This window comes from Pleurodeles waltl, chromosome 1_2, assembly GCF_031143425.1.
Source record: "Pleurodeles waltl isolate 20211129_DDA chromosome 1_2, aPleWal1.hap1.20221129, whole genome shotgun sequence".
Lineage (NCBI taxonomy): Eukaryota > Metazoa > Chordata > Amphibia > Caudata > Salamandridae > Pleurodeles > Pleurodeles waltl.
Genome location: NC_090437.1, coordinates 581,165,719 through 581,309,897, shown reverse-complemented (window position 1 = coordinate 581,309,897; position 144,179 = coordinate 581,165,719).

The window sequence follows — 144,179 nt, the reverse complement described above, 5'->3', positions numbered from 1 at the left end:
AGAAATATGTAGTATTCCAGGATCCAGCATTGGTTTTACACCCATATCTGCCACTAACTGGAAGGAGGTTGAACGCACACACAATAGGAAAAATGGGCTATGTCCCAGTAAAATGTCAAAACTGTGTTGAAAATGTCGGTGTTCTGATTCAGGTCTGTCTGTTCCTGAAAGCTGGAAAGATGGTGATTTTAGCACTGCAAACCATTGGTTGATGCCATATACGGGGGAAAAACATGCTTTTCATCTGCAGCACCTTTTTCCCATTTCCCCTCCAAAATCCACAATGCAGCTGTATTTTAGGTAATTTCTCTATCCCCTCTAGGGGAATCCACAAACCCTGAGTAACTCTAGAATCCCCAGGATGTTGGAAAAAAGAATGCAAAGTTTGCTTGGATACCTTATGTGGACAAAAAATATGGGGGCCCAAGCATTTACTACCCCAAATAGCCAAAAAAAGGCTTATCACAGAGGGGTTAACAAACTTATGTACTTTCTGAAGACATCCTACATCAGACCCCCACATCAAAATGAAAAACCATGATTTATGAGTTGCTCCCTGCTATATTTCATTCATAATTCCCCATTCTTAGCAAACCTGATTAAAAGAGCCACCTTCATTCAAGTTTGCTACTCCATGAACAAAAATACATTAATTTCAAGAAAATCAAGCAGGATTTAATGTATGAAAAGCCATACAATCCCATTATTTCTCTCTGAAGAAACCTGAACAGTTCAGTCTATGGAATTAGAGTTGCCACATTTGTTCTCTTGGACCAATCTACAGCTTGCAGCAAAGCCCACCACCTCTCCTACTACCAAGACTAAATGGATATCTGTCTTTCTTCACTGAAAGAGTGCACGTGATTTACATTAAAACATTTAAATCGTTTCAGTACCTCCATGTACCCCAGAACTAATCTTAATTGCCTATATTAGCCCACTACTGGCTTTCATTATGTATTTTAACTTCATCTGCTGCAACTATACATGGGGTACTAAGGCCCGTATTTATACTTTTTTTGCGCCTCATTTGCGTCGTTTTTTGACGCAAAAACGGCGCAAACTTGAAAAATACCATTGTATTTTGTAGGTTTGCGCCGTTTTGCGTCAAAAAGCGGCACTAAAAAAAAGTATAAATACGGGCCTAAGTGCATCCTAAAGTTGAAAAACAGAAGGGACCTAAACACTTTGCAATTAGACCACTGCCTCTCAAATTTCTACAAAAGGGTGCTAACTAAGCACTTTAACTTGGATTTTTATTAAAACAGGGATCAAAGCTAATGTTTTGTGGAAGAATTAACAGGCCTCAAACATTTCACCATAGGAACCAGGTCCCCCACCAGAACCAAAAGTAAAAAAATATGGAGGTGTTCTCCGACTCCAGACTTTTCCTTTTCCCTAAGGGAACCAAGTCACAAAAACACTTTCTACACAATGCAAAGTCATTGGCACTTTATTAATTCTGTGGCTTTGCCTAAAAACCTACTTCCCACGTGGCCTTGTCCTCTTTCTGAACACTGTCCTTAGGCTGATCACCTGTTCCAGTTCCATTTTCTAATTATATGACCTTCCCCTTAAGTGTTGAGAGCCTCATACCCCCAACTCCAAGTGCTAAGCCATTGTTTTGACATTTTGGGCAGTTTGCTGTTAGAGCAAAACTTTTTTTCTTCAAAAGATATTCAGTTCCAATCTGATTTCCTTTACTTGATACTCTCTGCGGGGCCTGGAAATGTTAAAACAATATATGGGAAAAAGAAATTGCGAAAAAATGTGGCTTTTTGTAAACAAGACATCACCAGGGATTTGCTGTGCTAAGCCTACTAAGGGTCCACATTTCAGGCACTTGGAGAATAGAGAAGATTGTCTTTTCACTACAGTTTTTGCAAGAATCAATATTTCATTTTTAGCTGTTCAAATCCACTTGCAAATTGTGGTGATACTGAATATGCAACGCATGAGTGAACCCAGAAAGCTTTACATTTCCCAAAACTAGCCAAAATTATGAATTTAGCTAGAGGCCTTGCTCTCAAGTCTTGTCTTTGAAAATACTATACACTAACATCTATCAGTCACTTGCAATCATAGATGTAGAGAGTTTTTGTATGGTTGTCTGAAAGCCCATGAAACCGAGAGCTGCAAAAATGGCTGTCTTGCAATCATTTTTCATTGTATATTTTCAATGCATCACTCCATATGCAAACATTTAAGAAATGATCGGTATGAAGGAAATCTATGCCGTTTTGCAATGTACCTAACTATGTGAGTTTGGAGATCGGGTTTTTCCTAACTCCCCTAATTTTAGTTACACATTATTCAAGATTATCCTGAAGGTGGTTTTTCGAAGTGTGATCTTGTGCACGGACTCACAATTGAAAATGTACTATCATTATGCATTCCCACATTTATACCAGTAAAAATGCCCCTCTTGTGTTTGTTGGCATGTAGGCGGGGAAAGGAAATAAACCATAAGCACTTCTGTAATGTTGTTGCAATATGGGTAACTGTGGTATTTAGGCATACCATAGGGTAGCTCCCAGGAAACCTATTAACCATACACATTTCTGAAAATTAACCCTTATGGAGTTTAAGGGCACATGACTTGTGTGGATCCCAGCATAGTATTTTTCCTACTCAGGTGTACTCCAAATGTCAAACCTTGGTCCGGAATTATAAAATATACTCATGTTGCTATGACTAGAAGTTCTTAAATCCGAAGGAACAGCAAGGATCCTACCACCCAGCATTACATCACTTCTTTTGATAAAAATGACGTGGGTGGAACCATTACCCAGCAAGGAATGGCACAAAAATGCAAGACCTACCTCTCTGATTTCTTAAAGTCTCTAGTATTAAAAAATGACGAGAGTTGGTAGGGTTCTGCTGGTCCAAAGTCCGAATGCTGGACTCAATCCGTATACAAAAATGAGGTGAATTGTGCTTTTTTAGGTGTAGTTTTAATATTCACAACGATTTCTTTCCCTTAAAGGAAACCTGCTAGGATCTACTTAAGACACACCACACCCTAGGTTCCTCTGCACCTCTAAATTTCAGAACTCCCCAGGCATGGTAAGCTTCCCTGTGTGACAGCAATCAATGGGCCTCAATACTGTGGTTATCCCCATTAGAAATTAAGGGAAATTAGTGCCCAGATTTAAGGGGGCCTTACGCCATTCCAACGCCACATTAGCATAATTTGTTTAATGCTAATGTGGCGTTGGAAGGCCACAAACGCTGCACCATATATACAAAGTAGCGCAATGCTTGCATTGTGCCACTTTGTAATCCCTTGCGCCACTTTATGCCTGCGCCAGAGGTGGTGAGAAAATGGCTCAAATAAATTTGAGAGATTTCTATACATCATTTTAGATGGCATTTTTAATGTCTGCTAAGAACAGGCGTTAAAGAGAGGCTCCCATTCTTCAGTGGGCCTCTGGGTGCTTTTCTGGATTAGCATCAAACATTTTTACGCTAATCCAGAAAAGCACCGGAATAGCGTAAACAATGATGACACTAGTACCCCTGACTACTGCCATGGTGTGCCATATTTTAAATATGGTGCGCACATGGTGGTGTTAGGGGGGCGCTAAGGGGTGCATGAAAAATGGTGCAGCACTGGTTGCAGTCCCACTTGTAATAAATCTGCCCCTGGGTGTTTGTAGGCATAGAATTGAAGTTTTCGGAGGATTCTTAGAAGTAAATATGCTGCATTCCACACAAGCTGCACTGGCATGTTTTCTCATTTCCCCTAGGTAGTTAGTTTTCAGAAATGTCCAATGTTTGCAGTGTTCCTTTATCTTGCAGCCGAATCAAGACTCGTGTATTGACATTATTACTGGAATGTGAAAGGAGATTAGTTGTTTAAAGAAATCATTTTGAAGTTTTTAGAGAATTCTGAGGAAGAAAATGTTCAGGGAAACAGGTAAGTCATACTATAGTGGATCTTCCTGTCAGAAATGTCCAAGGTAGGCACGATTTCCAGGGTGCAGGTGGACCCCTATCTCATGTACTGTAGTTGTCTCCAATGGACAATGAAAGCAAATTGAGATTGTTTTGATCGTAGTTTTGCTGTGTGTTCTGGCAGAGAAACTGTAATCTTCCAAGTCTGCCTCTGCAGAGGGGCAGAATGACTAGTGGCTAGGGATGGAGTGACACAGTCCAATACCAGGAATGGGCTCGCCCACCACTGTAGTCCTTTTTCCATGTTTTCCCTGTTGTTCTAGTGAGCAGTCTGTACCTTTGGGAAGAGCACATTTGGGGTAAACGTAGCGATCTGCCAAACCAGAGGAATGGGAAAAGTGTCTAATGCCCAGAGCTGAGAGAGGGTATACTGCAATACAAGGATGAACCAGCCAACCACTCTATTCTTTTTGCCACTAATCCCTAGAGTCTAATGGGCTTCCAAGTGTGGACATTTTGTACGGGAAACACCAAGGGGAAAATGTATCAAAGGCTTGCTTAGACCTTGTGTCATACAGTGTGATGCAAAGGCAACACACACAGTAAGCCAAATTTATCAAGTGACACAGGAGCACAAGTATGTCATTTTCAGGCTATCGCATGGTGCAACTGCTGCACTGAAACTAGCTGTGTCACACAGGAGATAATTTGTGGATTGTAGGCTTTTATTTGTAAAGTTCATCACAAGTGTAACACAGAGCTATCTATCATCATATCTCTGTGTCACACATTGTGGTGCAGTCTAAGGCAACAGTAGAAAGACATTAGAATTCTGCGCATTTCCAGCACAGATGTAAGAAATGACTCAGTAACTATAGTATAAAAATATCACCATTACAGTACACTTTGGAAATCTCAACTACTTCATGGAGGTTGTCATATTGCAAATGGGAGTAAGTAGGAGACAACCACATAGGAAGCGAAGGAGTAAGGAATATGTCTCAAATCAGATTATATCCCTCGTTGACCTCAGGGAGGGCGAGGTCATCCAGGTAATTCAGTTATACAGACTGAAGAGGGAGAGTTTCATGCAGTTGTTGGAGAAGATATTGCCAAGTCTTCAGCCAGCAGCTGCAAATACCAATACCATCCCAGCACATCTGAAATTGATGTTTATTCTACACATGTTGGCCTATGGATCTTTTCAAACCACATCTTTAATACTGGCTGTCATTTCTCAAGAAGCATTGTAAGCATTTCTTTGGTCTATGTTGGATGCCATCATAACACCTACACCCCAGTATCTTCTCTCCCCAAAAAACAGCTAACAACAATTAACTAAAAGGATTCTACAATATTGCCGGACTTTCTCATGTGCTTGGTGCCATTGATTGTATACATGTACATTTTGTGCCCCCTGCAGCCACCTCACACCTTTTCAGAATCCACGAACATAGTTACTTGACCAATGTCCAGGCAATAGTAGATCATAATGGACTATTCATCAATGTCCTTGTCAGGTATCCCATATGTGCCCATGATGCCTACATATTTCTGCACAGTACTATCAATGAACAGTTTGAGAAGCCAGATATGGGACTGGTTTACTCATTGGCAAGGAAAGAAGAGTATTCAAGTAAATTGAAAAGTATCTCTATGTTTGTGTTTGGATCTTGGAGGCATGTGTACATAGTGGTAGTGTTTCACTCAAGCATATAGCTACAGCTGTACAATTGTGAGACTACTTCACTGATTACACAATATAAGTAGAAAAATGTCCACAGTGAGAAGTACTGTGTCATGTCTCACTGTGTGAGAGGACATAATCACAATAGCTGAAATGTCATAAACCTCAACTGCCAAATAATGTCAACAAATATTTATAATCTAAGAATAACAGATAAATCAAATGAATGTTGGAGACATGTGCAATGGTGGGGAAAGTCACAAATAGTTGAAATGTTAAAAAAAAAGCAATGTTGTTTATCAAACCTTATTATCCTGAGCATACTGTTGCATACTGCAGTATATGTAGGCTGATGAAAGTACTAGGAGAACAAAATGATAGTATGCCTCAGTCATGTGCTGAAAGTGTAGTATCAAATGGGGAAATAAATATGAACTGTAGGTACATATGTGATAGAACAAGAGAGAAGAACAGCAGACTTCCAGGTATTACAACATTCAAAGTCAAAATACACATGTAGATAATAATACACCATATTAACATTGTTCAGTAATGGGCTTGATAACTAAGATCTTTGCCCAAGCTGCTGTTTCTCAGTTTACTAAAGTCATAGTGACACAGTTAATATATTGGCTTACAAAGATGCAAGACATGGGGTAATAATCTAGGTAGATAATTGACCAAGGTAAGACATCACAGTGTATTTACAACTAAAATAAGAACCTTCTCATGCTAAAGAAATGGTGTAAGAAGCAAGGCATAAAAGTACATATTCTCAATCAAGGCAAATTCACATACACACATGTATATATACAAATTATTGTGAACATGTCTTTAGGTGAATGTTACGTATTTCAACATCATTCACCTCATACGAAAAAGGGCTACATTGCAGTACCTACATATCATTCCTAGTTAATCAAGCAAGATAGAGTACAAAAAGCTTTGGGTAATGTATTAAAAATCCCAAACAACCTTTCCAAGTACCGTTTTGAATAATGGCTAATTTTAATAAGCAACTATCCATACAGACTTTTATTAACTAATTTAAGGTCATACAAAAGATACGTACAGAAGCAAGTACATATTAGGTGGAAAAAGGCCAATTGGATGTGTGAGTCACAAAGTGGCAGTATATTTAATGCATAGCTGATACAAATATTCTAACTTACAATACTAATCTGCTGTAGAAACATCAGTATTAAAATAATGATGTGTTACAAGCCCTACACTCTGTACAATATCAGAAATGAACCATACATTTGGAACATTCATGAGTAAAGCATTTATCAGATTTAATTTAAAAATGTGGAGGAATTTGCAAGACTTTTTTCTCATTTCAGGTGTCGAAGGATATGGATTGCAGGCATGGATTAGGAGCCACTATCAAAATTTACAGACGGATGGACAGAAAAAATATAATTCTGCTCTGACCAAAGCAAGAAATGTTGTTGACCACATATTTGGTATTGTACAGTCCTGTTTCAGATATCTGGATACATCTAGTGGTACTACTATACTCAAAACCAATGGTGTGCAGATAATATTAGTCTGTGCAATAGTGCACAACATATGTCTGAAGACAAACATTTCATAGGAATATGACTGTGCAATCTCACCTGAATATGGGGAGGATGATGAATCAGAAGCAGAAATGTTGCATTCAATGGTAGATAGTGTAATACATGACTAAACTGGTGTACTTTTTTTAACTGAATAGTTGTTAGATCAATGTCACCTTTTTGGATTTGTGATCTGTAACATTAGATAAGCTTTCACACAACTAAGTATATTGAGGTTTGTACTATTTATGCTTTTGAAACACTGTGGACATAATCACTGTGAAGTTATCAAAAAGATTCAAAGATATATTACACAGAAAGGTGACATACCAATCTTTTGTGCAGACAAATATGTGAACTTTTGAATTAGGTATGTGTGACAGCGGATTCACTATCAACAAAATCTTTTGGTAATGGCAATATTTATGAGCCCACAAAAATACTTGTGCCTCAATGTTGATCACTGTAAAACTACTTTATGTACACAAACTATAATCCCATCACAGCACCACAACTAATAATCTGTCAAACCTTTATCATACAAGTAGCATTTCCATGATTTTTAGTAACACTCAAAAAATGACTTTGCAATGTCTAATACTTTGTCGAAGGGTGACATGTGTGATGTGTTGATATGAAGTCTGCAGGTTGGTGATTATCATAAAGATGCTAGATGAGAAGGCCAATCAACCAATTAGTAATGTATATGCAATTGGAGCCATCCATACATATACATGTTATGGAGTGGACAGTAATAAATGACGGCAAAATATTATGCAATGTTAAAACTATTAGTGAACACTCATCTCCTTTACAGACAAACAAAAATTGCTACTATAACTATAGCATTCACATAAAATACTAATCAGTGAAGTGTGCACTTTAGCCCAGTTATGTTTTATTCAGCTTTGTTAGAAATGGCGTCTCTAGTTGGCAGAGGTATATACCCTTGTCCAAGTAGGGACCACAATCCTAGTCAGAATAAGTCACACACAATCCAAATTATCATGTGTCCACCCTCTGGTACCTTTGCACTGTGCAGTCAGGCTTAACTTAGAAGGCAATGTGTAAAGTATTTGTGCAATAAATCATTTAATAACACCGTGAGAACAGCACAAAAAGATACCACACAGGTCTAGAAAAATATAGAAAAAATATATGTATCTGATTAAATTAAGGTCAAAACAATCAAGATCTGATAATCACAAGTTGATGTATCACTTTTGTAATGATAACAAGAGTCGTAGGGGCATTTTTATACTTTTTGGTGCAAACCTGCACTAACACAGTTTTTTTATCAAAATGTTTTGCACCGGCTTACACCATTCTTTAGTGCCAGCCAGGCACCATATTTATGGAGTGGTGCAAGCCGGCGCAAAGGGTAGGCCAGTGTCCCCTCGGCATGGCCATTGCACCCAGTGCCATGGAGCGAGGCCCATTTCAGCACCCCAAATGGCACTTTGAAAAGAAACACTTACCTGTACTTACCTATACTTACCTAGGATGGGGTCTCCCATCCTCTGATGTCCCTCTGGTGTAGGGGGGGTGTCCCTGGAGCCTGGGGAGGGTACCTGTGTGCTTATTCCATGGTGTTCCACCATGAAAATAGGCCCAGAGGTCCCCTAACGCCTGCCCTAACCCAGGCGTTAAAAAGGGTGCAAAGTAAGCTTTGCACCATTAGTTGGCCCCTCCTCCCACCATGCGTGATTTTAGCACAGGGGAATAAATATGGCGCTAAGGCCATAGAGTCATTTTTTGCACGGGAATGCCTACCTTGCATCTCATTGACACAAGGTAGGTTTTCACATCTAAATAATGACTTTAACTCCAGAACTTTGGCACTTGATGGGTCTTGAGCCAAAGTATACATTTGGAGTTCGTTTTGCACCGAATTTGCATCAAAAAAATTATGCAAATTTGGTGCAAAACAAGCAGAAATATGTCCCTTAAGTTCCTAAAAATAACAATTGTCACTTGCAGGCACAAAGTACCTAGTTTACGTCAAACTTACACGCACAAGGACCGCAGAAGAGGAGATGGGTAGAAAAAGGTAGGTGTGCGTCAGTATTCCGGGTGCACACAGACAATGTGTTGATTCTTTTCCAGCCGGCAAGGGCTTTGCTTCAATTTCTGTCAGGCAGGCTTGAATCCTTTTTGCGATGCTGGGTCTTTTGACGCCCAGGGACGATGCATGTGAGATCCTGGGCGTGTGGGATGTGGTCACAGCTGTTGCGTTGATCCAGTGGCTTATGCGGCAGAGTTTCACAACCACCCCAGCCCAGACGTGAATTGGAGACAGGCTGTAAGGCACAGTAGGATTTTAAGTGTAGACAAATGCTCACTTTCGAAAAGTGGCATTTCTAAAATAGTAATATTAAAACCAACCTCACCAGTCAGCAGGATTTTGTATTACCATGCTGGCCATACTAAATATGACCTGTTTACCCCATTCTAATCAGAATCTACCACTCAAACAGTTTATGAGGGTAGCCTATGAAAGGCACAGGCCTCACAGCAGTAGAAAACAAATTTAGGAGTTTTCCACTACCAGGGCACATAAAACACAAATATATATGTCCTGCCTTTTACCTACACAACACAGTGCCCTCTGTGTTCCTGAGGGCCTACCTTATGGGTGACTGAAGGTAGAAAAAAGGGAGTTTAAGACTTGACAAGTACTTTTAAATGCCAAGTCGAAGTGGCAGTGAAACTGCACACACAGGCCTTACAATGGCAGACCTGAGACATGGTTAAGGGGCTACTTATATGGGTGGCACAACCAGTGCTGCAGGACCACTAGTAGCATTCAATCTACAGGCCCTGGGCACATGTAGTGCACTTTACTAGGGACTTACAAGTGGATCAGCTATGCCAGTTGGGTATGAACCAAAGTTATCATGTTATAAGGAAGAGAGCTTATGGACTTTAGCACTGGTTAGCAGTGGTAAAGTGTGCAGAGTCCTAAAACCAGCAAAAACAGTGTCAAAAAGTGGAGTGAGGCAGGCAAAATTTAGGAGTGACCACCCTAAGACTGTCAGGACTACGAAGCTTAATTTTATTTTTCAAGCATAGGCCAGATTTGCAGTGCTGTTTTATTTTCTTTATCTAGCTGTTCTTTCGCCTAGGAAAACATTACGTTCTAGCAGGACATTCTTTTCACTTTGTGCTTTTCTCAGCCAGAAAAAGTTGTCAGCAAAGTGGTGCGCTGTGTCTTCAGCATTCACAGAAGCATACAAATCCTTTCATGCAAAGATTTTCCCATAGCATCAGCTGTTTTATTATAAAAACACGTCTCTGTCCTCATACACATTAGAGGGAGATAGCTTTACTGAAGAACAGGAAGTGGGCACTGACAGACAGCGTGACAGAGGTCACAATAGTTAGCTGAAATCTTCAAGAGCATCCAGAGGTGAAAGCAACTGATGACTTCTTACAAGTTGAGAATGCGGACATGCGCATCTCCACACCAACAGGGTCTATAAAGTAACTGTTAGAAATGGGGTCTTTGGTTGACAGTCAGGTTACCCACTGTTCAAGCAAGGTCCCTCACTCTAGTCAGGGTAAAAGAGAATCACCCTCAGCTAACCCCTGCTTACCCCCTTGGTAGCTTGGCAGAGCAGCAGGCTTAAATTCAGAGCGCTAGGTGGAAAGTATTTGTACCAGCACACAGAGTAACTCAATGAAAACACTACAAAATGACACAACACCAGTTTAGAAAAATAGGAAATATGTATCTAAACAAAACAAGACCAAAACGACAAAAATCCGACATACACAAGTCAAGTTATGAATTTTTAAAGATTAAACTCAAAAATAGTGTTTAGAAACAAAAATGCTTCGATGAGATGTTAACACGGCGTCATGATGGAGTCGTTCCCAACAAGCCGACACCAGCGGCGCCGGACGCGGAGTCGTGTAGACCTCCAAGTACAGTACCTTTGGTGAAGAGTGAAAACAAGCCGATGCGCGAAGTCGGGGATCACGGCGTCTGTGCGAAACGTTGAATCCGTGCACTTAGAGCGGCGTCGGTCACGATGTGGTGCGGCGACTTCCATGGAGTTGCGGACTTCAGTGGGGCTGCAGCGGCGTCGGGCCTGCGAAGTGCGGCGCGTTCCAGCGAGGGTCACGCGTCGGGTGCAGGCGGCGTTACCGGATTCGGCAGTGGCGTCGATCCGGAGTTGTCCGAAGTCGATTTCCTTGGATTTCCACCAGCTTTCTTTTCAAGGGCCCAGGGACTGGATAGGGCACCACTTGTCAGAGCAGGAGTCTCTCCAGAGACTCCAAGTGCTGGCAGAGAGAAGTCTTTGCTGTCCCTGATACTTCAAACAACAGGAGGCAAGTTCTACATCAAGCCCATGGAGATTTCTTCACAAGATGGAAGGCACACAAAGTCCAGTCTTTGCCCTCTTACTCTGGCAGAAGCAGCACTGCAGGAAAGCTCCACAAAGCACAGTCACAGGCAGGGCAGCACTTCTTCCTCAGCTATCAGCTCTTCTCCAGGCAGAGGTCCCTCTTGGTTCCAGAAGTGTTTCTAAAGTCTGTAGATGTGGGTGCCCTTCTTATACCCATTTTAGTCTTTGAAGTCACCTTTCTTCAAAGGGGACTCACACCTACTTGTGAAATCCTGCCTTGCCCAGGCAAGGCCTCAGACACACACCAGGGGGTTGGAGTCTGCATTGTCAGAGGCAGGCACAGTCCTTTCAGATGAGAGTGACCACTCCACCCCTCCCTCCTAGCAGAGATGGCTAATCAGGAAAGGCAGGTTACACCCCAGCTCTCTTTGTGTCACTGTCTAGTGTGAGGTGAAAACCAACCCAACTGTCAACTGACCCAGACAGGGAATCCACAAATACGGCAGAGTCACAGAATGGTTTAAGCAAGAAAATGCTCACTTTCTAAAAGTGGCATTTTCAAACGCACAATCTTAAAATAAACTTTACTATGAGATGTATTCTTAAATTGTGAGTTCAGGGACCCCAAACTCCACATGTCCATCCACTCTCTAGGGGAATCTACACTTTAATCACATTTAAAGGTAGCCCCCATGTTATCCTATGAGAGAGACAGACCTTGCAACAGTGAAAAACGAAGTTGGCAGTATTTCACTTTCAGGACAAATAAACCACATTACTATATGTCCTACCTTATCCATACACTGCACCCTGCCCTTGGGGCTACCTAGGGTCTACCTTAGGGGTGCCTTACATGTAAGTGAAGGGAAGGTTTAGGCCTGGCAAGTGGGTACACTTGCCAAGTCGAATTTACAGTATAAAAATACACACACAGACACTGCAGTGACAGGTCTGAGACATGATTACAGGGTTACTTGTGCGGGTGGCACTACCAGTGCTGCAGGCCCACTAGTAACATTTGATTTACAGGCCCTGGGCACCTCTAGTGCACTTTACTAGGGACTTAACAGTAAAACAAATATGCCAATCATGGAGAACCAATTACGTACACATTTTAAACAGAGAGCATATGCACTTTACACTGGTTAGCAGTGGTAAAGTGCTCAGAGTTCAAAAGCCAACAGCAACAGGTCAGAATAAATAGGAGGCAGGAGGAAAAAAGATTGAGGATGACCCTGCATAAGCAAAAAAGTCCAACAGTAACTATATAATTAGAAGGAGACATTGAGCGCAAAATAGATGCCATCTTTTGGGATCGCGTCATTACCATTAATGATAATTTTCTGCCAGAAAAGGATTTGCCACCAGAATTTGTATGTAATCTCACTCATGGGGGAAAGGTAATTGAAGCCTCTTCCTCGCCCCTTGCTCCCAGACAGCTCAGGGAGGCTTACGCTATTGATTAGGCTAAGGCGCAAGCACCTGTGTTATATCATGATCTTGTAGGGTAGGATAAAGATTCCCCCCTAACAAATAATACCAATTGGATCCTAACCCTAAACTCAACCTCAATACCCATTAAAGCATGAAGCTAAAGCACCTGTGAGGAAATTCCTCACACATCTAGAGTACCAGGGTGTATTCGAACCCTGTGTCTCACCAATGAACAATCCATCGTTCCCCGTACCTAAACCGGACCATTCATGTAGAATAGACTTAGACTACAGATATTTAAATACCCAGATGCACACATTTGCCATACAAAAAGCACACAGCGCAGCACTTATTGACAATATAATGCACAAAAAATACAAAAAAACTTGTTTTTTTCTTACTTTTTTTCTGCCAACATGTAGAGCCTGAAAGTAGAGACTTATGCACTATAGGCTCCAGGAAAAATTGTTGCCATCTCCCTCAAGGGTACAAGAACATTCTAGGGTTGTTTTCAGCTTCTGTTACTTCTATTTTACACAACATTTACCCTGAGGCGTTGTCCTGCGTAGATGACATCTACCTTACGGATGATGATCTTATACAACATATAAGAAGGGTTGCCCACATTGTTGTGGGATTTGCTGAATTAGACTATGAAAAAACCAGGATTCAAAGCAATTCTTAACAGCTAGAATATTAGGCATGGGTTATAACTGACTTAATTACATGGATGGAGTCCAGAGAGCACTTAATATTCTGCCCAGAAGGTCACTGGGGGGGCGTATGTCATATGAATGCCTGTTCAGAATACTAATATATGTTCCAGATCTTGATGGACCTGGCGCAGATGTGGAAGATACAGCTTTTGACATAAATGAACGTGTCACCGTCTTACAGGACTTACAACAGATCCGTGATGACAACACATCTGCTAGTTCTGCCTCCTTGGGAATAAGGGATGTACCAATAACACCTACTAGCTGGATTCCTAAAGTTGGGGATATAGTGCATGAAAAGATTGCTGTGAAAAAGGAGTTTGATCCTTCCTATCGTGCACTGGTTCCTGTTCTGGGAACACACGGCAACAGAACTCTCATTCGACCACTGCTGCCAAGTTCTAAAGAAAATCGTTTGGTCTTCATCGACAGTGTCAAGCTACACCATATGGCCGATCCTGCATAGCAGACCTAAAGGACTCCAGGGTAGTACCCGAATCCCTCTCACTACAGACCAGGATGTTCCTCTACAGGTTTTAAGCAGCAACACTGACACCTCTCCGAGCTTGGGAAGAGTGGTAAATGATTTTTCACTAGTACCAATAACTTCCTCTACGACAAGTAATGTCAATAGCCTTAAGCAATTCTACCTAAATTCAGCACAAAGGGATGGTATAGTCTACTTTGAACCAACAAGGGAGACTTCTGCAAGCTCTCCCTTTCCAAACGTGGCTCCAGTTTTTGCACAAACTGCTTCGATATTTTGCCGACATCAATTATAATCTCACTGACTCATTGGCCTCTTCTGCAACAGAACTGTCAGTAGCACGTAAGCTGATAATTTGGCTCAAAATTAACAGTTTTATTCTTCCATGGAACTATCTGTGGCTTCTGTTAACTGTACTTGCCTTCCTTCTTTTGATTGGGTTTCATTATCTCCTTTTTACTAGTACATGGTCATTACCTTCCTGAACGCTCCCATAAAGTTAACAGAGGCATGTCCCTAGTGAACATTTCACCTATACCAATTGTTTGGGATAAAGTATCATTTGATATATATATATGGGCCGACAGATGTCATCCAAATTCCTCATGTTTAAACTTTCCATGAACGATGTTATAACACCTGGAGTTGATTCTGATTATTGGGATGTAAAACAGTTGATTCTATAATGTCTGATTTACAATATTTCACTGTATTTAAAAGAGAGGATTTTTATCATTTAAGAGAAAATGATGGATATATTTTTGGTTATAATTATTATGGACATCATTTCATTCACAGTGCAAATACCCCAAAGATTATTTTTAATTATACACAATAGGAACACTGTCTGATTCTGGCAGTTGGGAGTTCCAAAACGAATTCTGAAAAGTTTGGATATTTTTCTGGGCACAATGTTAAAAATGCTGAGTCGTATTATTTTAAATTGCCAGTGATGGAGAGTCTACATATTTTATTAACTGATACAAAATTGATTTACTCTGATTCCTTTGTTTCCCAGTTGGCTATAGAAGGCTATGAATATTGGCTGAAGTTGATTGACTTAAAAAGTGTGTGGGGATCTAAGAATTGGCATATAAGGAGAAAGGAATTTGGCTGATACCTGCTCAAATGATATTTTTAAATGAAACTCTAAAACAGACAAGTTGTTTGGGCTTGGCAAAAATTAAGGATTTGAATGCGCCCAGTATCACTGCTCCAGATTTTTTTTACAAATGGCAAAAATACACTGATGCATCTAAGGATCAGCTCAATGACTGGGTCCAAAAAATGAACATTCAACACATCACTTTCACATCCTGATGGGTGGTTATTGTGGCCAGTAGACACCAACAGTTGTCATGCACATTTTGTAAACTTCACAGGAGGTTTCAGAATGAATAGGCTTCTCTATGTGTCATCAGAACATTTAGGTATAGTAACAACATACAGTGTAGGGGAGGACATGGCGGGCTACGTTACGGCCGTAGCTTGTTAGACGCGCCTTCTGCCGTTCCAGGTGGGTGTGGCACTTACACGTAGCGATCGGCTGTCGGCTGAATGTGTCAGCCGGACGCGCTAATTCTCGAGAACCGGCCGCGTTGGAATCCAGACGAGGCACACGGTGGGAGACTCCGGCACTGGGGACGTGCAGCGCTGGAGCTCCGCCGGGTGCGAAGAGCCTCTGCAAGGATTCCCCTTCGGGGGAACCCGGGCAGCGCCAGCACCAGCAAGGTTCCCGGGAAGGCGTCCCGGGAGCCTGGTAGCTCGGTTACGCGTGCTTTTTCAGAAAGTTTCAAAAAAGCAAGTAAGGCAGTAACTAGTGCTGGGGCCGCAACCAGGACTCAAGAGGAAGAAAAGAGCCCCTCCCCACCCCAGTCCTCCGTCAGCTTATGGCAGGTAGGGGGGCAGGGGTTGGGGGTAAAGGGGGATAAAAGGGATCGGGCGGTCAGCGATAATCAACTGAAGCTGAATGGAAAAACTTTGGACCAGGCAAATTACTCACAAAAGAAAAAAAAGAAAGAAAGAATTGAAGGGAGATCTAAAATAAAGCCTAGACTTGCACCTTCTTTAAGATCCTATTTCAGGGCTAGGCCAGAGGATATTGTGCTGGTGCCAGGGCAAGGAAAAATGGATACCCCTGTGGTCAAGAATATTGGAAACGGCATAGACTCTGGCAAGGGGGTTGAGGAGGGTTCCCCCTCCTTAGTCGATAATTTGACTTGTCGTGAGAGTATACAGGTTGGATCTGATGCCTCTATGGCGTGCCAAGGTGGCAATTTGTCCACCCCACGGCAGGAGGAAGAAGGGCTGGTAGAATTAGTCGCCAGTCCTCCCCTAGACCAATCTGTGGCCCCAGACTTGAGGTATACCCCCTCCATGGAGGAAGTGATCCTCTCCATCTCGGAGGATATAAAAAAGGGGTTTGCAAGTTCGGAGTGTAACCAAGGGGAAATCCGAGAAGCCTGTGAGGTACTGGAAAAAAAAATTGACAACTTGATGGAGAGGATTCAGACATTGGAGGAGACGGTAGGGGGAATGAAGGAGGAATTGAAACTCCATAAAGATTAAATCCGAGGCTTGAGTGAAAAAGAGCAAGGATTACAAGTTAGGATTGAACATCTGGAGAACTATTCACGTAGGAACAATATAAAGTTGTTAAAAGTCCCGGAAGGAGTAGAAGGCGCAAATCTTAAGTCATATGTCGTCTCCCTAATTAATTCCGTCTGTGAGCTGGAAGAGAGCAATGAAGAGATTGAAAGAGACATTCAGAGAGTTCATCGTGATCCCTTTATGAGGCGGCCGAACAGTACAAGAGCAAGAAGAATTTTGGTTAATTTCTTAACCTATCATCTAAAAGAATTTTTTTTGACTTACGCGCTAAAGCAGAAATCATTAAGGATGGAAAATGTTACTTTGGAGATTAGATCTGACCTATCTAAAATTACAATGAATAGACAATGGGAGCTGGGAAAAAGGCTGGATGAATTTAAAAAACTTGGAGTTACGGCACAGTTTAAATTTCCGGCATTCCTGCGTATAATGTACAATAATAAAATGTATAATACAAGGGAGATAGATAGGGCGGATTAATTGTTAGACGTTATAAGGGAAGAACAGGCCGATCATGTGTAATAATTGTTATAAGTTTTGGAATTTTGAGCCCCCCAGGTAGGCAGGGCACTCTAAAATTAGGCTCATGGCGGCTGACATAGTGGGGGGGTTCTCCATGGGAGGGGGTAGGGAGGGATGGGTACAAGGGGGCTGTTTTTTTGGGACATGCACGAAAATAGTTCCTCATGCACCTAGGTGGTGGGGTGGCGGGTTAGTTTTAAATGGCTAGAATTGGTAAGGGCCAGGGGGAGGGGAGGCTTACGACAAAACTCCTCTCCTGGAATATTAATGGTTTGAGGACTAAGTCAAGACGAAACAAAATTCTACAATATTTAAAGGATTCGCCGGCGCAAATTTTAATTTTGCAGGAGACTCATTTGGCGGCAGACGAGTGTAAAGAGCTATTTAGGACCCAAAAATGGGTGCAAATGTGTTTTTGCACCTCCCATAATTTTCATACTAGGGGAGTAGTTATCTTGGTTAAACAAGGGCTTCAAGCCAGACCAGAAATTTTCGAAATAAGGGCAGATCAAGCAGGCCGTTGGATTATAGTAAAATTACAGGTTAATGAAGTACCCTTGGTCTTGGTCGGTTTCTATGGCCCGAATTGCGATGATAGCGAGCCTCTGAAGAAGGCATTCTCTCAGCTAATTGAATTCTCAGATTCGGTTATTATGGCGGGAGACTTTAATGTGGTGTTGGATAATAGACTGGATCGAGCTGACTCTTGCAGATCATTAGGTACACCTAAATCGCAATATTTTTTAAAGAGAATGATGAAAGACCATGGCTTGTGTGATATTTGGTGAAGGAATGAAGGGGAGGCTAGAGTCTTCTCCTTTTTTAACAAGAAATATAGTCGAGCGTCACGTATCGATTATTTCTTAGTGGATGAAAGGTTGTTGGAAAGTGTTGATGGGGTTGAATACTTGCCTTCACATCCTTCAGATCATGCGGCGGTAGTATTGCACTTGATTTCCCCCCAGAGAAGGCTGTTTAAGAGGTGGACACTGGAGCGTGCATTATTATTAGATGAAGATGTCTTGTTGCAATTACGTAGGGAAACTGAGTCTTTTTTCAATATCAATATAGGATCGGCAACGCTATCAGTGGTTTGGGACTCTTTTAAGGCGGTAATACGTGGGGGTGCTTACACGTATTTCATGTTATAAACGCAAAGTGCTCAGAGACAAAATAAGAGCTCTAGAACTGGAAATGTTGAGGAAAACCGAAATGTTGGTTGGTAAAGGGGGTGGGTCTCAGGAGGAGGAGGCAGGAAGAGCAGAACTGGCAGAGCTAAGAACACAATTGGCTAATATTCTACAGGCACGCATTGCAAAAAGATGGGAGGTCAGCAAATTAAAACATTTTGAATATGGAGAAAGTTCAGGGAAATTGCTAGCCTGGAAAGCTAAATCAGATCAGGTCAGAAATCAGATTAAGGAAATAGTGATTGAGGATACAGGTGAAAAATTAATACGTAGTGAGGATATTGAACGTGGGTTTCAGGATTTTTATTCATCTTTGTATACGGAACAAGTGAACGGGCAAGAAAAGTGGGTGGAAGATTGGCTAGCTCAAGATATCTTACCAGACATTTCGCAACAAACTCAGGAATTGTTGAATGGTCCTATTACGACTGGGGAAGTATGGGCGGCCCTAGTGGGGGGCAAAGAAGGGAAGGCTCCCAGCCCCGATGGTATCCCGGTGGAGGTGTATAAAGTCTTAGGCAATTTAATAAGTCCGATTTTGCTTGAACTATTTGGTAAGGTTTTTTTTAATGAGATAGATATGCCTTCCTCATGGAATGAGGCAGTTATTACGTTGATCTTGAAACCTGGTCAAAACCCGACTAATCGTACATCCTATAGACCTATCTCACTGCTGAATAGTGACTACAAGCTGTTCTCCAAAATCGTCGCGGATAGATTAAATAGAGTCGTAAACAACTTAATACATCTGGATCAGAAGGGCTTTTCGAAGGGCAGATACCTCCACGAGCTGACGTATGAATTGATTGGGGCTATAGATATGGTGGTATCGTTTGACTCCTCTTTGGGGATTATTACAATTGATGCAGCTAAAGCTTTTGATCAAGTAAGCTGGGGGTATTTAAAGCTTTTGTTAAGGAAAGCTAATTTGGGAAGTAATTTGTGCGGGTAGTAAATCAAATTTATAGAGCCCCAACTGATAGAATACTTGTGAATGGGAATCTTACCGGTCCAATTGCTATTGCTAGGGGCACTAAACAGGGCTGTCAGTTATCTCCTGTATTATTCAATTTATATATGGAGCCCTTTGCAAGGAAGATTCAGCGGAATATGGTGATCTCCCCTTCTGTTGTCAGGATTGGGAGAAAAAATTAGCCTTGTATGCGGACGATCTTTTGCTTTTTACAGATAATTTATCAACTGCATTTCCTGAGACTCTTTGGCTAGCTGAAGAGTTCGGTAAGGTTTCTGGGTACCAAGTGAATGTGGAAAAAACTGAGATTATGGATTGGAATATGGATTATAAATCTGTTTATTGTAAGAAGGAAATTAGATATTTGGGAATTTTGATACCTCAAAGTATTAATCAATTAGCAGAGAGGAACCAGTTAAAATTGCTGCTGGAATGTAAGGGCCTATTAAAAGGCTGGATCCATCTCCCTTTATCAATTATTGACAGGGTTAATCTGGTAAAAATGTCTATCCTTCCAAAGTGGAATTTTCTGTTTTCTACCTCTCCACTCCCTATGCAGAAAAAATATATAGAAAAAATGCAGTGTTTGATAAACGACTTCATCTGGAATTCTAAGGGGGTTAGAATTTCCAGGAGAAAGTTGAGTCGGTGTAAGCAAAAGGGTGGTTTGGCATTACCTGAACTGCAATATTATGCTTGGGCTTTTCTTTTGAAAAACTTTAGAGCTTTTGTCACTTCGGATTCCACAACCACGGGTTTAATGTTTAAGATTATGGCTTCTAATATCAAGGATGCGTCAACTAATTTCATTTTTAAATTCGGGGACCCTAAATTCTTCAAAAAGATAAGGCTGAAAATTATGCGGGGTTTAGCAGAATGCTGGTATCAGATCAGACGATTGGCAAAACTTACCTATGATAATCTTAATGCACCTATTTGGGATTCCCCGGGTACTCCAGAATGTTTTCAAGACATTTTAGCGTTACCGATAAAACAGGCTGGAATAGAGCACTGGGGAGAGCTGTTTCCTGAAGGGGATCTTCTTTCCTGGGAAGAATTGGGGCTGAAAACGGGGGGTTCTCTGTCTAGGTGCAAAATAAGAGAATCGGCTAAGGGGATTAAGGAAGGTGTTGGGATGCATAACCCCTTGGATGAGATCATCCCGAGCCCATTAGTAGGTCCCCACAAAGTGTCAGCTTGGTATTGGGGGATCCTAGAAGGAGTAGACGGCGAGTTTGATCTTCCCATGAAGTTGTGGGGAGATTTCTTCCCGGAAGATTCGGTTAAGAAGTGGTGGAAGAAGTCGTTAGCATTGCTTTATGGTATTGTGAAACCTGCTGTGTTGAAGAAAAAACACTACTACACGATACATAGAGTTTATATCTCTCCTGAGAAGTTATCTAAAATGAAAAGTGGGCAGGAGGTGAAATGTCCAAAATGTGGTTTGGTTCAAGCAACAGATATTTATATGTTTTGGGAATGTTTGGACGTTCGACATTTTTGGGAAGGAGTATGTGGAACAATCTTGAGTATATTGAAGCAGGAAATCGAGCCCTCCTTACAGTTGATAATCTTCGGTCAATCCCAGGATCGGCAGGGGTGGCCTGGTCGGGATAAATCGATTGACAAGAAGTTAATATTTTATTCAATAGTGCTGGGGAGGCGAGAAATTTGTAGAAAATGTATGTCAAAGGACCCTCCAGACCATCCAGAATGGCTTAGGGATGTTCTCAGCACAACAGATTTGGATCAATCAATAAGGGGAAGGGATAGGGTGCAAGGGAATTTTTGGGTACCATTGTTGGATTTGAAATCTGATCATTGATGTATATAATTTTACTGCACTGATTGTTGGAATTGAAACTGTTTCATATTTTTGGTCCAATGATAATACACCCTGCTCTGAAATCCTTAGGGAATTGAGACAGTCTAAGGATTGTTCGAGAAGAGAGGGTAATCCCTGGCCGAGTAAATCTCCCATGTTTGGTTGATAAGCAAAGGAGGTTTCGTACATTGCCTAGGGTGAATGAGGACAAAAAAAACAACAACAAAAACAACATACAGTGTAGGGAAATTATGCCAGTAATGATTAAAATTCCTCACTAGATGCTTTTAAAGAACACCTCAGTCTCCTGTCCAATGACATAGATTTGCAGGATTCCCCATTAGGCCTCAGAAGACAACGTAGAAGATGCTTCTTATATGCAGTATATAATGACATTTCTAAACTTTCCCAACAAGAAGCTGCTGCCCAGTTAAGGCAAATAGATCAGGAAAACTTACAGAAAGCATTAGCCCTCTTAGATAATGGGATTAAGACCTTGTCCAACCTCATACACACTTTAAACAACATAGATTCTTCAGCAATATACATAGTGCAAAGCAACATGTCATCCTTGCAACATGGACAGAGCCAGTTAAGGTCCATTATGCAGTTAGGTTGGACACCACAAACATAGAAAGCAGGTCGCATTCCCTGGCTACACATGAGAGCAGGGATATATTTTCAACATTTAGATTAACGAGGCAACAACAAATAATGGCAAAGAAGGCAGCAACTAATGTCATGGTAAACAAAGAACAATTAAAAAGTTGCATTTTACTGTGGATGAAATTCCATCTGCTGAATGGTTAATACATGGGGTTATTAATCTGCCTATTTCAACACTTCAACACACATCCTGCGTGAGACATATTCCAGTAAGAAGATATGAAAGGCAGCACGATAGTTACATATACGAGGTGGGAGCTTCCCCTTTGGTACAAATATTTCAATGGCATGGCATTATCTAGTTGTGCTTTCACCCAGGAAAGCATTGCATTTCTAGCAGGGCATTCTTTTTACTTTGCACATTCCTCAAGACAGCAACCAGATGAAGTTGCCGGCAAACTGGTATGTTGTGTCTCCAACATTCAAAGAAACATACACATTCTTATGTGGGGACATTTCCTCAGAACATCAGCTGTTTTATTATAAAAACACTTCTCTGTCCCATAGACGTTAGAGGTATATTCCAGCCAGATGAACACTAATGCATGCTGATTGCTGATTGCATTCACTTATCATGCTGTGCTCTAAAATAGCTTAGGCAGGAACCATATATATTATGCATAGTGACAGCATGATGGGACCGTTTTGTGTTTCACTCTTCTTGTCACCATTTTGCTTCCAGCATGTTTTATCATCCCAGTTATTGCAATTCATGCCATTTTATCTAAGATGCAGTTAATTCTATAAACCTTATTGAACCATTCTCTGCCTCTTTTTGTCTTTGCATATGTGAGAATAATGTAACTGAGAGAAAAGGATGAGATCTGATCGACCACGATTTCCCTGAGGAGTCATTTCTATCATGCGCCCAGTTGCCACAGGCATCCCTGCTCTTGGGCAGAGATGAGGTGCTGCTAGTCAGCCCTAAAATCCAGATTTAGGCTGACAGTTGTCACATAGTGTGGGATTGGACTTAGTTCCCCACAGTCCAGGTGATTCTGCCACCCAAATCCAGTAGCCTCATTGGGATAATGAGAGCCTGCGCGACAGCATAATTTCATTTGGTCTGCCAACAAGTCAATTTTGAGGAACTTACATATACTACCATCTAGGTACATCATCACCAATATGACCTCAAATCAGGAAAAAAGATCCAGAACGATGTCCATGCAAAAAGGAGTTTGATTTTTAATGGATGAAGCTATCTAAGTCAATCATAACAATCCCCACATATTCATATCCAATGAAATGGCTCATAAATTCTCTATTGTCTCATGCCATAGGCCTGCGTTTAAAAATTCATTGAGACATGTCAATGTCACACATTTTTGTGTTTTAATTTATATGTAGTACTAGGACACTGCACAAAAGCCAAGGAACTAATCTATGAGTCCTCAACATAATAAGCCTGGTCTTTGTGAATGTTGTGATGTCCTCTTGTGCCACACAAGGTGATGGAAGCAGATGCCAACCTTACAGTGAGAATAAAGTATACACTAAAAAAAACAATGTGCGAGTGTGCAAGGGTAGTGAAAGAGTGAACATGCACATTTGTCAATACCTTTAGCACCTGTATTATAAAGCCCATGCAAAGTGTTAACAGTATAGCACATATCCACACGTTGTTAGAATGGCGTTTTTATCAAAAGCAGGTAATGTTCAGCTACATGCATACCTGTGAATGTTTGATACATGTGTGCCCAAAGTTTGGCAACACTTTGGGACATATTTATTACGTTTTGGGGTGACACTTGCTCCAGGCAAGGGGACACAAGGGCAATTCCAAAACTAAATGAGGCTTGTCAAGCCATGGAAAGCCACCTTCCGTACCCTGAGTGGCTTGATGAATCTTGTGTAGCCCAAGGCTGCACAAAACACTGGCTTGTGTTACTCTGTGGTAGAGAGGCATGTCATGGGTGGAGTGTGGCTATTTCCACATATCCACCCATGGATTCGGACCTATTAAGAGATCTACATATATTGATAGATCTTGGAATGTGTAATAGTTTTATGACTCCTCACCAGAGCTGCAAGGAGGCAAAATCGTGCATTGCCACCTCTTTGTTTCCTCTCTCAAAGTGTGCTGCATTTAGCAGCACTCTTTTAAATGGTAAAATGCCTCAGAAGATTATGTATATGCTGGAAGGTGCACCTTCCTGCACAACAACAAACCTACCTGCAAGAAAGGCACCATTGTAATATGATGGAAGGGTGCCTGTGTTGGTGCTAAGCAGCAACAGGTTTTCCAGTGCTAGGAAAGTACAGAAATTCTACATATAAGATCAATATGGAGCATTCAAGCCTTTTCCCTTTTCACACAGTGCAGGCCAGCAAGGTTGCTTGCTTTGTTGTATTGCATGATTTTATTTGCTCTTTGTGTGCATTACTGTAATGGGTCACATGTAGGTCTGCACTACGTATTGCTTCACATATATGTTGACATGAGTTACATTACTGCTGAGCTATATTATTGAAAGCCCCAATCATATTTTTTACTTATTCCTTGTGAAGGTTAATAGGCACCATTAACGTGTGAATTGAGTATCCCTTCGCATTGTCCTAGATGTGCCACTGCTCAGCAATTTGTTTAGGGCTATACAGTCCACTGTGTGGAAAACATGTGAGTTCCAAGGTCCTTTGTGGTGCTGTAGATTAACTACTGTGTGGCCCTTTGCATTACTCCATATGAGCCACGGCACTATATGTGTAGCGCTATAAAGGCCACTGACAAGGAATCAATCAATCAAAATTTGTAGCGTGCAGCACTGTCCGCCTGTGGGTATCTGGGCCCTGGGGTACAGTGTCTCCATCTAAAAGCCAGGTCTTGAATTTCTTTCGGAATTCCGCAAGGGAGGGTGCTATTTGGAATTGGAGGTCCTTCCAGGTCTTGGCGATGATGTAGCAGAAGGCGTATCCACTGCTGGGCTGCTATAATCTGGCCCTTGATTGTGTTGGTCTTGCAAGTGTGTGTGAGGATCTTGAGCTGACATCTCTTTTGGATAGTGAGCCAGTGGAGGTTTCTGATGTGAGGTGATGTGGGTCCATTTGGGGAGGTCCAAGATGGATCTGGCTGCAATATTCTGTATTGCCTGGAGTCTTTTGAGGAGTTTGGTGAAGAGGCTAGAGTAGAGTGCATTGTCATAGTCGAGGCGGGTGGAGACTAGGATCTGGGTGATGGTTTTCCCAGTGCTGACAGAGATCCATCTGAAAATTCTGCGGAGCATGCAGAGGGTGTGGAAGCAGGAGGAGGTGACTGTGTTGAGCTGTTGCTTCATGTCAGTTTACTATTGAGGTTGGTTGTATGGTCTGTCAGTGCGGGTGTGAGTCCAAGTTCTGCTGGCCACCAGCTGTAGTCCCAAATGGAAGTGTTTTTCCAGAACATCAGTACTTCTGTCTTGTCAGTGTTGGGTTTGAGGCAATTGACACTCATCCAGTTGGCTACATTGGTCATGGCATCGCTGAAGTTTGTTCTGATGAAGAAGGGGGATCTTCGGTGAGCAAGAAGACAAGTTATGTGTTGTCTCTGTGTAGGATGTGACAATGAGCCTGTGGGATCGGATTATGTCCGTGTAGGGGGTCCTGTAGGCATTGAACAGCACAAGACTGAGGGATGATCCTTGGGGTACACCGCAGATGATGTTCTTTGGTTAGGAGGTGAAAAGAAGCACATGGATGCTCTGCGTGCATCCTGTGAGGAAGGAGGCAATCCACTTGAGGGCATTGTTCTGTATGCTGATGCTGTGGAGTCTGTTGATGAGGGTGTTGTGGGATATGGTATTGCTGTGGCAATGTTGGGGTTTGAGGAAGGGCTGAGCCAGATTTCAATGATGAAGGTTATGTCAGGGGCAAGGGTAGTAATGGTGTCCCCGACTTTCATGTTGTGTTTGCAGAAGGATCAGTCATTGATCAGGATGCAGTGGAGCAGTTCTGGGTTGTTTGAGGTCTTCCCAGCAGGAGTGGAGTGGGTTTGTTTGTGGACTGGTGACCCTGTGTTGCTGGAGAAGCAGAACTGTAGGTAGGTGAGAGGTCCTTTCGTTTCTCGAGGAGAGAAAGTGCAGCAGTTGGTGTTGCTGTGTCTAGGGCCAGAAGCTCCTTGACGGTGTAGCAATAGGTGCCTGGAGGGCCATGTTTTCTGGCACTGGGCGTCGTCTAGGCACAGACGGGCATAGACAGGTTTGCATTTAGGACACCTTCTGTAGTGAATCCTAGTTCGTTTTAATGGGATAACAGGAGTTAGCTTAGCCTCTGGCTTGCAGACTCGTGCCCCCGTCACCTAGTGACTTTTATCCTACTTTGCTTGCTCTGTCGTAACCCATTGAATTATTTATTTCTTCTAAGATGGCTGTCTTGTTTATAGTTAGGCCACTTATTATGGGTAACATTATCAGTGTCACCGCGCCAAGGCATCAAGATCAAGCACCAAAGACAAACAAACAGTAGGTGATCACACTTAGGGATTTTCCCTCTCTATACTTTCGAGGGATTGTTTATATTAATTGCCGCTCCAAGCACGTCTGTTATCTATTGTTTAGGAACACACCTACGTCAGGGGTCCTTGTAGATCTGTATAAATACATCACACTTTAGACAGATAATCAGAGGGACTCTGACCAGAGGGCATCGCCACCATCGCTGATATCGATGCTGCAGTCGTCTTGACGCTGACCCAGTCTTCGTGTCCCTGCGGAGTCTGAGATAGAGACCTCATTCCAAGGTAACGAGGGTTGGGGGCTCCTTTCATGGGCATGGCCTTGGCAGATTAGGATTAACAAACCCATCCTTTAGGCAGGAGGTTAGGCCTTTCACATTAGGGTATTAGGGCATATTACATCTCATATATCTTTCCTACGTATTGCAAGATGGTGGGGGTCTTTGTAATAATGACTCTCGTCTTCACAATTCTGTTTCTTGCATTATTCATTATCCTAATCATTGCAGCCCATGCAATTTATCGCAAATTGCAGTTATGTTAAATCAAAACTATTTAAATTCTACTACATCTTTGTCATTGCCTGTGTTTGTATGAGACATGATATACATGTGAGAAAGGGGTAATCTCCATTTAACCACAACACTCCCTGATTCTGCTAGTGAGCCGGTAAGGTTGAGACGACAGTTGCGATTTGTTGTAGGAAAGGCGTAGTCGCTTACAAACAAAAGTACTGTCATCCTTAAACCAGCAGTCTTGCTCAGAGCTAGAGTCCAAACTACGACATGGCGCCACCAACGATGGTGTTTAGGCACTAATTTACGGATACCCCGACTATCACTGTCTCAGAGACAACAGGTACCCTAAGTACCATTATACAGAGACGTCTGTGGTCTTTGGGAAAATCCTCCTTAGCTGAAAAGGTAACACTTGATTAAGCTGTAGGTTGTTAGAGCTTGAACTCATAAAAGGACTTTACTACCCATTTTTGGTGTTCCGTTTTTCTAAACAAATATGGCTGACGCCATTGACATTCCTGAAAATGCTAGACAAGCACTAACACAACATTTATTAACGCATGGCCTTACAGATGAGGGCGGGGATGTTAATCTGACAATAGAAGCTACTGAAGCATACCAAACAAAAACATTTTACTGTTGTGTCACCTTTCATGAGGTTGACCAAAGAACAAAGAACATTCCACACATATGAAGTTGCAAATGTACCTTTACGGTACCAAGCATACCAGTATCATGATATTTCGCTCACATACCAGGAGCATCAGAACTGGTTCAAAGGCGCCCTTCTACGTGTATTACAAAGAGTGAGGTTAGGTCCCTTAAGTTATGATGGACCTACATGGCCTATGTTTGCCACATACACACCTCACCCAGGCATACAGAATATGCAGATAGCAGATTTACAAATTTTATATAATGAATTAGTGGCATTATATAGACGATTGGTCCAGTTCGTAATGCGAACATTGAACACAACACCAGCGCGTCCATCACCGCTAGTAGCTGGTGGTTATCAATTGGCTACTGGGATTAAGCCGCAAATACTATTATGGGTAAAGTGCCCACGGACCCGGAAAAAATACCGTCTGGATTACCCAGAAAACAAATCAACTGGAAGCTGTGTTTCCCCACACAGGACCACAGGAAAAACATAGGTTGCTCACTATGTGCTTGCCTTTTGGAATGGTTCCCTCTGTGGATGACTGTGCCACAGAGGGTACAGTCTTCGCTGCTATACAGTATATACTACCACACATGGTAGCCCGACACTTGCCAATTTACCGGAAGTGTTAAAACAAAAACAAAATGAGCATGGGGCTGCATCAGCCCTGGATTTGGGGATGAAATTAATGCGTAACTTTGACGCTGTATCCTCAATAATACTGAGTAATATTAAGGGGAAGCGGTAGCACAGGCAATTCGCCAGCGTCTCCTGGAAACTCCACACCAGGAACAAGAGAGACAGCTACCGAAAATTATTTTCGATACCTATACTAGTATAGGACGGGATAGTTTGGGAGCTAAACGTAAAAAATTGGAGTTAAAAGATACCGCCCATAAGGAGGGTACAAAGCAGGCACAAGAGGGCTCTAAGAAGCGCTGGGACAAACAAAAAGATTTAAAAGAAAGAAGAAATAAGAGAGCTGATTCTCCACACCCGGAGAACTCCGAAAGGAGATTTAATCTCAGAAATAGGGAGAACATTAAAACTCCGGACAAATATACTGATTCACGTCCCTCTCATTCCTTTCAGGATGCACCAGATAGATGTAGCGAGAGAGGGGGCCTTCAAGATCGACGTCCGGAATACGTGATAAAGAAGAAAGACTCACAACAGTCTACCATTAAAAAAGAAGCCGCAGTTTAAAAAGAAGAAAGTGGCAGCACTGACAGTTAAAAATGCCAGTAAAATTGAGAACACTGTTGAGGAACAAGAAGTGGGCAGTGACTCTGTTAGACAGCGCAGCAGAAGTCACGATATGTCACCAGAGTCTGAAAGATCATCTGGCTGCGACTGCAACTAGCGATTACGTCGCAGTTGAAACGGCGGATGGCCGCATTCTCCACCCGATAGGGTTTATGAATTAAAAATTCACATAGAGGGAGACGTGGAGCGCACTATAAGTGTAATATTTTGGGATGAACTTACTAGTGATATCCTATTGGCTGAAAGAGTCAGGCCACTTGAACACGTCCGAAAGCTCCCGCATGGGGAAGATGTCATTTTGCCTTCTTTCTCCGTTCTTGTTCCGGAAGCAGCAAAAGAAGCATATGCTGCTGAATGGGCTTTAGAGCAGGCACCTGCGCTATACTGCAATCATGTAGGTTGGGCCAAGGAGTATCCTTGTCATATTATTCCGTTAGGTCTACGCCCCAACTGCAGACACAATATCCTGTCAAACATGAAGCAAAAGCTCAGGTGAAGGAAATCCTCACCCAACTTGAGTACCAGGGAGTAATTGAGCCCTGTACATCTGCAATGAATAATCCATTATTCCCCGTTGCAAAGCCAGACCATTCATATAGAATAGTTGTTGATTATAGACACTTAAATAGTCATACACGGACATGTGCTATACAAAATTCACACAGCACAGCACTGATAAACAATATAGTGCGTAAAAAAATATAAAACTACATTAGATATATCTAATGGGTTCTTCTGCCAGAATTTGGCTCATGAAAGTCGGGACTTGAGTGCATTCTCATTTGGCTCTCAAAAACGCTTTTGTCGTTTACCTCAAGGCTATAAAAATAGCCCAGAACTATTTTCAGCCCGTGTAACATCGATGTTCCATGCTATTGATTCCGAGGCATTGTCCTATGTGGATGATATATATCTCACTGACGACGTGCTCGACATTCATCTTGCGAGGGTCGATCGGATAATCTTGGAATTTGCAGACCTCAGTTATAAATTCAATTTTAAGAAGAGCAAGATAGCCTTTCTTAGCGTATTATTCCTGGGATATGAGCTGTCAAGCGAGGGGAAGAGCCTGGCCCTGCACTTTTTAGAGAAGTGTGCTCAACTACAGCCTCCAAACACACTTAAGAAATTGCAGTCATTGCTGGGTTTCTTCAATTTTGGCAGAATATTAATTCCAGATTATGCAGAACTCATCAAGCCACTTTATGACTTAGTTCAGCCCAACTTTTCTAGCAGACACTGGACAATTGAACACACACACATCCTTAGGGAAATGCAACAGGACATGCTAGAAGCTAGAGACTTACACACACATGACAATAAAACTAATTTGGTCATCAGAATAATTGCTGGTGCCATTGGATTTACTCATGTCACCTTTAATGAGGATGACACAGTACCCATAGCAGATAAATCACATTTATACTAAAATGCTGAACAACGTTTTGCACCTACAGAAAAGATTCTGATGGCTGTTCAGATGGCTGTCGTAAAAGAGAGGCCACTTGCCCAGGGGAAACGTATAATTGTTGTCTCCCCGGTACCGGCCTCAGAGGCTGTCACCAAAGCAAGTGTTCCAAACGCAAAAGCATTACATCCGCGTTGGATTCAATGGGCAACGTCTCTGACCACCGCTGATGTCGATTATATATTCGACCCAAAACTTCAGACACAAGAATTTCTCCAGTATGAACAAGAGTACCCCGCTCCTCTAAATATCTTGGCACTAGACAGTTACCATACTGTCGTATACACTGATGGTTCGGCACAACCGGCTGTAGGTACTAAACATCAATACTCGGCTGCTTGCGCAGCCGTGAGCGGAGTGATGGAAGATGGAGTTTTCCACCCACACAATATCTACACGCAGACCTTAGGGGACTGCACAGCCCAGTTGGCTGAGCTTAAACCTCTTATTCTAGCGCTCGATCATACTGAGCCAGGATGCCAGACTTTGATAGTCTGTGACTCATATTACTGCGTCCAGTCATACAATGAATATCTCAATCATTGGAAACTGAACAGGTTTAGAGATTCTAAAGGGAACATCATTAAACACAAGACATTGTGGGGGAGGGTGGCTGATCTTAAGGATAAGCTACTGTGTGTCCATGTAGTCCATACATTGGGACACCAACGTGTAGGAGTACGCGTTACTGGTAATACACTGGAAGATGAAGCTGCAAAAACAGCAGTAGCTACAGCTTCTGTGGCTGCAGTGATTCGTTCACAAACGAGAATGGATAATGAAATATTGATAGCCGGTATAGCTTTGGCTGCAGGCAAGAGTCCAAACTATGACACTTCGGTGCAGCAGCACTGCACCCACAGAATGCTTCCAGTGCGGGGACATCTTGTGGCCTCCAATAAGTAGGTCCTGTGGGTAGGGATGGGTGTTGGGTGGTGGGAGGTGGAAGGGAGGAAGTCGTGGAAAGCAGGGAGGGAGCACACTGCAAGCCAAAAGTGAACAGAGGGGAGAATAAGGCAAAATCAGATGAGAAGAGCATGCAGGCAAAGCAGAGCTCAAGAAAATGCAAGAAGAGCAGAACTAAGACAAAAACAGGAGCAAAAGAGTGTACAGGCAAAGCAGAAGTCAAGGAAATGAAGACAAAAACTGAAATAAGGCAAAAACAGGGGCAGAAGAACATGTAGGTAAAGCAGAGGTCACTAAAATGCAAAAGGAGCAGAAATACGGCAAAAATACAAGCAAACAAACATACGGAGAAAGCAGAGGCCAGGAGATGCGGAAAGAGCAGAAATGAGGCAATCTGGGGGAAACAGGAGGCCAGGTGGCAAGGGGCAGTGTACAGCGAGCTGGCTGCAGGCAAAACAGATGGGAGACATGTTGAAATAGAGTGCCATATCTACAGAGATATGTACTCTCCTCTATTCTCCCCATAGCTGGTACAGAATGTAGCTGCCATGTACCACACAAACACACACCTTTGCACCATAGTGCAAGGGTATGTGCAAGAGCCTGGCATAAGATTTGTACTGTAAGGATTCTCTTCCAGTAGAAAATACTATGCCTAGACAAGTTTCAAAACATTACTACTTTGTATGTGTGGTGTACAGTGCAGAACACATGCAAAGTCAAATAAGCAAGGAGAAATAAAAACATTTCTGCTTTGAACGTCTGGTTTCAAAAGGCTACAATTTTTTATACAAAATCATGTCTCAGTTCATTTGAATGTATATGTAATACTCCCTTGCTGAAAAGTAACACACTGCAATGCTATGCGCTACTTTGAGCTACTTATAGGCAATTTCCAGTGCTAAAACAATTGCACTAGAACGGAAATCATGAAAAAACCCACCTTTTGCTACTTTGCCTCACTTTTGTGATGCAAACAAAGCACAACATGTTGGTTAATCTTCCATTAAGCCTAGGATGTCATTACGAAACATTATCTACACTGTAAAAGGTATGTTTGTGTGGGAAGGTTAATATGTATGTCCAACATATTTCACTGTTGCCTTTATGGCACTGGTCAATGATACAATGCACTTAAATCTGCATCTCAATGTACATCGAAAATACAGTATATTTTTGGGTGTATGCAACATATGTGTGCATAAGGAGATAATGTTGGGCATAATGATTCCACAGTTTTGCCTCTCCCATGCACCATGCAGGGGAATGCAAGAGTGGTGTAAACCCTTTATATGATTTTCCAAGGCTAAGTTGCGGGGTACTAACTAAATTAATACATCAAGAATAACACAAGTGAATGCAAAAGGCTGACTTGCATTGCTACGCAGCAGAGATGTATACCATGGGTGTAGTATGGCTGTTCCCAACCATCTATCCTGGTATTCAGACACATTGCCAGAGTTACATTCAATGGTAGACTTGGGACTGCAACTGATTAGTATGCCTCCCCAACAGTGGAATACAAGATAAAGTACTTTCATTGCTACTCATTGGTTCCTCTTACTAAAAGTGTGACATTCTGCAGCACACCTAGAAGGAGCAAAATGACTCAGAGGATATTTTTTTGCTGGAAGGTATCCCTTTCCTGCATACAAATCTATAACACCTACAGGTCAGTCACCCTTGCCTCATGGTGCAAGGGTGCCTGTGTTGAAGCTAGGAAGCAGTTTTACAACAGCACACACAGTGAGCAGGGATTTGCGACACAATGTTACACATATCTGTCCTTTCCCCTTCATTCAGCTCTGCTCTGCAAGGTGAGTAACTTTGTTCCGTTGTATGAAAATGTTTAAATATGTGTCTATGGGTGTCAAAATCTACAATTAACCTGGAATATCATATTGCTTAGTATAGACTTTGAGCTGCGTGTCTATGCTCCATTTTAATACCATTATATTGTACTTGTTGTTCAGGTGGACATGAATCTTTTTCAAGAAGTGAATAAGAGTGTTTCAAGGATCCTAATGTGTAAAGTAAGTGTCATGACAACAAGGCTATAACAAATGTGTGAGATTCACAGTGTAATGTGTATGGTAAGGTATTCTCCACCTTGAAAAATATCACTCTGAATTTGAAAGCAAGTATATTTAGGCATATTGTGTACAAACAAGGAGCTGTGCTTATGTAAATAAAGAGTAAATATAGGTGTTGTCATTATTTCAGATTTACACCATTTGAAACATGGGGGTGGTATAACTTGAACAGAACCTCCGTGTCATAACCTCAGTGTCATACCAAAGTACACTTTGCATAGACATTAAGCATAGTCTCACCAGGTAAGCTATCACATTGCAATCACTGCACAACCGATTGATGCAGGAAATGTCTCAGTAACATCCCAACTTTAGGTGTATCTTGACTACAACCTAAAAAAGACACAATTCACATCCCACCATATGGTGGTGCAGGGGGGTTAGACACTTCTCTATCATCAAGCCATTCCCTCACTATTCATAATTACCTGTATAGATATTAATATCCTTTCCGAGGGGTGCCTGACCCTCCATCAGAGGTGTCCATGTCAGATCTATGTAGAATGGAGTGACAGTGGACCCTAAGCCTGATGCCCTAGAGGCTGAATGGATAAAGGGCAGCTAATGATTTGAATCAGAACACAAGCTGTGTTATTATAAAACATCCCACTGCCCCTTATACGTTAGAGGGAGAGGTCCAGCTAGAAAATTGCCATGGCATGCTGTCGCTTTACTGCATCTGTCTGCTGAGACTTGGCGTCTTTCCTAGTACATGAAAGAGAACTCTCAGTAGACAAACATCCCTTTTTACTACCATATTCAGATATGGGGATGGTGTCTTCTTAGGGTTTCACTTTCCTTGTCACCGCATTGCTATTATTCTGTTATATTATCCTAATCATTGCAGTACAGCATGTAGATTGCAGTTGATTCAATAAAATATATGAAACCAAGTTCTGCTTCTGTTTGTCTCTACATGTGTGAGATTAATGTAACTGAGAGAAAAGGATGAGATCTGTGGCACCACGATTTCCCTGAGAAATCAGAATGTCATGCACACGGCTGCCAAAAATCACCTTCACTTTAGGTGAGGTACTGATAACTGGCCGGAAGGGTTAGGCCGACAGTTGCTACACGGAGTGAATTTGGACTCAGTTCCACACAGCCTGGTGGTGCTGCCACTCAAATCCAGCAGTTTCATTTAGTACAATGAGAGCCAAACATGACATGGCACCACCAGCGTTGGGCAGGCACTGAATTATGGCTCTCCCTGAGAATCAATGTCTCACTACATGCTCAATGCATGCCAATACTATATATATAGAGACATCTGTGGTATTGAGGATTTTCTCCTCAGCTAGATTAGGTTGCACCTATTTTAAACTGAAGGTTGTTTAAACTTGAACCTTAAACGGACTAATTCCAAATTAGTGTGTTTCTCTCTGAACCAGTATATTTACCCTGTCAACCCCGCAACGGGTGTTAGTTGCAGTAAACGTGAAGCCCGCCTCACTAATCATTTATTAAATAATGTCTTTAAATCCCAGGGGGTGCTGTCACATTTGTGGATGATGCTCATCCAGGTTATAGAACAGTGTTTTTTTTTAGTCTTGGGTAAATGTTCCAGCAGTTGAAGGGAACACTAATACATTTAATCATTATACACATGCTAATGCACCTGCACAATACAGAGCATATGCATACATAGAGATACCTCTATCTTTTCAAGACCACCAAAACTGGCTTGATGGCACCCTAACCCATAAAACACTGCATGTTAAGCTAGGTTCTCTGAGTAATGATGGTCCTACCTGGCCTTAATTGGCCACATCCACACTGCATCCTGAAGCAGGCAGCTTGGTGGTAGCCGAGGTTCGCCGCTTATACATTCAGCTTGTAAGAATATATACTCTATCAGTGCAGTTTGTAATGCAAACATTAAATACTAACCTAGCACGTGCTGCTCAAGCACAACCACATGCAGTTAAAAAATAAACACTCTGGAAGCTGTGTTTCCTCATAGAGGACCTCAAGATAAACACATAATTCTCACTATGTGCCTGTCATTCAGAAACAATGTCTGCAGTCGATAACTACAACACTTGGGGCACTGTATTTGCCATGCTCTACACTGCCACACATGGTACACCAACACTTGCCAATCTTTAGGAAGTGCTAAAACAAATTCAAGATAAATATGGTGCTGACCCAGCCCTGGATATGGGAATGCAATTAATGGGCACGTTTGCTACAGTGTCCTCAATAACATTAAGTAACCTTAAAGGGGAAGCAGTAGCACTGGCAGTGTGCATGCTGCTCTGTGATGTTGCTTTAAGAACGCAAACTGCCTAAACTTATTGAAGAAACTTATTTGAGTATAGGTCGGGATAGTTTGGGAGCCAGACCAAGTACACCACAACTACAAGATAAATCCAATAAGGATCCTACCAAGGAAGAAGCTGAGGGTTCTAAAAAACTCTGTGATAAACAAAAACAAACATTTATAAAAGACACGGGAGAATCTCTGCAGTTGGAGACCTCTGAGAGATGTTACAATTTAAGAGATAGAGGTAATATAAAAACTCCTGATCAATATCAAATACTGATACATGCCAAACTTTTTCCTTTCAAGGATCACTGGATATATGTAGTGGGAGAGTATGTGATACCAGAAATAGAATCACAACTCTCAGCAGAAGTTCCAGTCAAAAAAGAAGAGATACGTCCACACAAAACACCTCAATTCAAAAAGAAAGTGGCAGCTATTTCTGCATGAAATTCCACGCACGTTGAGAGTTTTATTGAAGAACAGGAACTGGCCACTGGTTCTGCTAGACAGTGCAGCAGAGGTCACAATAGTTTCTGGAATCTTCTAAAGTATCTGGAGGTGAAAGCAACTGATGACTTCAAAGAAGTTGAGACTATGGAAATGCGTATTCCCCACCTAATAGGCCATATCAAATGAAAATACAATTAGAGAGAGACATTGAGTGTTCCATGGAAATAATATTTAGGAAACAATTAACTGGCCTTTATGAAATTTTGTTGGCTAAAAAGGATTGGCCGCTGGAATTTGTCCATGAAGTCTGGCAGGGGGAACAGATCATTAAGCTTTCCTTCTCGCCCCTAGTTCCTATGAAATTAGTTGATTCATAATCATTCAGTTGGGCATCGGCACAGTCCCCTGTGCTGTATCACAATCATGTTGGGTGGGATAAAGATTCTCCCTACCCATAATACCAATAAGGCCCCAACCACAGGCTGAACATCAATATCCTATAAAGCTTGAGGCTAAAGCTCATGTGAGAGAGATTCTTGCACAGCTAGAGTACCAGGGAGAAAATGAGCCCAGTGTCTCACCAAAGAATAATCCTTTATTTCCTGTTGCCAAACAGGACCATCCATACAAATTAGTCTTAGATTATAGACATTTAAAGAGTCATACATGCACATTTGCTGTTCAAAACTGACATAGCACAACGCTCAAGAGCAAAAAATACAAAACATTGGACATTTCTATTGGATTTTTCTGCCAAAATATACCTGAAAGCAGGGCTCTAACAGCATTTAGGCCCTCATTACAACCCTGGCAGTCGGTGTTAAAGTGGCGGTAAAACCGTCAACAGGCCGGCAGTAAAAAAAATTGGATTACAACCGTGGCGGAAACCGCCAACATAGACAGCCACTTTAACACTCCGACCGCCACGGCGGTACAAACAAACAGCTGGGTGGTCACCCCCAACAGACAGGCGGAGGACAATGTACCGCCCACAGTATCACAACCTACCAATCGACCACCTTTTCTGCGGCGGATTCACTGCGAACAAAAACACAGCGAAAACTGGACTTCGAAGGGAAAACGCTCACCTCTACACACCCCACGAGGAACCAGGACGCCATGGAACCAGAGCTTCACATTTTTCCAGCCTTCATCTTCTTGCTCCTCTACCCGGAGCATGAAGGCTGGCGGCGAAGACCACGGTGACTACTGCACCAACAACACACGGGAAGGGGGAGGGAAAAAACAGGGACACACACACACAACACGCAACACCCCCACCCTCACCCACAACAACACACACACTAATACAGCATGATACATTACAGTTACACCCCCAAGCCCCCCCAGAAGCATGCAAAGACAAAAGGAAATGAGGTGAACGATTGTAATATATTAAAATCCAGTACACAAAATTATATTTACACTATAAACAAATATATACTCCAAGAATAGAAGTCCAGGTATTGCACCATTTAAGTCCGTGGAACAATGGGCCGACACTGCATGGGCGAGGCCCACGCAAGATACCCCAACATGATGGAGAGAACATTGCTGGGGCATCAGATAGAAATAAAACAGGCACCTCAGGGGGAAGGGAAAGGGGGGCACCTCAGCCGGTTTAGTGCACATCGCCAAATCCACGAAGGGGCCCCATGCCCAATGTTCAATCCTGGGGAGTGCATAGCCACAGTCCCACAAGTCTCTACAGTGTGTGGGTTGCCCACTGTACAATCCTGGGGAGTGCAAAGCCACACTCTCACAAGTCTCTCAAGTGGGTGGTTTGCCCACTGTACAATCCTGGGGAGTGCAAAGCCACAGTCTCACAAGTCTCTACAGTGGGTGGTTTTCCCACTGTACAATCCTGGGGAGTGCAAAGCCACAGTCTCACAAGTCTCTATAGTGGGTGGGTTGCCCACTGTACAATCCTGGGGAGTGCAAAGCCACACTCTCACAAGTCTCTCAAGTGGGTGGTTTGCCCACTGTACAATCCTGGGGAGTGCAAAGCCACAGTCTCACAAGTCTCTACAGTGGGTGGATTTCCCACTGTACAATCCTGGGAAGTGCAAAGCCACAGTCTCACAAGTCTCTACAGTGGGTGGTTTGCCCACTGTACAATCCTGGGGAGTGCAAAGCCACAGTCTCTCAAGTGGATAACAGTCTCCACTGATTCTGGAGGGGGCTTGGTTCCTAGAGTGCTCCATCCTGCCAAGGACAGAGGTAGTGGATGTGAATCTCCACTGGTTCTGGAGGTGACTTTGTGCCCAGAGTGCTTCATCCTGCCAAGGACAGAGGTAGTGGATGTGAATCTCCACTGGTTCTGGAGGGGCTTGGTGCCCAGAGTGCTTCATCCTGCTCGTGGCGGACTCAGTAGCGTCAGTGCTATTGGCGCTCATGGGCCAGCGGTGCTGGTGGCATTAGGTGTCTTGGCAGCGGTGCTTGTGGCGGCGGTTTCCTTTTCAGGGGTGCTTGTGGCGGCGGTTTCCTTTTCAGCGGTGCTTGTGGCGGCAGGTGTCCTTGGCAGCGGTGCTGGTGGCGGCAGTATCCTGTTCAGCGGTGCATGTGGCGGCAGGTGTCCTTGGCAGCGACTGAGCTGCTGGCGGTCCTGTCTGGGCCAGCGGGCTGGTGCTGGCAGTCGCCTCCTGGTCAGCGGAGAGCTGGTGCTGGCGGTGCTGTCTGGGCCAGCAGGGCTGGTGCTGGCGGTCCTGTCTGGGCCAGCGGGGCTGGTGCTGGCGGTCCTGTCTGGGCCAGTGGGGCTGGTGCTGGCGGTCCTGTCTGGGCCAGCAGGGCTGGTCCTGGCAGTCGCCTCCTGGCCTGCGGGGCTGGTGCTGGCGGTCCTGTCTGGGCCAGCGGGGCTGGTGCTGGCGGTCCTGTCTGGGCCTGTGGGGCTGGTGCTGGCCAGATCCTGGGCAGCGGGGCTGATGGCAGTCTTCTCCGCCGTGCTGCTCTTCCCGGACTTGCGGGGTTTCTTGTGCCCCTTCCTCACCTTCGAAGGTGTCGCAGCTGACTCCACACTCCCACCTGTACTCCTGGGAGCAGCTTTGGTGGCTGGTGTCTTCCCCCCCTCCCACCGGGCACGGGCCAACTTTTGATGCTTGGCAGGTGGGGGACTGTCCGTGCTGTGGCTCCTTGCCACACTGGCTGCCCTGGTGCACTCCAGAATCCAGTGACTACTGGCACCACTGGTCCCACCGCTGTTGTGGCTGAGGTGCTAGGTTGGGACCTGAGGAGTTGGGCCCTAAGAGACTGACGGGGTGGGGGAGGTGAGGGAAAGAGGTCAAGGGTGGATAGGAAAAGTTTCTTAGGGACACTGGGACGGGTAGCTGGAGGGGGTTTGGGAATGGAGGAAGAGGTTGTGGTTGTAGGAGGTGTCCGTTTGGTGACTTTGGGTGAAGGTGCATGCGCTGGAGGCTGTCGTGAGGTGGATGGGTGTTGGGTGGATGTGTTCCTGCGTTTGTGTACCTTGGGAGGTGGCGTCACAGATACACTAGGAGAGGACACAGGATGTGTGAATGGTAGTGGGGGTGGTGAGTGCACGGAAGCGGGTTGTGGTGGTGGGTGTGATGGTGATGGAAGTAGTGGCTGTAGATGTAGTAAACGCAGGTGTAAGTGGAGACGAGACTGGGAGGGATGAGGGAGACGAGGAGGAGGGGGACACAGTGGAGGCAGTGGATGTTGCTATGTCTGCATGTGGGTGATGCTTGGGAGTGCGTGTGGTATGTGTGGGGCTTATGTTTGCCTGAGCTTCCTTTGTGTGTTGAGGTGTGTGCATGCTGGTATGATGGTATGCTTGGGATAGGCTGTGGTACAGGGGATTGGGTCTGGGTGGAGGAAGTTGGAGTGGGGAGGCTAGAAATATGGACAATGGCTGCCATCAGTGCTGAGGCCAGAGTCTGAAAAGCTCGCTGAAGAGCTCCCTGACCAGAATGAATGCCCTCCAGGAATGCATTGGTTTGTTGCAACTGCCTCTCTACACCCTGGATGGCATTCAAAATGGTAGACTGCCCAACAGTGAGGGACCTGAGGTGGTCAATGGCCTCCTCACTGAGGGCAGCAGGGGTGACTGGGGCAGGGCCTGAGGTGCCTGGGGCGAAGGAGATGCCCACCCTCCTGGGTAAGCGGGAACGGGGCAAAGGCTGAGGGGCTGCTGGGAGGGCAGTGCTGGAGGGGGGGTGGCAGCTGTACCTGTAGATGCAGGGGGCACAGATGGGACTGCCACCACAAGGGAGCTCCCATTCATAGGACGAGTCCGTATCACTGGTGTCAGCTCCTGTCCCCACCGTGGAGCTCCCCTCGCCCTCCCTCCCACTGGTGACTTCAGACTCCGTTGTCTCGCCCCCCAGGGCCATGTGGGATGCAGCTCCCTCCTGCTCCGGTGCCACTGTTCCTCCGCCTGATGATGCTAATGCACACATGTACAGGGAGACCACAAAAAGGGGGGGAGACAGAAGAAAGACATGTTCAGTGCATGCATTATCTCTACCATTGGCGGACACGACAGACACAGAAGCCCCATGCACTACGCTGCGCACTTGGGTTCCACTATACAATCCCTGGGACATGGCCTACAAGGGTATGGCCGATATCTGCACACATGGATGTCACAGGAGAATCAGCAGAATGAGTGTGTACTCATCCCCTTGCTGCTGCTGTGATGCCCTCAAGCTCCCATCCAACTCCAGGTACGCCACCGCCAGGATCCTGAACATCAGGGGGGTCATGGTGCGACGGGCACCCCTCCCATGTTGGGAGGCCATCCCCAGCTGGGCCTCCGCCATCTTCCTGCTCCAGCGGCGAATGTCCTCCTATCTCTTCCGGCAGTGGGTGCTCCGTCTGTGATAGACCCCAAGGGTCCGGACGTCGTTTGCGATGGCACGCCAAATATCCTTCTTCTGGTGGGCACTGACCTACATTGATTGTACAGGGGAAAAAGAGAAGGTATTATCAACTGCACCGTCACAGTCATTGGCCGGCATCCCTATCCTTGCCATGTGGCACATGCACTCTCCGTCGTTTCATGCACGCCTCATTCTCCCCACCCCTTTCTTTCATCCACACCACTCCACACAGGCATTGCCCATACAGCATGCTCCCAGTGTACGTACCTGTTTATCTGGAGGACCGTAGAGTAGCGTGTACTGGGGAAGGACCCCATCCACGAGTTTCTCGAACTCCTCCGAAGTGAAGGCAGGGGCCCTTTCCCCAGACACACTAGCCATTGGCTCTTCCAGACTGAGGTCACAGCAGCACTTGCAGTGTAGGTCCTCTCCTGTCGAAGATCAGGTATTGAGTGATTGAACAGATAGAAAATGTCGGTCACGTCTGCGGCGGTGCGTACCGTCACCGGCGTTGTACACCGTCATTGGCTCCTGGGACCCATAGGGTCCAATATTAACCAATGCAGAATTGCGCTGCGGTCTTCGACCGCCTACTGCGACAATGTACAACGCCAGCGCAGTTACCACACATCCCATTGTCCCACTTTACAGGTCAGGCAGCCACCATTTCAGGGGCCCACATGGCTTAATTTTAACTGCGTCACACATACCTAGGTCTTGCCTCAAAACTCATACAGGCAATATTCGTGTTATAAATGGTTTTCTGAGTAAGCTGTGTTTACGTACCTCTGAGTTGGTTGACTCTGTGCTCGCTGTTGTCCTACATAGGCACCATCCGCAGGGACATGTGAGGAGATGGCGGCATCCTCCGGTGTACAGACTGCTGGTGGACCTGTCGACAATGGAGGAAAGACATGTGATCATCACCTACAGGTTTGATAGTGCCACAATCCTGGAACTGTGTGCCCAGTTGGAGTCAGACCTGATGTCAGCTATCCGCTATCCCACAGGAATCCCCCCTTAAGTACAGGTGCTGTCAGTACTCCATTTCCTTGCAAGTGGGTCTTTTCAAACTACAGTGGCCATAGCATCAGGGATGTCCCAGCCTATGTTTTCCAACGTGTTGTCCAGAGAATTGTCTGCCCTGGTGAAACACATGCAGAGCTACATCGTTTTCCCTCAGGTGGAGGATTTGCCTACAGTGAAAGGTGATTTATATGCCCTGGGACATATCCCCAACATCATAGGTGCCATTGATGGGACACATGTGGCCTTGGTACCCCCACGCAGGAGTGAACAGGTGTACAGAAACCGGAAGAGTTATCATTCGATGAATGTGCAGATGGTGTGTTTGGCCGACCAGCACATCTCCCATGTTAATGCTAAATTCCCTGGCTCAGTGCATGACGCTTACATCCTGCGGAATAGCAGCATCCCTTATGTGATGGGTCAACTCCAGAGGCACCGTGTTTGGCTATTAGGTGAGCACCTGGAAGCAAGTCAGTGGGTATAGTTGTCTGGGTCTGGGGATATCCCTACAGTTTAGTGTGTGTCTAACAGTTGTCCATCGACATTTTCAGGTGACTCTGGTTACCACAACCTGTCATGGCTACTGACCCCAGTGAGGAATTCCAGGACAAAGGCAGAGGAATGCTACAATGAGGCCCATGGGCGAACTAGGAGGATTATAGAGCGGACCTTCGGCCTCCTGAAGGCCAGGTTCCAGTGCCTCCATATGACAGGTTGTTCCCTATTCTGCTCACCAAAGAAGGTGTGCCAGATCATCGTGGCCAGCTGTATGCTTCACAACTTAGCTTTGCGACGACAGGTGCCTTTTCTGCAGGAGGATGGTCCAGATGGCAGTGTTGTGGCAGCTGTGGAGCCTGTGGACAGTGAAGACGAGGAAGCAGAAGAAGAGGACATCGACGACAGGAACTCTGTGATCCTGCAATATTTCCAGTGAGACACAGGTAAGAAGACAAACCTGCCTACTACATGTACTTTAACACTACTACCTCTCTACTGTCTGTCCAAGCCATTAGTCTCACAGGTGTATTGTCCAAAGGGGCATAGGAAGTGGAGCTGGGGCAGTTTGAGGGTGGACAGGGTGACAAGGTGGGACAAAATGATGACATTCAGGGCGGTCTCATTTCTTGGCAGGGGTTGTGGCATCGTTCTCTGTCTTTGTCCTGGATCTCAGGGACCATTTGCAGGGTGGTTCTCCAACTGCAGGGGGTGGGGTGCTGGTGTGGTGGTCCTGTGGCGGTGCCTCCTGTCCACTAGCGCCGGCGGAGATGGTGGGCAGTTCATCGTCCAGGCTAGTGTCAGGGGCCCCTTGTTGTGACACAGTGTCCCTCCTGGTGTTGAGGACTTCCTTCAGTGCCCCTACGATGGTGCCCAGCATGCAATTGATGGATCTGAGTTCCTCCCTGAAGCCCAAATACTGTTCCTCCTGCAGCCGCTGGGTCTCCTAAAACTTGGCCAGTACTGTTGCCATTGTCTCCTGGGAATGATGGTACACTCCCATGATGTTGGAGAGGGCCTTGTGGAGAGTGGGTTCCCTGGGCCTGTCCTCCCCCTGTCGCACAGCAGCCCTCCCAGTTCCCCTGTTTCCCTGGGCCTCTGTCCCCTGAACGGTGTGCCCACTGCCACTGCCCTAGGTCCCTGTTGTTGTAGGGGTTGTGGGTTAGCATGGGTTCCCTGTAGTGATGGACACACTGCTGATTGACGTGTCCTGGGGACAGAGGTATGGGCCTGCAGGGTGGGTGCTGCGCTGGTGTTTCCAGAGGGGGCAAGCTCTGTGGTGGCCTGTACCAGTGTGAGGGGAACCGACTGTCCCGAGGTCCCAGACGGGCCGGGCTGGTCGTCTAGATCCAGTTGGACAGAGCTGCTGTCATCACTGTGGGCCTCTTCTGTTGGTGGTGTGGACATGTACGGACCCTCCTGTCCGGTGACGTTAGGTAGGGGTCCTGCCTGGGTGTAAAAGCATGATTATTGCATCTGTATGTGCCATGGTGTGCAATGGGTGGGTGACCGTGTACCCCCGTGCTTGCATTCCTGTGTGGGACCTTGTGTGATGAAGGTTTAGGGGGGTGTATGGGTATGTGCAGTGGCCATGCATTGGTGATGTGTGTCCATGCTTTGGTGTTGCATGCAGGGCTTGGTGTTGGGATGTGTGGTTTGTGATATTGGGACATTTATGAGGAGTAGGAGTGATGGGGGTGAGGGCGAGGGTGGAGGTATGTGATGGCATGCAGGTAGGGTGGGGGTTATAGTAGTCAAGGTTTGACTTACCAGAGTCCATTCCTCCAGCTACTCATTCGAGGCCCTCAGGATGCAGAATCGCCAAGACTTGCCCCTCCCATGTTGTTAGTTGTGGGGGAGGAGGTGGGGGTCTGCCGGCAGTCCTCTGTACCTCAAGGTGGTGTCTGGATGCCACGGAATGCACCTTCCGCGTAGGTCGTTCCACCTCTTCCTGATGTCATCCCTATTTCTTGGGTGCTGTCCCACTGCGTTGACCCTGTCCACTATTCTGAGCCATAGCTCCATCTTCCTAGCTATGGAGGTGTGCTGCACCTGTGATCCGAATAGCTGTGGATCTACCCGGATGATTTCCTCCACCTTGACCCTGAGCTCCTCCTCAGAGAACCTGGGGTGTCTCTTCCGTGCCATGTGGTGGTGTGGGTGATGTGTGGGGTGGTGTGTGTTGTGATATGTGGGGTGATATTTATTGGTGTGTTGTGTGGGGTGCGTGGATGTTATGTGGGTGATGGTGTTGTGTGCCTGTGGATGCTTGTTTGTAGATTGTAGTCTCTCTCTGTGGCCTTCTTTCGAGGTTTTGGTCGTGGGTTTGTGGGTGATGTGGGTGTGTGTTTTATATTGTTTTGGGTGTGTGGGAGTGGTGTGTGTATGTGTATCAGGTGTGTGTAATTGGAATAGTCCAAAGTGGATGTGTTTTGTAAGAGTGTGTGTATTTTGAGCGCAGTGGTGTGTACCGCCAATGGAATACTGCGGTTGAAAGACCGCTGGGTGGATTCGTGGGTCGTGATAGTGTGGGCGTATTCCTGTTGGTGTGATGGTGGAGGTTTTGTTATCGCCAGTTTATCACTGACCTTTGGTGTGGCGGACTTGTGTGGGTGTCTAAATTTTGGCGGATTCCGTGCTGTGGGTCATAATGGCCGTGGCAGAATTCCTCAGCCACGGTGGTGTGTTGGCGGTCTTCTGCACGGCGGTAAGCGGCTTTTACTGCCAATGTTGTAATGACCCCCTTAGTGCTTTAGGCTTGCAGAAAAAAATTAAAGGCTTCCACCGGGATATAAAAATAGTGCTGGGCTGTTTTCAGCTCATGTGACTTCCATTTTACACAATATTGACCCTGAGTTGTTGTCCTATGTTGATGACATCCACCTAATGGATGATGATCATGTTCACTACCTGAAATGGGTTGCCAACATTGTTGTGGGATTTTCAGACTGAGGCTACAAATTTAATTTTTAGAAAACAAAAATTGCCATTCTCAGTGTCCTATTTTTGAGATATGAGTTGTCACATGAAGGCAAGAGCCTAGCGCCCCACTTTCTAGAAGAGTGTGCACAATTGCAGCCACCAAACACCATAAAAAAGTTCCAGTCTTTGTTGGGTTTTTTAACCTTTGGCAGAACTTATATTCCAGACTCTACTCAACCAATTAAACCAATATATGACTTAATTTGCCTCGTCTTTTCAAGCAAATATTGGGCAGTTAAACATGCATGCATTTTCAGAGCATGACAACAAGACATGCTTGCAGCAAAACATTTACATAGAAGGGACAACAAGACACATTTGGTCATCAGAGTAATTGCTGGTGCCATTGGTTTCACCTATGTAACAATTAATGAGGGTGATAGTATCCGTATTACATACAAATCACATGTGTACTTCACAGCTGAACAACATTTCACCCTCACAGAAAAGATTCTGAATGCTATTCAGATGGCTGCCATTAAAGAAAGGCCTCTGGCTAAGGGAAAACACATTACTATCATCTCTCAGATCCCAGGCCTTGAGGCTGTCACAACGGCTAGTGCTTCTAACGCAAAAGCATTACATCCACATTGGATTCAACAGGCATCCAAAAAAAAGGGGCCACTGTTAAATGCCCACTGCAGACACCCCCCTTCTAATTTCAAACAAACAATTACAATGTTTGTCCCTGGAACATGTGGTACCCTGACACCTGATGGTGCATACAAATATATTCTAGACACTGTCGACTCATGCTCTAGATTTCAATGGGTCCGGTCACAATGATCAACTGACATCTCTGACCATTGATGCAGACTACATCTTCAATCCAAAATTACAAACTCAAGAACTTCTTCAATACGAAATGGAATATCAAATACCAGCATACACTTTGCCAATTGACCAGTATCAAACAATTATTTACACTGATGGATCAGCTCAGCAAGCAATAGATAGAAAACATCAATAGTACGTTGTTTGAGTGGCTGTTATTGGCTACATGAAAGATGGTGAGTTCCATCCACAAAATACTTACATGCAGACCTTAGGGGACTGCACTGCACAACTAGCAGAGGTAAAGGCTCTGGCCATGGCACTGGAACACAAAGATCCAGAACAGCTAACGCTGCTAGTTTGTGATTCATATTACTGTATCCACTTCTTTAATGAATAGCTGCATTACTGACATCAGAATGGGTCCAGAGATTCAAAGGGCAACACCATAAAACACAGGTTATTGTGGGGGAAAGTAGAGTACCTGAGGGAAATGCTACCCAATGTCCATGTAGTGCATATATTGGGACATCAATGTGGATGAGTACACAATGCAGGCAAGACATAGGCTAATGAAATGGCCTTATTAGAAGTAGCTATGACTTCTGTTTCTGTAAGAACTCGTTCATGAACGAGGTTGAATGATGAAAAACTCGGTGCTGTGAAAACTTTGGCTCACTGCAAGCCATCAGCAACAGACAAATATTCCTACTGAATAACTAGCCTAAATACCACCTTAGTAACAATACCAGGGGTGGGTGATTGTGTGATCCCCAAACAGAATCAAATATTTGAGTTAATGAAAGCAGCACATGAGGGAGTTGCTTCTGCCCATGCAGGTGTGGTGGCTATTATTTATTTACTGCAGAAACACTATTGGTGGTCAGGTCTATACTAACAAACCAATGTGTCCTTCGCTGTGACATTTGTTAGCAAATAAAAGGGTCCACTGTTAAACGCCTACCGAAGACACTCTTTCTGATTTCAAACAAACCGTTACAATGTGTGTATCTGGACCATTGTGATCACCTGACGCCTGATGATGCATACAAATATATTCCAGTTGCTGTTAACTCATGCTCCAGATTTCAATGGGTCTGGCCACAATGATCAGCTGATGCTTAAATTGTCATTAACAATTTGCAAGTCTTTATCAGTACATATGCAGTTGTGGCTTTCCACTCAGAACAAGGCCCTGCTTTTGCCTTAAGTGCATTTCAGGACACCGTTGCTTCATTAGGGGTCCAACTACATTTTTCATCCCCCTGCCATCCCAAGGGTGCCAGTGTAGTAGAGCAGAAGAATCCAGACTTGAAGCAATCCTTAACAGTGAGCACATTAGGCACGAGTCGTAATTGGCTTAGTCACCTATGTGGAATCCAGAGAACAATTAATAATCTGTCCAAAAGGCCCTTGGGAGGGTGCACCTCATATGAGGTGCCATTTGGGACACACATGTATGATCCAGATCTTGATGCATCTGCTGCGTAGGTAGCAGACACACCCTTTGATATAAATGAACGCGTCACTATCTTGCAGGAAATACAACAGTTCTGTGATGAAAACTCATCTGCCTGTGCTACCTCCGTAGGACTAAGAGATGCACCAATAGCATCTACCGGCTGGATTCTAATAGTTGGGGGATCTAGTATGGGAGAAGATTGCTGTAAAAAAAGAGTTTGGTCAATCATATAGCGCACCAATTCCAGTCCTGGGAATGCACAGTACTAGAATTGTTATTCTACCACTGCTGCCTGGATCAAAAGAAAATTTCTTTGTTCCCATTGATAATGTCAAGCTACACCATATCGCTGATCCCCCACAGCAGACCTAGAGGACTTCTGGGTAATTCCTGAATCACTCTCAATGCACACCAGGACCTTCCTCCAAAGGTTTTGAGCAGCAATGCTGACACTTCCCTGAGCTTAGGGAGGGTGGAAAATGATCTTTCATTAGTACCACTATCTTCATTTCTGACAAGAAACAACTGAGATAATGAGCATTACTACTCAAATACAACTCAAACAGATGGCATTGTCTACTCTGAACCACTGTAGGAGACTTCTGTTAATTCTCTACTTTCTAACACGGCTCCAGCTTTTGCACTAAATGCTTCTGGATATTTGCTGATCAAGATGATTCCTCCTTTGCCTCATCCACTTCTTCTGCGACACCCTCCTCAAGAGCACATAAGCTGATAAATTGGCATAATGTTAGCTATTTCATTAATCTACGGAAATATCTGTGGCTTTCATTAACTGTACGTGCCTTTCTTATTTGGAACGGGTTTGTCATCATCTTTTTCTTACCGATACATGGTCATTACCTCTCTGAACGCTCTGCAGTAAAACAAGTGGATGAGGTCATAAAACCACATTTTTCTTCTCATAAGGTCCATTTTGACTTGTACCTAGTGAACATTTCGGCTATACCAGTTCCTGATGGGGTTGTTTGGGATAAAGGGGGTCATTCCTACCCTGGCGGTCCGAGACCGCCAGGGTAGGGGACGGAGGAAGCACCGCCAACAGGCTGGCGGTGCTTCTGGGGCTATTCTACCGCCGCGGTCAGAAAAGGGAAGCCGGCAGTTTCCCGCCGGTTTCCCGCTGCCCCAGGGAATCCTCCACGGGCAAGCAGCGCTGCCATGGGGATTCCGACCCCCTTCCCGCCAGCCTGGTTTTCACTGCCAGAACCAGGCTGGCGGGAACGGGTGTCGTGGGGCCCTGTTAGGGGGCCCCTGCAGTGCCCATGCCACTGGCATGGGCACTGCAGGGGCCCCCTAACAGGGCCCCACATTGATTTTCAGTGTCTGCTTGGCAGACACTGAAAATCGCGACGGGTGCAACTGCACCCGTCGCACACCAGCAACTCCGCCGGCTCCATTCGGAGCCGGCTTCCTCGTTGCTGGTGCTTTCCCGCTGGGCGGGCGGGCGGCCTTTTGGCGGTCGCCCGCCCGCCCAGCGGGAAAGTCAGAATTACCGCGACGGTCATTTGACCGCGCTGCGGTATTCTGGCGGGGGAACTTTGGCAGGCGGCCTCCGCCGCCCGCCGAAGTTAGAATGACCCCCAAAGTATCTTTAGATATATTCAGTCCGACTGAAGTTCTGCAAATACCATATGTTTTTAAACTTTCTTTAAATGATGTAATAATACCTGGAATTGTTTCTGATAACTGAGATGTAAAAACTGTTGATTCTATGTTATCTCAATTAGAGTACTTTACTGTAATTAAAAGTGAAGACATTTACCAAACAAAATAAAACAACAGCAATATGTTCTACTACAATTATTATGAACATTGTTTCATTCATAGAGCAAGTAGCAGAATGACTTTTTTTAATTATACACAATGGGAACATTGTCCTACCCCGCCAATGGGGATTTCTAAAATATATATGGATACATTTACATATTTTTCTTGGCATAATGTTTGAGATGCTGCATCCTGTTACTTTTAATTATCCTCAATGGAAATGCACAATTTATTGCTGACTGATACAAAATATATTGATTCTGATTCCTTTGTTTCCCAGTTGGCGATGGGAGGCTTTGAATATTGTAAAAAGTTGAGTGTCTTAAAGAGTGTTTGGCGAACTAAGCATTGGCAAATGCAGGAAAGGGAAGCTATATTTGGAGCATGCCTGATACCTATGGGAATGATATTTTTAAATGACACAGTGCATCAGACAGTTAAGGTAAGATAAGTTGTTTAGGTTTGGTGAAAATTAAGGAATCAAATGCACCCAGTATCCTCACTCCTGCACAATTTTACAAATGGCAAAATGTCTTTAATGCAACAGAAGAACAGCTTGATGTGTAGGTCCAAAATGGAACTTTCAACTGGAGGGTGGTTATTGTGGCCAGTGGACACAAATGGTCATAATGCTTGTTTTGTAAATGCCACAGGAAGTTTTAGAGCGAAAAGACCAGACACTCTCTATGTGTCATCTGAACATTCTGGTATTGTGACAACATACAGTGTGAAAAATTATGTCAGCAATGTTTAAAAAATGCCTCACTAGATGCTGCAAAAGAATTCCTCAGTCTCCTGTCTAATAACATCGACTTAAAAGACTTTCTGTTAGGCTCCAGAAGACAATGTAAAAAAGCGCTTTTTATATTCAATTTACAATTAGATTTGAAAACTTTTACAACAGGAAGCCAAACCCCGCTTAAAGCAAATAGGTCAAAAAAACTTACAGGAAGCATTAGCCATTTTGTATAATAGGATTAACACCTCATCCAATTGCATCATTTACTCTGCAATTGACTTTATGCAAACTGACATGTCATCTTCAGAACATGGACAGAGTTAACTTAGGTTGGACACTACAGACATTTAAAAATGGTTGAATTCTGTTACATTATGTTGAGGATAAGGACCTGTTTGCCACATTTAATTTGACGTGCCAACAACAAATAATGGCTAAGAAAGAGGTTACTTATATTTTGCTGAACATTGAAAAATTTGAAAAATTGCTCTGACTGTGGCCGAATTACCATCTGCTGTCTGGCTAATTAATGGGGTTATTAATCTGCCTATTTCACCACTTCAGTTCACATCTTGCTTGAAACCCATTCCTGTAGACAGATATCAAAGACTGGGAGATAGTTACATTCATGAGGTATGGGAGCTGCATGAAAGTGGTCTTACTTAGCAGTAGCAGCACAAGACTTCTGTGAGCCATTCTATGGTTTGCAAACAGTTGTCCTTGCACGGAGCATGCAATGCTTCAGCAGCAAATTTAGCCTGTTATTTGAAGGGAGTTATCATCCCCTTGATTTGACCAGCATTCCAAGTGGTCTTAAATGGAAGTTATGTACTTCTAAACAGCAAGACCTGTTGTGGAATGTGAATCAGAATTGCTTATTTAGTTTTGGTCTCCCAACTTGTTGCGGTGAGATCCTTTTTCCCCCTATGCAACAGAAGAAAGTAGCAGACATCTGGCCTCATATTGCTACTGCTAATGTACATTTTGATAAGCTGAGCAGAATAAAAGCTCTATTATTACAGAAACATGTAGCACTGGCATCTGCACTCAAAACCGACGTGCTCCAAGTACCACGTTCATCTGCGGAAATAGAGTCCCTTTTAAATACAAACTTTCTAAGACACTTTAGTCACCTCCTGGGATGAATATTTGATGTGTAATACCTTCAGCCATACACTCAATATTTTGTGCATTTTGGGGGGGATTCCCAAATTCTTTGGGCTTAATTAATGTTGCTGTTTTTCATTCACAATGGCTGCCCCATCTCAACAAGGAGGACGTATGGCGCTTCCACCAGCACAACTGTGTCATGAACATATGATGCAGTGTTTTGGAGCACCACTCCTTGAGGAACTGGAGTGCAGCTGGTCTCTATTATTTAGACCAATACTGTACTGTACTGTGTGTTGCCCATGTTTTGTTGCCTTTTGGTGCCATTTTGAATGTGCACTACAACTGTGTCTTTCTACGTGGTGCTTACTTTTACTGGGTGCTGATCTGTTGATGTTCCTGATGAGGGCTCCAGACATGCATGTTGAGGGTGCATTTGCTACGGGAAGCCTCCTATGAGCTGCCCTTTGTGGATCATGGCGTCAGGACACTTCAACATCTGGCACTGCATGGACTACTGCTGCCTTGGCTGGAGCTGATGTTTTGAAACACAAGTGATTTTTGGCATTCTTTGGCACTGATTTTGTCACATTAACATCTGCCAAAGTGGAATCATTCCTTCACTCAATTGTCCTGGATATAGTTTGCTCTATTCAAACTCACAATTACTTTTAAAGATGAGATTCAGCTTTTAACAATAAGATTATTATATTTTAAATTGACTGCTTTTTAAATATGGCCTGCTTTGAGTATGCTTGCTTGTCAACTGTTAACTTGGGCATCTCTCTCTCTCTATATATACATATATATATATATATATATATAGAGAGAGAGAGAGAGAGGGAGATAGATTTTGTTTAACTCATTTTAATGTAGTTTAGATTGGGTTTTCCTCTAACACTTTGAACTGACAAGGAGAGGGTATGGTGAGGCTATTTTAGTAGCTTTTATGGTCACACTATTTTAGCCATAGCCCTTCAGCTTGTGCCCTTTAGCCTAGTAACAATTAATTTTATTTTATGGGCAGAAACTCTCTCCTGTGGTGATGTTTCTTTTTTTTTTTATCTCATACGCTTTTAGCACAGAAACTGTTTTCATTCCTTTTACTCTGACATTCTTGTTTTGTGCTTTACTCAAGGCTGTCTCCAATATGCTGTCAGTACAAAGTGAAACACCGCAGTTTTTGTCACTTCAGAAGAAATCTATGTTGGGCTGGTTTCTCAGAACACCAGCAGTCTTATTATAAAACATCCTTCTACCCCTATTCACTAGAGGGAGAGTTTCAGCCAGAAAATTATCACTGCATGCTATTGCTTCACTGCAACTGTCTGCCGAGACTTGGCGTCTTTCCATTTAAATGAGTGAGGACTCTCAGTAGACCAACAGCCCTCTTCACTACTATCATATTCAGGTATTGTGGATGGTATCTTCCTAAGGGACCTAAAGGGAGGATTAGGGTTAACACTGCTGTGCTCTACTAGTACCCTAGTGGCTTAGGTAGGAATCCTGACACTTATCACTCTGACACTATGGTGAGACTTTTCTTGTGTTTCACTTTCCTTGTCGCTGCATTCATATTATTCTGTTTTATCACCCTCATCCTTGCAGTACATGCTATTTTATCTATAAGGTAGTTGATACAATAAAGTATATTGAACCGATTTCTGCTTCTGTTTGTCTTTGCATGTGTGAGATGAATGTTAATGAGAGAAAAGGATGAGATTTGTTGCACCATGATTTTCCTGAGAAATCAGAATGTCATGATCATGGCTGCCACAAATCACTACCACTTTTAGATATTGGTGAAGTACTGGTAGCTGGAAAGAAGGGTTAGGTTGACAGCTGTCACATGGAGTGGAATTGGACTCAGTTCCCACAGCATGGTGGTGGTGCCACCCAAATCCAGCAGTCTCCTTTAGGACAATCAGAGCCAAACACAACAGATACAAATGCATTGACCTAAGTTTGATTTGCAGGGCATAAGCACTAGAATGTCCATAGTTTGACAACTCAGTCCCATCCTCATGGGAAGTTTCCTAACTATGGGGCATATTTGTCAATCTTTCATGCAGCACAATGCAGCAAGCCACCTTGCTGCTCTGCTTGAAAAGTGCAGGAATGTACCTTAATTTCCCTTCTACGGTGCATTCCTGTCCTTTCCTAGTGGTGGTGCACTTGTGACTGCCTAGCGACAATGCAGTCACCCTTGGATCATGGTGCAAGGGGCCCTGCATTGTAGGAAAAAAAAAATCTGTGCAGGAAGGGAGACTTTTCTTTGTGTGCAGCTGAATGCAGCACAGATAGAAAGAAGTAAAAACAGGACAATAAGGATAATTTTCCTTGCTATGCCTCACCTGGGGAGTTGCAGCATTGTGATGCATTTCCAGGTCTACCACTAATGCTAAATCTGTGAAAATCCATGTGTTGACGAATGGGAACACCCACCGTCTACCCATGGAATGTGTCTTTGCTGCAGAATAAGCAAGGCAATTATTTGCTCTGTCCTGTGTTACTCTAGATTACTCAAGTCAGGCAGAGCTATGCAAGGTGGCCTTGCATAGCTTAACAAGTCTCACTTAGGTTTTGGCTTGACCTTGCCCCCCGCTTATGTGGTGCAAGGCCAACACAAAAACTTTATATATGGGCCCATGTTTTTTTGCAATCAGACATCTGTATGAGTTGGACTCAAGGATATGAGTGAAATGTTTGGTTGTATAATGTGGCTAAAGAATTTAGGTCACCCTACACTGACATTCATCTTGTAAGCTTGGCATAGTTTAATAGGAAATTATATTGTAATGAGGGTATTTTGAACATATATCTATACCACTATTAGGTTTATGTATGGACTACCCAATGTGAGCAATTTCCATAAATAAGACATGTCATACAAAACTTGGCCTAAAATGAAGTACATTTTCTTCCCTATCTCACTTGCCTGCTGCTGCGGGAAAGACAGTTGCCTTGAGTAAAGCATGATATGGGCAGATCATCAAGAAAATAGGCCTAGGATTCAGAAAAATGGAGCAGATTTACAAATGTGAAAGACCAGCAGGGACATGGGCTACCTTAATAAGGTCCCAAGCCAAACACAAGACAGCAGCCACCATCACTGAATTGACCAGTCAGGCACAGAGCTGTACATACTGGACCATCAAATTCACAGCAGCCAAAGCAGTGCACACAAAGGAAGGACGTGCAGTTTTCAACCTTATACAGAAACTGGAGAAATCTTTGGATAGGATGGGTAGGAGACTGGGCAATATGGCAAGGGGGAAAAAAGCAAACAAAAAGTTTGCAACAATACCAGGAGGAATTGGTGAACATTTCTGCACAAATCTAACCCTGCAATCTTCCTCACACAATCTACTTTCCTGTATTTTTGCCTGTTTGATTTGTATTTTGAGTGTTAATAGTTTAGCAGTGTACACTGTAGGTTTAGGGAGAGTGTTGGTTAGACATAGTTTAGTAAGAGCATTCCAGGTAGATTTTAGTATATGAATTTTAGAATGGTTAAGGTTTTTAGTGGGTCGGAAGAGACTTTTGTTTTGTGTAAAAAAACATAAAAAATCATTGACAAATCTAGAAAAAATATATTTCTGTAGGCTTATATGTCTAGATAGTGTATGTATAGGATATTATTCATGTTTGTCTTCTAGTGATGTATGTGCATTATGGGGTTGAGGGTTAATGTTTATCTTGTCATGGGTTCACTTTGGTTAAAATAGGTTAAGTGGTAGATAAGATACTTTTAATAATTGGCAGTGTAGGTTGGGTAAGATTAGGTAGTGTTTTTATATTATGGGGGTCATTCCGACCCTGGCGGTCCAAGACCGCCAGGGTCGGGGCCCACGGAAGCACCGCCAACAGGCTGGTGGTGCTTCAATGCCCATTCTGACCGCGGCGTTAAAGCCGCGGTCAGAAAAGGGAATCCGGCGGTTTCCCGCCGGATTTCCCCTGCTTGGGCTGAATCTCCATGGCGGCGCTGCAAGCAGCGCCGCCATGGAGATTCCGACCCCCTTCCCGCCATCCTGTTCCTGGTGGTTTTTACCGCCAGGAACAGGATGGCGGGAACGGGTGTTGTGGGGCCCCCTAACAGGGCCCCATAAAGATTTTCACTGTCTGCATTGCAGACAGTGAAAATCGCGACGGGTGCAACTGCACCCGTCGCACCCCTGCAACTCCGCCGGCTCCATTCGGAGCCGGCTTCATTGTTGCAGGGCCTTTCCCGCTGGGCCGGCGGACGCTCCTTTGGCGGGCGCCCGCCGGCCCAGCGGGAAAGCCAGAATACCTTCTGCGGTCTTTTGACCGCGGAGCGGCCAAATGGTGGTTTCCGCTTGGCGGGCGGTGCCCGCCGCCCGCCAATGTCGGAATGAGGGCCTATGTCTTTTAATTTTACATAGTTCTCAAAGTTATTTTTTTTTATTTCTTGGCTTTAATTTGATATTATTGAGTTAGCAGAGCACATGATGTTCAAAGAGTCCAGAGTATATCGAACTGATGTGTTGCAGCATCAGACAGTTCTTGACAACGGAAGGTCTTCCTCAAATCGCAGATATGAATGTACCCATATCCATTGTGGTAACACTGACCATGGGGCTAGGTTTTCCATTTTACACACACCACAACACAGGCAGTCATCTTTTTGCAGTGCACTGCTTGAAATGTACAAGAAGGTACTGAGCCGTATTTTCAATGAGACAACAGAGTACTGTTCTCTGCCTGAGCTGGCACACAAACTGTGGCCTAGCACAAATGCAGATATCCTTGCACCATTGTGCAAGGAGGCCTGCATTGTAGGCTGGAATTATTTTTGTACACAAAGGGACATTCTTCCTGGCCAAAACCAATCCTCAGTGGCATTTACCTCTTTCTATGTGTGCTGCACAATGCCCGATACTTTGAAAGAGGACACAACAATAAGATTTAAACATATATCTCATCGTTAGCCCTCCCAGAGAAGGTGTTGCATTTTTACAATTTCCCTGGTCTACCACTAATGCTAAATTTTGTGAATGCAACTAAATTAAAGTGTGGATGCTGGGGAACACCCGTGCTCAACACATGTATTGCCTCTGTACGGCAGAGTAACACAAGGATACTATTTTGTCTTGTCTTGTGTTACGCCACATTTACAAAGACAAACAGGCCTACACAAGTTGGCGATTCACTGCTTGGCAACTGTCTTTCAAAGTATTGCATTGCCCTTGTGCCCTCTTGTGTGGTGAAAGTACAATGCAAAGCCATGATAAATATGGACATTCGTATCTGGCTAATATTGGTTCAACCATCCTGAGTCATGTATTAATGAAAAACGTTTGCGGGAGCAGCAAGGTATACAACTTATATAATTATGTTTAAGTAAGTAATTTGAATCAATGGAACAGTTTGTTGGGTTCACATACCTCACACATCCTTTTTAGAGGTGGTAAGTCTTCATGTACTTTTGAATCATCTCTCTCTCTGTCCATCTAGGTAAGGTTGCTTGTTGATTTCCTCTGACATTCCATTGAGGTATTACACAATGTTCATTCTTCCATTGCAATGGGTGTCATTATAGAAGTTTCATGTGATATTTACTTTATGACTCTGCTTTAGATTAAAAAATATTTGGTCCTGTGTTTGTAAGGTACACATGAAGACTTTGGAGATTAGCTAATACAAATCTGGTTATGAGATTTCAAAATTGTTTATTAAAAACCTTGATCAGATTCTCACATTTCATTATATGATAACTGTGCTTTCTGTAAATCGTCACCTGCTGTCAAATAATAATGTGTAGTGATTGAGAAGTGGCAAAGAATAAATTGTCATTAGCAGATACTGATGCTATTTCATAAGAACAGTTGGACATGATCAAATACTGCACAGTACTGTAGTGGGTTTCAAAGAAGGTGCCATGATGTCCTACAGAGGACATATCATATAACTGGCCAGGTGGCGTTAACAAATGCTTATAGGGAATTTCCGGTGCTGAAACTTGGGAACTGTATATCTCCTTCCTCTGATGAGTGTTATGAAACCACCAGATGTTGTGGTGTTTGGATAGGAGGCAGATGAGTGATGATACTTGCTTATGAAACACATACATCAGAGGTAGTAGTTGTTATTTTCAATTTGCCAATTACATTTACGAATGTCAAAAAGGCAGCTTGGTAGTTGTTGGAAAATGGGTTATTGGTAGGGCAGGTAGGTACCTACACCTAGCAACAAGCCACTAACCTCCACCTAGGTACAGTTAGGTCTCAGTAAATTAATCCCAGCTCAACCCTTGGTAGCTTGGCAACGAGCGTCAAGGCTTAACTTAGGAGACAAAGTGTAAAGCATTCAAATATCACAAAACAGTAATTAAATAAAACACAGGAAACAGTTTAAAAATCCAAAACCAATTTATAAAAATAGTTTATATTTTTATCTTTAAAATGACACAAAAACGATTAAAATCGGTTCAGGGGAACCGGAGATATGAATTTTTAAAGAATTATTACTTTTCTAGCGCTTAGAAACAAAAAGCGCCAATCGGGTCATCTGGTTGCACCTCGACCGGGGCAAAGTCAAACTTTCAGGCCGACCGCGATGGAGCCCTGCTCGGCTACAGGTCGCGGGAGGCCTCGGTTAAAAAGTTACCTTCTGACTTAGTCTTTATTCTTCACCCGGACGAACCTGCCAGTTGAATCCGACCTCCTGGAGCCCTTGTCCGGATACGCGATGTGGGTTTCCTCGGTGGAGACTTTTACCTTCGGACTTAGTCGTTTTTTCGAGATTAAAATCCTTCGACCGGGGTAAACCTGGATCTTGATCCGACGTCCATGGAGCCCTTCTCGGATACGATGGCTGGGAGGTCCCGGTCAACTTTTTACCTTCGGACTTAGTCTCTTTTTTGGATGTTTTTCTTTACCGGGACGAACCACGAAGTCAGGCCGGGTCGCGGTTGAGGCAAGCCGGCTAGAATTTCCGCGGCGGGTCGGTCCCTCTCTGGAGCTTTTTTCCAAAAATTCTCAAATCTTTTCCAAACTTCTGGGGCTTCACCCAGATGTTCTTTTAAGGTTCTTTTGGGGTCCACAGCTCACCCCAAGGGTCCAGAAGTTCTGTGATGGTCCTTTGGGGGTGCGGACTTCAACTCCCAGAATGCACCTGGCGCAAACTCCTTTTTGGCCACTGGACAGTGGTCAGCTGGTCGCTTTCTTCAGGAGTTGGTGCAGGGGACTCTGGTTAGCAATTTTTCACCTGTAGCAAACAGGGAGTCCCTCCTTGAACCAGTTGAAGCCAGGCAAAGTCCTTCTTGTGGTGAAGCCCAAGTGTGCAGCTGGTGCAGTCCTTCTGAGTGCAGGTTCCAGGTGCAGGCCAGGGGTCCAGCAGGGCAGTCCTTCTTCTTCTTTAGTTCCTTTCTTGTTGAATTCTGGAGGGGATCTGAGGTGTGGGGGCAGGTCTGCCAGTTTTATCCTTGCTCCTGGGTGAAAAGCAGGGGGGCCCTGGTTCTCCAATCAGGGACAGGGTCGTCCCCCTGTGATGACCACTTCCTGGGAAGTGTGGCAAAAATCCATCCCAGAAGGCAACAGTCTCTAAAAATCCAACATGGAAATCTGATTTTTGGAGGTTACATCTGGCTGAGCCCACCACTGGTGTGGCTAAAAATCATAAACACACCCCTCTCCTGCCCTCTCCTAATCTAATCAAGGGGGCACCTAATTGTCTGGGGTTGCAGGATGTGGGGGTGTTGCTGGGTGCTCCAAATGTCCTTCTCTGCCTTTGAAGACCAGTTTGGCAGCCCTCCCCCTTCCTGCCTCACCATCTGCTGAGGGGAGATTCTCTCCCCCAAGCACATTCCTTTGTGTGAAGCCTGGCCACTTCACACCTCATCAAGGCAGCCTGGCAGAAGCTGCTGCAGGCTGGCCAATCAGAGCACAGCAGCAAAAACAATGCAGAGCTGAAATTGGCAACTTTTTAGGTAAAGTCTAAACTTTTTACCTGAACAAGTTATATTAAATCCCACAACTGGAAGTTGTGGGATTTATTACAACAATTAATTTGATACCAAATTCTTGGTATGTAACATTTAAGGAGACTTTAAAATTTAAAATAAAGTCTGCCCATTCTAGCCTATGAAGGCCATTTACTTCAATGAGGGAAAAACAAATTTGGCTGTTTTTACCTCACCAGGGCTTATAAATCTATTTTTATAAAGTCCCTGCTTATAGTTACATGGCACCCAGCCCTAGGGGCACATAGGGCACACCTTAGGGGTGACTTATATGTAAAAATAAGGTAGTTTAAGACTTTGGAAGTACCTTTAATTCCAAAGTCGAATTTGCATATAACTTTAATTTAAAAGCAGCCAGCAAGGCAGGCTTGCTTTTAAAATGACACTTGGCACCTCAGCAGTGCACCTAGGTGTGCACCACCTATGCTGTGGTCCCTAAACCTACATGCCCTACCATATACTAGGGACTTATAGGTAGGTTAACTTAGCCAATTATAATTAGCCTAATTTGCATATCCATTTTACACAGAGCACAGGCCCTGGGACTGGTTAGCAGTACCCAGGGCACCATCAAAGTCAGGAAAACACCAGCAAAAAGAGGAAAATGGGGGCAAAAAGTTATGGGGCCTCTCCTGTTTTCTCACAGTAGTGGTTGGCAAGATGTTGTTGGTTGGATGACACGGCTACAATGTTACTATTGAGGGCACTTGTTGATGCCAAATCATTACCTAAAGCCTCCAGTCGTCTTTCTAAAGACTGGATGTAGGAATTGCTGACTTCCAGCTAGCTAACAACATCACTACTGTCAGATGTTGAAGGCTGGTCTTGTTGGTCCTCTTGCATCATGACACCAGCAATGTCAGCTAACAAGACATCAATCCTATGGAGCCAAACATAGGTGTCTAAAAATAGACTTTGATAGCCCTTTTTGGGTCTGAGACACCTACAGACTCATTCGAGAGTGCCCGCGATAGTCTCCATCCCTAATCTGATGTCATCAACCTTTTACTGCTGGACTCCTACCACGCGCCATTGAAATGGGACTTGGGGTCCCCAGTGTCCTGATATTTTGATGGTTCATGTCCACTCTGGGCTGGTTCATTTGGAAACCCAAAAATGTTGTCTTCCCTTGTCGAAACAAGAGGAGATGCTTCAATTGTGTTCAGGAGTTGTTAGAATGTGTCTTAATCCACAGGGGCAGGAGGGTGTCATCAACAGGTTAACCATCAAGACAGGCTGATCTTCAGGAGATGTTGTTTGTCCTTCTGGAGGTAAATAGGGATAGGTTACAAATATTCCAAGATAGAATATGACATAACTGATCTCTTTCATTTTGGCATTATTTTCTTTCACTTTTAAGTACAAAGGGATATAAGAAACATATGTTTCTACAAGTAATATGTCCTTGTATATGTCCTTGTTGTACTGTTATCACTTTTCACATGTTAATACATGTACATGGATGTCATAACCTCATTCACTACGGATCATATTTCAGAAATGTTGACATAATGCAGCAAGCAACCTCACTGCGCTGCTCGTCGTGAAAGGGTGAAGGCAGGAATGGAATATATTTAACATTATATGGTACAATCCTGCTATCTGTCTGCACTTATGGAAAATGTGCTGCCTAGTACCAATGCAGGTTTCTGTGCACCATCTTGCAAGGGTGCCTACATTTGCTCTAGGTTTGAGCCCTAGAACTAGCCAAGAGCTGTATTGTACCATATATTGTTAAAGAGCACACATTCCTACCCCTTTACCTTTCACACAGTAGAACACACCAAACTGCATTGCTGCACTGTCTTGCATTCTATTTGTGAATACTACCTATTTATCAAACATGCACACTACACTACAAAGTTAGCCACCTTGCTGCACTGCATGAAAGGGAAAGGATATGTATGTGCCATGCTTCCCATTATACAGGGCAATCCTGTCCTTTCCTAATGCACTTTTGCCTGGCTAGACCCAATGCAGACCCCCTTGCGTCATGGTGCAAGGGAGCCTGTGTTGTTAACAGGATTGTGTTTCTGCATCTTCTTGCACAAAAACTACCCAAAGGAACACGTCTTCTTTCTGTGTGTGCTGCAGAATGCTGCACACTTTAAAAAAGGAAACAACAAGGAAACATATTGGAATTTCTCATCATAGCACCTCTGGTTGGGTGACATCTAATTCTGATACATTTCCATGACTACCTATTTAGGAAAATCTGGATATGTGTAACAATCTATGAGTGATTGCATAAGACGATCAATGCTCCACCCAAGGCACACCTTCCTGCTGCACAGTAAAGCAAAGCAGCAATTTCCTCATATTTGAGTTACTCTAGATTTAAAAGTGACTCGGGCCATGCAAGGTGTCCCTGCTTGGCTTGATATAACAGATTTTTATATTGCCTCCCACTTGAATCCCCTAACATGGCACAAGGGCAATGCAAAAGATTGATTAATGTGCCCCAAGGTTGTTGTCCCAGCAATCAATTGGCAATTCCATTTATCTGTCCCTTATTCTGTCCGTGTACACTTTTCTGTAACATTACACCTCTTGTTTTTACTCACCCTGTACTTCCTGCTTGTCCTCTGTCAGCACTGCCCTGAATTTCCACTCTTGCTAGCAACTCTGTTGAAATGTGGGTTTGCATCTGAACTTCCAGTGGGCCTTTATCATCCTGGATGTGAGATTCTCTTCCGGTCCTCGTGGCTGCCTATAGGTTCCTGGATAGTTTTTCTTTTGCCCTACACTTATAGTCATGCTAGCTCATCTTACGATTGTCATATGGCATCCTTCTTTGATAATGGAAATTTGGAGATGGCGGATAATAGATGTTCATTCTTGGTCACCTCATTGTCAAGTATTTAGTTTTCTTACTGTGAGAAATTAGACTTCTTCTTCCTTTTATCCTTGGTTCTTTGCAGGTCTTGTGCGTTAGGCGTGTTGCCCTCCTGGATTCCTGAGCCTCTTTCCATGATTGTATAGACTGGGATGGCGCGGGGGTTGATAGTGAGAATCGTGTGCTCTGTTTACTGTTTTTATGTGTTTCTGCAATGGAATGCACTCCTACATGAGACAGCGCTGATTTGTGGCATGTAAAGATGTTTCATGACATGCACATCCACTTTGCATCACATAGGTAGTAGTTATCTTATGGCATTTTGAACCCTAATCAACTTCTTTGAGTCTCAATGCATGGCGCTTCTTTGGGTCCAGCACCATGGTGCTCCATATGGTACTGCATATCCATAGCACAGGTTTCTTCCGCAAACCGGCGCAATTCATTTTGATGCAACGCTGTGCAATGCACAGAGTTGTGTCAGAAATTATACATTTGCTCCAAAATCTGACCACTAGAGTGACTGCCAGACTGAGAGCTGGACATGAGGGTGCACCCCATTTCTAGATGAGGCATTCTCTCCACTGCCTTCTTTTTTGACGCTGAGCCTTGGTCCTAGTGGGCTTTCTCCCCCCAGCAGCCATATTGTCAGTAAATGCCGAAAGGTGAGGACCAGAGGGGTAGAAATACTTTTTGAAGATTGAGGTGGGTATGCAGCTTAAAGGCACAAGGAATAGCCCTACATCCTTTCCTTTTTTGGCCGCCAATTTGGGGAGGGCACCTGATGCCAGGAAAGGATGGCTCCCATCTGATACCTTGATTTTACAATTTTTGTCCTGGTAGCCTAGTGGATGTTGTGCCCTGCCTCCATCACCCCTGCTGCTCCAATGGGCAGATGCCATTTAGAATCCCCAATCTATTTCCCAGAAATACTGTCTAGAGACTGATGTGGCCTGATGTGTAAGGACAAACGTTAACAGACAGGACATCAGTGTGGCGTGAAGATTCGCAAAAAATCCGAATCTACGTAACCCAAAAAAGACTACACAAGTACCAAAGCATTTCATTTCCCTCAGTGCGTGGACTTGAACTTCAAGGAAGCTCATAGGACATAAAGATCATATCCTCCCAACTTGCTGTGTTATAGCTTGTCAAAAAAGGGGGTAGTCATAGTTGTCATGATACATGACTAAATCAGGTCAGCAAAGTCAAAATTATTCAGTCCAATCAATTACAAATTACCATTATAGAATGCTGAAGCTTGGCATTGTGAATTTTCCTGCAATCGGTAATGGATCAAATATGATAGAAGAGCTTTTCAGAGTGAAATAAAAACCATCGCTTAAGTACATAATTATGCTAAGCGTTTAAGTAGGCTCTTTTAGCAAAACGCGAATTTTGGGATTGCACAGCGCAAACTTAACAAAGTACCTTAATTTCATAACATAGGTGTTGGATAAATCCTATTTAGCGATTTCAGGAAGGGAAAAATGTCTAACTCGCTCCATTTCCGTGTGGAGCCAGTAAAGAATATTGTTGTATTTCATAGATTGCCCATTTACTGTTCATGTGATACATCTCCTTGACTGAAATTCTGCTGAATAAAAATTCACGCGGACTACTAAATTATTATTTACATGTGCATTTTTTCTAAAAGTAGACTATTATAGTTTAGTAAGGATGAAGAACTATGTGAGCAGGAACTGTGGTTGAGTTTGCCAAAAATAAAGTTTCATAATCGCTGTCCAAAAGTCATATTTGTATAACTTTCTTCAAAAAGAAACATGAATTGAACATAAAAATAGAAAACCCCTGTTCAAAACTTGTTTTGACACACAATGCCAGACAGACCTGAACACTTACTAGTGTTCGAGAGTCCTGATGAATCACAAAGAAAGAGACAAGCTGTCATGAATACAGAAAGAGAAATAAAAGTTGATAAGATGGGTTTTGTACAGTGATGAATGTACTTTCATTTTAAATAACAATGTGCTATGAAATTGTAAATGAGTTTAAGACGGCTGTGCCTACAATTTCAAAAATTACTGATGGGATTCTAAGCTTCTGAAATATTCCATTGCACTGTACAGTATGAATAAAGCTTTTGAACTACAGGAGCTGCCACTGTAGGAAACATTGCTCATTAGAATACTTCAATTGAATGGCAGTGAACAGCAATTCTGCACCTCGAAATTATTTCCAACTATAACTCTGAAATTTGCAATAGACAGAGCTACATTTACTGACATGGCGCAGCAACCAAAGTTGCTGCAGTGTCTTGCTTGAAAAGGAGACAGCAGGGCAGAGGTATAGCTGCAAAGACAGAGCGCTGCTGCCATCAGACCCTGTGGTTGGCACACTTTAGGCTTCCTTGCACCACTCACACGGCTTGCACCAGGGTGTCTGCTGAATGTTTAGCAAACGATGTGGCCTACAAAGGTAACCTTGCAGTACAAAAGACTAGGCTTAGACATAGTTTAACATTTTTTTACCTTTGTATGTACATTTCAGCACATATTATGGAAACTTAAAAACGTTTTAAGAAAAAAAAAAAAACTTTTCTCATATGGTATGCCTGCCCCCGGGCGGAGTACGTTTTTGGCACAAAGCCCTGTTTACCTTTATTAGTAGATAGGTCTTTGTGTCAAAATCATTGGGTGATTGCATGAGAACGACTATGTACTCCTTGTCCATTTGCACTGGAAAATAAATTCCAATTCAAGATTTTACATTAGTTCACTGTAGTGTGACTGGGAAGCTGAAGTAGCGTAGTGGGAGTGTGACCGGAGGTGAAGGCAGCACAGAGTGGATTGGAGCCAAGCTTTGGCGACAGAGGCGGAGGGAGCGGGGTACCCAAGGTGCAAGGCACTGCACAGAGTCTGGTGCATAGAGCGCGGCGGGGCTGAGAAAGGCTGCCGCAGATGAACAGGTTGTTGCACGCTACCTGCTCCCTGGTTGTGGTGTGCTGCCCGCTGCCCTTGCTGGTCATGGCCTACACCTTTGCCACCCTTAGACTGAGCTAGACTTAAAAAGCAGAAGCTGTCGATGGACAAAATTGCCTGATAAAAAATAGCCACAGGTGCCTCAAGACCAGGTAGTCTTTGCCACATCCACCATCTACTTTTTACTGCTACCTGCATTGGTCTGCACCAGCACCGGCATCAGCTTCTGGAGTCACATTCTTCTCCTGTCTGTTGTTGTTTCTGATGCCACCCCACTTGTTGTTGCTTGTGGCTTGCTGTGTGCAGGGTCTGGGGCGATTCCTTCTGTGCTGTTGCTGCTTACCTGCTAGAAGTTGCTGCCGAGCTGTGCAGGGGGAGCTAGCTGCCATTGCCTGGCCCAGCCATTAGTGTGCTCGCTCAACCCTTTCACTTTTTTCTTTTCATCCTTCAGTGGCACTAAGTCAACCGACAGAAGAGAAATTATAAAAGCTGTGTGGTGGCGCTTGTTTAGGCTTGTGGTAGCTCTCAGTCCTGATTTGGCCCTGACTCTCTTGTGGGTGGACCTGCGGTGTGCTTGTGCCCCCATCACACCCTAAGAAGTGGATAAGGAAGGGATGTGGAGGTGTTAGGAAACCAGCGAGCGGCATCAGAGTGGACCAGAACATCGGAACACTGAAACATTGGCAACTACAGAAGGTATCCACATAAGGGCACTTTAAACAGCCCTATTGAAAATTACCATAAGGACAAATCTGGGCTTCCTGCTAACCCCACTTCTGAAAGTCCCTTATGAGGTCTGTGAAAGTCAGGGGGGGCTCCCCCAGCCATGACAATAAAGAAGTAAGCCTGAGGTAATAATGCAAAAGATTAGAAGAAGAAACGAGCGAGGGCAAAAACCATGCCCGCCATCTCATCTACAGAGCAGCCCTTAATAAACCTCAATGGTCTTATGGGTTGAGGCTAAGCAAGAGGTGCCAGGGAGCAGTCCCTCTTCATCAAGGTCAAACCTCATGGGGACGGTCTGCAACAATTCCGCTCTACATACAAAGCAGCTGAAAATATATACTTAGTTCAGCTTCTTGAAGGATGCGGGGTCCACCCTTTTTTCAAGTAATGAAGGTCTTGTGGGTTAACAAGCTCCCTTACTACCAATGCCACCAGTGGGGCCAATTAGCACCACTGTTGCAACCCAAGGGCAGCTCCATCTGCCTTTGAGCCACGCACCATCTCAAAAATCTCCCTTCAAGCCTAAAACAACAACAACATGCCAGATGGGGCTCTGTTGCAGCTCACGTGTTCACCACATCTAGCCATCTCAATGTCTTTAGCCGACAGCTTCAGGGAATGACAGCAAGAACTCTAGCAATGGAAGTATTCCCTGCACTCAAGTGTATAGCAAAGTGGACAAATCTTTTAAAATTCAGGAGCCCCACTCTCGGCCCAGCGTGTTCCCATAGGGGGTGCCTCTCCTAGCTGATCCTACAAGTGACGTCAATTTTCACAGCAAACAAAGTACCCCTGTAAACCTAGGGCCTTTGGGGACCAGGACCCCATAGCTCACAGAGAGAAGGAGGAAAAGGATCACAGGGGACTCGTATTTAAAAATGCCCGAATGGGAGGACATGCTGACAGCCTACTCACAGACCTCTCAACAGCCACCTAGGGCTGCTGGGCTACACCTTTTTAGAAAAAAGTGAAGCAGCAGATATAAAACAAGAAACTTCACCTCCTTCAGAAACCATTTGGGAGTCTCTCCTAAACACAGTTCAGTTATCTGCGGAGGCTCTGTAGTACCAACCAAACACCAATCACCAATCACTACTCAACATGCTGGTTGTATTTGTGGCTGGCATTGACAACAAATTGGGTGAACTTAATTTCCTTATAAAGCACATGCAGGCCAATCCCACTATCTGGCAACCAAACTGCTTCTGTGTCAGTATTATAGACAAACTGTCAACACTCTCCACGATGCTGAAAGACTGTATGACGGACTTTAAGCATCACCTGAACTCACTAAGGGTTTCATCAATTAGGGGAGGGAAACAACATCAGTTGAACTACCAGCTTGTCAAAGGCACACATGCCCACTCCCAATTGCTGAAGGCTGCACTGGGTAGGAGACAGCTACCAAGAACGAGAGGTTCTGCTCTGGAAATCCTGATGAAGTGAGTACCAGCACCTTTGGGAGTGATCAGGTCCAAGCCTCATCCGAGGGCATGGCAGGCACAACTGACTCACCCCCTTGTATGAACCAGCCGGTGACAACAAGGAACAATGCTAAATATAGACAGGGTCGGGCCCTTCAAGCTTCTCAAGAGAACACACAGGAATGCTAAACCTGCAGGAATACAACTCTAGTGGAACCCACAATATTCTAAACAGGGGCGATATCCTTAAGCTTCTATCAACAGTTTAAAAACTCAGCGACCTGCGGTCAGGGAATAGCAAGAAAATCAAATTTGTGCACTCGGACATAACGCCTGGAGAGAAAAAACAAAAGTCACCTAGTCTTTGACCGAAATAGCCCAAAGAGTATTCACGGTGTGACCCACCTTTGAGATTGGGCATAAAGATCCTGCCACATTATAACCTAGGATACCCCTCACCCTTCCTCTCTCCTGATCCACCAAGAGGGATGGCCCAGAGGCAAAAAACAACCTTTTTGGTGCATAGAGGAGCATGGGCCTCGCCTCAAGGACATTGGTTATTTCCATCGCCTATCAGGAATCAGTTGAAGATGGCCTTGAGGCACTCAGGAGAGGTGAGAGCTGGGCAGTGAGAACAATCGCCTGGTCCCCTTTGAGAAGATGACAGCGCCCGGCCCCAGGGACACCAGGAGGATTTAAAGAGTATTGACGCAGATATGCTAATTAGAAATTATTAATAAATGCATGCATGTTATGATTTATAAAAGTTCATAGCGAAATTCATTGTAGAGAAAATTATTGTGCATGTTTTAAAATGCGCCCACGGGGTATGTGAGCCACCTATACGAACTGGTACTAAAAGAAGTAAAAATGCATGAAATAATGAAAATGTGTAATAATGATGTAGTAATGTGCCATAATGAGATGTAGAACCTATGATTTGCATTATATCGTAGAAGCTAACTTAGCCAAAGTCGTGGCCTACTTGCCAAGCCTCATGCAGAAGCAGAATTAATAAACACACGATGTAGAAGTTGCTAATGCCTATGAACCGACCATGAACTGTGTGCTTAGCTAGAATTTTCTCCAATGTACCGATGGACAGGAGATGATGAAGTCAATTTGATACAATTATGTGTTGAGTAGGCTGAATGTACTTTCCCAGGACTTGAACAATAGAGGCACTGCATGAAGAGGAACACGCAACATTTTCGATACCTGGAGAGCTGGATGATGAAGACATCGTACATTGGACCAATCCATGAACTGAGAAAGACGAAATAATAGAACTCATAGATATGTAGAATAAAATGTATTGGGTAACGTCACGTATGGAGAACTGATTGAACAATTAGGAATTAGGGGTATGGACTGAAAAACTCTAATAAAAAGTCATGACAAGTGGATAAAACTTCGGATGCGAGGGCAAATTCTAGATGCAAGGGGAGAATTGAATTGATGACGTCAAGAGACGCAGTTTGAGATTTTGTCATTGGGCTCATGCTCTTGAGAGCCTGATGCATTGCTGATCGATTGATGACCTGAGGACAAAGACTGACTTTGTTGCTGATCTATTTCGTGAATAGGTAGCTATGACAATGTTACTGATTAACTTTTATACCTTTCTTTCTAGGTACCAACTGCGCTGTTTTATAGTTTTTCCCTTAGTTAGATGTTTTCCAAATTCATGTTTTCTAAATAGTTTTTGCATGAAGTCCCACATGCTGATGCTAATCTGGGTTAGGTAAGTTTCCTTTGGGTGATGATTGACAGTGACAAATGATTGATGGACTGATTGCTGAACTCTGCTATTAATGCTGTTATATTCATCTTTGTTGGCTTATGCTGAAGCATTCAAGTATATGTTTTCTCAAGTTCTGATTAGATTATGGTGGTCATTAATTTATTAATTCTGAGTTGATTGAATAAAGTTTGATCTAACCTGATGACTTAGTATTGTAACTAATAGGGAAATAAAATTCATAAATTGTATAATTGAGTTGTGGTTATTTATGAAATGTTGATTTATTGTCTCATGCTTAATGATTCTCCAAGTGGTTGTTGATTGATGACATTGATAATTGATGTTCATCGATTACTGCATAGCTAGGATACTTCATGCGATCCAAAAGGTTCATCGACCTATATGCGTCCCCTTGTAAGTTTACTTACTAAGGACCAGGTGCTCTTGCAAGGGCCACCAGTGCATTTGTGCTCCTGGAACATTAATGATCTGGCCACTAAGTTAAATGATCCAGTTTTCTTAGATTAGGTTCGGGAAGTTGACGTTATCCTCCTACAGAAGACCTGGCTTGCTGACCCTGCCCACATACTTGGCTTTATGAACTTTTCTACATCACAGTGAAAAAGGCCAAACACGGACATCTCTCAGGAGAACTAGCTACTGATGTCTCTACTGCAACAATGAACTCCTCCTCAGCCTTGAGTGTTAAGTCTTCTGATCTTATTGCGATCAAGCTCGTCATCTCAGCGGACCACAACAATGTGGAAATGGTGCTCATTAGGACCTATGTCTATCCGAAAAGGAAGTCAAAGGCCTCAAAGCAGTTGGTACAAGACCTACTGAAGGTGATAGAGGAGGACACCATAGACCTCGACGTCTCCGACGTCTGAATTTAATAGGCTTTTCCTTGAGTGACCCTGTATTGAGCAAGTCAACACACTAGGAGGTCCCGGAGCAAGACAGGAAGCTACCAGGGGATTTGAATAACATAGACAGGTGCCTGCTGAGGACCTTGAGTATTTAGACTTCAGAGCACCAAACAGTAGGTTTGTGGGTGATGATCCATCAGCTGGAGCATACCGTTCCTCGAGATTTAGCTCAACATTGGATTACACCTTTGTTGCTCTCCCGTTATTCAAGCATGTAAGTGCATAGCGGATAAACATTAGACCTGAGAGTGATAACCTCCCTCAAGAGGTGACTTTCTCACCCTGGCTAGCTCTTTCAAGTCAAATATGGGAGGCATTGGTCACCTCACATTTACACCATCAACTATAAGAGGATCAAAGCCTCACTGGCTATGGGAAGGGATTTGCCTCTGGCTGAAAGCACCAGGCTGCCAAAATCAGTTGGATTGTCTAGTGATGTCTTGGGTATGTGGGAAAATGTAATCGCAAACTTCTGGGAGACTTTTGCCACCCCAGTTAGGAGAAGACCTTTCCATCCAGGTGACCGTAGGAAGTAGCAAAAAGCACAGGTGGCAGAATGCATGCTGCTTTAAAAAGCAACAAATAGAACACTGAGGCTCTTGCGGAATAGTCCAGGGGAGGAAGGGCTGCGAGCTACCTTAAAGCATCAGAAGACCCAGCTAAGGAAGCAGAAATGGGCTATTAAAAGGGCACAGGATGATGAGATCTTGGATAAGCTCTATTTTGATTTGAAAACCAACAACAGCACCCGGTTTTGGTTTTCTATTAACAAGCTCCTCTGACCTGAACATTGAGGTATTACCTGTAATATCTTTGAGCCCACTTCCTAGCAGATCATTTTAATCACAAGGACATTGGCGGTGCATCACGGTAGCCTCAAGAAGCTGCATACTCAGTTTTCCCCACAGGTCCAACTATGGTCGATGAGGCATCAGTCAAACGGCAGATCACAAAAGAGCGAAGGGAAGGTGACCCAGAACCAAATGGCATTCCTCCAGCAGTCTTCAAACAGGATGACAACTTCTGGTCCAGAAACCTACCAACGGTCTTTTCCCAGGTTAGAAGCCTGGGCATCCTGCTGGCATCATGTAGAGGTTCCATAATTCTCCCTATTTTCAAAGGTAGTGACAAAGCTTTGCATGCAAACTATCACTTAGTAGCACTTATTGACAATGAAGTAAAATACTTTGCTGCGACCCTGCTCTAAGAACTGATTTCACGGTCTTCTTCTGATTCTATTATTCCATCGAACCAGACTGGCTCCTTTAGAAAGTCAGGCACAGTAACAAACATTCTGTCACTTTCTCTTTTAATGGATGCTGCAAAAACATTAAAATGCCACTATACTTTTGCTTTATTGCCTATAAGGTCTCCTTTGATCATGTTTCCCAGGGGAAGGTTTGGAGCAAGCTGGCAAGCTGGAACGTTCTGAAGTCGCTGCTTGACATGCTGATCCTGCTCCATAGGGACACGTGGGTGTGGATCAAGCTGGGTTCTTGAATACACTAATCAGTCAACATTCTAAGCAATCATGGCTTGAAGCAGGGGTGCATTTTGGAACAAACCCTTTGTAATCTTTTCTTGGCAGATTTACTGCAACAGCTGCAATCTTGTAATGCCCAAAATTAGGGTACTCCTCAATCTCCAGCCTCCTCTATGCTGACGATGTGGTATTAGTCAGCCAGACTCAGGTGAGGCTAAATAGGCTTCTGAACACCACTATAACTTATTCTCTGACCATCAATCTTGGGAAAACCAAAACCATGATGTTTAACTGTAGGAAAAATAGAGCCCCAACATGATTTTTGGGAGTTAATTGGATCGAAAATGTGAGCAGGTACAAATACCTAGGGGTCATAATTGACAAAAAAGGTTCCTTGTCCCCCTAAAAAGAAGCAAGTCGGAGGAAGGCCCTTGGTCTGGCTCTCACATTAAAGAGCTTAAAAAGGAAAATGGCAGGGCCATCTGTGACTCCCTTCCTTTGCATTGTGCAAGCAAAGCTGATCCAAATTATTACCTATGGGAGCAAGCTGTTTAGGGGGGTGATGCCAGAGTTTTAGATAACTTAACGGCTCACTGTTAAGGGATTACTTTTTCACTTCTGTGCTTTACCTCACCAGCATAAGTTCGCTTAGAGTTTGGGCTGCTTAAATAGTCCTTGGCCAGACAGGGAACCTAAATTATTTGCTAGAAGAGGTTCAGAGATGCGGAGCCTAACACATCGAACTATCTCCTATATGTCTTTGGCAAGGGTGTATCTCTGGGAATCACTGGCTTCTATTGGGCTCACGCAGATTTGGGAGTCACGCACAAGCCACCAGCCATTCAAAAAGCTTGTCTGGAAATCTATAAAAATCTCTTCGCTTGTTGACGACAAGTCTCTACTTGCGTGTAGAGCCCATCGTAGGATGACGCTAAATACCTACAAAACCCTTGTGCTGTTGAAATGCTTTAGTGCCTGGTATTCTGTTTGTTGTCATGGAGCAGTTCCTATGGTACCGGCTGTGGCTGCTTCCCACAGCATCGCATCCTCCACCATGGCTATGTGAGGGCCTTTTAAGCAACTGCGAACTGTCCGATCTGAGAGAAGGCGATTTGTTCCATCTGGAATGCTCCTGTGCTGCTCTGACGGAGGAAAGCAGACCGCCGCTAAAAAGGCCTTTCAATCAGAGGGTTATTCACACACAAAGGCAGGCGGTGTTGGTGTGCTTTGACCCAGAGTACCCTCAGTTGAACTGCTGCTTTGTTAAATTTCGTTTGAAAGCAGGGGAAATTCTGTCGTGGCTCACTTTGGCTGGCCTTGTCATACAGGTACCGGACAGGATGAAGGAATGAGGACAGTGTCCCCCGATGAATTGTCTTTTGGCTTAGGGTTCTCCTTTGCACCTTGCACTGTATGCCCGGCCCATGGCCACTGTGGGAGGGTGGTCTTTCCAGGTCCACCTCCCCCTCACGCCTTGCTATCATAAGGAAAGTGCCTCTTTTGCTCTTTTTGCATTTTTACATTTCGCACCCTACCACCGGGGTGACTTCAGGGAGGCAGTGCCTCACGCTAGCTTCTCACTCCGATTCATTTTGCTTTTGTGGTCTTCACAGCGTATTATAATAGTGCAGCAGATTCTTACTGAATGTTTTAATTTCCATCATCCTATTTAATTTTAAAATAACACTGGGATCTGAGTTCGGTCATGGGCACTACCGGCTCAACAATGACTATGGGGGCCTGGATGCTTAAAACTCGAGGTTTTAATCAGCTTTTTATCTTGTGGCTATTACATGGTTTTAAATTGATTTGTAAGTCATGTTTTACCCTCTTGTTTTATTGCAAAGGTTTGAACTAACTATGCAATTTATTAAAATTAGTTACTTATAATTCAAGATTTTACAATAGTTTGCAATACTTTTTACAACACTTAACCTCACAAACTGTTGATAAATCTGGCCCTGAATGTCTAACAACCAAAATTAGATTTTGTGTGCTTCAAAAAACATATATCCATTGATTACCAGGAGAGTACAGATGTGTGCTGTGTTCCTTGTTTGGAAATATTAATATTACTAAACCAGTATAAAGCATGATAGGATCCTTATTCCGACATCTCATCTGCCAATGGTAAACAATCACATATATTGCAATAAAAGACAAGGAAATCTTTCTGCATTGGAGCACTAGGTAGGTAGTTTATCTTGTCTAATCGTTCATTCCCACGATGATCTTCCCGTATGCAATGTGTGCAACAGCAGGGTTATCTCTTTTAGGAGCTACAGTTCATGTTATACAGCTTGTAAATTGGTACCTATGCATGTTTGTGTATTTTGATATTTCTAAATCTTGAACATAGATGGTTAGCAATGGGGTGATGCACAGGGGTGATGTGGGGGTTAAGAGGGGAAGGGGGGAGGCCCTAAAGCTAGTGGATGGGGCGAACAGTTAGCCTAAATGAGGTGTGTTCCTTGAAGAGGTGAGTTTCCAGTTTCTTCCTGAATTGTAGGAGAGAATGTGCTATTGTGATGTCATAAAGGATGTTATTGCAGATCCTTGGGAATGGACTGCGGTGTTTAGTCTGGGAAGATGGAGCTCCTCCTCAGGTGCTGAGTTTCAGGAGGTGTAACATGATGAGATGCAGTGGCTCAGTGCAGTATTTTATTGCATCTGGGGCGTTTAAAGCTCATGTGCACAACTCTCAATTTATCAGAGTTTATACATGAGATTTAGACAGACCGTGTCAGCAAAAAAGAAAGGCAAACTCTGCTCACCATTTCCAGTTTCTTCTGTCTACATTTCTTACATTAACTCCGAAAAATGATGTGCTATGTATATTAAATTTAGACAGCTCAGATGTATAAAAGCACGTTTGACTCTACACCCAGGCCAATGCTCCTGATTATGAAATGGGCCCCTATATTGTAGTTCATTAGCAAATATAGAAGATACAGGCTTGAGTGCATAATGCCTTGCAAATGATGTATCACGTTTTGAAGAGTATTCAGACTTGCAGGCAGAACCAGTGTAGATCCTTTAGTGCAAGGATGATGTTGTCAGATTTTTTCAGCTCCTGATGTCCCTAACTGCCTTTCAGGGGAATGAAGCTACTTTTCTCGGATGCAATTGATCAAGGCAATACATACATCTAGATGACAGAACACCAGAGGTTGAACTGTGGTTCTGAAGTCTCCTTCTGGGAGAAATGAGAAGAGGGTGTTGGAACCAGGATGCTTTAATCGTTCTGGTAATGTGTCATTTGAGGAATAGGTTTATTTTGAGTGTGAACTCTAGGACTTCAGATTGCTCTGCCTATTGTGGTATGAAGTCTACGAAGTTTAAGTTGAGGAGTTATGAATATGAATATGAAAATTATTGACTGTTGGAAAACAGGATGAATTTGATCTTCATGGGGATCAACATTAGGGAGTTTGCTGGCATTACATTTGGGATACCTTTGAGGCAGGCTTTGAGTCTCTACATTTTGTTGGCTGAGGAGATTTTGAGATGAATTGGGTGGCAATAACTTACCAACTGATCTTGGGCCAGATGTACTAAGCAGTTTGCACGTCGCATGTGCAAAATGCACTTTGCAATGCAAAGACCTAGTTTTGCGATTCGGTATCCTGGTTACCGAATCGCAAAATGGGTTTGCGAGTCGCAATTAAGAATAGGTGTTCCCTTCCTAATTGCGAGTCACAGTGCAATGCAGGATTGCTTTGTGACCGCGAAAGAGGCTGGAAACCAATCGCAGTTTCCACCCTTTTGTAATGGGTGGTAACCCATTCGCAAAAGGGAAGGGTTCCCCATGGGACCCCTTCCCCGTTGAAAATGGCACTGCAAACATTTTTTCAGAGCAGGCAGTAGTCCTGTGGACCACTACCTGCTCTGAAGAAATGAAACTAAAACGTTTCATTTTTTGTTTTTGTAATGCATCTCGTTTTCCTTTAAGGAAAACGGTCTGCATTACAAAAAAAAACTGCTTTATTGACAAGCAGTCACAGACATGGTGGTCTGCTGTCTGCAGCAGGCCACCATCCCTGTGAGGGCCGCTATTCGCAAGGGGGTCGCAGATTGCGACCCACCTCATGATTATTCATGAGGTGGGCCTTTGCGACCCCCTTGTGAGTCGCGGATGGTGTCAGGGACACCATTCAACATTCCGAATTGAGACTCACAAATTGCGAGTCGCTCTGACTCGCAATTTGCGGGTTGCAATTCAGAATATTGCCACATCTGACCCCTTGAGGCTGCTCTCAGTTGTTTCATATAAACTTTGAACATGATGAGTGACAGGATGGAGCCCTGGGGGGGGATTGCGGATGCCAGAGAGTCTAGATCTGGTAGTTCCTATCTGGCTGAGATGTTGTCAGTTGGGGAGGAATTATGTGAATCACTGTAGGATTGTGCCAGTAAATCCCAGGTGAGATTCCATGGTGTGTCTTACTGCTGAATGGACATGTTATTCAAAGCTGCATAAAGGTTGATCATCACCAAGATGAAGGGTAATTTTTGTCACTGAGGAAAAGGATGTCTCAAATACATCAAGCCTGGTAGTTTGAATACTGGAGCATATTCTACATTTTGTTCAGTAGACATGAAGTAGGTTATTCTTACTAATGGGTTCCTATAGCTGGGTGGTGATTGCCTTCTGATCTTGATTTTTCTAACAAAAGGGAATTCGGTTATAGAATACAAATTGGTAAGGTTGGTTAGATCTAGTTTTGTCCTTTTCAGAAGAACAGGATCTGTCTGGTCTTGAGGCTGTCAAGAAAGGGGAGCTAGCTTAGGAAGACTTAGACAATGTTTAAAAGAGGTGCAATGTGTTCCCCTTGTAGAGGCTTGGTGTTGGAGGAGGGAAGTACATCATTTTTGTTGGAGGTAGATTTAAGTGAGTTTGAGAAGTCTGTGAGGTTAATAGTGTCGCGGGAGGACCAACTCGTGGTGTGATGGTTGGGTTTAGGTGACTGTATGAATAATGGTGGTGAATAGGTTTCACCTGATTTTGAATGATTATCTCCATGAAAAATAACTTGATATCGATGTACGTATTGACTGATGGTGGGTTTGCAGGTTCTGGGATGATGTTAGCATACTGCATGTGAGCCGTAAAATGGGTTTTACTTTCGTACATTGCTCCATTGACATGGCTCTTTGCATTTAGCTGTAGTGATGATGGAACAACATTTGGAGCAAAGTGCTCCTGAAATTTGTGTCTTTTTGCCTTTCTTTTCCTTTCTTCATATAGCATGCTTGTTTTTAGAAAGTTGTTTGGTGTAGTAAGGTACTAACTGCTTAGGCCTAGTTTTCCGAGGATCGTAGCATTCTTGATGATATTTAATAGTGGCATTGTAGATGATGAGAATGGATTTGATGTCTATTGAGTGCTGTGTGTGTTTGAGTAGATTGAGTAGTTCGTCTTGGAGTTCTTCCAGAGGGATGTCCCTAAGTGAGCAGAAAATACATTTCTCATTATTCTGCCTTTTATTGTAAAACACAGCATGAGTGATGGTGAAGGGAACTGCTGGATCAGCTGGATCAATGATCCAGTCCAGCATTGTGGTGAGCCTCTGAGAGAAAGTGTTGATTACAGACTAGATGGATTCCTTCATGGTTTTAATGCTGGAGTCACTGGGCAGACTTAAGTTTTCCTAGGAAGGTGAGAAGGGGCTGTTGGATGGAAGTAGAGGTGAAGAGATCTCTTCTGTGAAGTCGTGTGTTCCTGGTGGTCTCTTAGATGAGACAACTGGAGGCTCTTTTGGATGCTTAGATAAAAGTGTCAGGAGAGGGGATCAAAAGAATTAGGTGGGGGTTAATCACCCTATACCACTTTTCAGGAATTGTTCTATATCAAACTCTAGGGACGAAGCGTGCACTTAAATCTTATATATTGATCTACAGCTAGGGAATATATGGATTGGTATAAAGCATGTCCTGAACTGCTAGTTTTCAGATGCTAACTTTGAAGGTGTCTTGGTGTATGGCCCTTCTAAGCTCTCCAAATATTCAAGCCATTAGCACTAGTCACTGTAGGGGCAATTATAGGTGGATCATGATGAATATCTGTTGAATGTACAACATGTGACAAAATCTCAGTCTGATTAGTTTATTCACAAATGCTAGCAGACATACTATAGTGAATTATATAAGACACTCTTTGCTCCTTGTGTTTCAGTTTTGGAAAAGTTATCAAATATAGACTCAAGTCTTAATAATAAATAATAAATTAAATAATTCATGTCACATTGTTTACATGCCATTGTTGGTGTGTCTTTCAATTTCTATATTGAAAACAATTTTTCAAAATAAAAGGAGTGTCCGATACAATCTGATTGAAGCCACATTGAACCATCCACTGAACTGTGTATCTTAGGAACAACCATAGTACAGATACAGGGACCAGGTTAGTCCCGCTGAGAGTTACCTTCAAAGTCCAGCGTGAAGAGTTCTGTTCACAGTGGAAGGGACAGTGACGAAAAGGGTGAGCATCGCAGATAGTCATTGTTGTAGCTTGAAGTGCAGGCTGGGCATTAGCAATAGTCGGCGCTGTAGCACGAAGATCCTGTCAGATATCACAGATGGTCACTGCCGTAGCTTCACATTGGCAGTCACCATGAGCTGTCAGTACTGTAGTGCAAAGTGCAGATCACATGCTGCCGGATATAGTTGACCGTCACTATGCAGCAAAGAGTCTGGTTCACCAGAACTTCGCATTGGTGGGCATTGTGGACAGCAAGTTCTTGGTGCCAAAGTACTGTTTACATTTGCAAAGTGCCCAACATTTCAGGATTTCTTCTTTTCCTTGGAGAGTAGCTTAACTGAGGTTATACCAAGGGTCCAGGACCTAAGGAACACTATTTTAGGGGCCACAAACTCAATCCAGCATTCGCTATCATGGCTCAGGAAAGTCCAGTTTAAGGTCTAGTTGCAGGTCCATGCAACAGATCAGCTGTGCAGTTACATGAGCCACTGGAGCTTGTTATGACCATGCAGCTCAAAACAGGAGGTCATTCAGCTCACCCTTGGATTCACCTCAACCTCGGATATGGGGTTGAGGTTCAGTTTCCATTTACACAGAAAGCAGGGCCACAGGCAACAGAGCAGCAGGGTAGCAGGATAGCAGATTGGCAGCCCCTCTGGCAGCAAAGCAGCACAGCAGCACAGCAGTCATTTATCTGTGGCATTTACAGGTCCAGCAATATACTGAAAAGTTGGGCCTGTGGGTCCACTATTTATACGTGGTGCTTAATTGAAGTAGGAGAAGTTTTTAGAGAAGTCCTTCAATTTTCCTCCCTCCCCTGCCCTGGCTCCTAGCTGGCTGCTTGAAAAATTTAGTGGTGACAAGTCCCTTGTGTGAAGTCAGAGCACAGCCTATTCAGTTGCAAGGGGCCATGTTCAGCTCCTTCACCATTCTTCCAGTTGATGTCCCATCCGAGTGCACCTAATCCCTCTATTTTGTGGCTGTCTGGGAGGAATAAACAGATCCAGCTGCCAACTACACTGAGTCCTGTGACCCAGGAAAAGGCTGCAGGCACCAGATATTTGGGGCAGGAAAGAAGCCAACTTTCTGGAAGTGACATTTTCAAAATTGCAACTTAAAATCTAACTTTACAATTAAAGAAGATTGTTAATTACGATTTCTCAGACACCTAACATAACATTCCTATCAGCTCCAAACCAAACATTATCACTTATTAAAAGTGATAAGCCTGAAAAACTGTTAAAATGCCACAGAAATAAACCATCACCCCCCTCTGTTTTTTAGAAAAAGACTCAGGCAGCAACTGCAAATCTGTCGGAAACATGAACACATATGGGGAGAAGTATGATCCCAACAAGAGACAAAAATATAAACAATGTGTCCGGGACTACAAACATATAATTCAGGTAGAAAAATCTCTTACTTTTTATAAATTATATCTGCTAAAAATTCCGCTAGAACTCTCCCCCAAACTATGAACCCCCTAACCAATTTGAGTAATCCCAATCTGTCCCCCCAGTAACACTAAAGATGGCTTCCAAGACTGCAGTGCATCAGTTTATGAAGATCTTCAGTGAGATGTTCAGGGTGGGATACTTTCCCAAAGCTTGGAAAACAGCACCTATCCTACCGCTCCAAAACAAAATCTACACTTAACCCCCTTGAAACCAACAGTTATCATCCATTATCTCACCTCCTAATTTCAGCCATAGTGATGGAAAAAGAGATAAATATAAAACATATCTCTTGTTTGGAGAGTAACAATGAGAAAGTCATACTTTTAGGATATTCACCTACATTTTTCTAAATGATAGTGGTGTTAACTGACCCTGACTGTGCCACAGGCTCTGCTAAACAGGTAATATGGTAAAGTGGCACAATTATAATTGGCAACTACAGACTCCTTCAAGTCCCTAGTAGATAATAGGACAAGGGGGATTCAAACTACCTATAAGTCCCTAGTATATATTATGGCAGGCATTTTAGAGGCCCAGTAGATTCCCTGCACTGGAGTGTGCACTGCTGTGTTGCCTGCTGTCATTTTTAAAGGCAGGCCTTGCAGACTGTCTTATAAAAAGTAAAATGTGTGCAAATTCGACTTTAGAATTTAAGTGATAAAATACCTTATTTGTACACATATGTCACATACTAGGACTCCCCTAGATGCCCCAGGAGTGGGGTGCCATGTAATTATAAGCATGGACATTATAAAATATGTTGTATATGCCCTGATGAAAGTAAAACTGGACTTTTCATTTTTCTTCATTGTTGATACTTAGCTCCATAGGATAACATCAGAATATTTCCCAAACGTATGAGTATGGTTAGAAGGGAGCTAAATGTGTCATGAAAGGACTCAAAAGAATGATAATGATAAATCTAACAACTTGTCAGTGTTGAATTTATCATAACTAGTCTAAGGGCCTGATTACAACTTTGGAGGAAGGTGTTAATCCGTCCCAAATGTGACGGATATACCACCAGACGTATTACGAGTCCATTATATCCTATGGAACTCGCAATATGGCTGGTGGTATATCCGTCACATTTGGAACGGATTAACACCTCCTCCAAAGTTGTAATCAGGCCCTAAATCATTTATAAGACTTTCTTTTCTGTATGCCAAATTACAGTCTGCTAGTGACCACTTCTGATTGGTCAGCCATACCAGGATTAGCCAGGCTTCTTGAATGAGGTGATGTGTGGCCTGCACTGAGCAGAGGTTGTTTGATGGGGAAGGTTGGCAGATGCTGAGGTCAGGTCAGAAAGGGGCTGGGTAAATCAATCTGAGTTTCAAAGGAAGCAGGACAGAAAGTAATGGCAGCTATACCACCCCCTCACCCTGTGTCCCACATATAGACAGCAGGCCCAGGAAAGTAATTTATGGGGGGTTAATGGAAATGAGCATCACCAGTAGGTGTGTTTAACCAGGTCTTGCTCCTTTGGAAGAAAATCTTCCATTTTGGAATGTTAAGGCATAGTCCTTTATGAGATAAGAAAATGCCACACTATGGTGGAAGCTGTTGTGCTTTTGGGTGGCACCCTGCAGCTCAGTGGACTATGCTGCCCACCTGCTTGTCCAAACTGATTAGATAAAAGTGGCTGCTCTGCATTGCAACTCAGTTCTGCTGCCTGAAACCACTGAACCCTACTGGAACCCTGCCCTCCTGGAACCATGGTCTGCAACCCCGACGACTGCACACTGAACTACTGCTTCTGTTTCACATGGAAACAATAGCCCAGAGGATTTTGCTTTGCCTCAAAAAGGACTCCGTAGTGGATTCCCTAAAAGCAACAGGTTAACGGAGTGTGCTTGCTCCAACTATCGCAAAAGTTCCCAACCTGGAGTGCATCCAGTGGACTTTCAAGGATTTGTCCTGGTGCAGTGTGGGAATTGCGGTTCTAAACTTCCAAGGACCATTTCGGAGTTTCTAGACCCTTAGATGTACATTTTAAACACTTTGAACCCACAAGAGGAACTTCAGGAAGAAGTTACATAAGTTTGGAGCAACATTACAAAAAACATCGTAAGTAGACAGACTCGCTCTCATGTGTCAGGCCGACTACCTTCAACCGTGACCCCGCTACGATTTCATTTTCATCCCCCTGGAAGCTCTGGAGCTCAAACTTCCAGGATTTGACCGAGCCCTCTGGAAAAGGAGTCAGATGACTTCCATCAAAACTGGCTTGCTGAGGAGGATTGCATGACATCAACAGAGAAAAAGCTCCAGAAACGTTTAAAAAGTGCAAAGGTAAAATTTTGACCCAGGACTCTCGCTCAGTGTATCCAAGCAGGGCTTCATCACTGTCAGCCTCAAGCTTTGGCTTTGTCCCGGTCTTGCGCAACCAGATGTCCCTGGTTGACACTATTGATTTCTAAACACTAGTAAGCAGATTTTTTTATTTATAATTTAGTAATTATTAACTCTGATTCGCTATATTGGATGTTTTTTGTTTTGGTGTCATTTTAAAGTTAAAAATATTTACAATTTTTATAAAGTAGTTTGTGGTTTTATTGTGTGTTGTGTTTTACTTTACTGTATTGGTGTGTCAAATCCTTTACATACCTGTCTCCTAACTTAAGCCTGCTGCTCATTGGCAAGCTATCAGGGGTTTGAGCCAGTTTTGAGACATTGACAGATCCTAACATTGGTGGTACTATTGCTAGTGGTAGGTGCGAACTTGCCTCTACTATCAACCAGCCCCCAACAGTAACTTTCTTCTAGACCATACTCAATTTGGTTTCAGGAGTGGGCATAGTATGGAAACAGCCCTGATTGTTGCCACTTAGCAAATCGAAACAAATACTGATCAAGGGTGAAAGCAGCCCTGATTCTTCTTGAGTTATCAACAGTCTTGAATGCAGTCAACCACAAGGTTTTACTAAACCACCTAAACAGCATAGGTATAAAGGAAACTGCATTGGCCACATTCCTTTCAGGCTGAGAACAGTCTCTGTCTCTTAAAAGATTCATCATTTCCCCCCTCTCCTTTTTTTGTTGTGTCCCACAAGGATCATCATTAAGCTTAACACTCTTTAATGTGTATGTTACACCATTTGCCAACCTTAGATCCTTTGATTTCTCCTTGATGTCATATATCTATGGCACGCAGATCATTGTTTCAATCTATAGTGATTTTTGTGAAGCAGCCATCAGATTCCACAACTGAATGGAAGAAGTGGGGAAATGTATGAAGCAAAACTGCCTGAAATTAAACTTGAGCAAGTCTGAGGTTCTCCTTTTCGGTAACAACCCTTCCTTCTGGTCTCCTATATAGTGGTCACAGAATCTGGGGACACTTCTCACCCGTGTCAAGAAGGTCAGATACCTAGGAGTATTGTTTGATGAGAGACTGATGTTCAGAGCCCAGGTAAATGTTCTCACCTCATACTCCTTCATTACTTTAAGGATAATTATTCCCCACATATTCCAGAAAAAAATGATAGTTCCTCTGGTCCTGTCAAAAATTGAGTACTGCAAGGCCCTGTATCTTTGCATGCAACAATGTCTGACGAACAGGCTTTAAACCCTGCAGAAAGCAGCAGCTCGTATGCTATTTGGGATCCCAACATTTCAGTCAGCCTCCCAGCCCTACATCAATTTCACTGGCTGGCTGCCACAAAATGAATCACTTTCAAAGCTCTCTGTATTGCCCATAAGGTGCTACATGACTCAGTTCCTGAATATTTGAGAAAGAACCTTCAATAGTATATCCCTGCTAGAACTCTTCTGTCTGTTTCCCCAAAAAATTTAGGATTCCCCAGTTTAAACTAGCCAAATAAGGAGGGAGGAGTTTCATTGGCTGTACTGCTAAGCTATGGAATAGACTTCCACTGTATCTAAAAATACAGACCAGCCTGCCTTGGTTTAGGAAAGACCTAAAAAAGTGGCCTTTTACAATTAATCTCAGCACTGAAAGTCCTTTGCCTCTGCAGTACCATGATGCCTTATGGCATTTGCATCCTTCACAAAAATGAACATTAACATATGGAAACCCAATGTCATTCTATGGGGCAGGAAGGCCTTGAAGTAATGAAAAATTTATGTATGATTTTTTCACTACCAGAACATGTAAAAGTTAAAAGTGCTTGTCCAGCATTTTAAATACAGTGCACCCTACTATATGGGCTATTAAGAACCCAACCTATGGGTGACTTAAATGTAACAAAAAGGAAAGTTTGGGCCTAGAACAAGATTTATTTTTTGCAGTTTCAAAGGACAGTTTAAAACTGCATACACAAGCTGCAATGGAAGGCCTCAGACACCTTTAGAAGGACTACTTAAGTGGCTAGCACATTGACTGCTGCTGGCCAACTAGTAGCATTTAACTTACAGGTCCAGGGTACGGGTAGTACCACTTTACTAGGGAATAACAAATAAATGAAATATGACAATTGAGAGTAAGCCATTGTTACTATGTTTAAGGGGGAGAGCACAAGCACTTTGATTAGTAGCCCCATGGATTGTCAATGCTGTGAATGAATGGGCTGACAGCGGCTTGCACTGAATTTCTATGTAAGCGGAGTGGTTCCAGTGTGAACAGGCCTGTTGAAGGTCACAAAAAGTCCAAAAGCTTAATTTAAAGAGCCTGGGAAACACACCAATGGTCCAGGACACGAAAGCCACCATTTGGGGGACAGGAACACACTGAAGACAGGTCTAGGAGAAGTTAGAGAACCTGTTATGTCCCTGAGGTGCTGCTCAGGAGGCCAGTAGACTAGCCCTTTTAGTCACTATGGGGTCCTGGGTTCAAGACAAAGTTACAGGTTCAGTTTTCCTTCCCCAGGGAAGAGGGCCGCATGGCAGCAGGGCATCAGGACAGCAGTTCCTTTAGAGCAGAAACCCAGCAGAGTGGCCATCCTTGTAGCAGCACAGCATGTCATCTTTTTGGTAGAGTATTCATAAGTTCAGAAGCGTACAAATTGTGCCTTTGAAGAGGGGAGAAGCTTTTAGAGGCACTCCTTTGAAGTGTACAGATGTGGTGCCTTCCCTGCCCTTGCTCCAGACTAGCTACAGGGTATATGCAGCCCTCTGTGTGAAGACAGGACACAGCCTATCTAAATGTAAGTAGGGCTATCCCAGCTCCTCCCTCCTATCTAGACAGTGATGGCCCATCCAGTCGCATCTAAGAACTCATTGTGGGTGGATCTGGAGGAGGAATACACAAAGCCCATCAACCTACCAGACCAAGTCACATGAACTGAGCTAGGCTGCAGGCACCCAGGGCCATATTTATACTTTTTGACGCAAAACTGCGTGAACGCAGTTTTGTATCAAAAACTTTAATGCGGGCTAACGCCATTTCATTGCGCCACCTGTGCGTCAAAGTATAAATTTTGGTGGCACAAAGCACGGGTTAAAGTAATTTTTTTTTACTTTAACCATTGCTTTGCATCGTAAAGCAAAACCACGTTAACAAGGCGAAAATGACTCTAACCTAGTTTTCGACGTCGCAAACCGGATAGGCGCCATTTTCCACTGCATTAGCATAAAAAAGCAGCGCAAATGCAGCAAACAGTGCTAAGGAGCCCCAAAATGGATCCCAGAAGCCAGGAGAGACCCCAGGGAGACCCCAAACGACCAGGAATCAGCCAAGAGGACGCAGACACGACGCAGGAGAGGGAGAAGAAGAAAAGGAAGTGTTGTTTCAGTGCAAAGAAGCATGAAATACTGGTCAGAGAGGTGATGGAACACCAGTATCAACTTTTTGTCACCTCAAAATTGCCAATTGGGAGGAGAGAGGCAATTTGGCAACAAATTGTCGACAAGATCAACAGTGTGGCAGAGGTCCGAACAACAGTCACGGAGTGCAAGAAATGCTGGCATGACTGCAAGTGCGAATGAAGGAAAAAATGTAATGGAACAGGAAGGCAGCACTGCAGACTGAAGGTGGGAGTCCAGCACAGCAGGAGGCCCTGGACGACATGGAGGAGATGGTGGCAGCCGTCATCCCAGAGAAGATCTTCACAGGAATCGCAGGACAGGACAGTGCAGACTACCAGGAAACAACACATATGCAGGGTAAGTTGCATGGGGGACAAAGATACCTAAATGTTAACTACAAGCAGGGGAAGGTACCAACCTACTACGCAATGCATGTCAGCCATGGAAATCAGGCAGTGGAAAGGGCAAAGGGGCACGGGACGGGTGCATGGGCTGTGCAGGGGAAACCAGGGGCACAGCACAACACTACACCAACAAAATATGCATGGGGGTACTCTGTCATCCCAAGGCTGTTGGAAAGGCAAAGCCAGTCCAGAAGGGTAGGGTAGAATGTAAAACTGGGCTGCTGTCACAGGACAGATGGTATTGTCACAACCTTAACTAGGGGACAATTTCCAGTCTCTGGCCATTTCTGCAAGTGGCATTTACCATTGACAACAGTTGCCACTACCACCTGTGCTGTGTGTGCTGGTCAAGTAGCAAATGGTAGTTAGGTGCCCAAGGAACCAACACACCTAAAATAGAGGGTTCAGGATGACGACATGATCAATCCTCTTCAATTCCTAACAAAGTGTAAATCCTGTCAAATGCTCATGTCTATCGGCGCAATAAACATCATGTATTGTTACTTACATTATGGAGTATACAGCAGTAATGTCATACCCATGCTGCCCATTCCAGGGTCTACCCCGTGCCTGTGTTACAATAGCTGCAATGCCGCCTTGCAACATCTCAACTGTCATACTGCTAAGACAACAGCACTGAGGTGGAGGACATATGTGTCTATCTAGTGAAACACACCCGCACAGTCATAAGAGGAATTGGAACACTTCTAGGCACATCAGTGCAATCCAATGTAGCACACATTGGCAAACATCAACATTATGCACTACCAATACTGACACCTGTATTGTGCCATGCCAATGCTATACATAGTATGTGCTATGTCTCAGCAACATATAGGTGTATGTGAAATATTAGAGACTGGGTCAGTCCTATATTGTTAAGTGTGGTGCAAGTGGCATCAGAACACCCACAGCCATTGCAAGGCCTCACCATGCTAATGGAAGTAGAGAGAAGGTAGGACAAGAAGGTGGCAACAAACAAATTTGGACAGAACCTACACCTAGAGGATGTGACACAGACAATTCCCAAAACTGCCCACACTACATGTGACATGCAGGTGGGGCATATTCCTGTGAGAATGCTAATATTAATGACAGGAACAATGAACAGGAACCAAGATTGCAATGTCCCACTAATAGAAAGTCAGTGACATCACATTACAACTACCACAACACAGACACACAAATTGCACAACATCTCATTGCAGAGAACGATGGCTCTCCTGTGGAGATGCCTGTCCTGGACTTCCCTGATGACATGGATGATGAGCTGACAACCATTAGCCAGCAAACCCTCCAAGATGTTCTTGGAACCCCCAAGACCCCACCTTCACTCACCAGGAGGAGCACAGATGAAGCAGCCATCACAGAGGACCCACCTACCACCCCAATAGTATGACCTGCCAGCTCAAACACAGCTGAGGACTCTGATGACACTGGTACCACCTTTGAGAGGACAGTAGTGGGAGTACAGCGGGAGCTGGCCAAGGAGGTGAGGGTGGGGATGCAAAATATTGCAGCCAGCCTTGAGCGGATGCACATGTGCATTATATCATCCACAGAATAGTCAGCAGCCATACAAGTCCAACAATCCCTACTCCAAGGACTACAACAGTGTGTGAGGGATTTCACCACAGCAGTTAGGGAGTTGCCACAACACCTGACATCCAAAACATTTCACTGCGCGCACGACTGCAGTCATGAGCCCCTCAGGGCTGACGTGGCTTCCTACCACAGCAATGTAGCTGCTATACTCAATAACCAGCAGCTCCTCCTTGGTGCAGTAATGCCCTTAATAGCCCCACAGTTGGCAGCTACCGGGAATTCTGAGTCCACTTCTTCAAACACTGAAGTGTGTGTTGCCCCCTCAAACCCACCACCACCAAGGGCAGAGGAGACGACACACACATCAGAAGATGAAGACGTGGAACAGATAACCTTCAGCCGTAGGGGTACCAGGTAGCACCAGTCCATGCCACATGGGCACTGATTTCCTATGTCCTGTGCTTGTTAACCTGCCAGTCTTGCTACAGTTGGTAACCTGCACTGTTCTCCAGCACACCGTTTACCTTACCACTATGCACTGCATTTGTCTGTCACTACCTAATTGGCAATTAATGTTCTTCTGCACTGAATGACGCTCCATCACAGCATGTCCAATGACATGTCCCTCACCATTGCACTTGTGTTGCGTCACAATTGAAGGCATCACACTAATGGACTTACAATCCTGGACTATGTAAATATTAAACTAAAGCACTTTAAAATAAATAGCACTTACACAACCACTTTGTCTCTGTGAATGTGACACGTCAACTGTGTAGGAGATTTGTGATGCATGTAACATGTCAATGGCCACAGAATGTCAATACAATAGTGTAGAAAGAATGTGGGCTGATAATTATGCACAAGGGTCTGGATTTTATCATCATCTGTGCTGCCTTTGGCTTATTTCTGAAGTTAAAGGATCACAAACAGTATAATGCTGTGTAGAAATGAATATGTCAGGTCCAAAGTATATGCAAGATGAAACTCAATGTGGCCCACATTCCCTTCAAGACAATCATTATGTATGTGACATATGACTCTAAACTTTAATCCCACACCCACACTATACAGCAGGAATGGATGTGTATGAGTGTGTGGACAATAACGTGACCTGGGAGTATAATGTAAGAAATCATAGGTGTGATTTATGTATACTGAACTTCATAAGATTATGACACTACTCAGTTTCTCAGAGTTCACATGAACATCAGGCTGCAGGCAGACATCCCACAGTGCCCAAAATTCCAACACAGGACTCAAACGATGACAGTTTGAAAATCACACCATCCTTTACAACACATAGAATCATAGTTACCTTGAGTGGTGGGTGCAATGGATGGCAGATGCATAGAGAAGTGGCTTTGTTGTAGCTGCCAATGTGACAGCTCATTTGGAAGTGTGAATAACCATGTCAAGAATGGGATGTGGATGCAGGATGGAACACACAGGCAAATACAAATGTGACACTGTACACTCATGCAAAGGCCCTGAACCCCATAACCGTAAACTATGGGATACACCTAAACTAACCTAACCTATCCTAACTATACATTACCCACAACTGGCCCTAACTACCCTAAGCTAAACGTTCCTACCACATTGAACTAAACACTCTAAACATCAACCTCCCACCCCCCATATATGACGGGACACGTGTAGGACAACATATACCAACCTAAACACATACTAACTTATCCTAAACAAACATATATATTTTTTTATTTTTTTAATGTATTTTATTTTTTAATACACATAAATCCCAACATCATAACAAACCCACCCACCCACAAACAAACATGTAATAATATAACTCCCACAGCCCCAACCCACTTATCCTAACTAAACCAACAGCCTACTCTAACCTAACACTAAGCCCCCTAAACCCACTTAAGAAAAGTATGAGGAAAGAAGAGGGAGGAGATGAAATTAGCGGTGAGGATCAATAAGTACACAGATTGGTCCTCCTCAGGGTTTTCCTAATCCCTCACAGTCTCCTGCTATTGCGGGCCCCCTCCTGCTGCAGAGGGTCCATGCAGCATAACATTCATTGCATGTCACGTTGTAGTGTTCTGAACTCTGCCATGAACATTACTGCAGCTAGGGTCGTCTGGGTAGCACTTGTTGTAGCAGGTGCTGGTGCTGTGGTTGGAGGTGGAGGTGCAGAAGGTGCTGCTTGTGGGCCTTGGGCTGATGAAGTTGAGGGACCAGCTGGAGTTGCTGTCATCCCAGTGTCCACTGTGCTTTGAGCTGTTGTGGTGGTGGCAGTTGTGGCCAATGCCGGCCCTCCTTGGCTAAATGCCCTCCATGGCCCCGTGGCTCTCTCATGACGATATCCCCTAGCCATCCAACGGAACCCAGCCTTCACATTGAGGATGTGGTGGTACCGCACTGCCTGCCTCTGAAATTCACATATTTCCTGGGCATTCATGTTGGCAGCTGTAAAAATGTAGACAGGCAAACATTAGTGACATCATTGTCTGGTACATGTACAGATGATAATCTAACACTTCCTCAAAAATAGCACATGCTGTCCAAATCACAGGACAGATGATAGAATGTCCCTGAGGAATGACATGCCAACACAGCCTACCCATCAACTATCTAACAGTACAGCAATGCAGAACAAGGTGTGTACTTAATTAAATGATCTGTGCATGTTTGTAGTGCTATTAGGCACATAACAAATGCTGTCAGTAATCAACATGTGCCAGGTTGACTAATCCCTATCTTCTGGATCAAATTCAAGGCACACAAGACCTATGATTTGTATATGGAACTGCCAGGACGGTATGCAAGTGGTAATCATAAGAGGGCATTGTGGTTTGGCACACATGAATGCTTGAATTACATGTCTGTCATCTACACTGTGACCATCACACCTAGCTACACATATTTTCTACCCCTAACCCTGTGCCTCAGGGCGGATGGACATGCAACACATATTTTCAACCATCAAGGACAACCACAAAGCTTTGTCCAGCTGTACATGGGTTAAGTCAGTCCACCACAGGTAAGGAGGCCTGCCAACTAGGATTGAGTCAACCATTGGACAATCACATCTACATTCATGTTTCTATTTGCGTGCAGCCATCAACATCAGATCTCACTGACACATTTCCAAAATCAACCACATTGATGCAAGCACCCATCTGGCCTTGACCTGCATGCACGCCTATGACATTTCACTCAAGTGTCACGTAAATGGAGTACAACATGTGGAGCTGGATGCTGGGGGACAGTCACCCATAAAGTCCTACATGTTCATTACTTAACAGGGATGCGCAAATTGGTGTGTAAAACTGACGCATCACTGTTCTGTGTGAATTAGGGTATGACTTGCTGACTAAAGTATGACACTGCCCACCTCCAAATACATTTTTGGCATACATGTGGCAAGAAATCATCTTGTTCACCTGCCCATGCCTATTGTGCAGGACTCGACTCCCAATATATGACTCTCTGCCAGTGAATGTCTAACTCTTCCATGGCACACTGTGTCAACCTCCAGTCAAGTCACATATCAGATCACGTGCCAGCTCATCATATCTTGCAATGAGTCCAACACACAGGAGTTAATCACACAACAGCTGCAAACACAACAAAGGACAAACAAATTAACACTTACTGGATATGGCTGGGTCCTCTAATCGAGCCACTTCACCTATTGTGTAGGGGGCTCGTCCGCCTGTAAAACATGGAAGAGTGATATGTGCTCAATGTCTGCTCACTGTACAAAAGTTGGAACAACAAATCACTGTGTGTGACATTTTATATGATAGAGACATAGCACTGCAAACATGCATTGACACTGTCACTCCAGTGAGTGATAGACACACATATGCACACATGCACGGGCACTAACTATCACGTGGTGTCAAACATGATTACTCAATGTTGTGCTTAATACATTCCAGAGGGTACTCCATTTCCTCTTTTGTAATTGGGAGACACATGCAATGCCACATTCCTGGTGCACTGCAATACCAGTGACTCAGTTATTGTGGCTTATGCTTCAAGGGACAATATGATGGTCATGTGGGTTGATTTGCATCTCTGGAATTATTGTGCTTTCAGTGGTCCATAATAGGTGTGCCAGTGTTGTTTGTAGGTTACATATGCCACATTGGCAGTGTACCCTAAGCCGTATATGCCCCCTATGACAACATGATGGCAGGGTTCCAGTGTGTTACTTGATGACAATGTTACGCTAAGCATGGATTGGCCACCTTTCTGATTCAAAACAGCAAAATGATGTATGCTGACAGTGTCTTAGTTGATCATCGTTGACAGAATGCATGGGCACAGGTGTAGTCATTGCACCTGAAATGTGCTACTCTGGGCCCTGTGTACCTATATCAGGTATTGTAAATCACACATTTCCAGAATCAGCAACTTAGAATTGCCAAGTTGGGTGATCAGTGGTAGTACAACCGATCTGACACTGTCCACTAATAAAAAAATGGGGCAGCAAATATCCTTCTTCTACAATCATGATGAGGTAGGTCTCTATTTGAAAGCACCATGGGAATGGCAGCACTTACAGGAATGCTGGTCTGCTGATCTTAGCAGACCACCATGTCTGTGACTGCCTTAAACTGAGAAAGTAACATTTCAAGACATGCTGCAATATTTCAGCAGGAGTGTACCAAAAGTAAAATAACAACCTATTTCTTCACTAAAATAGTATCATGGAAGCAGTCAGTGGTCCCTTGCACAACATCATGCTCAAAAATAGTTTGTGACCATGTATTCACAAACAGCAGGGATCCCATGCTGACCCTTTCACTTTAGAAAATGGGTTGGCATCAAAGTGACACAGATGGTAACTGCACTAGCTCAGTCCCAGCAATTGCACCCAAGCCAAAAATGTTGTTGGACCCTGCTACTCAATGATAGGATTTCAACGCCTACTCTGAAAAGCAACGAGATGAACCTGTTTTGTGCTAATGCAATCTGGTAACATAATGGCCCATTTGAGTTTGGCCATTTGAATGATTATCTGTCCATACTTAAACACACAGAAACAGTGAACTTAGGGCCAGATGTGTAATTTATTTTGTGTTGCATTTGCTTCATTTGTTGACGCTACAGCTATGGAAATTAGCAAAATATATTTGAATGGAGCAAGTGTGCGCTACTTTTGCATCCGGACATTACGCAAATGCAGCACAAACAAAGTAGAAATATGGGCCTAAGATAATTGCGAAGGTTATGAAGAGCTTGGTACGTATGGCCCTGAACACTGTTCGGACATGGATCCACATAACTGGGGACTACATTGTTTCCATGTATTACCATGTGAAATACATCCCATTCCTGGTACACTCAGAGGCCCTGATTTATACTTTTTTTGCACGCATTACCATCATCTATTGACGCAAAAGTGGAACAAAATTACAAAATACAATTCTATTTTGTAAGTTTGTGCGGTTTTGCGTCAACAAATGATGGTAATGCGATGCAAAAATAGTATAAATCAGTGCCACAGTTTGTTCTACTTGCATTCCACATGTCTACAAACATTGCATGCAACATGTCACAACATCTGCTACTGTCCCTCCAGAGCATTGTACTGTACACATTAGCCAATTTGGTACTCACCAACAGGGCCACCAATCACCACACCCAGGTGGTCCAGCAGGTCCTGCTCTCAGGCCACCAGGCCAGCCCAGCGATGCTTCAGAGGTGGTCGTTGCGCTGGCTGTTGAATATGCACCTCAGGTGGAACAGCACCTTTGCCCACCTCAGCCTTCATGCCTCCGTGTGATACCCCTCTACCACACGGCCCCAGCCTCCAACATCAGGGGGAGGAAGTGGCACACCAGCCACACAAATGCCCCTAGCTCCTCCTCACCCATTTGCCCCAGCCGTGGCCTTCCCAACATCTCAACAAAATAAGAAATAAAAAAGGTAAAGAGGGAAAAACAGGGAAAGGAGGTAGGAAAAGGAAACGTATCTAACCCACAGACAGCCCAACTACCCCTACTAATACTAACCTCAAACAGACTCCCAACAGTACAAAGACAAATCTAAATACAATAAACGACAAAAATACACTTACACAGGATACCAAAGACACTTACCAAACAGCAAAAGACAATGTAAAGAGCACACAGGAGCTAAATTCACAATATTCACAGAGAGATAAGTCAAAACACAGCCACACAGTCTAGAACAATCACAGACTGCAAAGTGAAAGTAAAAGTACACCCACTGTACCATTTTTGCAAACAGGATATCCTATTACATCACTTCCTGTCTCATTTGCAGGCCGTTTTTTGTCTTGCGTGTAAATATTTGACACTTACGGGGTTTGCGTCAATATTTTTTGACACATATGCGTAAAAATTCCCACACATTCAAGGATCAATACATTTCCAATGGATAACCGCATGCCTGGGGTGCATTGGTGGAATTAACGCTAGGGACCAATTGATGTATAATGTGCGTGAGTGTCATTTTTAATGCGTAAGCATAATTTTTAATGCATATGCGTCATTTTTAGACGCATTGCATCGAAAATTCTGTCTGAAACTGTCTTTGAGTGATTTTTCAAATTTTAACATGCATGAAGCCTTAAACTATACAAAGATAGGATGGTATGACCTGCAGTGTGTGTTCTAGTGTTTGGGCACATGCGCAGACCATACTACAGAGGCCCATAATACTCATGTTGTTGTGTAGGATTAGCTCTCTTAACTGAAGCAACAGCAGCACAAACTTTGGAAATAAAATAGGAGTTTTCAAGTTCAAGCAGTTCTTGCATTAATAGAGGACAGCAAGACTACCTTACTAAAAAAAGAATCATGGCCTGCGTGTTTATGTGTGTGAATTGTCTGTTCAAATTATTTGTGTGCCTCTGTGGGAACGGCATGCAAAACATTTTGTGTAATGTGCATGTATGAATGTGATGCAAATTGGTATAAACATCAGATGCCATTCAATGAGGTTCATCAGTCATGATATGCGTTTGTAATATCTGTTGCCTCTTATGCTGTGTGTACTTGCTTGACATTGGGGACAATACATTTTCCATGACTAACTATACACAGGAAAGATCAAGGACGGCTGATGAGGGCTATGTCAGATATGTTTCCCCTCACATGTCATGAAATGTTGGCTATCAGTTCATGGTCACTTGTATGTATACTACCCATGAGTCAGGCATTTGATGGTGGTGGACCAGCAGACTATGCTGCATGTGTTCACATATTTCCAGTGGTTCATTGCACAAAGGTGTCCAGTTCAAGTGTGTGGCCATGTGTACCCTGTGTCAGTATTGGCCTCCATGGTGTAACAGTTACGTGCAGGTCTAGTCATGAGACTGTGGAGCCAACCCTTGAATTAATAGAGTATCCTTCAAAGCAGATTTGACCAAGAGCCAAAGATCACCTAACAGCATACAACGGTATAGGGCAGCTATGGCACAGCAGAAATTTCAGAAGGCTGACAACAGAGCAGCCTTGGTGTGCTCAAATATGTTATGGATCAGTAATAGAAAAACAGGCAGGCTTAATCATTACATTTGTACACAGGATGGGCTCTAAAATTCCCACTGCAAAAGGGAACATCAGTGCCTCTGTCCTGATTAATCTCACAGCTAGTCACCACGCAATCCCCATCAAAAGGTGGTGGCAGAAGTGAATCTGTGTCTGGTCCGTCAGGGCACAAACATGTTTTGTCTTTACATACACATTAGCAGCCCTTGTTTGTTGGGCTGGAGGCACAGTACCAAATCCATGCATACAGCCATAGCACACTGTCACTGTTTGGCACTAATGAATACATGCAAAAGCAGACAAGGGATGGGGGCTGGATTTGCCCATTTGAATACATGTCCCAGAACAAAATACAATAAGAAAACAAATGAAACTATACTATACATTTGAGGACTGATCGTAGCCCTAACAGACACAATACTTCAAGAGGAAACAGGGCATGGAAACCAACTATGAGGCAAATGTAGCCACAGGGAACGTCTCTGGTAAACGCAAAGACTGGAACCAGTCTGGCTAACAGGATGCAGGCTCTGTCAGGAACACACATGAACAAGGCAAATACACAGTGAGCATAATGTGACTGGGACAAGCAGGAACAACACTGTGGGAACAAAGATCAGTTTCTGGTGTACTCTGCACTGTTACACAATTCCCCAAGGGCTCTGGTACACAAATGATTTGTACACCAATGCACAAAAGGAGATTCAGGAAATGGCAGCTTCTAAGCAGTTCCAGGCAGCAGCAAGGGCAGGGCAGAGTCAAATGGCTGGGCTGCATGAAAGTGCTCACAGGTATGTGCAGCTTCAGTCTCTCACAAGTCCTGGAGTTGGGAATCCAGTTCAAAGGGCCAACCAGACCTTTCACATAGGAAGCAATGGACAGCAGATTACAGGTCTTACTGACTACCAGGCAGTACATTATCGGACCTGAAGTCCATGCAGACTAATGAACTAGAACTATGGCATGCCATCCTGAATAGGGAAGAGGGATTTTGCCCTTCAAATGTGAAATAGACAGGATGTGTTTCATAAAAACTGTGTGTGAAGATTGCTGTACATTCATACCCAGCAAATGTGATGTGGCATCTGAAGTATGCAAATTTGTATTTCTGCAATACTTCATGAGGCAATACTCTGATTATGATTCCTACAGATCATGTGATGCATAAGTAATTACACAGACCATATTTGAGTGATGAAGTGAGGTGTTTAATTCCATATCATAACAAAGTGGTGATAGTGACTATAGTTAGAAAAAGATTTTTAAGATCTGTAGTCTGCGACACAATCCTACAGCTATGTTAGGATGTTCCCCCTCATTTTCCTGGACAGCATCCTCCTCCTCTTCCAGCATTTGTTGTTCTGTTTCATACAGGGGAATGTTGCTCCTCACACAAATGTTTTGCAGGATGGCACAGGTCAAAATGATCTTGCAGACCATTTCAGGGGAATATAGGAGGCTGCCTCCGGTGATGTCCAGGCACCTGAATCTGGTCTTCAGGATGCCAAAAGTCCGCTCAACTATGGTGCATGTCCTAAAATGTGCCTCATTATAAGCACTCTCTGCTCCTGTGCTTGGGTTGGCAAATGGGGTCATGATCCATGGCTGGACCCCGTAACCCTGATTAGCTGAAAGAGAAAATGGGGGTAAGTATTTTGTTGTTGGTTGCACCGTGATTGTCACTTTGCATGGCAGTTGTTATCTTGTGTTGTCTGTGACTCATATGTGTTTGTGGTATTGTGTGGGATCCTAGGCTTCTGTGATGTTGTTTCTGCATTGGGTTGTTTGACTAGCAAAGCTGGTGTTTGGCTGATTGACCTGATATCTGTGGTATATTTAGAAACTTGTAGTTCAGTGTGTACCTCCCATGCGTTATGTAATGAGAAAGATGTGTCCGTGTGCATTCACTGGAGGTGACATGATACTTCCACACACATAATAGATTCCACTGTGGTGGTAACATGGTTGCACTATATGACCTCGACATCCCATCCAATTAGAGATAGGTAATTGCAGGTGAAATGCAACAGTGAGGCCCTTTGATTTGGCTAGGTGACAATGCACAGCACATCTCCATATGTTGGCAGCACTGAAGTGTTCACTATTGACAATGCACAATTATCCCATGTGTGACAAGTTCTACGCAAACCTATTTTTGTTCCCTCACCCAGTTGGCTCATATGCAACCGTGCACCTACACTACTGAACTTGCTCCAGGCAAGCTGAGCTTGCTACCTTGGTTGTGGGGGTGGAGGTTTTAGTGTAGGAAGGTCCATCTCCCTGTACATCTGTTATGTATGTGGGGAATTGTCTTATTCAGTATGTGTAGCAGTGTGCACTTTGCATTAGTGTCACATCCAAATGTTTTCATAGCACAGTCCTCTTCCTTACTGCTAGCTGGCAATTTGGCAATGTGAGATGTTGGTACTGCCTCAATAATTCCATGTCACCTTCTTTGAGTCAGCATCATCATGCTATGTGTCTCATGGTGTTTGACCTGCAGCAACACACATTACATACCCTTTACACAGGACGTATTGCTTGTGTGGGATTGACTGTAACCTTATGTGATATTGAAAGGTTCATCTTACAAGTTGTACTGCCAGATAAGGCCATGTCATTGTCACTGTGTGGTTTTAAATTGGTCCCGTGTGGCTGTAGAGTGGCATCTATTGTTATTTGCAGCCGTCATTTGTCCATAGGTGTGTATCCCATTGGGTCAGGATATCAAACATGACTACCAGTGTCACACCTCACTGTCTTCCTGGCCTCGTGTCAATGTAGTGGTGTATGTCTTGTGTGTCCTACAAGGTTGCTGTGCTGTGTGTAAATTACTAGGTTTCTGTACTTACCAACAAGAAGGCCATTGCCATATCGTCCATCCTGGAAGTGTCGATTGATGGTGCTGTGGCGGAAGATGAAGGAATCATGTACACTCCCAGGAAACTTTGTCATGATGTTGGTAAACAATCCCTGGTGATCCACAATGGCCTGCACATTGATTGAGTGTGTGTTCTTCCTGTTGCGGTATAGGTACTCGGTTGCAGCAGGTGACACAATCCGGACATGTGTGCAGTCAAAGGCACCAAGCACGTGCAGGAAGCCATTAATTTGATAAAACCCCTATTTGATCTCCTGCTGCTTCTGCTGTGTGTTGGGGAAGCTGATGTGGCAGGGTGTGAGGGAGATGATGGCATCAAGTACTGTGGGAAGGAAGGTGGAGAATGAGGGCTATGAGATATCGGCAACCAGGGCACCAGTACTTTGAAATGAGCCACTTGCCAACATGTGCAGGACAGCTGGCAGCTTGGTCTCCGGTGGAATGATGTGGGGTGTCTGCAAGCCAGCTGCTAACTGTGGGTTAATGTGGTGCAGCAGCTGCTGTATGGCTTGCCAGTTGAGGCTGTACCTCTGGATGATATCATGTTTCCTGAGTCCCAGAAGGGTTGTCCTGGCCCTCAATAGCCTCTCCTGCCTTCTGCAATGCCTTTGGGGTCCATGTTGGTGTGGTGGTAGCTGCTGCTGTTGGTCCTGTGCTCTGCGTCTTCTGGAATGCTTCATGAGTAGCACCTCCATGTCGTCCTTCTTGAGCAATGATGTTGATTGTGTGAGTTTTCATTAAGTAGTGGTGTGTTTGCCCCATTTTAATGCCTGCCCTGACCCAGGCTTTAATATTTGACTCAAATCGGGATTTATGTAATTTTCCAGCTCCGCCTCCCAGCCGTGCACCATTTTTGCCTTGTTGGATAAATATGGCGCATGGGTGTTGGAGTCATTTTTTGTAAGGGATCGCCTACCTTGCATCTCATTGATGCAATGCGGTTTCACACATCCAGAAAATGACGCACACTCTGATATGTTGACATTAGACGGGTCTAGCATCAAAATATAAATATGGTGTTAAGTTTGCACCGTATTAGCGTTTAAAAAAATTATGATAATCCAGCGCAAATGGAGTATAAATATGGGCCCAAATGTCTAAAACAAAAAAGATGGCAACTTTCTAAAAGTGGCATTTTCAGAATTTTAATTTAAAATCAGACATTGCCGTGAGTTAGGATTTTAAATTAGGATTCCCGAGGCAACAAACAAGAACACGTTATCCCTTCAAATTTGGAAGTTGCACTTATAAAATGTTAAAAGGCAACTCCAAAGTTGTTCTATGGGACAGATTGTGTTGTTCACTACCAGGACATTTAAAACTTAGACATATCCTAACTTTTAAATACATTGCACCTGGCCCTCTGGGCTATCCAATACCTACATTAAGAGTGACATATGAATTAAAAAAGAAGGTTTGGACTTGGCAAAAGGTTTACTTTGCCAGATCTCAACAACAGTTTATACTACACACACAGGTTCCACAATGGAAGGCCTGAGATATGGTTACAGTGATGCTGAAGTGAGTGGAACAACCAGTGCCTGAGAAGGCTCACCTCTGTCTGGGTCTTCAGGGGTTCTGAAGCCTTAATGGCTTCAATCTTGGGCTGGAGGGGCTGCACCTTGCCTCATTGGTGAGCCAAGTAGACCATTGACCCCTGCCCTATCTGGCACTTATGTGATAGTCTGACCTGCCCCCTGCAGAGCCTGAAGCACATCTTTGAGGTGGCACAGGAGAAGACTGCAATGCCATCCACATAGTCAGCACTGAAGTTCTCCAACCCAAGTAGGACCTATTTGACCAACCCCTGGAAGGTACCAAAGGTGTGTGTCAACCCAGAGGGCTTTATCTAGAACCGTAGTGCCCTTCTGGGGTAGAGAATGTAGACCTCTCTTTGACCCCCTCAGTCAAGGCAGTCTGCCAGTGCTCAAATAGTATATCAAACACCCTGAGGATCTATGAGCTCATGAGCTCTGGGGATTGGATGTGCATCAGTCTTGGTGACTACATTGAACCCATGTAGTCCTCACAGAACCTAAGGTCTGGAGTGACACCTGGAGATTCAGCCTTGGGGACCAACACCACTCAGCTGGACAAAGGGCTGTTTGAGGGTTCAGTAACTCCTAACTCCAGCATATTGGAGACCTCCTCCTGAATGCTGGCTCTCTCCTTATCAGACAGTCTGTAGATTTTATTCTTCATAGCCACACTGGCTGCAGTGTCAATTTCATGGGTACACCACACAGTGAGTCCTAGGGTAAGGAAGAAGAGTGAGGAAAACTACCCCAACAACTGGCGGCATTCTCTCTGTTCAAGGGTCAAGATAAGGGTGGGGCTGACACCCTCCACTGACCCATCCAACCTCCTTGTAAGAAAGGAGATCAGGGACAGGTCTACTCTCCTGTTCTACCCCATCATCCGTGACTAGGATCATGGTTGACTCAGACCCCTCAATCAATCAATCAATCAATCAACAGATTAGTTAAGCGCGCTACTCACCCGCTGTGGGGGTGGACGGGAAAGGAGGAGGGGGTGCCAAGTTACTGTTCAAAAAGCCATGTTTTTAGGTGTTTTCTGAAGGTCAGGAGGTACTGGGTTTTGCGTAGGTTGGTGGGGACGGAGTTCCAGGTCTTGGAGGTAAGGTAGGAGAAGGATCTACCTTCGGAGGTGGTGCAAAGGATGCTTCGGACTGTGGCGAGGGCGAGGTCAGCCGATCGGAGGAGACGAGTGAGTGTGTGGAACTTCACTCTTTCGCTGCGGTAGACTGGTCCAGTGTTGTGGAGGGATCTGTGGGCGTGGATGAGGATTTTGAAAGATGGGGCCCGAGGTGATTGACATGCAAGATCCTTAAAGGTTACAGGGCGTCTTGAGGTCCACCATGTAGGTGACATCACTCTTGTGCTTCTTCACCTCTTAAGGCCCAGACCAATAGTCTTGCAGAGTCCTGGGCTCCACTGCCTTCACAACAGACAATATTTGGCGATGCTGAAACTCAACCTCAGTGCTCTAGCCATAACGCTGTTTCATGTCCTTCCGGCTGATTTCCAGATTTTCCTACACTTGCTTCCAGAAGCACTTCATCTGGCCACAGAGTGCCAGCAGGTAGCTGACGACATCCAGGTAGGCCTTCCTAGGTGGTCAGGCATACTCACTTAGGCAATCCTGACAATCTAAAATTGGGAACTGAATTTGTTAGCGTGTCAGACCTTAATAAGTAAACTTACAAAGAGATGAGAATAGGTCAATGAACCTTTTGACTCGCTTCAAGCTTTTCCCACTAATATCCCGTACATGCACAAATCAATAGTCATGAATAACCACACCTTTAGGTAAAAATTTGAAAGTTTATTTCCCTATATTACATTGCTAATGTCACGTATCTCATTCTCAAAATCAAATGATAAACCTACCGAAACAACATTGGCTGACCAAAGCGGTGAAAACATTGCAATCTAATAAGAGCTTGAGCTACCACACATTCTAAGGTTACAGTACAAATTAATAACAAGAATAATTGTGCAAACGACATTACATACATTTAGATTCAGCAACGAAAATACATCAAATGTTACTACATGTATTAAACTTTATTAGTGAGGACCCTAACAAACATCAGACTAGAATAGCATTTTGGACTTCATGATAAACAATTTAGTCAACACAAATTTGGAAAAACATCTACTTATGGCTCTAACAAAATAGTGGTTGGTACCTGGAAACAAAAGCAAATAGAAGGAGCAAACAGTATCATAGTCAGCATACCTATCCTCAGTTTGGATCGGCAAGCTGTGACAGTCTTCGTCCTCAGAACATCAGTCGGTCAGCTAGACATCTGGTTTCAGCATCAAAGTTCAGAAAAGGCAAATTCTCTTTAAGCAAGAAAGTTAAGCAAGTCACTTCTCAAGACGGTCAAGAAAATAATGGCCTTTAAGCAAGATAGAAAATGGACAAATGGTGTCTTCTTCTCAGTGCAGATAGATTTCCTAAAATTACTTCCCAAGTCCCTATTGGATAAAAAATTGCATGTTTACATTTAATCCTATAAAAGTAAACCCTCTAATCTACAATTCGTATAGTACATGGTTCACATGTGGATGATTGGCTCTGATCTCTTCCGTTCTCGTCATTGTTCTCATCAGGTAACAATATTGCTGCGGCATATACTGCAGTCAGTATGGTCATTGTCCTCTCCTGAAAGTGAGTCTCACACACATTACATTAAACATTGTTGCACTAGCAAATGCATCATCTCCTAGAAAGCAGTTCTCCTGAGAAAGACTTTTAGCTACGAGCATTTGGTCAGCACAGTGGAAAATCACAATTTAGTTCATCCATTTCGTAAGTCCATTAAGAAATACAGCTTGACATGAGACCTTGCAACTAGGCCAAGATCTCGCTAAGTTAAGACCTTACCATAACTGAAGCTAATACATAATGCATAACCTTCAATATGACGTACTGCTACAGTAATCAAGGAAAAGCTCATCATTTCATATTAATAAGCCATTAATAAGTACACTTCGTGAACACTGGCAGGCGCACCTCCAAATGCGTGCTTTATTTTTCTCTCTGTCATTACATTTTCTATGCAAATTTCAATACTCAGGATACATGAATAATCATTAATGATTTAATTAAAACTTCTGCGTTAACAAACTCCACCTCCATCCAGATGCTGTGCTTCAGGCTGCTGCCAATTGGATAATGAAAAGACATTTACGGACTCATAGCCACCCTCAAGGAACCTGATATCCCCCCCACTCAAGAGTCACTGGATAGTGATGACTGTCAATATGTCCACAAAAACAGAACATAAATTACTCTTTACTGTATACTAAGTTAAAAGGCAAATGCCCAATCAATAAGGGCGCAAAGAGTCCGCACCTCGCGGGAGAGATGAAATGACTTTTATTGACAACTCGTTTTGACGAGGACGGTCTTCCTTATGGCCTAAACAAACAAAAAACATTTTCATTTTGTTTGTTAATCGTCTAATCAACAGGGTGGACTTTCTCCCTCAAACAGTCCAGATGTAGATATTAGCCAGCACTTTGAAACTATAGGGCTAAATACATAAAACATATTTTCCGGATTATGTCTGAGCAAAATATTTTGTTTATAATATTAGGTTTTGGTCATTAACTTTGTGAAATCATTTTAGCTCATTCATTCTCTCAATTATTTATCTACTTTTTAATCTTATGTATTGATTTCTTTCAAATGACTGTCGTTTCGAACTGGATTCCAGCAACAAAAGACTTCTGAGATGCAACGTAATCTTTAGAAGCAAACATTGTTTTTATCTGCTGTTTCGTGCGCCAATTTTCCAGCTGAATAAATTATAACAAGATGGTTAGACCATGACATTTTCTCTAGCCCCAGAGCTTCATTCTGAAGCTATTTATAGAAAAAAATGTTAGTAGAACGACAGCTCCTCAGATATTGATAAGAATATAATATCCGTCTCGCTTTCCATATAAGATCAGCTCATCTTTCAGTCATAACCGATCATTATTATTACGTGTTTTATTAACGAGTTTATAATGATGCTTTTCAAGTTGGTAGTTATGCTACTTACGTGATAAGTAGAAAAGTGCAGCAGGTGTTCATGCATCAGTAGCAAAAATCAGCATGCAGCTGTGTTGCTTCCCGCCATTCAGAATCACTTGAAGATGCCAGATGTTCCACACAGTAAGAATTGCAAAGCTCAGACCGATTCAAACTGAAAAGAAAACGAATAAGAATTCTAAGGTGAATTTGTAATCACCTGAAAACAGTGACAGCTCCCTGTTCACATTGTTCACACGATAAGGCAGTGTTAACTGTAAAGAATGCCCATGCCTATCAGATTGTTGTTGTGCAGACCAGACAGTGATATTTACATAACAGCAATTATTTGACTGAAGAACTAAGGGCCATATTTACAAGGCCTGTGGCGGAGGGTGGCACAGAAAGTGCCTGGCTGCACCACCCTGTACCACCCGGAAAGGGAAAAATACGCCATAGCTACAAGGTATGGCACATTTCTGTTCTCCCTCCCTGCGCTGTTACACAAATTGCATGTGCCAATGCAGGCGCCCTTTCACCATGTTGCAAGGGTGCTTGTGTTGTGGGGATGATTGTTTTTGTACAGGAAGGGACACCTTCCTGCACAAAATCAATCAATGGAGGTGATTTCATCCTTCTATAAGAGCTGCAGAATGCAGCACACACAGAAAAAAGAAAAACCAGAGAGAGATAAAGATAGTTCTCTCTGTTGCATATCTCTTACCCCACCCCTTGGGTTGTGTATGTTTTTGACACATTCTAGGTTTACAAAGCATTGTAAATCTGGGAATGTGTCAAAATCTATTGATGTTGTTTGGGAACACCCATGCATCACCTTTGGAAACGCCTCCCTGATGCAAAGTAAGGCAATGCAGTGACTCGCCCTTCCTTAAATCGGGGCTTGCAGTATGAATGTTAGTTACATCGCTATTTAAAGGACACACAGTTGCCCAAATATGTGGGAAATTAGCAACCTGAAATGGGAAGTATTTTTTTTTGCCTGCTCCGCAGTCAAGCCATATTACCAAAATGTTGCAGACTATTGACTAATCCCTTTTGATTGCAAGCTGCCACACTTATTGAGAAAATCTGTGCATTTCAAAATCTGTGAATGCAGGCTAAGTAATATGTGATGCTTTGAAACAATTAGGCAACTAACTTAACCCCTTATGGTATAATTACATGCAACAAAAGAAATGCTTTATCAAAAATTGTTTGGAAAATCATTTAGGATTAGGGATGCTTCATGGGTAGTTTGTGTACAACATTATTCTAATTATATCAACAACAAGCTTAGCTATTGAAAAGTTCAAGACAGATTGTTACTACATGAAAATTCAAGAACTAGTTTTCAAGAAAAGATTGTTAGAATGAGTACTGATATCAATAAATCCATTTTCAAGGCATTATATTAACAAACAATGGAATTACAGTGCCGTACTCAAAAAGTGACAAGAAAAACAAATGATGTGATACATAGACTTATTCACATGTGACAAGTATGAGAATAATCCTGCAGATCTACCAGCAGAATGCCATGGCTGCAGGCTTGTATGGGGCTGAACTATGGGGATTTGGTAGCTTGCAAAAGGTTCAAGCTTCAGAAAATAATTTGTTCAGGCTGCTTCTGGCTTTGGGCCCAGAACTCAATTGGTGCACCTTTATACGTTGAAATAGGCTTTTCCACTATAACAGCCCAGGTAAATTTAAACCTGTATTATATTGGGTGCACAGAAACACTTGAACATCAATTTTCTGAAGACCGCTCAACTGGGTAGGGGTGATAGCAACTGGCTATACTTTGAACATTCTGATACTTCTAGAACATTAGTGGAAGTACCCAAACGATATTGGTCCAGATTCAATCAAACTTGTCAGGAGGCAGTATTAGTTAACCATACAAGGGGAATTGAATAAAATGCATGAGTAGGTGACCTAACAACACAATATCTCATCCATAAATTGACCCCTGACTTTGATAAGTATTTAGATGAGTTAGATCAGGAGCTGAATTATTCCCTTTACATAAGGTCAAGACTGGGGATTTTCCCTACCAACTTATGATTATGTATGCACAGGCTCTACTTCCTTGTGGTTCTTTAGCAGATTGATGCACTACTCAGAAATAACTACTAGTTGTATTAATCCATGCATAGTGTTGTTTGTTGTACATCTGTTATTGTTTTTTGCCACCTAATGTAGCACTTTACTGGACATTTTAAACTTGTATTGAATGAAATGTATTTTTTTTTATGTTGTAAGGTTTCATGATGACATCAATAAATATATACCATAAGGGACAAAAAGATAATGGGCCCTCTTAATGAAAAACAGTATTAAATCTGCACCCCCAGATTTAGTTCTATGAGCAGATGCAGATTTACTTCTTCTGGGAGTTCAACAATTGTCATAGGACTCAGCATGATTACCTGCTCTTGGTACAGGTGTAGGAAAGTGGTTACTGACTCTTGGCTGTGCACTGGGTACTGCTTACCAGTCCCAGGGCCAGTGCTCTGTGTAAAGTGGATATGCAAATTAGGCCAATTATAATTGGCAAAATTAACCTACCTATAAGTCCCTAGTATATGGTAGGGCATGGAGGTTTACGAACCCCAGCATAGGTAGTGCCCCCATAGGTGCACTGCTCAGGTGCCCAGTGTCATTTCAAAGGCAGGCTTGCCTTGCTGGCTGAGTTTAAATTAAAGTTACATGCAAATTCAACTTTGGAATTAAAAGTAGTTCCAAAGTCTTAAACTACCTTATTTTTACATATATGTCACCCCTAAGGTGTGACCTAGTTGCTCCTAGGGCTGGGTGCCATGTAACTATAAGAAGGGACCTTATAAAAATAGTTTTATAAGCCCTGGTGAGGTAAAACAGCCAAATTTGTTTTTCCCTTGTTGTAGTGAATGGCTTCCGTAGGCTAGAATGGGGAGACTTTATTTTAATTTTAAAAATCCCCTTAAGTAACAGATACCAGAAGTTTGGTATCAAATTAATTGTTATAATAAATCCCACAACTTCCAGTTGTGGGATTTAACATAACTTGTGAGGTAAAGAGTTTTAAACTTTACCTGAAAAGTTGCCAACTCCAGTCCTGCAGTGTTGTTGCTGCTGTTGTCTGATTGGCCAGCCTCTGGCACCCTGGCCAGGCTGCCTTGATGAGGTGTGAAGTGGCCTGGCTCAGCACAAAGAAATATGCCTGGGGGAGGAGATCTCCCCTCAGCAGATGGGGAAGCAGGAAGAGGGAGGGCTGCCAAACCGGTCTTCAAAGGCAGAGAAGGACATTTGGAGCAATCCAGCAACACCCTCACATCCTGCAAACCCAGACAATTAGGTGCCCCCTTGATTAGATTAGGAGAGGGCAGGACAGGGGTGTGTTTAGGATTTTAAGCCACACCAGTGGGTGGGCTCAGCCAGATGTAATCTCCAAAAATCACTTTCAGCCATGATGGATTTTTGAGGAATGTTGCTCCCTGGGATTGATTTTTGCCACACCCAGGAAGTGGTCATCACAGGGGGAAGGACCCTGCCCCTGATTGGAGAACCATGACTCCCCTGTTTTTCACCCAGGAGCAGGGATAAAACTGGCAGACCTGCACCCACAACTCAGATCCCCATCAGATTCCAACAAGGAAGAACTACAGGAGAAGAAGGACTGCCCTGCTGGACCCCTGGCCTGCACCTGGACACTGCACTCTGGAGGACTGCACCAGCTGCATACTTGGGCTTCACCACAAGAAGGACTTTGCCTGGCTTCAACTGGTTCAAGGAGGGACTCCCTGTTTGCTACAGGTAAAAACTTGCTAGCCAGAGTCCCCTGCACCAGCTCCTGAAGAAACCAACCAGCTGACCACTGCCCAGTGGCCAAAAAGGAGTTTGTGCCAGGTGCATTCTGGGAGTTGTAGTCTGCACCCCCAAGGAGCATCTCAGAGCTTCTGGAACCTTGGGGTGAACTGTGGACCTCAATAGGACCTTAAAAGAACATCTGGAAGAAGATCGAGAAGTTTGGAGAACTTTGGAGAACTTTTGGATAAAAGCTCCATAGAGGGACCGACCCGCCGTGGTAACTCTAGCCGGCTTGCCTCAACCGCGACCCGTCCTGACTTGCTGGTTCGCCCCGGTGATGAAAATCTCCCAAAAAGAGACTAAGTCCAAATGTAGGAAATTGACCGGGACCTCTCAGCCAGCGTATCCGAGAAGGGCTCCAAGGACGTCGGATCAAGATTCAGGTTTGCCCCGGTCGAAGGATTTTCACCTCGAAAAAACTACTAAGTCCGAAAGTAAAAATCTCCACGAGGGCTCTCGCAACGCGTATCCGAGGAAGAGTTCCAGGAGGTCGGATTGGACTGGCAGGTTCGTCCCGCTGAAGAAAATCTTCAGAAAAACGACTAAGTCGTAAGGTAAACTTTTGACCGAGGCCTCCCCCGGGCTGTAGCTGAGCTGGGCTCCATCGCAGCCGGCCTTAAACTTTGACTTTGCCCCAGTCGAGGTGCGACCAGATGACCAGATTGGCGCTTTGTGTTTCTATGTGCTAGAAAACAATAATTCTTTAAAAATTCATATCTCCGGTTCCCCTTATACGATTTTATTTGTTTTGGTATCATTTTAAAGATTGGATTTTTAAACTGTTTCTTGTGTTTTATTTAATTACTGTCTTGTTATATTTGAATGCTTTATGCTTTGTCTCCTAAGTTAAGCCTTGTCTCTCGTTGCCAAGCTACCAAGGGTTGAGCTGGGTTTAATTTACTGAGACCTGACTGGACCTAAGTGGAGGTTAGTGACCTATTACTAAGTGGAGGTACTTACATGCCCTTGCCAATAACTCATTTTCCAACAGCAGGTTTCTGTCTGATTCCATCGGGAACCATGTAGTTCCTAACTTTAGTTTTTATTACCTCTATACAGAGTACTCTGTGGTGGAGAACCCAATTTGTGCCAATCAATTCCCTCTTGCATGTTTACTTTTTGTTAAAAGAATTTCCTTGCAGGAACAAATCCCCCTAGATAAAGCCCCTCACCTCCAACACCATTATGCCTGATGGTGATCTTTTCTCCTTCCCGACTTGGAAGCAGAGTCACACTAGCCCTTTGCTGAAGTAAATCTCTGATTATTTCCAGGGTAATAAGGGGTTGGATTTTTGTTTGGAAATGACGATAAAGTAACCTGTTTGTGGATGTTTCCAATTTTTCAAAGCAAGCCATGTTTTAAACAGCCCATTTTCCCGGCCCTATGTAACTCTCCACCTGTGGTTGAGGTCTCTTCCTTATAAGTGGACTTTTGCCTCCCACAAATCCCTTTTTGAATTCCAAGTGAATTTGAGGTTCCCAATGATGTTGTTGATTTCAACATTATAAATGTAATCCTTTAGTTTTCCTCAGATGATTACTCTGACATGGCATATTGACCCATGGATGCAGCCACTAGGGTCGAAATGTCATCAACACAACAACAAATGAGCTGCTGGGGCTATGGTGACATTAACTTGTGTTACTGACACCATTTGATTTCTGGCCCTTTGTAAATAGTGTATTTTTGTCACTGCGAAATAAGACTGCATGCCACCTCACTTTGTTATTCTCAATACACAAGCAAATTTCCAGCATTGTGTCACAGTTCAATGTTTAATGATTATATTGCATTGGAGAGGATTGAACAATTCTACTGCTAATTCTAACAATCATTATAAAGATTTTCATTGTTTAACTATTGACAACTAGTCTTTGTCTATTTAGAAGATAGGAACAATGTAAAAAAAATATAGGTGGTCATTACAACCCTGGCGGTCGGTGTTAAAGCGGCGGTAAAACCGCCAACAGGCCGGCGGAAAACAAATTGGAATTATGACCATGGCGGAAACCGCCAACAAAGACAGCCACTTTAACACTCCGACCGCCATGGCGGTACAGACAAACAGCGCGGCGGTCACCGCCAACAGACAGGCGGAGGACAATGTACTGCCCACAGTATCACAACCTACCAATCCACCACCTTTTCCGGGGTGGATTCACCGCAAATAAATACACAGCGGAAACAGCCATTTCAAAGGGAAAACGCTCACCTCTACACACCCCACGAGGAATCCGGACGCCATGGAGCCGGAACTCCATATTCTCCCTGCGATAGTCTTCCTGCTTCTATACGAGGATCAACAACGCCATTGGCGAAGACCACGGTGAGTACTGCACCTACGACATAGGGGAGGGAGAGGGAAAAACACAGGGACACACACAACCAACATCACAACCCCCATCCCGACCCTCACCCACTACAACACACACACCAATGCATAACCAAACATTACAGTAACAACCCCCAACCCCCCCGGAAGAATGCGAAGACAAAAGGAAATGAGTTGAACCATTGTAATATATCAAAATACAGTAACCAAATATATACATATATATATACACATTAAACAAAATATACACCACGATTAGTAGTGCAGGTAATGCACCATTCATTGTCCGTGGACCACTGGGCCCAAAATGCATGGGCGAGGCCCACACTAGATACCTGATCAAAACGGAGAGAACACTGCAGGGGCATCAGATAGAAATACAACAGGCACCTCAGGGGGAATGGTAGGGGGGGCACCTCAGCGGGATGAGTGCACCACTCTAGATCCACGAGGGGGCTCCATGCCCATTGATGTATCCTGGGGAGTGCAAAGCCACAGTCTCTCAAGTCTCTACAGTGGGTGGGTTGCCCACTGTACCATCCTGGGGAGTGCAAAGCCACAGTCTCTCAAGTCTCTACAGTGGGTGGGTTGCCCACTGCCATATCCTGGGGAATGCAAAGCCACAGTCTCTCAAGTCTCTACAGTGGGTGGGTTGCCCACTGCCATATCCTGGGGAGTGCAAAGTCACAGTCTCTCAAGTCTCTACAGTGGGTGGGTTGCCCACTGCCATATCCTGGGGAGTGCAAAGCCACAGTCTCTCAAGTCTCTACAGTGGGTGGCTTGCCCACTGTACCATCCTGGGGAGTGCAAAGCCACAGTCTCTCAAGTCTCTACAGTGGGTGGGTTGCCCACTGTACCATCCTGGGGAGTGCAAAGCCACAGTCTCTCAAGTCTCTACAGTGGGTGGGTTGCCCACTGCCATATCCTGGGGAGTGTAAAGCCACAGTCTCTCAAGTGGATTACAGGCTCCACTGGTTCTGGAGGGGGACTGGTGCCGAGAGTGCTTCATCCTGTGCAGGACAGTCAGAGTGGATGCATGTCTCCACTGGTTCTGGAGGGGGACTGGTGCTCAGAGTGCTTCATCCTGTGCGGGACAGACGGAGTGGATGCATGTCTCCACTGGTTCTGGAGGGGGACTGGTGCCCAGAGTGTAGCACTCACCCCGTGACGGTCCCTGTTGCGTCACTGCCCCTGCCGCTAATGGGCTAGCGGTGTTTTCCATGGCAGTCTTTGCCCTGTTCAGCGGTGTTTGAGTTGGCAGTTTCTGACCTATTTAGCGGTGCTTGCCCTGTTCAGCGGTGCATTCCATGGCGGTCTTTGCCTTGTTCAGCGGTGCTTGAGTTGGCAGTTTCTGACCTGTTCAGCGGTGCTTGCCCTGTTCAGCGGTGCATTCCATGGCGGTCTTTGCCTTGTTCAGCGGTGCTTGAGTTGGCAGTTTCTGACCTGTTCAGCTGTGCTTGCCCTGTTCAGCGCTGCATTCCATGGCGCTCTTTGCCTTGTTCAGCGGTGCTTGAGTTGGCAGTTTCTGACCTGTTCAGCGATGCTTGCCCTGTTCAGCGGTGCATTCCATGGCGGTCTTTGCCTTCTTCAGCGGTGCTTGAGTTGGCAGTTTCTGACCTGTTCAGCGGTGCTTGCCCTGTTCAGCGGTGCATTCCATGGCGGTCTTTGCCTTGTTCAGCGGTGCTTGAGTTGGCAGTTTCTGAACTTTTCAGCAGTGCTTGCCCTGTTCAGCGGTGCATTCCATGGCGGTCTTTGCCTTGTTCAGCGGTGCTTGAGTTGGCAGTTTCTGACCTGTTCAGCGGTGCTTGCCCTGTTCAGCGGTGCATTCCATGGCGGTCTTTGCCTTGCTCAGCGGTGCTTGAGTTGGTAGTTTCTGACCTGTTCAGCGGTGCTTGCCAAGGCGGTCCTTCATTGCCCAGCAGGCCTGTGGCTGGCGGTCCTTCATGGGTCAGCTGGGCTGTGGCTTGCGGGGCCCTCCTGGCCAGTGTCGATTGGGCTGGCCTCCTGGCCAGTGACGATTGGGCTAGCCTCCTGGGCAGTGACTCCGGCGGTGGCCTCCTGGCCAGTGACGATTAGGCTGGCTTCCTGGGCAGTGACTCCGGCGGTGGCCTCCTGGCCAGTGACGATTGGGCTGGCGGTGGCCCCCTGGGCAGCGGGGATGATGGCGGTCTTCTCCGCGGTGCTGCCCCTCCCAGACTTTGAAGATTTCTTCTGCCCCTTCCCCACCTTGGGAGGAGTCGCAGCTGAGTCGACACTACCCCCGGGACCCTTGTGAGCATCTTTGCTGGCTGGAGTCTTCCCCCTCTCCCGCCGGGCACTGTCCAACTTCTGGTGCTTCACAGGGGATGGACTGGCTGTGCTGTGGCTCTGTGCCACACTGGCTGGCCTGGTGGCCGGTGCACTCCACATACCTGTAACATGCACCACTGGTCCCGCCGATTTTTTGGCTGAGGTGCTAGTACGGGACCTATGAGTTGGAGGGGGGGGGGGAAGAGGTCAAGGTTGGCCAGGAAAAGTTTCTTAGGAACACTGGAACGGGTAGCTGGAGGGGGATTGGGAGTGGAGGAAGAGGTAGTGGTTGTAGGAGGTGTACGTTTGGTGATTTTGGGTGAAGGTGCATGCACTGGAGGCTGTCGTGAGGTGGATGGCTGTTGGGTGGGTGTGTGCCTGCGTTTGTGTATCTTCGGAGGGGGTGTCACACACACACTGGGAGAGGACACAGGGGACGTGTAAATGGGAGTGGGGGTGGTGAGTGCACGTGAGATGGGTGTGCTGGTGGGTGTGCTGGTGCGGGACGTAGTGGCTGTAGAGGTAGTGCATGCAGGTGAGAGTGTAGACGAGAGTGGGAGGGAGACGATGAGGAGGGGGACACAGTGGAGGCAGTGGATGTTGGTGTGTCTGTATGTGTGTGATGCTTGCGTGAGTGCCTGTGGGATGTGTGGTGCTTATGTTTGCCTGAGCTTCCCTTGTGTGGTGAGGTGTGTGCAGGCTGGTCTGATGGTGTGCTTGGGATAGGCTGGGGTACAGGGGATTGGGTCTGGGTGGAGGAAGTTGGAGGTGGGAGGCTAGACACAGGGACAATGGCTGCCATCAGTCCTGAGGCCAGAGTTTGCAGGGTTCGATGAAGGGCAGCCTGACCAGAATGAATGCCCTCCAGGAATGCATTTGTGTGTTGCAATTCCCTTTCTACACCCTGGATGGCATTCAAAATGGTAGACTGCCCAACAGTGAGGGACCTGAGGAGTTCAATGGCCTCCTTACTGAGGGCAGCAGAGGTGACATGGGCAGGGGCTGAGGTGCCTGGGGCGAAGGTGATGCCCACCCTCCTGGGTGAGTGGGCACGGGATGAAGGCTGAGGGGCTGCTAGGAGGGCGGTGCTGGTAGGGGGGGTGGCGGCTGTACCTGTAGAAGTGAGGGGCACAGATTTTGCCGCCACCACAAGGGAGCTCCCATCGGAGGACGAGTCTGTGTCGCTGGTTGCTGATCCTGTCCCCGCTGTGAAGCTCCCCTCGCCCTCCGTCCCACTGGTGTATTCCGACTCCGTGGTGTGGCCCTCCATGGCCATGTGGGATGCAGCTCCCTCGTGCTCCAGTGCCACTGTACCTCCGCCTGATGATGCTGATGCACACAAGAACAGGGAGACCACAAAAAGGGGGGGGATGACAGAAGAAAGACAGGTTGAGTGCATGGCTTACCGATACCGTTGGCGGACAAGACAGACACAGCAGCCCCCTGCACTACGTCGCGCTGTTGGGCTCTACAGATGCATTTCCTGGGATATGTCCTAAAAGGCTATGGTCGACATCTGCACACATAGATGACACAGGGGCATGTATACCTGTACTTGGCACTCTACAGAGGTGGGGTGGGGTGCCACATGGCCTGCATTACGGAGGGGCCTAGCCTATGGAACTCGCCCTGGCCTAGGGAAACCCACAGCCCTCCTCCCCCACCCAGACACTTTCACTGCGCGCAAAGTCCGCTGAATGATGTTGTACTCACCCCCTTGTGTCTGCTGTGATGCCCTCAAGCGCCCATCCAACTCAGGGTAGGCCACCACCAGGATCCGGAACATCAGGGTGGTCATGGTTCGACGGGCACCCCTCCCACGTTGGGAGGCCATCCCCAGCTGAGCCTCCGCCATCTTCTTGCTCCAGCGGCGAATGTCCTCCCATCTTTTACAGCAGTGGGTGCTCCGTCTGTGGTGGATCCCCAGGGTCCGGACGTCCTTGGCGATGGCATGCCAAATATCCTTCTTCTGGTGGGCGCTGACCTACATGACATGTACAGGGGAAGAAGAGAAGTCATTACCAACTGCGCCGTCGAAGTGAGTGGCCCACATCTCTACCCTTGCCATGTGGCACATGCATTCACAGCCCTTCATGCACGCAGAACTGGGCCCCCTTCATTCTTACAACCAGCCCTCTCCACACATGCATAGCCCATACAACGTGCTCCCTGTGTACTTACCTGTTGGTCTGGAGGACCGTGAAGTAGCGTGTACTGGGGGAGGACCCCGTCCACGAGCTTCTCCAACTCCTCTGCAGTGAAGGCAGGGGCCCTTTCCCCAGACGCACGAGCCATTGTCTCTTCCAGACCGAGGTAACAGCAGCACTTGCAGTGTAGGCCCTCACCTGTCGAAGATCAGGTATCGAGTGATTCAACAGATAGAAAATGGCGGTCACGTCCGCTGCCGTCACGTCCGCGGCGGTGTGTAACATCACCGCCGGCGTACATCGTCATTGGCTCCTGGGACCCATAGGCCAGTGATAAACTGACAAAAACAAAACCTCCACCGTCACGCCAACAGAAATACGCCCATGCTATCACGACCCACGAATCCACGCGTCGTCTGTCTGGGGAAAGGGCCCCTGCCTTCACTGCAGAGGAGTTGGAGAAGCTTGTGGACGGGGTCCTCCCCCAGTACACGCTACTCTATGGTCCTCCAGACCAACAGGTAAGTACACAGGGAGCACGTTGTATGGGCTATGCCTGTGTGGAGAGGGCTGGTTGTAAGAATGAAGGGGGCACAGATCTGCGTGCGTGAAGGGCTGTGAATGCATGTGCCACATGGCAAGGGTAGGGATGTGGGCCACTCACTTCAACGGTGCAGTTGTTAATGACATCTCTTCTTCCCCTGTACATGTCATGTAGGTCAGCGCCCACCAGAAGAAGGATATTTGGCGTGCCATCGCCAAGGACGTCCGGTCCCTGGGGGACCACCACAGACGGAGCACCCACTGCCGTAAAAGATGGGAGGACATTCGCCGCTGGAGCAAGAAGACGGCAGAGGATCAGCTGGGGATGGCCTCCCAACGTGGGAGGGATGCCCATCGAACCATGTCCCCCCTGATGATCCGGATCCTGGCGGTGGCCTACCCTGAGTTGGATGGGCGCTTGAGGGCATCACAGCAGACACAAGGGGGTAAGTACAACATCATTCAGCGGACTTTGCGCACAGTGAAGGTGTCTGGGTGGGAGAGGAGGGCTGTGGGTTTCCTTAGGCCAGGGCGAGTTCCGTAGGCTAGGCCCCTCCGTAATGCAGGCCATGTGGCACCCCACCCCACCTCTGTAGAGTGCCAAGTACAGGTGTACATGCCCCTGTGTCATCTATGTGTGCAGATGTCTACCATAGCCATGTAGGAAATATCCCAGGAATTGCATCTGTAGAGCCCAACAGCGCGACGTAGTGCAGGGGGCTGCTGTGTCAGTCTTGTCCGCCAACTGTAGCGGTAAGCCATGCACTCAACTTGTCTTTCTTCTGTCGTGCACCCCCTTTTTGTGGTCTCCGTGTTCTTGTGTGTATCAGCATCTTCAGACGGAGGTACAGTGGCACCGGAGCACGAGGGAGCTGCATCCCACATGGCCATGGAGGGCCACACCACGGACTCGAAATACACCAGTGGGACGGAGGGCGAGGGGAGCTTCACGGCGGGGACAGGATCAGCAACCAGCGACACAGGCTCATCCTCCGATGGGAACTCCCTTGTGGTGGTGGCAAAATCTGTGCCCCCCACTTCTACAGGTACAGCCGACCCCCCTACCAGCACCGCCCTCCCAGCAGCCCCTCAGCCTTCGCCCCGTGCCCGCTCACCCACGAGGGTGGGCATCACCTTCGCCCCAGGCACCTCAGCCCCTGCCCCTGTCATCTCTGCTGCCCTCAGTGAGGAGGCCATTGACCTCCTCAGGTCTCTCACTGTTGGGCAGTCTACCATTTTGAATGCCATCCAGGGTGTAGAAAGGGAATTGCAACACACAAATGCATTCCTGGAGGGCATTCATTCTGGTCAGGCTGCCCTTCATCGAACCCTGCAAACTCTGGCCTCAGCACTGATGGCAGCCTTTGTCCCTGTGTCTAGCCTCCCCCCTCCAACTTCCTCCACCCAGACCCAATCCCCTGTACCCCAGTCTATCCCAAGCACACCATAAGACCAGCCTGCACACACCTCACCACACAAGGGAAGCTCAGGCAAACATAAGCACCACACATCCCACATGCACTCATGCAAGCATCACACACATACAGACACACCAACATCCACTGCCTCCACTGTGTCCCCCTCCTCGTCGTCTCCCTCCTCCATCCCAGTCTCGTCTACACTCTCACCTGCATGCACTACCTCTACAGCCACTACATCCCGCACCAGCACACCCACCAGCACACCCCGCTCACGTGCATTCACCACCCTCACTCCCGTTTATACGTCCCCTGTGTCCTCTCCCAGTGTGTGTGTGACGCCCCCTCCGAAGATACACAAACGCAGACACACACCCACCCAACAGCCATCCACCTCACGACAGCCTCCAGCGCATCCACCTTCACCCAAAATCACCAAACGTACACCTCCTACAACCACTACCTCTTCCTCCACTCCCAATCCCCCTCCAGCTACCCGTTCCAGTGTTCCTAAGAAACTTTTCCTGGCCAACCTTGACCTCTTCCCCCCCCTCCAACTCATAGGTCCCGTACTAGCACCTGAGGCAAAAAATCGGCGAGACCAGTGGTGCCTGTTACAGGTATGTGGAGTGCACCGGCCACCATGCCAGCCAGTGTGGCACGCAGCACCAGCACAGCCAGTCCCCCCCCTGTGAAGCACCAGAAGTTGGACGGTGCCCAGCGGGAAAGGGGGAAGACTCCAGCCAGCAAAGCCGCTCACAAGGGTCCCGGGGGTAGTGTCGACTCAGCTGTGACTCCTCCCAAGGTGGGGAAGGGGCAGAAGAAATCTCCAAAGTCTGGGAGGGGCAGCACGGCGGAGATGACCACCATCATCCCCGCTGCCCAGGAGGCCACCGCCAGACCCATCGTCACTGGCCAGGAGGCCACCACCGGAGTCACTGCCCAGGAGGCCTGCCCAATCGTCACTGGCCAGGAGGCCACCGCCGGAGTCACTGCCCAGGATGCCAGCCCAATCGTCACTGGCCAGGAGGCCACCGACGGAGTCACTGCCCATGAGGCCAGCCCAATCGTCACTGGCCAGGAGGCCACCGCCGGAGTCACTGCCCAGGAGGGCAGCCTAATCGTCACTGGCCAGGAGGCCACCGCCGGAGTCACTGGCCAAGAGGCCACCGCCAGAGTCACTGCCCAGGAGGCCAGCCCAATCGTCACTGGGCAGGAGGGCCCCGCAAGCCACAGCCCAGCTGACCCATCAAGGACAGCCAGCCACAGGCCTGCTGGGCAATGAAGGACAGCCTTGGCAAGCACCGCTGAACAGATCAGAAACTGCCAACTCAAGCACCGCTGAACAAGGCAAAGACCGCCATGGAATGCACCGCTGAACAGGTCAGAAACTGCCAACTCAAGCACTGCTGAACAGGGCAAAGACCGCCATGGAAAGCACCGCTGAACAGGGCAAGCACCGCTGAACAGGTCAGAAACTGCCAACTCAAGCACTGCTGAACAGGGCAAAGACCGCCATGGAAAGCACCGCTGAACAGGTCAGAAACTGCCAACTCAAGCACCGTTGAACAAGGCAAAGACCGCCATGGAATGCACCGCTGAACAGGTCAGAAACTGCAAACTCAAGCACCGCTGAACAAGGCAAAGACCGCCATGGAAAGCACAGCTGAACAGGTCAGAAACTGCCAACTCAAGCACTGCTGAACAGGGCAAAGACCGCCATGGAAAGCACCGCTGAACAGGGCAGGCTCCGCTGAACAGGTCAGAAACTGCCAACTCAAGCACCGCTGAACAAGGCAAAAACTGCCATGGAATGCACTGCTGAACAGGTCAGAAACTACCAACTCAAGCACCGCTGAACAGGGCAAAGACCGCCATGGAAAGCACCGCTGAACAGGGCAAGCACTGCTGAACAGGTCAGAAACTGCCAACTCAAGCACCGCTGAACAAGGCAAAGACCGCCATGGAAAGCACCGCTGAACAGGGCAAGCACCGCTGAACAGGTCAGAAACAGCCAACTCAAGAACCGCTGAACAAGGCAAAGACCGCCATGGAAAGCACCGCTGAACAGGGCAAGCACCGCTGAACAGGTCAGAGACTGCCAACTCAAACACCGCTGAACAGGGCAAAGACCACCATGGAAAACACCGCTAGCCCATTAGCGGCAGGGGCAGTGACGCAACAGGGACCGTCACGGGTTGAGTGCTGCACTTTGGGCACCAGTCCCCTTCCAGAACCAGTGGAGACATGCATCCACTCCGTCTGTCCTGCACAGGATGAAGCACTCTGGGCACCAGTCCCCCTCCAGAACCAGTGGAGACATGCATCCACTCAGTCTGTCCTGCACAGGATGAAGCACTCTGGGCACCAGTCCCCCTCCAGAACCAGTGGAGCCTGTAATCCACTTGAGAGACTGTGACTTTGCACTCCCCAGGATGGTACAGTGGACAACCCACCCACTGTAGAGACTTGAGAGACTGTGTCTTTGCACTCCCCAGGATGGTACAGTGGGCAACCCACCCACTGTAGAGACTTGGGAGATTGTGGCTTTGCACTCCCCAGGATGGTACAGTGGGCAAGCCACCCACTGTAGAGACTTGAGAGACTGTGGCTTTGCACTCCCCAGGATATGGCAGTGGGCAACCCACCCACTGTAGAGACTTGAGAGACTGTGGCTTTGCACTCCCCAGGATGGTACAGTGGGCAACCCACCCACTGTAGAGACTTGAGAGACTGTGGCTTTGCACTCCCCAGGATGGTTCAGTGGGCAAGCCACCCACTGTAGAGACTTGAGAGACTGTGGCTTTGCACTCCCCAGGATACATCAATGGGCATGGAGCCCCCTCGTGGATCTAGCATGGTGCACTCATCCCGCTGAGGTGCCCCCCCTTCCCTTCCCTCTGAGGTGCCTGTTGTATTTCTATCTGATGCCCTTGCAGTGTTCTCTCCGTTTTGATCAGGTATCTAGTGTGGGCCTCGCCCATGCATTTTGGGCCCAGTGGTCCACGGACAATGAATGGTGCATTACCTGCACTACTAATTGTGGTGTATATTTTGTTTAATGTGTATATATATATATATGTATATATTTGGTTACTGTATTTTGATATCTTACAATGGTTCAACTTATTTCCTTTTGTCTTTGCATTCTTCCGGGGGGGTTGGGGGTTGTTACTGTAATGTTTGGCTATGCATTGGTGTGTGTGTTGTAGTGGGTGAGGGTCGGGGTTGGGGTTGTGATGTTGGTTGTGTGTGTCCCTGTGTTTTTCCCTCCCCCTCCCCTATGTCGTAGGTGCAGTACTCACCGTGGTCTTCACCGACGGCGTTGTTGATCCTCGTATAGGAGCAGGAAGACTATCGCAGGGAGAATATGGAGTTCCGGCTCCATGGCGTCCGGATTCCTCGTGGGGTGTGTAGAGGTGAGCGTTTTCCCTTTGAAATGGCTGTTTCCGCCGTGTTTTTATCTACGGTGATTCCGCCCCGGAAAAGGTGGTGGATTGGTAGGTTGTGATACTGTGGGCGGTACATTGTCCTCCGCCTGTCTGTTGGCGGTGACCGATGCGCTGTTTGTCTGTACCGCCGTGGCGGTCGGAGTGTTAAAGTGGCTGTCTTTGTTGGTGGTTTCCGCCACGGTCATAATTCCAATTTTTTTTCCGCCGGCCTGTTGTCGGTTTTACCGCCGCTTTAACACCGACCGCCAGGGTTGTAATGACCACCAAAATGTTTAGATGAGGTGTTAACACAGCGTCGTAACGGAGTCGTTCCCAACAAGCCGACACCAGCGGCGCCGGACACGTAGTCGCGTAGACCCCCAAATACAGTGCCTTTGGTGAAGAGTGAAAAGAAGTCGATGCGCAAAGTCGGGGATCGCGGTGTCTGTGCGAAAAGTTGAATCCGCACTCTTTGAACCACGTCGGTCACGACGTGGTGCGGCGACTTCCACAGAGTCGTGGACTTCAGTGGAATTGCAGCAGCGTCAGGCCTGCGAAGGCTGTCGCGTTCCAGCGAAGATCACGGACTCGGGTACATGCGGCATCACCGGATCCAGAAGCTGCATCGGTCCGAAGTCGTCCGAAGTCGATTTCCTTAGATTTCCACCAGCTTTCCTTCCAGGGGCCCAGGAATTGAATAGGGCACCACTTGTCAGGGCAGGAGTTTCTCCAGAGACTCCGGGTGCTGGCAGAGAGAAGTCTTTGCTGTCCTTGAGACTTCAAACAACAGGAGGCAAGCTCTAAATCAAGCCCTTGGAGATTTCTTCACAAGATGGAAGGCACACAAAGTCCAGTCTTTGCCCTCTTACTCTGGACGAAGCAGCAACTGCAGGATAGCTCCACAAAGCACAGTCACAGGCAGGGCAGCACTTCTCCTCAGCTCTTCAGCTCTTCTCCAGGCAGGGGTTCCTCTTGTTTCCAGAAGTGTTCTAAAGTCTGTGGTTTTGGGTGCCCTTCTTATACCCAATTTCTCCTTTGAAGTACGCCTACTTCAAAGTAAAGTCTCTTTTGAATGTGAAATCTGCCTTTCCCAGGCCAGGCCCCAGACACTCACCAGGGGGTCGGAGACTGCATTTTGTGAGGACAGGCACAGCCCTTTCAGGTGTAAGTGACCCCTCCTTCCCTCTCTCCTAGCACAGATGGCTCATCAGGAAATGCAGACTACACGCCAGCTCCCTTGGTGCCACTGTCTAGTGTGAGGTGCAACCAGCCCAACTGTCAAACTGACCCAGACAGGGAATCCACAAACAGGCAGAATCACAGAAATGGTATAAGGAAGAAAATGCTCACTTCCTAAAAGTTGCATTTTTAAACGCACAATCTTAAAATCAACTTTACTAAAAGATGTATTTTTAAATTGTGAGCTCAGAGACCCCAAACTCCACATGTCCACCTGCTTCCAAAGGCAATCTAGACTTTAATTAGATTTAAAGGTAGCCCCCGTGTTAACCTATGAGAGGGACAGGCCTTGCAACAGTGAAAAACGAATTTAGCAATATTTCACTGTCAGGACATATAAAACACATTACTATATGTCCCACCATAACCATACACTGCACCCTGCCCTTGGGGCTACCTATGGACTACCTTAGGGGTGCCTTACATGTAAGAAAAGGGAAGGTTTGGGCCTGGCAAGTGGGTACACTTGCCAAGTCGAATTTACAGTTAAAACTGCACACACAAACACTGAAATGGCAGGTCTGAGACATGATTACAGAGCTACCAATGTGGGTGGCACAACCAGTGCTGCAGGCCCACTAGTAGCATTTGATTTACAGGCCCTGGCACCTCTAGTGCACTTTACTAGGGACTTAATAGTAAATCAAATATGCCAATCGTGGATAAACCAATCAACCATACAATTTACACAGAGAGCATATGCACTTTAGCACTGGTTAGCTGTGGAAAAGTGCTCAGAGTTCAAAAGCCAACAGCAACAGGTAAGAAAAAATAGGAGGCAGGAGGCAAAAAGACTGGGGATGACCCTGCAAAAAAGGCCATTTCCAACAAGACATATCAAGAATTAGAATGACATAATGCATACAAATAATGAATGAAGTATCCCTAGTCATAATGTCCCCCAGTATTTGGGTGAACCAGCGCTTTTATTGTATTGTCATTACGAAAGGAAACCCTTGTTTTTGCTAACATGCTATTCTTCCAGGCAGTTTCACTGACAGAAATTCAGGTGGTGCTATGCACTGCATGATATTTACAAGATGGTGTTAAGCCATTTTTTGTGATTTAACGCCACCCTGTAAATACGGCCCCTTCACACGCAGCACTTTGCGTGGAGAAGGGGTCAATGGGTGTTGTTGTGGGCGTGCCACAGCAACACCTTTTGCATTTTGACACTGTCCTAGATTTACGACTTTTGTAAATCTGAGGCAGTGCCACAATCTAATGCCACCCCAGGGCTGGCGTTAGCAGGGCGCAACAAGGAGAAATGCTTTAGTTTATTGCTCTTGCATTCTGCAGCACACATAGAAAGAGCAAATCGCTAATTAAGATTGTTTTGTGCAGGAAGGTGTTCCTTCCTGCACAAAAACAATCTCCCTCTCAATGCAGCCATCCTTTCACAATGGTGTAATGGTTGCTGCATTGGCACATGGCAGCAAACTCAGCACTGGCGCTGGGGGAAACAGGGGTGCGCAGTATTCTATTAAATACGGCGCATCCCTGTGTTGGGAAAATGATAATGCGAGAAGCTGCCAAATTTGGCACATAGACGCACACCGTCATTTCCCCTTAAACCTGGCCTTTATTTGGGCTTTCAAAGCAATGAAATAGTGTGATCTCCAAAGAAATCTTCGGATTCTCCCTCATCTTCTTTTCAAAAAATGATCCCACTAATGTCGGAATTGTCGCCCTTGTCTTCCTTCTGAAGATCTGGTGGTAATGCACTTTATTATTGTTGATGCAACACATACTTATCTGATGGTCACATCAGCTTGAGGGCCACATTCAAGCTCACAACAGAATGGGGAGGGCATAATGTATGCGAGCATGTGAAAATTGCTGCCTTCGTCTCAGTAAACCATTGTCTGATTTGGCACAATTAAAAGTACTTCATAACATTATGGTTGAACTCAGGAACAGTTTTGTCTACACTCAGCCCAAAAAGCAACTGCTTTCATTTACTGATGGGGAAGTCTGTGATATTTACGAGGCCATTTTTACATAGAATGTATACTTAATCAACCGTACAAAGAAACGCAAATACTCATTCAAAAAAGAAAGAATATGTGATAGCTCCTGCTACTTTCTGTAAATTGGTCAATTTCTAAAAACGCACTATTCTAACACTTTCCCCTACTGACACTAAAGCTAACGAGTGATGACGAGAAAACTTGAATATGAAAGGTCAATCAATAAAGTGTTCTTTATTTGAACGTGTCCATAACGTTTGTGCTGTTGTGTTGTATAGATGTGCATTATTAAATGTCAAACATGAAATACAAAAAAAAAATGATTTGCCATCTTAGACATAGGACAGTACAATATAATAGAAAGTATACAAATATACATTTATGAACAAAATCTTTCATGGTATTGATTTCCCACCCAAGTTTTCATCATGCCAATGGGCCAAGGCTGCTTTCTTCAGTACAATCTCAGATTTTGAGAAGAAAGGGTTTCAACAATAGTTAAATACAGTATGCTCTCATAAACAATACTGAAATACATTAGAAATCGCAAATTAAACTCAATTACATAACTTCTCAAAATCGTTGTAAAAACTAAATTAAATGCCTTATCCCAATTGTGCCAACAGCTCAACTTTAAACAAAGGACAAACAAAGGACAAGGAAGAAAAATGTATTTTAACACAAACATTCATAATTCGTGGTTGATAAAGGATCACAGGTAAAATAATACCTTTTATTTCTAAGAGACTAAGGGCCAGATGTAGCAAACGTTTGCGACTCGCAAACGGGCCGATTCGCAATTTGCGACAGTGCAAAATCTGAAATGGGATGCAAAAAGCCCATTTCCGACTCGCAAAAAGCGAAGGGACCCGTTTGCGAGTCGCATCCGTTGCGACCCCATTTTGCGACCCGCAAATTGCAAGTCGCAATTTGCGAGTCGCAAACCTTATGCAATTGCAACTCGCAAATTGCGACTAGTTGCAAAAAGCCCAGTTTGCAAGTCGCATTTACCACTAACTCAGAGCAGGTGGTAACCATTACCAAAGTATAAAAGGAGACCCAGAAGGCATCTGGGTCACTCAAGATGGCGGACATATACCTGATAGCAGTGAGGAGGAGAGTCTACGCAGCCCAGCAGAGGAGGAGGAGGGGCCACAGACAGGAGAAGATATATAGAACAAGGCAGACCCTTTTCCAGCAAACTGAAGAGGAGATCTATGATAAATACCGCCTTAGCAGCGCTGCCATTCTAGAATTAATAGATTTACTAAAACCAAAGCTAGAACACAAGACTCTGCGTGGCTGCGCCATCCCTACGCATGTGCAAGTACTATGCGCACTGCACCTCTTGGCCTCAGGGAGCTATCAGGGGGTCATTGCCGTGGCAGGTGTGGTATCCCAAAGTGCAGTGTCAAGGTTCCTCAGGGCATTCCTAGATGCCTTAGTAGCGCACAGGTCTCAGTTCATATACTTACCAAGGAATGAGGCAGAAATTAACAGCACGAAGCTGGACTTTTACCGCATTGCTCACTTCCCCCATGTAATTGGATGTGTAGATGGGACACACATTCAAATATGCCCCCCCGCTAATCTGGAACATATTTTCCGCAACAGAAAGTGTACCCACTCACTCAACATACAGGTTGTTTGTGATGCCCATTACGTCATCACGGACATCGTAGCTAAGTTTCCAGGCAGTACCCATGACTCATACATTTTTAGACATAGTGGGATACATCAACGCCTGGAACGTGGGGAGTTTGGCGACGGATACCTCCTAGGTAGAGCTGCATACACCTTGCAGACATACACACAGGTCACTGTGCACGACTATCTGGACTTCCTAACAGTGTACTTTTGTGCCCAACAGGTGACAGTGCATATGCTCTAAGGCCATGGATCATGACTCCATTTTTAACACCCAGCAATGATTCAGAGAGGCAATACAACAGTGCGCATAAGAGGACCAGGAACCTCATAGAGCGCACCTTCGGACTCCTGAAGGCAAGATTCCGATGCCTCCACCGCAGCGGAGGCGCCCTCCAATACACCCCCATTACCGCTTTCAAAATTGTGGTCGCATGCGCCATCCTCCACAACATAGCCACCCGACGTGGGCTACCTCTCACCCCTGCAGACCCAGATCCTGATGATGAAGAGCAAGAACAACCACATCGCCATCATGGGGATAGGAGTCTAGCTAATCAAGGCAGACTGAGATGGGACCACATTGCAACGCAATATTCTGGACGGTACGTGTCAACTCCCACCATACTCACCTATTAACCATTTGTTAAGTGGAACAAAAATAACTGTTTTATTAATGTCATGAAGAAACTATATACAAGTTGAAATTGTCCATGGGCAGGAAAATGCCAACCAGTCATGTGGCACATTAACGCCATGTGCCACATGAACCTGTCCTGGCTGTTATCTATGATCTCCTGCCCCTCCTGCCAGCCTGGCTGGTCCCTGCTGCGTCCATGGTGCTGTGCCTACCACTCCTCAGCACGCTACTGTGAGTGGCAGAGACACTGCTCACTGTTGAGCCCTCCTCCCAGGTGTATTTGTTAACTTCCTGGCTGTGATGTCATCATCATGTGCCAGGAAGTGTTTCCAGGGTGTTCTGGTATGCTTTCTGGAGTGTTCTGCTGCATCTGCAAGCAATTTTGAAGGTATTCGCAATTTGCGACACCCACTCGCTAATTGCGAGTTCGTTTTTGCACACTCGCAAACAGCGACCTCGCAAACTGCGGACTCGCACACAGCGGTGCGAGTCCGGCTGCGAGTCGCAAAATCGGATCGCTTTTTTTTCTGTCATTCCACTTTGCGACTCGCATTTTGCGAGTCGCATCAACTCGCAAAATGCGAGTCGCAATTTTTATTTTTGCTACATCTGGCCCAAAAACATCTAACACCGATTTCACTAAAATCAAACACAAATCGTGCTTACAGTATTGTCTAATGCACGGTGTCAGATAATATTTTTTTCCATTGCTATGGGCAGCATATTGTTGATAATGTCGCCTCGTGTATAGTAGTATTTTCCTGTAGGATATACACTGGTGTTCTGATAAAACAGCCAGTTGCATGTCAGCATCATGTTAAGGATATAGACCCAAAAGCTCGTTTCTCCTGTAATTACGTTTGAGCTCACTTAAAATGTGACCTTCTCTGCATGTTGCTGCATTTTCAAACAATAACGTTGGTGGGTTGTATGTTTCTGCATGAACTGTAATTATCAATCAATCAATCAATCAATCACAACATTTGCAAAGCGCACTACGTACTCGTTAGGGTTTCAAGGCGCTGAAAAAGGGGGGGGGCTGCTGCTACTGGTCAAAGAGCCAGGTCTTAAGAAGTCTCCTGAAGGTGAGAAGGTCCTGGGTCTGTCGCAGGGAGGTCAGGAGGGTGTTCCAGGTCTTGGCAGCAAGGTAGGAGAAGGATCTGCCGCCGGAGGTCTTACGCTGGATGTGGGGAACGATGGCGAGGACGAGGTTGGCAGAGCGGAGTTGGCGGGTGGGGGCGTAGAAGTTGAGTCTGTAGTTCAGGTAGGTTGGTCCGGCGTTGTGGAGTGCCTTGTGAGCGTGGGTGAGGAGCTTGAAGGTGATCCTCTTGTCCACGGGGAGCCAGTGGAGGTCTCTCAGGTGGTGGGAGATGTGGCAGCGGCGGGGTACGTCGAGGACCAGTCGGGCGGAGGCGTTTTGGATGCGTTGGAAGCGTTGGATGTCTTTTTCTGGGAGGCCTGTGTAGAGTGCGTTGCCGTAGTCTAGTCTGCTGCTGAAGAGGGCCTTGGGTCACCATTCTTCTGGTTTCCGTCGGGATCCATTTGTAGATTCTACGGAGCATGCGGAGGGTGTTGTAGCAGGAGGAGGAAACTGCGTTGACCTGTTTGGACATGGTGAGGGCAGAGTCGAGGACGAAACCCAGGTTGTGTGCGTGGTTGGCTGGCGTTGGCGGGGCTCCCAGCGAAGTGGGCCACCAGGAGTCGTCCCATGAAATGCATACAACTCTGCTGGGATTAGATGAGCATTTGCAATGTGCCTATGTAGATTTTTTGCATGTTCAAGTGAGACTCAGGATGGTGTTTTGTGACTGTTGTTAATGACACAAAATTAATGCGCACCGAGAGCTTGCCATATTACAACCACATTAATCATGTTTGCCGTAAAATCAACATCTTTACGAATACACATAATACGGTTTTAAAAATACCTTCTCTGTTCAAACTGTTTCGGTTCCACAGTCAAGAGTGGTGAATAAAGCTTGTTCCACTCAAGCACTTCTTTCTTTATTTTTGAATACGTAATTTGATTATATTAATTTATAACTGATATTAATGTCAGCTTTATCGTCAATGCTCAAAGCCTTTCAATAGCCCTTCTTCTATTTCCATTACTAATATGATTTCACCGTTTCATCTGGCAGGTTATTATGTTGCAACGTGTTACGTTCAGTGCTTTAAATGGAAAAATAGAAGTGCAGGTACTCTGTAATAGAGTACCTGCTTGTTTCCGAGAAGTGCCGGTACTCTCCAATTAAAAGTATTACGTTTTTCTTGAGATAAGCCGGTACTCTCCCTCTCAAAATAAAAAAGTGCTGGTACTCAGTACCGGAGAGTACCGGCCCATTTAATGCACTGGTTACGTTTAAATAGGTTATTGTTTTCATATGTTAATACTAACACACCTTCTTGCACATCTCTACATATTGAGTGCTTTGTTTCAAGTAACCAATTTCGAAAATCTGAAATGTGTCACAAGTGCTAGTTAAAAAGTCAAACTTGTGCTATACTGAAAAGGCAGACATGATAAGTATCCGGTTATTCAGGGGTTCAGTCCTGTGAAGGACAACGACGCCAGCCTTGGAGCTAAAAGTCAGGCTCATTAGGACAGCATTATTCTGCAGAAGTCGCACTTGCCGTAGAGATAGGAGAACAGCAGGTTGATTAGAGTCAAAACCAGTGCAATAATAAAAGTGATTTGCAACGAGGAAAGTTCATTATATTAGCAGGATGTGTTCTGCGAGGCAAGGCTGTGCCTCCTGCCTCTTCTAATATGGCATGACTAAGATTCTTTCAAAAGTTAACTCTTCTTTCTTTCAATCGAAGTCAAAAGTTTTGTGAAAATATTAGTTTGTGCTGTCTTTGAATTTAAATGAATTTGAAGTTTACTGGAATTTCACTTCTGCTGGAGCTCAAAGAACATATTTCCTACCTTTGATTACACTGCAAAAACCGTGAGAAAGATGATCACATTTCTGACATTAAAACAGATTTAGGGCCTCATTCAGAGTTTCCTGAACACTATACACCGTCACCAACATGCCGATGTTCTGTCCTCCATATTACAAGTCCATTATTGCCTATTACATTTTAATACGGCAAAAACAATGGGGGTCATTACAAGCTTGGCGGACGGCTTCCGCTGCCCGCCAAGCTGTAACCGCCGTGCGGCCGACAATGCGGCCGCACTCCCGCGGTCCCCATTACAACGTCCCCGCTGGGCCAAAGGGCGCAAACCTAGTTTACGCCCGCCGGCCCAGCGGGGATGCGGCCGCAACATAGGAGCCGGCTATGCAGACAGTGAAAAGCTGCACGGGGCCCTGTTAGGGGACCCCTGCACTGCCCATGCCAGTGGCATGGGCAGTGCAGGGGCTCCCAGGGGCCCCAGGACTCCCCTTACCGGCATCCGCGGTACCGTGCAAACCGCCAGAAACAGGCTGGTGGTAGGGGAGTCATAATCCCCAGGGCAGCGCTGCAAGCAGCGCTGCCCTGGCGGATTATCACCGCCAGGGCTAAAACGGCAGGAAACCGCCGGCCCCGGTGGTGCGACTGCGGCGCTACCGCCGCGGTCGTAATATGGGTCTCCGTACCGCCAGCCTGTTGGCGGTACGGATGCCACTTTAGCCCTGGCGGTCTCCGACCACCAGGGTTAAAATGACCCCCAATATCTGTACGTTTTACAGATCATCCTATCTTCCAAACTCTAAATAAGGCCTGCATCGATTTCACAAAACTGTGCTGTCATGCTCAGTACTCATTTTGTAAAAGAATGGGTGCCCATATTTTGTTTCAGGTGCCTGATGCTGGTTCTGCCGATTGTCATGGCTACTAAATACCAAAGCAGTCTAGTCCTGGTTCAACAACATACCTCTTCTCGCCACCACTGTACACTCTTGCCCCTTTATCCCACTATAGGTTCTTTCTCGTTCCTTCTTTCGTCTTTTGTAAGTTTTTTACTATATTTCTCTTCTGCTTTATTTGCCTGTCTTGCTCCGTGACCCACTCTGATGGTTAAAAATAAGCTCCGGTCCCCAACGATGAGTGCTGATTGGCCCTATCAGCAACAACTATCTCTAATTAAGTGCTGGTCGTTGTGCATCAGCTCATGAAAAGTCCATTATGTGTTACCACTAGGCATAACCCAGTGGCAACAAAATGAAAAAACAGGAGGTAACATTTATATTTTGAAATATTAAGTCTGCATTACTATTACTATTGCATTAAGTATTTCACCCAGTTAGGAGAGTTAATACAGATCCAGTAATACCACAGTCTTCTTTGTATTATTTTTACCATGATGAACATTTGTTTCATATAATGTCATATAAGGTCAATTAAGCGGTGAGTGACTACTATCATGGTTAATTGTCCGCTACGTTAAGGGGTTGCAAGTCAAAAGTGAGGGCTTCTTACTAGAGTGGTGAGCAGAATGTAATGGCCAATCAGTTAACATTTTTAGATTATGCACACTAGTCTAGGTGGACCTAAACAATCATTTTTGGCATGACACAATCTATTCTATGCTGCATACTCGTAAACGTAATTTCACTCTCTCTTCCACAGTTGAGCAGAAATCATACACACACGAGTTTCCAAGATCAACACAAGAGCCACAACTGAATTAAAAACACCTCTGACACAACCTGACCATGACTTTCTTCTCACAGAAAGGATCTCTAAGGTCGCATTGACCCTTCTACCAATAAATAACATTTTATTAGTGCTAACAATATTCATATATTTTAATATGAATCGGGGCATGAAAGGGCAAATCAGAAAAAGGAGGAGTGAATAGCTGGGGAGTGAAAGAAGAGGGAAAATCAGAAAATGTCAGTGTAATCAATTAAGTGAAATGTGCATCCAAATCACAACCTAGTGCCTGATTTAGAGTTGGATGTGTTAACTTAGGAAAAGGAAGTTCACTTTACAACACTATCCCTATGGGGTTATAAATTAGGCTGGAGGATTGTACTCTGTGTATCTATCAGAAAAAGATCTGTTACCATCTAACCTGCAATAACACACTGAACCTGTAACACAACAGATCTGAAAGACTTACAGGATCCTTTTTGGAACTTCTATATAGATTTTATTTGGGATCATGTCAGCATCATGTATTAAAAATAGCAGAAATAAAAATGTACACATGTATAAAAAGAAGCCCTTTTGGTCAGCCCTCTTCATGTACTGGCACATTTTACTTCAACCCATTACTGAATATAGCACGGGGCAATTGTTAGACACATACATCCACTGCCTATCTTGCCCTGCTAATGAAAGCATTTTGGCCCATATTTATACTTTTTGATGCAAGCCAGCGCTGGTTTGCGTCAAAAGATTTACCGCTGGCTAACGCCATTCTTGTGCGTCATGCGTGAGCCTTATTTAAGGATTGACATTAGTAAAAAAAAAATGACTCTAACCAGGCAACGCCAGTGTAGGGAAAAATAGGGGTTGTGAGTCAAAAAATGGTGCAAGTCAGGTTAGAGTAAAAAATCATGGCTCTAACCGGACTTGCACCATTTTTTGATGCACAACCCCCATTGAAATGACTTCTGTCCCCTGGCCATGGCCATTGAACACAGTGGCATGTAGTGGGGCCCAAGTCAGGCCCCCCTATGCCACTTAAAAAAATTAAAAAATTATACTTACCTCTACTTACCTGTACTTACCAGGGATGGGTTCCCCCGTCCATGGGTGTCCTCCAGGGGTGGGAGAGGGTGGCAGGGAGTGTCCCTGGGGGCATGGAAGGGCACCTCTGGACTGCTTCCATGGTCATTATCAGGGCAAGACAGGCAGTGGATGTATGTGTCTAACAATTTTTACTATTTTCATAAGTAGATTTTTGAATCAATATCAAGAATCTATCATATTTCGGTGACTAGCAACCACTAGAATTTGTTTTAGCTACTTATTATGCAAGTGCAACTTAAAGTAAAGAACAGCTCTATATTCCAAAGGCATGAAGGGCTGACAATGTGACTTTTATGATGCAAAGCAGTGACAACTATTAGATATTACAACCTCCTTCTGGCATTTTTCACTGCAATTGGATTGAATAACACTCTGCAAAGAAAATATCCTGGTTCATGCCCTAAACATGTCTATATCAGAATCTCAAACATGTAGGCTGCCCCTTTGGCTAGCTGATAAATGTAATCGATTTTTATGTGCAAGCAGGTTTCCTTTTTCTCGTACCAACAACTTGTCATTGCTTTAACAGACAGATCACACACACACATGTCTTGAAGTAGCAGTAAGAAACAAGTGAACAGCTCATTAAGGGACATACTTATGATGCACTTGCAACGCTGTTGTGTCACTTCTTGTGATACAACAGCGGTGCAAACCTTGAAATCATATCTATGAGGCCACACAAAGGCATTTGTGTGGCTTTGAATAGCCTCATAGATATGAAGTGAAGCATCAAGCAAAAATTACTGCATTGCCTTACTCTGTGTTAGGGAGGCATTTCATGGATGTTTCAGTGGATGCTCCCACACAGCACCCATGGATTTGGATGCACCCCAGATTCACAAGACCTTGTGAACCTGGAGATGTGCAAAACCTCATGCCTGCCCAGGGGAGGCACAACGAGGAGAAATATCTTTATATTTCCTTGTCTATTCCATTTTCTATGTAAAGCCTCCCAGGATACCCCTTCCTACACAAAAATAATTCTGCATGCAATGCAGGCACTCTTGTTTGCCTGCATTGGTGCTAGGTTGCCAAAACAGCACCCGCACAGGGAGGAAGGACATGAATGCGCCATATGTCATAGATATGGTGCATTCCTGCCCGTTCACCTTGATGCAGGGCAGCACACTAAGGTGACTCTGCGCTGCCCTGCACCAGAAAACAATAATTAGGGGCCTAGTTGTATATTACTCAAGGTGTCAGTCCAAAAACAGTGCACGAAAATCAACAGTGCTAAAGTGATGGTGATTTGCCACACTGTTAATGTTCAATGAAGATGATATACACAATCCTTAGATGTGCAGTACTTCATTCTTTGTTCGTCAGCTTTTTCCAACTAGTGTAGACCCTGGTCAATTACATCAGCCACATCAACCATTTACACAGAAAATGGCCAATAGCAGTCTTTGGTCCAGATTACAATGAACAAATGAAGGGTCGTTTGAAGGAATACTTAGACAAGAATTGGACTCTCTAACACTCGGTAACACAACCCAGCAACTGAAAGCTAACACTTCTCTCTTGCAGCAACTGACATGCCCAAGCAACTGATTATGTCCCCGCTTTATGAGCAAGGTTGTATATATGAATGTTTTAAGAACATCCTAATGAAGACACTGAAAATTCTTTCTCAGTTTAATGGCCTGCCTCTAACTGTTCAAAAAGAGAGACCATAGCAGTTTAATAAACTTTAGCTACGGAGTTATTCAAACTCAGTATATTAAAATGCAACATCTTCAGCTGCGTTTTAGTCTATTTAATATAGAAGGAATTTCCCCTTTCTGGAAACGTTTTAGTTAAGAGCCTAAATGACGATTTTTCAGCTACAAAATTGAAACTTGACACTTGATTTCCTGCTGCTTAATTTCTAGACCTGGGGGCAGATGTACTAAGCTATTTTGCAGTCGCAAACGGCAAAATTAGCCTTTTGCGATCGCAAATGGGCCTTGTAGCATGTACCCTTTTTTGCGATTCGGTAACCTGTTACCCACTTGCAAAATAAGGATTATGACTTCCTATTAGGAAGGGGTGTTTCAAGGGCATCCTTCCTAATAGTCACTTGCAGGCTCATGTATGATTGTTTTGTGACCGTAAATGTGGTCGCAAAACAATTGCAGTTACTATCATGGTGAGTGCAGCCATTCCCAAATGGGTTGCAAATTGCGACCTGCCTTATGAATATTAATATTAATAAACAGTGTGGTAAACACTGTTGTACATTTTGTCTTGTGACTCGAAATTTGCAAAAAATGGCAAATTGGGAGTTGCAAAACAAAATGGTCGTACATCTGGCCTTTGGTCTCTGATCTTGCAGAAAAACAATCTGTCAGTGTTTAAGAACAGTTATGGAGGTCTTTTAAGCAACTTCACAAAATGTTATGAGGACTTTATCATCGGAATAGCCCTAGAAAAACATGAAGACATGATGTTTATCTGTGGGCTTCCTGCATTACACCATAAACACGCAAATGGAATAACCACATAACTTTTCTGTAAAGCTTTCAAGGAAAGCTAAAATACTGACATATGTTGAATAGATTGAGTTTTAATATGTAACCATCCGTTTTTAAGTCCTACTGGCTGTTTCACTTTTAATGCAGATAATTGACATGGCTTGATTTAACAGTCAATAAATATGATTTTATTAATGTTTCTTCATATCAAGGCCGGAGTGACTTCCCAACGTCCAGCATATGCCAATTGTACAAAGTGTAATTTTCTTGGCAACAAGCAGGAAAGCTTTAGCTCTCAAACAGTATGCGCACAGATTGACAAACCTGCTTCCTCCAGAAAATCTCGAAGAATGTGCTCAAGAGCGTCAAGACTCATCATGATGCTCAATGACACCTGATGACGTCATTAAGAGGTCACCAGGGGTCGACCCTGTAATCCCTGGCAATATCCTTGTGACCCCTGAGCTCAGACTGCGAATGGCAGCAGAAGGAACAGAGGAAAAAGGACATTTTCATCTGAAAATATGAGCAGCTTTGGGATTTCCAGGCTGCTGTCACTGGGGAATTATAACTTTTGTAACTTGCAACTTTTTCAATTTGTCTCATCAGATAAGGGTTTGCTTAAGGTGTTGCATAGCAATACACACTTCAAGGCCTTTCAAGTCAAAACCTCCACCAGGCAGGAACATACTTCACCCTCAGGCGTTAGGAGGACTGGGCAGCATTGAGACGGAGCTACTGGGGATGCTATCAACTGTTGTCCCTGTTTTCATTTGCTGTTGGACCCCAGACCCTTAGAAATGTGTGACTTTCTTATGTATGTAATTTAGGGGTTGCCAGGTGTTGCAGTTGTGATCCCTGGCAACCTCTGGCACTGGGTTTGCGACCTCTGCCCTTAAAAGCTTTAGAATGAGTGCCAAAACCATAGGTGATACTCCACACTTCTTTTTGTCTGACTATTTTTAGTTATACTGTTAATGAATAAGGCCTTTCAAGTCAAAACCTCCACCAGACAGGAACATACTTCACCCTCAGGCGTTAGGAGGACTGGGCAGCATTGAGACGGAGCTACTGGGGATGCTATCAACTGTTGTCCCTGTTTTCATGTGCTTCTGGACCCCAGACCCTTGGAAATATGTGACTTTCTTATGTATGTAATTTAGAGGTTGCCAGGTGTTGCAGTTGTGATCCCTGGCAACCTCTGGCACTGGGTTTGTAACCCCTGCCCTTATAAGCTTTAGAATCAGTGCCAAAACATAGGTGGTACTCCACACTTCTTTTTGTCTGACTATTTTTAGTAATAATAATAATTAATAATATTGTATTATTCACTATTTGTATGATGCAAAATGAAGCAAAATTGGCTGAAATAGGAATTTTGGTGGTAGCTAAGGTAAGTAAAAACATATTTCAAATGTATGTTGTGTGCATGTTTGTGGGCGAGAGTGTGGTTAATGAGCGAGCATGGGTATGTGTGAGCAAGTGTAGCAGTATGCGTAAGCTTGTATGTGTGAAAGTCAGGGAAGGTAGTGAGTGAAAAAGTTCGAGATTGAGTGTCAATAAGTATCACAACAGTGACTGCAGGTTAGTGAGAATGAGTAAGAATAAATGTGGGGAGTATGAGTGAGAATCAGTGTGAGTGAGAATGAATGAGTGTGAGTGAGAGTGCAGTGTTTTGCCTGGGAGTCTGTTATTGGCCCTAGCATACTGAAGGTAATTCTTTTCTTATAGAAAATTCCATGGTAAAATACTGGTGCTGGCATATTTGAGGCAAGTCTTAGCATTACAGACACCTGTGACAAAATATTGGCACTGGCATCCTAGAAGTAATTCTTGACAAAATGGACACCCATGATAAAATAGTGATAAAGGCATACTAAGGGCAATACTTGGCATATGTGACACCTGTGGGAAAGCACTGGTACTAACACATTAAAGGTAGTTATTTGAATAATAGAGGACAGCCTGACATATGGGAGGGGGCAACCATGACAAAATGCTGGCCCTGAAATACTGAAGTGATTTGTGACATAGAGGTGTCTTGTGGTATATGGGTTGCATAAATGGATATTTCTGCCACTAGCATGTTAGGTGCATGCAGCGCTGCCCTGCAGGTTACAGCCTTGTTCTCCACCAGCATTTCATGGCAGATACAAGTGAAGGTAATCATTGGTGGAAAGGGGAAATGGATGATAAAAAACACAGGGAGTCATTCTGACCCCGGCCGGCGGCGGAAGCTGCCGGCCTGGCTGGGACCGCCAGAATACCGCTGTGCGGTCAAAAGACCGCCGCGGGTATTCTGGGTTTCCCGCTGGGCTGGCGGGCGACCGCCAGAAGGCCGCCCGCCAGCCCAGCGGGAAACACCCTTCCATGAGGATGCCGGCTCCGAATGGAGCAGGCGGAGTGGAAGGGGTGCGACGGGTGCAGTTGCACCCGTCGCGATTTTCAGTGTCTGCATTGCACACACTGAAAATCTTGGTGGGGCCCTGTTACGGGGGCCCCTGCAGTGCCATTGGCATGGGCACTGCATGGGCACTGCAGGGGCCCCCAGGGGCCCCACGACACCCCATACCGCCATCCTGTGCCTGGCGGCCAAAACCGCCAGGAACAGGATGGCGGTATGGGGGTCGGAATCCCCATGGCGGCGCAGCAAGCTGCGCCGCCATGGAGGATTCCCCAGGGCAGCGGAAAACCGGCGGTACACCGCTGGTTTTCCGTTTCTGACCGCGGCGGTACAGAATGCCCAAGGGAGCACCGCCAGCCTGTTGGCGGTGCTCCCGCGGTCATTGGCCCTGGCGGATTTTACCGCCAGGGTCAGAATGACCCCCACAGTGTCTTCTATTCAGACTAGTCCGTCTCAACATAGGTAAATCAACCTACTGTTCTATTAAGTTCATCTTTAGGCGATAATGGCAATAGATTATAGTTTATCTAAACATAAAGAACAGTGTGCAAACTTCAAGAAAACCCTGCTACAATGTTTATACTAAACTGACATTTCTCTTTTTACTTTGCTTACATATAACTTCCCTCTTTTCCATTTTCAATTTTGTAATGTGGTGGAAGAATAACATGAACTTTTACTAATTCCTGAACAAGAAACTAAGGGCCAGATGTATAATTTTTTCAAATACTGATGACCTAATTGTGATTATCTGTGAATCGCTATTATGTAATCGCTATTTGAATGTATGAAACTCCAGGAGTTTCATTTAGCAATTCCAAATGGCTCGCAAATCGACCCACCTCATTAACATTCATGAGGTAGGTCGCAATTTGCGACCCATTGTGAATGACGATAATCACAGGGATGGTGGCCTGCTGGGCTCAGCAGACCGCCATGTCTGTGATTGCTTTTAAATAAAGCAATCGTTTTTTTTTTAAATGCAGCCCATTTTTCTTAAGGGAAAATGTGATGCATTCAAAAAAGAAAAATGAAAAGGTTTCTTTTCATTTTTTAAGAGTAGGCAGTCGTCTGCATGCCATTAAAAAATGTTTTCGCGTACATTGATAAAGGGAAAGGGGTCCCTTCCAATTTGCAATTGGGTTACCAATTACTTAAAGTAGGTGGTAAAAGCAAATGTTTTGCTACTGCATTTTGGTTCACAAAACATTCCTACATCCTGCTACGATTCGGTATTAGGAATGGATGCCCTTGACCCGCCCTTTCCTAATACCGAATCGGTAATTCCAATTTGCGATTCGGTAACAAGTTACTGAATAGCAAATTGGAATTCAAACATCCCAAAATGCATTTTTGCAATCACGGAAGTGCATGATACATCTGGCCCTAAGTAAATTAAATATGCTCTTAAAAAGGAAATACGTAATTGAGAAAAGGTACACCTTTTAAGTAATCTCTTCTTTACCTGACCTGACATCCAGAAAGGCCCTTTTAAACAATCAGACAGCGGGAATTACAAAGTAAGCCCTAAATAATAAGGCAATCAATAGTTTCTGCAAGACCAGCTAGAATAACAAACATCTAAGAAAAAACAAGTGACAAGTGCAGGTCATTAAGGAGTTAAAGTTGCACTTTTCCTACCAAAAGCTGAATATTGCCTCTTTCTTCAAGACTTTTTGCTATCCAGATTCTAGCAGCACGCAAAGGATATCCATTGTGGTAAGTATAGATCACCAACAGTACTTTTATAATATACCTTAAAGGAAGCAGTTCACTCTTGGTAAGGGTTTTCTCTTTTCTTGTTTCCACATATTTTCAAAGTGCACTTACAGAAACCAATGATGTGGGTAAGGGGGCAGCAGGAGATGTGGTGGTAGCAGCATGGAAAAGAACCACCAGGAAGTGTTGGGATGTGAACGGCGAGTAGCATGTAAGGATGAGTTACTTACCTGTAAATCCTAGTTCTCTTCCAGGGGTATCCTCATCAAAGTCATAAACATTGACTATTCCCACCCCCGTGCGGGGATCCCGGAGCATATATAAAAACACATATGTATAAGTATGAAATATATATGAAAAAATAACATGTTTAGTAGATAGTTTCCATACCAGAATCATGTATACATGTTTATAATAGCAATGCAGACTATGTTGATAAACAGGCTAAAATGCTTTATTTCTATGGAGTTTTTTTTTTTTTTTTAATACATCAACACTCTCCCTTATAATTACAAAAAAACTTTCTGAAGCCCAATTGGAGGGCACAGAAAAAATACCAGCAACACATGTGAAAAGAGAAAAAGCTACATGGAAAACAACAGAGCATTATTATCCAATAGGCTGCATGCAAGTCAATACAGCAGAACCACAAAATTTGGCACCGTGCCTTTAAGACCCTGAGCACCTCCAGTATCCCACCATGCCTCAGGGGTGAAGGAGAGGTGACAGTTGGTTCACAGTTAGGTCAGTACTTTTTTACGGTGACAAAGAATCCTATGGATTAGATAGATGGTCTGTACTGCACTTCTAGGACACTTGCGTCCGGGGAGGAGGGTGGGTTGTTTATGGCTTTGATGAGGATACCCCTGGAAGAGAACTAGGATTTACAGGTAAGTAACTTATCCTTCTCTTCCAGGGGATCCTCATCAATAGTCATAAACATTGAATAGATTAGCAAGCCCATCCCTTATCTCTGTGGACTGTCTAATAGAAGTGCAGGAAAAGACATACACTATGCAAATAAATTTCTCAGAGACGCTTGACCAACTTATGCGTCTGCTTTGGCATCTGAATCTAAACAGTAATGCCTAGTAAACGTATGTACAGATCTCCATGTAGCGGCCTTACAGATCTCCGAGATTGGAACATTGTTAAGGAGGGCAGCAGTAGCCTCTTTTCCTCTTGTCGAATGAACCTTAGGCCTAGCCAATAACTGTTTGTTAGCCAATTGATATACAGTTACAATACATGAGACTATCCACCTAGAAATAGTTTGTTTTGAGGCAGCATCGCCTGTCCTCATATGTCCATAGTTTACAAACAGGTGGTGAGATCGTTTAATCAATTTGGTCGTATCCAGGTAAAATTTTAGAACTCTTTTAAGATCCAGGGAGTGCAATCCTTTCTCCGTCAGAGTATCCGGATTAGGGAAAAAAGTTGGGAGTGGTATAGTCTGATTGATGTGAAAATCCGACACCACCTTCGGTAGGAATGATGGATGAGTTCTCAGAACAACTCTATTATCATGGAAAACCGTATACGGTTCCCTGGAGGATAAAGCCTGAATCTCACTGACCCTCCTAGCCGAAGTAATGGCTACGAGAAAAGCTGTCTTCCACGTAAGGTGTTGCAAAGAAGCTCTGTGAATAGGCTCGGAAGGAAGGCCCATGAGTTTAGATAACACTATGTTCAGCTCCCATGGAGGCGAGGGTTTTCGAATGGGAGGAAAAACCTTCTTCAAACCTTCTAAGAATTGATTGAAGATTGACTACTGGCATGGTAAAGAAGGATTTCTGAGAAGGTGACTTACGATAAGCTGTACTGGCAGATAGACGTACCTTAATAGATGGCAACTGCAGACCTGATTTCGCGAGATGGAGCAGGTAAGACAATATGACCTCCTCCTGAGATAGAATAGGATTCTGACCCTGTTGTCGATACCACATGTAGAATCTCTTCCACTTGAACGCGTAGGAGTGTCGCGTGGATGGCCTTCAGGACTCCTTTAAAATGTTCATGCATTCCTGCGAGAGCCCTAGATGTCAAGCTCAGAGAGGGAAGGTTGGGGTGAAGAATCTTGCCTCCCAGCCTGCAAAGGAGATCCGGTCTGCACGGCAGCCTCTTGTGCGGTTGCTCTGACAACTTGAGAAGATCCGTGTGCCAGAATTGTCGAGGCCATTGCGGGGCTATGAGTATCATTCTGGTGTTGGATCTGTAGAGTTTGTTTATCACCGCTGATATCAGGGGGATCGGTGGAAAAGCGTAGAGAAATATCCCTGACCAGTCTATCAACAGGGCATTCCCTCGAGTCCCCGGACGGTAGAACCTTGACGCAAAGTCTGGGCATTTTTTGTTTACTTCGTCCGCAAACAGATCTAACTGAGGCTGACCCCATTGAAAGAAGATGTCTGCGATGACCTCAACATGAAGAACCCACTCATGGGCGTCCGCAAGAGTTCTGCTTTGGAAATCTGCCTCCACGTTTTGCTGCCCTGGGAGATGGATCGCTGTAAGAGATTCCCCTCGCTATGAGCCAGTGCCAAATTGTTTGAGACTCCCGAGACAGGGGGCGGGATCTCGTACCCTGCTGTTTGTTCAGATAATACATTGTCATTGTATTGTTCGTCTGCACCAGCAGAGACTTTCCCTGAATCAATGGTGCAAATGATTTGAGAGCCAGATGAACCGCTCTGAGTTCCAGCAGGTTGATATGATAAGTCTTCTCTTTGCTGGACCACAAGCCCTGAGCTTGAAGGTAACCCAGATGAGCTCCCCAGCCCTGTAGCGATGCATCCGTTACCAGAGTGTCGGAAGGAATTGGTTGGTGAAATGGAACCCCTACTGACAGGTGATGTCTGCGCGTCCACCATTGCAATGATTGCCGCGCTCTGATAGGAAGAAATATCCTGTCCTCCCATTGGCTTGTGTGTTGATTCCACTGTTCTTCTAGAGTCTCTTGAAGAGGTCTCATATGCAGTCTGGCATTAGGGACAATGCAAAAGGCAAGAGGCCATGGAGCCCAACAGAGATGTCACTTGACGGGCTGTAGGCGTGGGGGAACCAAGAAGATCGTGACACTTCCTCCTTATTGATAATAGTCGTTCCTCCGAAGGATACACTTTTTCTAGCTCTGTATTCAGTATTGCCCTCAGGTAGTGGAGGGTTTGAGTTGGGATGAGAGTGGACTTTTGGAAGTTGACTTGCAGACCTAGAGAGCGGAAAACACTGGGAACCATGTTTAGATGTTTTTCCGCCTGTTCCGGAGGGGAGCCTTTCAGCAGCCAATCGTCTAGGTATGGATAAATTAAGATTTTCTGCTTCCTTAAATGTGCCGCTACCGTTGCTACACACTTGGAGAATGCGCGAGGGGCAGATTTGAGGCTGAAAGGCAGCACCTTGAACTGATAGTGTTGAGAGGCTATCACAAACTGAAGGAATTTTCGATGTTTGGGTACAATCGGAATATGAAAATACGCATCCTGCAGATCTATGGAGCACACCCAGTCTCCTCGATGCAGCTGAGGGAAAATCTGATGAAGAGCCAGCATTCTGAATTTTTGTTTCTGTATGAACTTGTTGAGCAGCCTCAAGTCTAGAATAGGTCTGAAGACTCCTTCCGACCCTTTTTTGCTACTAGAAAATATCGGGAGTATACTCCTTTTCCTCTTTGGGAGGCTGGCACCTTTTCTATCGCTCTTTTCTCTAACAGGATGCGAACTTCTTTGCGTAGTAAGTTCATGTGAGCAGGCCTCGACTTGGTTGGTGGCAAATGAGGTGGAGGTTGTCGGAAAATAAGAGAGTATCCATTCTCTACAATGTTCAGCACCCATTTGTCTCTTGTTATGCCATGCCACTCGTGAGCGAACTCTGTGATACTTCCCCCAACCGGAGTGGTGGACAGTATTTAGGGAAGTGAACCCTCATTGTTTTGCGGGGGCTTTGAGGGTAGACTGCTGAGGTCTGCTTGATCCTCGGTCTCTTGTGGCCTTGCGGGACTGGAAGAGGGGACGCCCTTGCTTCTGTTGCAATCTCTGGGACTAATGAGGGGTTTGAACCCTCTGTTTGGAACGGGCACATGTCGTAAGGTCTATACCTCCTTCTGAAGTCTTTCCTTCTTTCCAGACCAACTGCCCTCATTGTGTTGACCTCCGCCTTCATACGTGCCATTTCATCATCTGTGTGGGCACCAAATAACGTTTTTCCGTTAAACGGAAGATTCATGATATGCTGTTGCGCCTCTTGCTTTAACCCTGTGAGACTCAGTCAGGAAGATCTTCTTGCGCAAACCCCAGGAGCGTGTCCATGTGCCGCCAAGTCCGCACCGTCTGCAGCTGCGCTGATGATTTGATTGGACACCAAACTTCCCTCCTGAAGGATTTCCTGGAAGTCCTGCCTGTCCTCCCTAGGCAGCTTTTCCGCAAATCTGTTTAGCGAGTCCCAGAGGGATTGATCATATCTGCCTAGGAGTGCTCAGGCACTTGAGACCTTCATCATCGATGCCGCCGTGCCACACATATTCCTACCCAGAGAGTCCAGATGTCTGCTCTCCTTGTCTGGCGGTACCATTGAGGATGACGCCACCGAAGGCGTCTTGCGGGCTGCGGCTAATATGACTGAGTCTGGTGGTGGATCAGCCCTGATAAACAAAGGATCCTGATCCGGGGCCTTGTACTTTTTCAAGATCCTAGCAGGAGCTGAATGGAGGCTTGCTGGTGTCAAAAAAGTCTCCATGGTCGGCTGGAGAAGACCAGGCACGAGTGGTAACAACTTCCTTGAAGCTGTTCTGTGCTGCAGGGTTTCGAAGATCACTTATGAGGAAGTTGAAGGTTCTGGGACATCAATGTTAAGCTTTTGTGCTCCCCTGAGCAGCACCTCATTGAAAGTTGTTATATCATCCACCGGGGAAACTCTAGCTGGTGGAGAGTCTGCCAGAGTCGGGGAGTAACCTCTTATGGAAGACCTCGACGATGTGGACCAAGAAGGGGTCCTTCTGTGATGGCGCGACCTTGGCCTAGACCTCCTCTGGGAGCGTGGCCTTATTCGAGATCTTGTGGGAGTGCGTTGAGGCCTAGTGATAGATTGGCGAGACTTAGAGCGAGCCCGCTCTGTATGAGACGTTGGTGTCCTCGGAAGCGACGCTGATGGTGAGTACATCCGTGAGTACTGAGAGTCTGGAGAAGCCGGCGCCTTGTTAAGGCTCTCCAACCACCTAGGCGATAGGTTTATGGGCGAAATGTGCCCTGACGAGGAGGCCCTTGACTGTCTGGACGATCCACTCCTTATGGAGACCACTGGACTTGGTGGAGTGAGATTCTTGTCGGCCGGTGGTTGCTGACTCTCTTCTCCTTGAGAGACAGGCGGTAGCTGTCTCAACGTCGATCGGTGTACCGACGTCGAAGGAAGCCCAGAATGTGTTGTGGGCTGCTCAGGTCTCGTGTCGAGCGCCTCAACGGCAACTGATGGTCCTTTCCATGTGTACGACTCGACGTCGTATGCTTCACCGTCGAGTGATGGGCCACTGACGACGGAGGTCTCTGCTCTGCACGATGCGGCGACCTTAACGTCGTCTTCCGTGCCGTCGAGGGTTGTAACGCCTTCGACGGCGTATGAGCTCTCCGGTGCTGGCTCGACGCCGATTGGTGGGTTGCCGTCGACGGAGATCTGTCCCGATGAGGGAGATGAGCTTTCAACGTCGTATCCTTCGACGCCAGTCGGGTCGCCGTCGACGGCGATAAGGTCCGATGATGCGACGGTGGCAGCGATGACATCGACGGAGAACAATCAGGTATTTTCTTACCAGCTGACGTCGATCTAGCCTGTCGCTCATGAGAATGGCTTGTTGACTGTCTGGGAAGAGAAGAGGATGACGTTTTCTGCCTCTCATGAAGCCCATGAAGTCGTATTTTCTCTCTGTCCTTCAGAGTCCTTTTAGACATATTTTTACAGTGTCTGCATGTGTCAGGGCAGTGGCTCTGAGGCAAACACACAATGCAGAGAGAGTGTGGATCAGACTGGGCCTTCTTCTTCCCACAGGAAGGGCACTTCACAAAAAGAGAAGGCATTTTCCAGACAGGAAAAAATCCCCTCACTCAGAAAAAGGTGAAAAACATCGAGTGAAGGTAGAAAAAACAAGGTTTTTGAATATTTTTCTGTGAAAAACTCAGAAAAACTGAGAGCTCAATGCTCCAGGATCCTCTCAGAAAAAGCCGGAAGAAAGAACTGACCTAACTGTGAACCAACTGTCACCTCTCCTTCACCCCTGAGGCATGGTGGGATACTGGAGGTGCTCAGGGTCTTAAAGGCACAGTGCCAAATTTTGTGGTTCTGCTGTATTGACTTGCATGCAGCCTATTGGCTAATAATGCTCTGTTGTTTTCCATGTAGTTTTTTCTCTTTTCACATGTGATGCTGTTATTTTTTCTGTGCCCTCCAATTGGGCTTCAGAAAGTTTTTTTGTAATTATAAGGGAGAGTGTTGATGTATTAAAAAAAAAAAAAAAAAAAAAACTCCATAGAAATAAAGAATTTTAGCCTGTTCATCAACATAGTCTGCATTGCTATTATACACATGTATACATGATTCTGGTATGGAAATTATCTACAAAATTTTTTATTTTTTCATATATATTTCATACTTATACATGTGTGTTTTTATATATGCTCCGGGATCCCCGCACGGGGGCGGGAATATTCAATGTTTATGACTATTGATGAGTATCCCCTGGAAGAGAAGTAAAATCCCTCTTTTAAATAGCAGGAAACAAACGTGTCTCGGACACGGCTTTTGGACTTTAGTGGCATCCGAGAATCATGAAGTGACTTATGCAGGTTCTTGACGTGGCGTGCTGAGGCATAGGATGCGGCCAAAGACTAGACCACCTGCCATGCACGGGCAAGCAAGCCAGCCATGGCTGCGTCATTGACTTAACTTGCATACAGCGGAAGCTGTGCCATTTTTTCTCTCTTCCTTGCTCTGCTGCCTTGTGTCACATATGAGTAAATACATACCCCGGTGTTCTATGAAGATAATTTCCATTTCAAGATCCAAGTTTGAATATGGTAAATAATAGAATCCAGTTCTTTGGTTAATCTAGTTGCTAGAATGTTAGCATTCATTTTAAGATCCTAATTGATTAACAAGGTACATCAATACCTAAATAGTAAAGCATGGTCTTTCTTTAGTTTTAGCAAAACAATGATCCTGCAACAGATATATTATTTTCAAATTCTTACATTTACTGCAAACTATATGAAGTAGTTGCTGTGAAAATATTTGAAAGCGCTGTGAGATATTTCATTCAATGCTAGTGAGACGTCAAGCATGCCTGTATTTACTGAAGAAATGGTAGTTTCCTGTGGATGATGAGAATCCTTTCCAAGTAATATGTCCAATATCTTGTCAGGACCAACGTACACCTTCAATAAATAAGCCTGGGCTCGACGATTTGTAGCTGTGGCATCGAACAGACAGGCTTAACCATACACAGCACATCATCTAAAAAGTCAAAACACAACACAAGAAAAAAAAAATCACAATTTATACCAAAACTAGAAAACGTTTAAATAGAAAATTACACAAACATGAATAAAATCCATTAAGAAGACCAAGATG